Here is a 144179-nt window from a genome sequence, read left to right as displayed (position 1 = left end):
CAATATAACGCAAACCGTTTATAAAACCCCCGATTACCTTTAGCGCTGAAGCCATCGTGCGATTCTTGCCCCTTGATGGAGGCGCAAACACCGAAAAACAGAAAACACAGCAATAGGATTTGTGTAGACATCATGCCAAAAACACGGGTCTATACTGACTGTCTAACTCACCGTGACGGCAGCTTGTTTACTGCGCTGCTATTGTGACATCACTGTCGTCATGCTGCAAGCTATCCTTGTAGCTGGTAGTTTATGATGTCATGCAGATGCAGATGTTAAAGTGATATTACCAGCAGTAATAGTTCTAGGTTCATCACTTATTAAACTTTAAATGTCTCTGAGCTTTGACTCCATCTTCTGTTGGACCAACACAGCTTTATCCTTTTCCCAAAGCAGTCCGTGACATTGTAACGGCTCCCTGACTAATATCACAGAAACATAGAATTTGATGGCAGATGGCCCATTATTCCTGGTGTAAAAACTCTGACCTCAATCAGTCCTTGGACTTAGAGTCAGGAGCCGTATGCCTATCCCATGCATATTTAAATCCCCTTAGTATATTGGCCTCTACCACTCTACCACCACTGATGGGTGGCAGTTCCACTTTTCTAATCTCGGCAGGGATATAATTAAGTGAGGAAAGATGGATGTGGAGATTTGGGTCCCAAGAAGGACACTCATGCATGAACAAGAACAATTGTGCAGTGGTTATTAGAATACAGGGGTGTAGTAAGTATAATAGGCATACTAACTTTATAACAGAGAGGTACAGTAAGTATAATAGACATACAGACAGAACAGAGGAAATTCAGACGTTGGCACAGGGGACCCAGCATTAGCTGTAACATTTTTTTCATTTTCCTTTAATGTAACAATCCTGGTTTTATTCTGTACTGCATTCAGACTGGCTTGATAGATCGTTTGCAATTGCGAGTATTGGTGATTTACTTCAAACGCTAGTGCCAGAAAAGGCGTCTTTTAACACATAATTAATCCATTTGTTCTAGCTCAGTCTATAAATTAACAGGGAAGTTTTAATTATTTTGTAAAAAAAAAATAATCCTCAAATTGCCCGGATGTGAATTGAGTGCCATTGTCAGAATGGAGTTTATTAGGATATTCCTCACAGCGAGAGACACTTTGGAGTAATTGCTTTACAGCTTGTGCAATGGTTCTACCAGTAAGGTCTACCTACCGCTATTTTCTCTTGTAATCTACAAGTAGAATAAATAGTGACAGTTCAGCCTACGCTTTCCTTTAATATAAAACGCGACATGATGCAGCATTATGTTTTGTAAATTGCTGCCGAACCCTAAGATATTTGTGATAATACCTTTATAGAGGAACTGTACGGTTTTTTTGAGCTCACCGCAATCGCCACTGATGGGTCATGGTGAATAAAAATATATAGGAATTTTGCATAGTACCCTGGCTTTCCATTTGGTAGATGTTGTAGGTGGAAAAGCAAAATAACTCAATATCTGTTAATAATAACTCAAATAATACATTAGGTATAAATAACTACTAATCACATTATCAATGTTTAACTTGGTTACTAAATTTTATGATTTAAATCATTTCTGATAACAGATGTTGGTCCATCTGTGATAGCCCATCAACGCCAACTACTATTTATTACATGCCAGATGTGGTCAATGATACAGCGCAGGGTTCAAAATAAATCTGAATAAAGGGTACATGTGAAAAGTAATCAACATTGTATTAGGTTACATTATGTTACATGCACCTGCTTTACTGTTCTAGCACAAGTCTTTCAATATTTTAAATATAGATATTTTAAAAACTCTAAAAGCCGTTTGGACTTACAAACGACCCAAATAAAACTTGAAATAATATGGTAAAGAGTCTTAAATAAAACGGGTGGCATGTAATGCAGTCACCATGGTAATGTCAACATTTTTATAGCAAGATGGAACCCATAATTTAATGATATTTGGTAGGCTTTTAGCCATTTTGTGCCATTCTCTATGAGGGAAAAGAAGGGACAAGTCTTCCCATCTCAAAAATGAAGATGCACGGTCGAGGGTGAAACATTGACTATTTAGCAAACAGAATAAGGATGTAGCACTCACTAAACAATAAAATGTGTTGAGTGTGGTCCATCATTCATCTTTGAACGGCTCCTGAATAATTCTGTCCAAATCAACATACCACTAGTGGAGGCTGATGAAGAGCTATGATCCCAGATGCTGACAAATGAGCCAGATGGCTGACTACATTCAGATATAGTGCAGTATCTGGTTTGTTATAAATATGTGTTGTATTATATTGCAAGTACCCACTTTATTACATGTGGGAAGAAACTGTATGTCCAACTGGGTCAGAAATGATTCAGACAATTTTTTCTGTTTGTTTTTGACCCATTCCTTTTCAGACAAAGAATTTAATTTCCTGCACGTTCATTTCAGACAAAAACCTAGGTCAACCACTTCTGCTTCCGTGTCTCGCAGCTCTGCTTCAGCTCTGCTATAGCTCTGCTTTGCATCTTCTCGCTCTGCATCTTCTTGTTCTTCTAACTTCTCTTTTCTGTCTTATTTCTTCTCTCTTCTTTCTTCATTCACATCTCCGCGGACATAACCTCCCGTCGAACATTCACCACAATGGCACAGCTTTCTGTGGCACCATACCCCATTCCTCCAATTAGGGGAGATTTTAACTCAGGGTTATTTTAGGGCAAAATGGTGCAGCTTCCAGTGATGTTCTCTCCCTGATCATCCAATCAGGGGGACAGGAAGTCACGGGAAGCCTCCGGTGACGTCCTCTATGTGACCTCCCAATCGGGGAGAAATAATCACCAGAAGCTCCACCAAACAAGGTTATTGTATAACCTGTGTTATGACTTAGATAGCATGCACCGGTAATTTAATTCTCAGGACTGCTAGCTCCTGAAAGTTGACAATATTTTCCTTAGGAGAGATTAATCGGGGTATTCTTATTCTTCTCCAAATAATGTACATTACTAATATCGATCATAAAGTATATCTTATATATTATCATTTATATTTATAAATATATTATAGACTGTGTTTTGGTGTGGGGAAAACAGTGTCATATTAAGTAAATGGCCAAAACATATTTGTGATGAAAACGGTCATTTTAGTCCGTATTTCTATTTTATCCAACAGATAAGAGAGAATAATAATTGTATATGGTATATGATATCATACGGTGGTCCGTTCACAGATTATTTGTTGATAATCAACCCCCAGTATCTGTTCTGATATTGTGGCGTATACGGTATATTGCAAAACTCATAAATTATATCCATGGATTTGGTATTATTTTTTTGTTGATTGTCTATTATATTCTTTCAAATAAACCAATTTTTTATATTTAAACATTAATTCTTATTATACCAAGTTCAATCCCATACTTTACCAAAAAAGAATGAAGAATTGTTATTGTCATAGTGGTAATGATTACAATCATTGGTATAGATCTTATAACATAGATATCCCAATAATTATTCTTTGTGGCGTGTTAGTGAATATTACACATAATTATCCTAAAATTAATCAATTTCTTTTATTTTTATTTTTGGGGATTTTCATTTTTACAATACATATATCACATGATTTAATAGTACTATTGTACATAAAAAAATATTTGCCTTTTTTTTTTACAATAAATGCAAAACCAAATAATAAGGGAAATGTATCACACATACCGTATTGGCTCGAATATAGGCCGCACTTTTTCCCCCACTTTAAGTCTTTAAAGTGGGGGTGCGGCCTATATTCGGGGTCTAGCGCCCGACGCCCAGGACATGGGCCCCCGGGCAGGGTTAGGATACAGATCCCCCGCAGCGGTGCAGGACCTGCATCCTACTCCCCGATACGCTCAGACAGCCTCCCCTGCCAGCACTTTCCACGGGGGGGGTGCCGGCACGGGAGGTTGTCTAAGCTTTACTTCTGCCCCCAAGACTTACCAGAGGAGACTCCCGGGTGTCTTGCGGGGCCGGCGGGGGACATCTACGCAATACGCGTACACAACTTCCGGTGCCGGCACATCAGCTGAGTGCCGGCTCCGGAAGTTGTGTACGCGTATTGCGTAGATGTCCCCCGCCAGCCCCGCAAGACACCCGGGAGTCTCCTCTGGTAAGTCGGGGGGGGCAGAGTGGCAGCATATCTCGGGGGGGGGACAGTGGCAGCATATCTCGAGGGGGGAGGAGGACAGTGGCAGCATATCTGGGGGGGGAGACAGAGTGGCAGCATATCTTGAGGGGGGGGAGACAGAGTGGCAGCATGTTTTTTTAAAAAAAGCACCAAACTTTTAGGGTGCAGCCTATATACGGAGGCGGCCTATATCCGAGCCAATACGGTATGTAGTTGTAGTTTTGACATGTGGTCCATCTAGGTGATGGTACACAACATATGGCAGGATAGACACACATAAGATGCCATAAACATACCATAGAAATAGAATCTAGGAGAAAAATACAGGTTTCCATAAGCATGTCCCTTTTTGCAAGTCTGGCTAAAGGGTGCTTTTTGTGATCCACAAATGCAGGGCCGGCCCAAGGAAAAATGCCCCCCCCCCCTTATCTACCTTTCCTCTCTCCCTCCGTCCCTTGTACTTACCTTTCAGCAGTCCTGCGGCGAGTCTCCCTGTTCGGTCTCGGCGCCCCTTTCTCTGTCTTTCGCTTAAAAAAAAAAAAGTGCCGCCCCTTCAAAAGTGCCGCCTGGAGCGGTTGCCCCACTCGGCTCCATTGTCGGGCCGGCCCTGCACAAATGCCCAAATTTTGCATTTGAAAAAATATATATTTCTGTAAATATATGTCTGTGTTTTATTATTATTTGTCTTTATTTGACAGATTGGGGGCTAGATGATATTTTCTGCATGATTATGCTGATGTAGGTTAACCTGTTTTTTTGTGAGATCCTCTATAAATAATCTTACTTATTACACTTTTATAATATAGAGGCCTCCGGATCTTGTGTGTTTCCTTTATTTTGTTTCTTGTGTATTTATTTATTGGTGTCTTTCCCACTGCACAAATCCTGCCATTTTTGCTTGCATTTAAACATATAGTGATATAGTAATTAAATTGTGAACATTTTTTTCGGTAGCAGATATAGCAAATTGCTTCAGCGCAGTTGTTCATTAAAAGTAAATCCACAAAGTTAAGGAAAATGTTGTCGTAAGAAACTTATTTGATGTAATTTTCTGGAATAATATGATGGTACGATAATAGAAATTGTTACTATTTTTTTTATACCATAATTGCTAATATTCTATATTTTCTTTATTAGAATTTCCCATTTCCCAGTACAATTAACTCTAAACAAATTGTATCAATCTTGCAACATATAACTGTCACACCCCTGTAGTGATGGCATATTTCTGGGAAAACTGTTAATTTACGTGGAATGCTTTTTCTTATTAAAAATGGATTGTATTGTATTTCAAGCTTGTAATTAAACATTTATACCACTTAATAGTTTTAAAATGTTATTACAGAAGTACGTAGTCAGTATTTATCTTGGCTGTTTATTTAACATAGGCAGTTGCCTTCTGTCAAACTTTGGATTCTTTTTACTAGAGGTCTTTTTGGGCTAAATCAGTAACAGGCTCCAGAAAAAGAAATTGCATGGGGATACCTACAACCGAGTCATTATAATAGATTCGTACCTTTGCAATACATGCATGAAAACATGTAACCATATCAAGGAACTAGGGTAGGCTGTCCCGGAGTTCTTTGTCTTCTGGGCGAGTGGCTTCATATGGGGGTGGGGCTGGAGTCAGGAAAACCTTTAATGGGCGGGAACAGTGAAAGTGGTCGATGAGTAGGCATGGCCACACACCCCTCCCCTGACCGGGCCAAGAAGAAACCCAACCAGAGACCCGAGGAAGCAGGGCTTCACCAAGAGACTCCAGCACAAACCCAGACAGTTCCCGGCTATGCATGTAAGAATGACAGTAATATAGGGGTGCACAACTTTAGTCCTCGAGGGGTGCAAAAAGGCCAGGAATGCTGTGTATTTATTATTATTTTACAGAAAATAATTGTTTGTTAGTTATGATATCTCTGCTCATGCTGGGATGTTCAGAAATTGTGGACTGTTTGCAGCCCTCAAATTGTGCATGCATGCTGTAATATATTATGGTATAAGTGTATTAAGTTATTTTATTTCTTATACATTTTACATTATGTCCCTAGAGGAACTGTCACTGGAACCCCCCTTTGCATGCGTTGGAGAAATGGTAACGGTGGTATCCCCACCAGCTCCAGCGATGGATGTCTTAGTTGACTATCCGTGGTACACTGATAATCCATTAAGACATGGAATAATTTCTGTTAATAGTCTGCAGTAGTATGTTTAATCCCTGGTCCAAAACATGGATCTAGAACATATAGGTAAATTCCCATTGTCTTCGTAAAAAAGAAAAAATAAGAATGTGTTTGCAGTCCTGGCAATGTTGAAGGGGATCTGTCATCTTTTAGATTTGACTGATAACGTTTCCCATGTTGTTAGTACAATATTTTCCTGCAAGCCTCTGCATTGTGCCTTTATGAGCCTTTGGTTGTAATAATCATTTATTTACATGACCTAAGTCTGGTTCTCTTTGTACTCACCATGTGAGTACTATAAAAATATTAATTATTAAAAAAAAAAACATTGTATCATATGCACCCAAATGGTGTGCTAATGTCTGAAAAACTTTTGTGCTGGTTCTAAAATCATTAAAATGTTTAGTGTTCCAAAATAAAGAATTATATCTAATATTTCACCTAAGAAACTTAGTATAAAAAGATGTACAATATACACAAAAAAAAGAGAGGTTTTTTTTTTTAAATGTTGAAAACTTGTCATCTATTTGTAAAAGACTGAAACGTTTTTATTTAGAGCATAAAAGTTACCTAGTGATTCTGACAAATGCTCCAGAAAAACGCACTTGATTTAACATCAAAGTACTCATACAAACAATTGTATTTATGGATTATTTCTGTGAAAAATGCAACAAAGGTTCCAAAAACAGCTAACCTTAACAGCACGTAGTCATGTTCCTTCTAGTGTGAATTGCACGACAGGAAAACAATTTTATAATAGCACAAAATAATGTTAGACATCCTGCCCAAATTGTGTTATCTGCATTACTAAATGTAAACCAACATAGCTGATGTAACTTTTGAACATTATGTTCTAAATATTACATTTGTTTCAAATGAGAACTGTGGCACAGTACAGTAGCATCAGACCCGGACTGTCCATCTGGCACACCAGGCAAATGCCTAGTGGGTCGCTGGCAGACAAAGCCCCACACACGCCCGATCTCGTCGACTAGATCGGGTGCTGTAGTGTTTGGCCGGCCGCTGGATATGCTCGGACTGATGCTACATGAGGATTAAAGCGTAGCATTACGCATATTTAGCTGGCGGCCGCGCTTACATCATCAGCCAGCCACTAGCCTTAAAGCTCCAGGGCAAGCTCGACATAATCAGTCCGGCCCTTAAGCTTAAAGCGTAGTCTAGAATAAGTGGTAGGTAAGTATAGCCCGAACTAAAGTTAAAGGTCAAAACGTGTTCAAGCAATTCCTGAAGAGGGCACTCTTTAAATAGAGGTTCCATCTTTTAACCTGGTGCTTTCTAAAGGTGGTACTTAGTCATGTAGTCTGAGAATCATCAGTGGCATAATCTGGCCTTGGCCAATTAGGCCTATGATGGCTGGTCCAGATGAGTGGAAGCCTCTCTGATACATAACAAGGAGCCAGTCACCCTACTTGCTAATGAGGCTTATTAGTTTGCTCTCGACAGGCACAGGATATCATGCTCCATGCTGTATTGAGCTGATAAGTAGCTCCTGGTCATGCGATCAGGATAGGTTATCTAGAACTCTCTCTTCTGACTTTGTGGAGGGGTGGTCCTAGCCATGTGAAGAGGAAGAGCTAGCTAGTGATTTACCCCAAGACTCCAGATCATACCTAAATAATTCCATGGAATTGAACCTTACTGGCACCTGTCCAGCCCAATGGCAGGCTAGATTACTAACAGCGCATCGCATTGAAGGGGTGGAAGATAGGCTCCTTACTGAGTGTGCCACTTTCTGCGAGTAAGAAGGAAGCTTCGGGGAAACTGTTAAGCATAAGGAGCAGTCATAAAAAAATCACATTACTCTCCCTTTAAGTGGAAAGAAAACAAATGAAATATTGCATATAGACAGGAGATTTAGAAGAAATGGTGATGACAGAAGGGTGTCAGTTGTCCTTTAAAAGAGAATTTCTATCATCAAGACAGATGTTTCGGTACAGAGGCTACATTCCATGATATCTAATTAATCACATTAAATTCCTATGGTAAGCAAGCAATCTCTTAAAATGTGTAATATAAATATTTAACATGTTATTTCTATTATACAATTATAGAAACTCAGGATCTTAAATATTTTGAGGCAGAGTTAAACCCCTTTGCAACCAATGACGTACCAAGTATTTCATGAAAAGATGTCCCTACAGGACCAATTATGTACCTAGTACCATGTTGCCACTCATTGAAAGCAACATGGTGGCAATGATTGTTTACCTGCAGTTTTGTGAGTTTGTGACTAGGTGCAGGGTGTTGTTGTGGATGGCGTCCACATTGTCCCTCGATTTTGCAGGGTTTTGTATGATATATAGCCCCAGGGGGGGGTATGTGTTGCACCAGATTATAATATACGGAGAGTAGGGGGGGCTGGTGCTCCACCCCGCAGTTTACATGCACCTGGAACGACACAGGATCCAGGCCAGGAGTTTAAGCTGACTCCAATGCGCTGGTCAGCTGCAAGTAATTAGCTGCACTGACTGCAATAAAACCTGACCTGTTGGACAGAGGAGAGAGAGAGAGTTTTGTTTGGAAGCAGCAGGGCTTGCTATGTACAAAAGAGACCATCAAAAAGGTTGGTGAGATTAAGTTTTGTTTAGACCCTGAGTAGTGAGGGACTTCTATGTTAGTAAGAAGACGAGCTAGACTTTTGTTTATAGGGAATTTGTGTTCTGTATAATCCTGTTAAAATCTGAATACGTGGATTACAAATAAATTGTGGTTGATTACCTTACCGAGACTGTGGCTTGAATACCCTAGAGGACCGTGCTGTTTGGTGCCATGCGTGGGTGCAGGATCACAATATATATACTTGTTTATATATGTGTGTATATATAATGTTTGAAGAATCAGTGACAGGTTGTTGTTTTTGTTTGTTTGTTTGTTTTTTTAGATATATTTTAATTAGATAATAAGAGGTCTTCCAAAAAAACGAAGGGGAGGAGCAGAAAAATTCAGAGAGAAATTTAAAAAGTCTTTGGAACTCGAAGCTCAGAAATGTGCTAAAATGACAGATATGTTCAGTCTTCATGCACAGAGTTCCAGTGATTCCATAGCAAGAACAAGTACAGAGACCGCAAACACTGAAGAAATAACAGTAGAAGATGATTTAGTGGAATGTGTTGATGAAACAGCAGAATTATCCACTGAAGAACATAGAGAACTTGGGCACACTGAATTACCAGCAGAACAAGTGATTGTAGGCATTTCAGAGTGCCAAACTGAAGACATAGATCCATCATGAAATTATTTTGCTCGTCCAAAAAAAAAATCAACTTGCTGTCTTTCAAATATCATCCACAGCAAGAAATTCCAGTTCCAGTATTAAAAAAAAGGCTATAAAGCGTAAAGATGGAACAAGTCACAAGTGGCTCACCTACTGTAATGAAAAGAAAGCTCTGTTTTGTTCTGTTTGTCTGGCCTTTTCAAAGTCACATGAAACAAATTCTTTTACTGAAGGAATGACAGATAAGTGTCATGTTCATCAAAGAATTGAAGAGCATGAGAAGAGTGCAATGCACAATGTGTGTGCTGAAGCTTTTTTCTGAAATCCAGCAGTGCTGGTGTTGATGAGCTACTTTTGTATAAACAAATGTCTGTAAGGCATGAACAAGTCAGAAACAGACGGCAAGTACTGCATAGGGTAGCAGACATTGTAAAAGTCATAGGAAAAAAAGGGCTGAGTTACAGATGAAGCTGCATACAATAGACCATGGAAACTTCTTAAAGCTCATTCTTCTTCTGAGCAAGTATGACATTTGTCTGAAAGATCATGTAAACAAACGTATTGAGAGTAGCAAAAAATTGCACTCCTCCGGAGGTAAAGGAAGAGTATCTTTTATAACAAAGTATTAGAAAGTATTTTTTGCTTATCCAGGAAACCATTTTCCAATGAAGTAAGGGAGGAATGTTTTCAGTTGATACTACTCAAGATATCGCCTCAATAGATCAGTGCTCGATAATTGTTTGGTATGTCACCGATTGCATCAAGGAGAAGCTTCCAGCAGTTGTTGAATGTGAATCTTCAACAGGACAAAATCTATTTAAGTCTTTAATGGAAGTCTTAAAATCATGCAGTCTTGATATTACAAAATGCATTGGCAGTTCAACAGATGGGGCAGCAAATATGCAAGGCCAATATAATGGTTTCTCATCATGGCTATCAGCTGAATCACCACAGCAAATTCATATCTGGTGCTATGCACACATACTGAATTTGGTACTTGCAGATACCACAAAAGTAGAGGTTGCAAGTGCATCACTATTCAGTTTGTTGAATGACATTGCAGTGTTTATTCGTGATTCTTACCAGCATATGAATACCTGGGAAAAAGTTAGCCAAGACCCTCACCATCGAAGAATTTCTGTAATTGGTGAAACTCGCTGGTGGTCAAAAGATGCTGCCTTAAGAAAAGTGTTTGGGGAATATTCTAATCCTGAATCTGGTTTGTGAAGAAAGTGTATCATCAAAACCTGAGGTGCGTGCCAGAGCAAAAGCTTATGCGGAATCCCTGCTGAAATATGAAACTGTTCTCACAGCCCAAATTGACCACACCATTGTCTAAATATCTGCAGACAAGTCAGATGGACATTTCAAAATCTCTTCGGATGGTACAGGGCACTTATGAAAAACTTAAAACCGTTGTAAAAGATTTTGATTCAATACAGATGTCTACTGATAATTTTGTTAAGTGGGCAAAATAATAAGTTTTAAGAACACGAAATACTCCACCTTGAAGTCCAGACCACTCTACCTCAAAAAAAGAGCAAGAAAAAGAAAACAAATGGCAGATGAGTCTGTTGAAGATGCAGTAATTTGTGATGTTATTTCAGCCTACAAGATTGATGTTCACAATGTAATTTTGGATATGGTCACAGAGAGCTTTCTCTCCCGTGGAACCCTCTTTGCTGACTTGGCATGCTTGGAGCCAAGTTGCTTTTCAGAAATAAAAAATCTGGACTTAAAACACCAGCAATGGAAGAACTCACGCACATTTTAAGACTGTACTGAAAGGAGAGAATAGAAGCTACTGGCTTGTACCGGAATGGAACTCGCCATTATTATTTCTCGTACAATAGCCTGAAAATTTGTATTGTCATCAACAAAAAAGCTATTAATGGACAGCTGTATCATTAAAAACGTAAAGGGTCTCTACCACCTGGCTTGACCCAGCTTGTGAAAAAGAGGACGAGTGCTAGTCGGAGAGACGTTACCATATCTCCCGGCATAGGCAATCAGGCTTGCGAGACGTATTTAATACTATCCATCCGCAACACATTCAGAGGTGGACAGCGCAGAGTAAGAAGTTTACTCTATACTAAGGAGGACTAACTGCAAGCATGTGCTCCAAAAAGCCATACTGGGATTGAACCTGCGACCTTGGCAATATTATTTCCAGTACAATTGCTTGAAAATTTGGATTGTCATCAAAAGAGAATCAACTAAAGGACTTACTGCGTCACTACGTTTTGTACCAACTTCCTTCCGCTGTAAAGCGCAGAGTAAGGACTTTACTCTTACAATCGGTATTGGGGTTTCATTTGTAAAGGTGGAAATCCAGCAGAGCAATCAAAATCACTAAAGGAAGGCCTCCCTGTTGGGGAATTGAACCCTGGTCTCCCACGTGGCAGGCAGGGATACTCAGAAGCCTACGGTTAGTTAAATTTAATGAGGGAACAACATTGGAAAATTTGCATTCCCAACTGGGACATTTTGCATTGCAGTGGGACAGGCTGAAGACCTCACCACTAGAAGAATATATGACTATAGAAGATACACATCTAGAAAACCAGGAATGCAAATTATCAGACACAGAACTAGTAAGCTGTCACGGTCAGGACTACTTGCCAAGCCGTGACTGTGTGGAGGGCGTGGGCATGAAGGGGTTAATAGCACCAGGCTTCTGGATTTACTAACTTGACCCCTTAACAAGGCATAAGCTACACCAAATTAACCCCCAAATCCTGCCTGTATCCCCCCAGGTAGTCTGCCACCACTCACGATTGTGATACCGGATTCGGGAGAAATCCGAATTAGAATATTTATCTCTATATATATATCAACCCACCCCGGGCAAACAACATATATATATATATATATATATATATATATATATATATATATATATATATATATATATATATATATATGTATATGTAGAACTTAATAACAATATGGTAACGTGAAAAATAAAACAGCAAACAGTTCTTAAAAACAATAGGACTTAAACACAGGACTCTCACTCACGAGTTTCTCTAATAAGTAGGCCTGTGGGAACTCCTTAAATCCAGATGGTTTCTTATGATGTTCCGATCAGAGTATATCATGGAGTTCTGCTTTGAGGTCGCTGCATTGTCCCTAAATCAGACTTTTGCAAGCAAACGCCCCTCTGACCACATGACTGATTATATGACACCATCCCCAAGAATCGGGTCCCATCTTTGATGTGCCAATAAGTTATGGTGGGGTAAAGGTGATGGAAACCCCTCCACTTAAGATAGGAATGGAATTCCTATAACTCAGGGTCCTTATCTGTTAGGCCATTAATCACCACAGGGGTCCTTTGGGAAGATGACACCTCTAGCCAGAACAGATACAGAGGGCATGCACAAAAACACATTTACATCAACCTCAGATTAACTCATTGAATGCTTAAACAAAGAAACTAACCACCTCTGCTGGGTTACCCTTCCATGCATCCACTACGTTATATGAGTTAATCATGACATAAGCAAGTCATGCAAGGCATGTTAGAGCTGTGCTAGTTGCTGCTACCAGATTCTACAGTGCTATAATTTATTAACTGATGCCTACAATGTCATTGGTGTAGGCTACAGATTTTTGCTTACACTGTCTTTAACTCAAGTGGCCTGTGAAAGAAACTTCTCCACGTTGAAGTTTATGAAGACCCGTCTGAGAAGTTCTGTATCTCAGGAGCATTTGAGCTCTTTGATGCTGATGGCAACAGAAAAAGATCTATAAATGAACCTTGATTCTGACGATATAATTGACAGAGTTGTTGAAACCAGTGGACTTCTACCAAACCTACTGAATCCATAGTGCACTTTTTGTGGTTAAAGGGACACTATAGTCACTTAAACAACTATAGCTTAATGCAACAGTTTGTCTCACTTCTCAATTCTCTGCCATTTCGGAGTAAAACCACTTTGTTTATGCAGCCCTAGTCACACCTCCCTGCCTGCAGCGGCATAGCCTTTTCTAATCACTTCCTGTAAAGGTGCTCTAAACTTTATGCTACCTTTATTGCAAATTTTGTCTAATTTAGAATTTCTTATCTCCTGCCCTGTTAATGGCGTGTTAGACCCAGCAGGATCACCCTGTGTATGATTAAAGTTCAATTTGCAAAGCTGGAGATAAACTCTTCTATGCACTGCAAGGTCTGAGTGAAAGTGAAACCATTTTTTCCCTTACGTCCTAACTGGCAGCACAAGAGGGGTATTACTGCCCCGGTGAACAATTAGGAGAGGTGGAAAATTAATGATTTACACTATTAAATAAGCAATTAACCCCCTTTACTCCACCCCTAACCACAGTGTGCTTTTTTTCTGTCCTTTGGACATATTGGGACAGGTGGTGGTCTCTGTGTGAGACCTTGTGTTAGCTTTCTAACCTTTTTTTTTACTTTTTTTCAGGTGACCATCCCTGAGCAGGTGGATAAAGGAAGCCATCAGAAAATCCTTCTCAGCTCAAGGCTTGCCTCCTCCCGCCTTTGTCCGCGCTCACTCTACAAGAGCGGTAGCTACCTCGGCTGCTGAGAGGGGCCTCATCCCTCTTCAACATATTTGTGCTGTAGCCTCCTGGAGTTCTAACTCCACTTTTATAAGCCATTATAGGCTAAATTTAAGACGTTCGGAAGACACTGCTTTTGGGCGGTCTGTTCTGAACGTCGTTCAGCCGGAAGACCCTCCCTCATAGGTAATCTTCTAGCTACTTCCCCTCTTGTGCTGCCAGTTAGGACGTAAGGGAATCGTTAATTTCTAACGATAATTTGTTTTCCCTTAGTCCTAACGGCAGCACACTAATATCCCTCCCTCTTATACCGTATTTGCTCGATTATAAGACGAGGTCTTATAATCGGGGTCGTCTTATAATCAGACCTCAAAGTCTGACTATGAGACTAAGATCCAGATCCCCCGCAGCTGCAGGGGATCTGGATCCTCCTGTCTCAACCCCCCCGCCCCACTTACCGGTACTTCAGAGTCCCCGGTGTGCAGCTGGGGCAGCGTGTAGATGTCTACGCGATTCTCGTAGACAACTTCTGCTGTAGCCGGAAGGAGGTGTGGCTAGCAGCGGGGGTTGTCTGCGTGCATCGCGCAGACCTTCCCGGCTGTCAAAGACCAGAGTTCCCCGCACCGGTGCGGCACCGGCGCCGGTGCGGGGAACTCTGATCTCTGACAGCCGGGGAATGTCTGCGCGATGCACGCAGACAACCCCCGCTGCTAGCCACGCCTCCTTCCGGCTGCAGCGTGAGTCTACACGCTGCCCAAGCTACATGACAGGAGACTCAGAAGTACCAGTAAGTGGGACGGGGGGGAGAGTGTTAAATGGGGGGCATAAGGCATTTCTGGAGGCAGGGTGCTCTGTGAAATGCCTTTTAACCTCCTTAATGCCACTCTGCCTCCAGAAATGCCTTTTTAACCCTCTATACACCACTCTGCCTCCTGAAATGCCTTAAACCTCCCTATATGCCACTCTTCCCCATAATATGCCTTTTAACCCTCTAAGTGCCAGAGTGGCATATAGGGTTAAAAGGCATATCATGGGGCACAGTGGCATATAGGGTTAAAAGGCATATCATGGGGCACAGTGGCATTTAGTGGGTTAAAAGGCATATCATGGGGCACAGTGGCATATAGGGGGTATAAGGCATTTCTGGGGCAGATGTGCATAACTGGGGGGCAGGTTGGAAAATAGAAGGAAATAAAACCAAAATATTTTTCTCAATCATAGCTTTTATTAAAAAAAATAGTTTAAATGAATTAACATTTACTGGTAAAACTTTTTTCCTATAGGGTCATCTTATATTCAGGCTTTTTCTTTTTTTCCTAAATTAATATTAAGATTTGGGGGGTCATCTTATAATCAGGGTCGTCTTATAATCGAGCAAATACGGTATTTTTTATTATTCTTGTTATAGCACACTGTGGTTAGTGGTGGAGTTCCCTTTATAGAGGGGGTAAAGGGGGTTAATTGCTTATTTAATTGTGTAAATCATTAATTTTCCACCTGTCCTAATTGTTCACAGGGGCAGTAATACCCCTCTTGTGCTGCCGTTAGGACTAAGGGAAAACAAATTATCGTTACAAATTAACCATTAACCAAGGGCTGCATGGATGGAAACAAAGTGATTTAACTCTAAAATAGCAGAGATTTGAGCAGTGAGACTGCAGGGGCATGATCTGTACACCAATACTGTTTCAGTCCCCTATGGACGTACCGGTACGTCCAAAAAAAATCCCAAAAATCCCCTATGGACATACCGGTACGTCCTGCACCTCTTGCAGCGGCAGGGACACTTTGTCGCTTGACAGCCTGGACCCCGCCCCTGACAGCAGAAGCCAGCATCATCAAAGGTCGTTAAGGGGTTAAAAGAGACTAATTTTTGTTGTATAGATCATGCCCATACAGTCTTGCTGGTCAACTGTCTACCATTTAGGAGTCAAATCACTTTGTTTATGCAGCCATAGCAACACCACCTCTGCCTCTGACTTACACAGCATTCCTACACACTTTATGTATAGAGAAATTTAACCCCTTCGCTGCTAAGCCATTTCCCAGCCTGGTGCTAAACTGGATTTGAACATTTTGCTGCAGCGTTTAGAAGTAAATTTCCTGGGAATAAACTATACATAAACAAACAAAAGTGATTTGGCTCCGAAATGGCAGAGAATTGAGCAGTGAGACTGCCGGGACATGATCTATACACCAAAAGGGCCCCATTAAGTTAAAGTTGTTTTGGTGCTTAGAATACCCTTTTAATTAAACAAGGCTTAGTTTCTAAGTGAAAGTTTGTTTTTCACAAAGTTTCTACCTCTTTCTAAGTACCAACTAAATGGTCAAAGATTAGTTACTGTTTTGAATCTTCCATTAAAGATATAGCGCTTTATAAATTGCATGACGTTATGATTCATTTATTATATATTTATGTAATGCTAATTGATTACAGTGACAAAAGCATGCTGAAATATAACTAATAGACAACAAGAAATGTATCTTAAATTTGTCAGAATTTGGTTTAATAAATGGGTTCCTCAGTCTTAAATGTCCGGGCCTATTTTTTGTCCCAGTCTGGGCCTGCTTCTAAGGACTGTCCTTATCTCTGTTCTCAGCCTCCCTCCTTCTTTCTGTGATTGTGAGACATGGAACAGTAAGGACCGAGGTTTAAAATATATATATAAATATATAATTTTTTTTCTAACATAACCCTAAGGGGTTATTTTTTTATATATACTTTTGAGTACATAAATTATTATTATTTATTGTTTTATATAGCGCCATCAAATTCCGTAGCGCTGTACAATGTAGACAGGACATAACAAGTAGTATGTAACATAACAATTGACTAACAGGTGAGGAGGGCCCTGCTCAAACAAGCTTACAGTCTAGAGATGTCCCAATTTGTCCTCAAAATGACTAAATGAGAATGGAGGAAATAGCCGGTGATGAGAAATAGCAAAAACATGAAAATTGCTCTTGTTTTGTAGCGTAAAATAGCCATGGTCTTCATAAATAAGGGATTTTCTGTACTGGGTCCTTTGTTATGGTGCCGTTATAATAAATATTTTCCTTCCGTTTATTAAAATAATAAAATGTCTGTTTATGTGCACTTTTTGATACCGAGGAACAAAAAAACCTATTAAATTGAGTGCATTCAGTGGACTGCAGTTATGGAATGGAAATAACTCTTCTTCCTATGCGAGGTTATGTGGGCACCTATTGAGCTTGTTATTGGGTTCTAATATAGCTAATCCCTCAATCTCATTGTTAGTGATCAGCTATCCGCAGTCTGTCATAGTGCCGTCTGCTTTGTAAAAGTACAGACATATCTCATAGAAGAGAACTACATTACAGATTTGAACTGGAAAGCATCGGATAAACACACACATCTTGCATTTCCAGACTTCGAGCGATTGAAGCTGTTTTTTTGGGGGGGGGGGTTCACACTACATTACAGATGCAATGTGATAACCCAGTTGGTAGATAACATTTAGTAACCAAATCTCCACACTTGCCTTTACTGCGAACAGTGAGTCACTTTAAAGGGAGCGAAAAGCAGACACATTTATAATGTGATTTAAAAAGAAAAGTGCAAAATTATGAGAATAGAGTTTGCATTTATGTTAATTGTTAACGCTGCAGTAACTTTTTGTTATATATATATAGTGAAAGCATGTATGTATGGTCATTGAAGGTATATTGGACCTTCTTTGGTCAACTGTAGCCTACTTTTTGGCAATTAAAATAATGTCCCAGGGGTAGAGCATTTGCAGAGTATGGTGGGCCAGTGCTCCAACAGCACTTATTGCTGATAAATCCAGTCCAGAGCTTGTATGCTAGACAGGAGCTCCACAGGTGTGGACTAGTTGGGTCTCACCTGCGGCTGATGAATTAAAAGGGGATCAGCTGGATGCAGCAGAGAGAAGCCATTGTTATTCCGGCGAGGAGAGCTGATGGATTGATCAGTGGGTTCTCTGTTTTGTTTTTTGTTTGTTTTTTTTGCTGTTGAACTTTTATTTATTGAAAGGTGTAGATATATATTCTGACTTATATTCACTACTGTTTATTCTTGCCAAATAATAATTAAAACCAAGCTGGATGTGTCCTGGGCTTCATTTACTAGAAGACTGTTACTTACATGATCCTTGGCAAAAATCCTGATGTAAAAGGGTTTTGTCACTATGTGTTTGTGTGTGTGCGTGTGTGTGTATGTATGTATATATATATATATATATATATATATATATATATATATATATACCGTATTGGCTCGAATATAGGCCGCACTTCCCCCCCCCCACTTTAAGTCTTTAAAGTGGGGGTGCGGCCTATATTCGGGGTCTAGCGCCCGACGCCCGGGACATGCAGTTCCGGGCGCCGGGCAGGCAGCAGGGTTAGGATACAGATCCCCCGCAGCGGTGCAGGGGACCCTTATCCTACTCTCTGATATGCTGAGACAGCCTCCCCTGCCGGCACTTTCCACGGGGGAGTGCCGGCACGGGAGATTGTCTAAGCGCATCGCGCAGACGTTCACCGGCTGCAGCGATGCGCGCGTAAACAACCTCCGCTGCCGGCATGTGCTTTAACAATATCCCTTGCCGGGAATTCCCACAAGGGGAGTCCCAGCAAGGGAGAGTGTTAAAGCATATCGTGCAGACGTGCCGGCAACGGAGGTCGTTTACGTGCATCAACGCAGCCGGTGAACGTCTGCACGATGCGTTTTACCTCTGCCCCCAAGACTTACCAGAGCAGACTCCCGGGTGTCTTGCGGGGCCGGCGGGGGACATCTACGCAATAGATGTCCCCCGCAAGACACCCGGGAGTCTGCTGTGGTAAGTCGGGGGGGGGGCAGTGGCAGCATATCTCGGGGGGGAGGACAGTGGCAGCATATCTCGTGGGGGAGGACAGTGGCAGCATATCTCGTGGGGGGGGGCAGAGTGGCAGCATATCGTGGGGGGGGGCAGAGTGGCAGCATATCGTGGGGGGGGAGGACAGAGTGGCAGCATATCTCGTGGGGGGGGGCAGAGTGGCAGCATATCGCGGGGGGGGGACAGAGTGGCAGCCTATCTGGGGGGGGCAGAGTGGCAGCATATCTATTAAAGAAACTTTTTCTTTAAAAAAGCACCAAACTTTTAGGGTGCGGCCTATATTCGAGCCAATACGGTATATATAACCAAAAAAATTGTCTCTTGGAATTGATTGGTCATTCTGTTGAGAATTTGGCATAACTGTGGCGGACCGGTGTATCAGCTTGAACTCTAGTCTCAAGTACCTCTGTGAAGTCATTTGCCGGCCTGCCTTAGCACAAAATATTTTGCCTGGTTCTGGAGATTTTGGGTGGTATTCCATTATTCTCTCAAACCCTGTTAAATCCAACAATTATATCAATAGGAATCGTATTATCAAATAAAATTTAATTGGAATTAGTTTGAAAATTGTTTCATAGCAGTTGTGTAAATTTACTTTGTTTTAGTTTGGATGTTACATGCCTGTCTGGTTATGTACGGTTAACCTAGTCGTATGATCTGTGTGGCAAGGTAATGCAGTCTGTATATATCAGTAGCAGGTCGGAACACTCATTATTCCCAGCATGAGGGGGTTAATTGCTGGAAGTCAGCAGGTGGAACCAATTAACCTGCACTGAGGTGTTTAACCCCTTAAGGACCAGGCTGTTTTACCTATTGTACCATTGGGACCGAGGCTGTTTTAATACTTTTGCGGTGTTCGTGTTTAGATGTAATTTTCTCTTCACTCATTTAGTGAACCCACACAAATTATATGTTGTTTTTTTCAGGACAAGAAGGGCTTTCTTCAGATACCATTGTTTTAATCATATTATCTAATTTCCCATAAAAAAAATAATAAAATATGATGAAAAATGTAAAAAAAACCCACATTTTCTGACTTTTACCCCAAAAATCTTTTACTCATCCAAAAAAGCTAATGAAAAAACCTACTAAATATATTCTACTATTTGTCCTGAGTTTAGAAATACCCAATGTTTTTATGTTTTTTTGCTTTTTTCTGCACGTTATGGAGCATTAAGTACAGGTAGCGTTTTGCTATTTCAAAACCATTTTTTCAAAATCTGGTAATTCTTCCCCCCATGTGCCATTTCGGGTATCTTTGAAGCCGGCCAATGCAATTTACCCCATCAAATCATATATTTTTGAAAACTAGACATCCCAAGGTATTTCAAATGCTAGTATTTTAACCCTTTCCATGCATGAGATTCTACCACCAGCCTTTGCCACACTTTGTGTTAGTATTTTTTCGGTATTTTTTTTTACACAAATTGTACTTTGGGTATACATTTATAGCTCCAGGTATACGTCACTATCAAACAACACCCTAATATGTGTTCAATAACATCTCTCGAGTACAGTGATACCACCCATGCATGGGTTTGACTGCTGTTTGGGGTTAAAAGGCCACATTTGGGAAGTGCGCTTTTTTCCCCCTATTTTGGTCAGTCTGTGCCTATGCCCTATCTTTGAGCCTGGCCACTACAATTTACCTCATAAAACCATATATTTTTGAAAACTAGACACCCCAAGGTACTTAAAATGGTAGTATTTAACCCTTTCCATGCATCAGATTCTACCACCAGCCTTTGCCACACTTTGTGGTAGTATTTTTTTTTTTATTTTTTTTTCACACAAATTGTACTTTGGGTATAAATTTATAGCTCCAGGTATACGTCACTATGAAACAACACCCTAATATGTGTTCAGGAACATCTCCCGAGTTCATTCATACCCCACATGTATGGGTTTGTCTGGTGTTTGAGGTTAAAATGCCACATTTTGGAAGTGCGCTTTTTTTCCCCCCCATTTCGGTCAGTCTGTGCCTATGCCCTATCTTTGAGCCCGGCCACTCCAATTTACCCCATCAAACCATTCATTTTTTTAAATTAGACACCCCTTGGGTATTTGAAATGCTTTTATTTAAATTTTTCCACATCAGGATTTTTGGGAAGATACAGCGCTAATTTTAGCACTTGCTCATAATAATAAACTTTATTTTTTTTTCTTTTTTTTTTTACTCTTTTTGGACTTTTTTTTTACATTTTGTTGGAACTGGATAGTTCCTCTAAAGCATAATAATTTTTAAATGTTACCATGTTTTTTTTAAGCTTTTTCTTTTTTTCTTTTTTAATTTTTTTAATTTTTTTTTTTAAATATTTTACTAATCACATAGTGATTAGAAAGCTGGCCTCCATTGAATTGTATGGTTGAATGCAGTACCTGTATTCAACCAGCAAGTGGAGCCAGAGTTCTCTAGAAGGTCAGGAGACCGTCTAGCGAACTTTTTCAACTTTATTATTTTTTTTCCCGGGCCGCCGCCATCTTGCGGATGGTGAAGACTGCGTGCAGCTGCGGCTGTGACCGCTCTCCGGAGCGGTCACAGTCCATCAAGAGGTAAGTGTTTGGTGTCGCTGGATGCCTCCTGATCGAGGCATTCCAGCGACACCATTGAAGTTTAGGAGGTGATCGTTGATCGCCTCCTAAACGCTTTTAAAACGGGCGTCCGCCGCCATACAATGTATGGCGGCTGTTGACGGCCCGGGGAGGGGCCAGACATGGCCCATCATGCCGATCTCGGTGTTGCTGAATGCCTCGACATCGAGGCATTACAGCAACACCGTTTAAGCTTAGAAAGTGATCATTGATCACTTTCTAAGCTTGTTTAAGTCTGATGACGTGTCAGGCACGTCATAGGTCGTTAAGTGACCGTTTTGCATGACGTGCCTGACCCGGCAATGGACGTTAAGGGGTTAAAGGGCGGTCGTTAGAGGCATTAGTTGTCTGGAAACAGGGAGAGAGGCAGACTCTCTCAGACTCTATGAAAAAGGTATGGTCCAAAAATACTGTGTTGTGCTGCTATTACTTTTATGACTGGGACTGGATTAGCTGGCCGGTTAGTTAGTGAGGTAAGAACCTTGTATAGTTAGTCTCCAAGATGGAGTGGGATTTGTTTTTTGTTTTGGTTTATTTATACTGTAAAGTGCAACACTGTGGACCATACAAAGCTGCAATAAACCACATTTTGCTTTTATTCTGCTGGTGTTTGGAGTTTCTTGTTTTGACTGGGCCATCCTGCCACATCTGTTATAATGATACATATGAGTTAATTACATTGGGTGTTATATATATATATATATATATATATATATATATATATTTCATTAAAACAATTCTAGTTCACTTTATCAGAGGAATATATTTGCTGAACTTTAGAGGGTCAATCCATATACCATACATTGACAGGGTCCACTTTTTTGCTGCCTGAACCATGGCTTTTTTTTTATACATGTGGTATATCATTAGTGGCTGCCCTCTGGAGCCCTTGGAACTCAATTACCAGGATCAGGTGTACCTTATTACCTGAGTTGAGCCCTAATCATTCCATCCAGCTGTGCCTTGTTTCTGGGATTGAATCCTGGCTACTTCATCCAGCTCTGGCGTTCAGTCAGGGCCTTTGTATTGAAGTCTGTGGACCTTTCTGCTGTGGCTCTGCACCTGTACTGTTCCTGGTTACCTGCTTTGTGCCCTTCCAAGTGGACTCCCTGCCTTTTGTGCCCTTCCAAGCGGGCTCCCTGCCTTTTGTGCCCTTCCAAGCGGGCTCCCTGCCTTTTGTGCCCTTCCAAGCGGGCTCCCTGCCTTTTGTGCCCTTCCAAGCGGGCTCCCTGCCTTTTGTGCCCTTCCAAGCGGGCTCCCTGCCTTTTGTGCCCTTCCAAGCGGGCTCCCTGCCTTTTGTGCCCTTCCAAGCGGGCTCCCTGCCTTTTGTGCCCTTCCAAGCGGGCTCCCTGCCTTTCGTTCCCTTCCAAGTGGGCTCCCTGCCAAAAGACTTATTACCGGTATTTATTTATCCTGCCATATGTCTGGTTTCTTACTTACAGACTGTATTACCCTTATTTGCTTGTCCTGTTATATACATACAGTACATTGCATTGCCTGGATTTCTGCTTGTGGTGTCTTTGTTTGAATAATCATGCATTGTGGGTTACAGTCCGAACCCCAAGTATCCCCTGCACATGGGCTCCTACCTGACCTGGTCACCTGAGTCCTGACATATATAAAATATTTCTAATAATTAATTTACACTAATGGGATGCATAGTCTGACATTATAATAAACTGTTGGGAGGTATGCTGATATAATCTAGCATTAAACCACGTTATCCCACTGTTTAAATTATCAGTGGCTTATGGTACATAATCAGAAAATGTGATGTATGAAAATAAATTATCTCCCTGAACAGGTGGAATAGTTGCCAATGGTACTTTAGTAAATACCTAAGTTAATGTAATGTATCTACAAATATGCACCTTTTGTGTAGGGAATAGTTTATTATAGTGTCCCTTTTGAGTCTGTCTACTTCTGATACCCATGTTTTGACACATTTCATACTAATAAATAATAATAAATTCTAATAAATCACAAGCTGCTAGACCACAAGAGAAAATACTAACCTGCACCAACATAACTAAGTACGTTATTGTAAATGCCCTGTGCAGGGGCTACAAGAACTTCCGGACAAAGAACATTCTTGTTTGGCTCTACTGGGACATTTATCTGTACGGCATGTCCAGCTGTTTGTACGCTCGCTCATGGACGTTGGCTAAATCAATGGGGACTTTTCCCACAATTAAGAACATCCAAAATTAAGGATATCACTTTTGATCCATGTATTTACTTAATTTTTTTGCACAATTTGTTTGTGTAGTTGTCTACTTTCTCCTTTTTTTTTTTTTTTTTTTTTTTTTTTTTTTTTTTTTTTTTAAATCTAAGGAACCAGATAGTGACCTTCACTGCAAATTAAAATATGGTTCACTACATGAGCAGGTTACTAAATATATGACCTCTGTGTAACTGTTTGTTTTTGTGTGAGCCATTGTGAATTAGACGGTTTCTTTGCCCTGTTAGCTGATAGGAAAACATGCAGAGTTGTTACTTCAGATGTATTAAGTTATTCAGTTGAATAACGGATACTCGCTTAACATCTCTTCTGGTACACGTTGGGTAAAAACACAAACCTACACAGTAGAACGTATTTGGTGAAGCCAAACAAATATATAAATGTTTTATGTAAAAAAATTCATTGCTAATTTGGTCACAGTGATTGAGTAAATAAAGAAGAAATAGCATGTGCTGTTTACAATGGTGTCATCTATGACACTTTTTTCCTACTTTTCTTTAGAGTCCGTCTGTAAAATTCAGTGTGGGCACACTTTGGAATCTTTTGAAACTTTCAATTAACATATTAATTTGTTTCGCTGCCAGGGGCAAGAGCAATTTGTTTCAGATCCACTTGGAACTTTGTAAATTTATTTATTTATTTCCTAGTTAATAGATACAGTCAATGGTCAAAGTGCATTAAAATTTACTGATATACCATTTTTTTTATTTTTTTTTATTTTTTAGAATTAATCATGATAGATCCTTCAAACATAGGAAAGGTCATTCCGATCTGATATTAGAATGCTTCTGTATGTTTCCTAATTAACTTTTAACAGTGTTTCCTAGCTCATATTATCTAGTGTTATCTACAAAGCTTGATAAGAATTAATATTAAGAGATAAAAAATATGGGATGGTGAGTCATAACAATTTCATTGGTCAATATTTAAAGTTTAATACATCACAAAATAGTTTTTTATACACCCCACCTGCTTTTAACTTTTAAAACTCACGATGCTGTCATGAATTGGGTATTTCCTCATTTCTGACCCATTAAAAAAAAAAACAAAAAAAACAATAGTTACAGAAATGTAAAACCCAGTTAAATCAACAGCAAACTAAGAATGCAGTCTACATCTTTTTGGTCGTAGAGACGGATTGCTTCTTCAGGGTTCCGTGTTGGTATCTTCCTGTTCTGCCTCCCAAAAGGGAAGTTCCCAGGTATCTTTATAACTTTTGTTTTACGGTAGTTTTTAAAAAATTATTATGCATTTTGTGAAAAATATTACAATGACTCCAGCCGAAGCATGAAGAGTTTCCAGGTGTGATGGTAGATAAGAGGGCACAGCTTCAAAGTGGTGAAGGCTAATAGCTCAAGAGAATTTAACTATGCATGGGATAGGCATTTGGCTCCTGAATCTAAAACAATACCAAGGACTTGCTAAGGTTTGAGTCTTTACAGTAGGAAACAATGGACAGACTAGATGGGCTGAATGGAATTTAAAGTGTTTAAAAAAATAAATAAATAAAAACTCCTGTGTTGCTCATAGACTTGTGGCTGCAATGGTCATCTAAAAAGGCAAGTTGTGTGTCGCCTAAAGACCTCCGGCACGCTAAGGGTTAATCTTAACAAATCTGTAGCGAGTGAGAAAAAGCATGTACAGGTTTTGATGCAAATGATTAATTTGCTAAATTTTAAAAAAATATTTAATTTTATGACCGTATTACTTGATCATTTACATAATTTACCAAATAACTGTAATGCTCCGGACAAAAAAAGTAAATTTTAGCCAAGTTAATGCAGCTACCATTTTAGCTTTATTCATTTCTTCTTCATCTTTTTTTTTTTTCTTCCCAAGAAGGTGCTTCTTATTACTTTAAAGAAAATAAACTATTGTACGAGTCCCAGAATTTTTATAGTATTCCCGCAGAACAAATTTTTTCTTTCACTGCAACCGAAGAATAAAAAATAGGGTTTCTCCGGCTGGGAGATTTTGCAGTTCATCGTAAAGAAAATAATTTCAGGTTCTTTCAGCACTGAAGAATTTAATCACATTATTCCTGTGAGTGCAGATGCATCTCAGACATTTGGCTAAATATGATCATTGCACAGAGCAGATCAGCAAAAGGCATGCATAATTGTGCTCTTCCATAAGTCACGGGACATAAATAAAGGAAAAGGATTTCAAAGAACAGGTAAAACGCGTAGGAAATATCTCTTTAGTGTAATGGATCTGGCATCTGTTGCATAAAGGTCATAAGTCACACAAAGAGCTCTCAGAGAAGCTATCATCACAGGAGGAACGTTCTGCACACAAACCAAAGCTCAGCTAGACGTGGTGAATCTACATTATGCAGTTATTGCAAGTTCTCAGACGCTGCTTTCAGAATTTTTTATTTTTTTTTCTGTTAAAAAAAAAAAAAAAAAAAAAAGTGCTAAAATAACACGCCGTTCTCGAGCAATCTATAAACACCAGACAATAAAAGTTTTGCAATTTGGAAAGTATTAAACCTTAAGCCAGAACTTCATCAAACTGCTTTAAATGCATAAGAAGAGCATAACATTATATATATATATATATATATATATATATATATATATATATACACACACACACAAATTTAGCTAAATTTCTTTCTATTTCTGACAATCGCAAGATATTTATTTTTTGTTCTTAGATAATTAGATGTAATAATCACGTCCACTGACCTCTTCTCTTTTGATTGTTTTCTTAATGCTAGATAACAAAGTTTCCGAATGGTACATAAGGTACAAAACTACAATTATATGATATGTACAGTGGTCTTCAGGCATTATGATCGGGTTACAATAAGTATGGACACATTCGGAATTGAGGTCCCTGCCCCATAGAGCTTATGGTCTAAATGAAATGTATTCCTAAAACATTGCACAAAGATAGAGTCACAAAACTTGCTTTGTTTGCGAAAACTTGGAGACCGTCAATGTGTCCACGATTTGTTTCATCTTGCATGACAATATCCTTTCTGTGCTCTTGTTTTGGACGGCATTGGATTTCCCCCCCCCTCCCCAGGCTGAAAGTTGCCCCGCTTATCCCCCATGAAACTACCGTATTTGCTCGATTATAAGACGACCCCCCAAAATCTGAATATTAACTTAGGAAAAAAAAAAGAAAAAGCCTGAATATAAGACGACCCTAAAGGAAAAAAGTTTTACCAGTAAATGTTAATTCATCTAAACTATTTTTTTAAATAAAAGCTATGATTGAGTTACGCACATCTGCCCCCAGGCTTGCAACACCAATATGGCACTGTGGCCCATGATATGCCTTTTAACCCTCTATATGCCACTGTGCCCCATGGCATGCCTTTTGACCCCCTATGTGCCACTCTGCCTCCAGAAATGCCTTATACCCCTATATCCCATTCTGGCATTTAGGGGGTTAAAATGCATATTATGGGGCAGAGTGGCATATAGGGAGGTATAAGGCATTCCAGGAGGCAGAGTGGCATTAAGGGAGTTAAAAGGCATTGTATAGAGCACTCTGCCTCCAGAAATGCCTTATACCCCTATATCCCATTCTGGCATTTAGGGGGTTAAAAGGCATATTATGGGGCAGAGTGGCATATAGGGAGGTATAAGGCATTTCAGGAGGCAGAGTGCTCTATTAAATGCCCCCTTAACGCCACTCTGCCTCCTGAAATGCCTTTTAACCCCCTAAGTGCCAGAGTGGCATATAGGGGTATAAGGCATTCCAGAAATGCCCTATGCCCCCATGGCACGCACGCATGCAAGTTCCTGCTGTATTGCCGGGGCAGCGGGTTGACGTCTCCTTCCGCTGCAGCCGGAAGGAGGTGGAGTTGGCAGCGGGTGCGGCACCGGTGCGGGGAACTCTGATCTCTGACAGTCGGGGAAGGTATCCGCGACGGACGCAGACAACCCCCGCTGCTAGCCGCACCTCCTTCCAGAGTATTTGCTCTGAAAAAAACCTAGTCTTATAATCGAGCAAATACGGTATTAGTTCGAGTAAGCTGACATGATTTATTTAATGATCAAGGCCAGTGGAAATTCAACTCTAGAACTAGTCAGATATTACTCCCTGAATTATTGGCAACATCTCTGGAAACACCAAATTGAGTTTGCATTCACTAGGATAAAAGTTTCCCCCACCCCCCAAAAAATGTATTTTTAACTAAACCCATCCAGAGAGAGCGGATTCCGTTTCTTAGTTTGAAATAGGAAAAAAAATGCTAACTTAAAATTGCAACAACAAATGCTGAGCGCAAAGTAAGACATATGGGGATGTTATTTTAGAAACTACTTCCTTGACATACTATTACATGGGACTGGCTGTTGTAATGAAAATCGCAAGTAGCTTGCAGGTAACAATAGCGTATTTTTCAACAAAATGAGTTGAGCAGCTGAATCTCCTTCCCCCGCAAGACTTCTTAGGGAAGGCTACCAAGAGCTCTCTTCTGGGAGGGTTGGTTCATGAAAGAGGGGCTAGCTGTGCAATGGGGTAGGGTGACCAAAAGACTTCCTCTGCCTGATGAAAGAAGAAACTGACCAGGAGGTCCAGGGAAGCAGGGCTAAACCCAGAGAGTGCCCAGGAATTCTCATTATCTTCCTCAAAGTGGCCATAAAAACCATTTGACAATGATGCCAGGTTTACATGTTTGTTACCATAATATCTAGTTATTCATTTTTGCATATGGCTTTAGAAATGGAGGGTCAAAGAGAATGAAAGTAGAGGAGGAAAAGGAAAGGGAAGAAAAGAGCAAAAAAGAAACAAGAGGACAGAAAGTAGATGAGAGTGATTTACCACATTTCAACTCGCCCGAGGTTAAGTATTTCCTTACTTTAAAGTCAAGTTGTCTATAAAGCTATTACACTGAATGAGACATAATTGGACAATCTACACCTTGTATTAAAAATCTAAATTTTTATGGTCGTATAGCACCACCGGCCGGGCATACACAATGCAGCACCTGCCTCTGGAGCGGTAGATTGGGCGCTGCCGGCCAGATGGCCAGTCCGGGCCTGATTATAGTGGTAAACCAAGTAAATGCTATGTCTGGTTAGAACATTAATCTTCTTATCTACAACTTTTGGCACATTTTCTTTATTTTAGGTTTACAGGCATATTTTTTTACTCTTGCTGCAAAGTATCGTTACTTAGAAGAAGGATGGATGACCTGAGGTTGCGTGTGTCACTAGGGGGGCATCCTAGTACCATAACACGCATTTCCTATTAGAGGAATTCAATCTGGATATATGTGAGCATTGATTCACGGTCTCCAGCCAGCAAGCTCTACCTTATTTATTTATTTATTTGTTTGTTTGTTTTTTACCTTGGATACAAGTTTGTTTTTTTTCTGTTAAAGCTTCATTGATATGCTTTTAGCAACTCAAGCTGACAGTGATAAATACATAAGCAAGTCTATTCAGCTCACAAATTCCCATCAAAGTGATGCTTGCACGCCACAAAATTTTAAATAATCAGGTTGCTTCGTCTTATCTGCAGAATGGAATCAGGATCTGTCATTCACTGGGATCAAATTTACCATTGCGACTGTATCTTGGGTAATGTTCTGTTGCATAGAAAGGTAGAAGCTCAAAATATCTGTGAAATCAGTTTTGTTAATCTAGTTCAGACTTTACAATCTTCACCCAATTTTGAAGTTTACTACATGGTAGATACAGAATTATACACTCCCAACTTCTCAAAAGTGAGATATTAAAAACATGAGGTTTTTTTTATTTCTTTTATGGATTTCAAGTGCCATCTACTGGAGGTAATAACAACATGGATTATTTTTTTTTGAGAAACGCAAAGGTATATTTGTCATGAAATACTTTTAGCTGACAGCAAAGATTATTTTTAAAAATTCCAACTGAAAATGCAAAATAAAAAAAGCAATCAAATGCAGCACTATAGGCATCATTGCCACTACTAGTTAAGGCACAAAACCAAGAAATAATTATTTCACCGTTAAGTTTTTTTATCATTTTTATATATATATATATATATGTTTTATGATTGTAGCAGGAACCATGTATTGTCATCTCTTATACAAAACTAGGCACTGGTAGGTTGTTGCCATGGCAACTCAAAAAATATTCTTAAGTGTTGTTTTTATAAACATGCAGTGGAAATAATTAAATGACTTTTAAGAGACAAGTAGAGTTTTAATCATAGACGACAAAGGAAGGGATTCTTTACAGTGAGGACAATAAAGGTATGGAATTTACTTCCAAGGGAGGTGGTGTTATCCAATACATTAGATACCTTCAAAAGGTGCCTCGATATTTTCTTAGAAAGGCATGACATACAGGGATATAAATAGAATAACATTAATATTTAAGAGCTTCTTGATCCAAGGAGAAATCCGATTGCATCTTGGAGTGAAGAAGGAATTTTTCCCCCTGATAGCAGAATTCGAAGTAGCTTAATTAGGGTTTTTATTGCCTTCTTTTGGATCAAGAATAGGAAGGTTAGGTAGAAGGGTTGAACTTGATGGACTTAGGTCTTTTTTCAACCTTACAAACTATGAAACTGTGTATGTAAGAGTTCCTATTGTAAAATATATTCATTCATATACATAGGGCAGGAGAGGTGATGTAGATCAGGTGAATGTTTACCCTGGTACTATTTAAGTCCAGCTGCTGGCTGGATACGCAGAGCCATCAGCTGCGTTCTTACACTCACACTACACACCACCGCATGTATCCAGCCACCAGCCACACACCTAGGTACTGGATCTGCCGCTCGAGCTGTATTAAAGGTAAATGTATATGGTTTGTCAGAAGGCCTGTCCTGGACACGTATACACTACCGTTTAACAGTTTGGGGTCATGGAAAACAGGGATGTTTTCTAGCTGCAACATAACTGCAAAAGGGTTTTTTTTTTAACGATTAATTAGCCTTTTAAACTTAATATTGGATTAGCAAACCCAACATGCCATCAGAACACAGGCGCGATGAAGGGCCTCTGTATGCCTATTAAGATGTGTGTGTGTGACTGCCTGAGTCTGTGTGTGTGACTGCCTGAGTCTGTGTGTGTCTATGTGACTGCCTGAGTCTGTGTGTGTGTGTGTCTATGTGACTGCCTGAGTCTGTGTGTGTGTGTGTGTGTGACTGCCTGAGTCTGTGTGAACAGGGGCAGGGGGTTATACCTTTTAGATGTTGTGTTAGAGAAATGGGATGTAAGGGTTTTTTCTTTTTTTATAATTTATTTTTATTTTTTGCATCTTTGTTTTTTTATCAGTGCAGTATGGTTAGAGGCCCTCTTAGGGACCTCTTGAACATGTTGTTATTGCCAGTGATGTCACAATGACATCACTAAGCTCACTTTATTGTTTCTTTTTTTATTATTTATTGCATTCTTTTAGTGATTTTTTTTTTTTTTTTATCAGTAACACTTTTTTATTTGTGTTTCAGCTTGTGAGCAGAGTGAGAAACAAGGGAATGCCTGATCACGCGATCAGGCATTTAAAACTGTAACAGTTTTCTGGCGCTCGCGCCGGCAGCTGTTGCAGAAATTCAAAATACAGCCTGATCTCCCGTGCCGCTGCAGGATGTACTGATACGTCCATAAGGGTTTCTTGAAATGCATTTTATGTACATACCGCTACATCCATAGGGGACTGAAGGGGTTAATACTTTCCATACACTAATTCTATCACCATCCTTTGTCTGGGTTTTTTCAAAGGCTGGTTGTAGAATTAGTGTGTAACGATTATGGTGAGGTAGGACCCCAGATGGCAGAGTTAGCCAGGCCAAACAGGAACCAGAAAGTCAGAGAACCAACCGGGTCAGACAGGTAATCAGGATAAGCCAAATCAGAATCCAGAGACGAGGTCAACAAGCCGAATCAAATACCAGACGAACAGGAATCAGGAGCCAAATCAGGAGACAGGAACGAAGTCAGCAAGCCGGGTCAAACGAAGAAATAGTCACAGCAACTCGTACAGAAAAACCACAGAATACACCAACCAAGGGTGAACCAGAAGAGGAAGTCCAGGTTTAAATAGGGACAGGTGGAGGTGTGTCCTGCATTAAGGAGGTCACCCGAGGCTATAAGAACACGTTACGTATGTAACGTGTAATATTACTTTTTGGCCACACGGTGGCGCTGTGCTACCTGTTTGCCGCGTGGTCGGCCACGCGGTGAAGACGCCGACCGGGTAGCGGTGGTACTAGCTGCCCGGGAAGCCGGCTGAGGAGGCAGCGTCGCGGGACCAGCCACGGCGCGGGACCGGAGAGGCAGGTAAGTCCTTACAGTACCCCCCCCTCGAGAACCGCCCGAAGGGCGACCAGGACCCCTGCCAGGCCTCCCGGGGTATTTGGAATGGAAGAGGCGAACCAGCCGAGGCGCGCGGACTTCGGAGGCGGGCACCCAAGATCTTTCTTCAGGTCCATAACCCTTCCAGTGAACCAGATATTGCAGAGCACCCCGGAAGATGCGGGAATCGAGGATGGAACGGATCTCGTAGTTCTCCGAGGAAGTGACAGAAACGGGACCAGGGCTGGCCAGAGAACGAGTAAAACGGGAGAACAACACTGGCTTCAGGAGGGAGACATGAAACGTGCGAGGAATACGAAGGTTACGTGGCAGGTTCAGTTCATATGTGACAGGGTTGATACGGCGGAGGATGGAGTATGGTCCAATAAAGCACGGTGCTAGTTTTTGCGAAGGACAGCGAAGGCGTATGTGACGGGTAGAGAGCCACACCTTGTCTCCAGGCATATAGGAAGGGGCAGGTAACCTTTTACGGTCATAATACCTCTTTTGTGTCTGAGAAGCAGCTATGGACGCAGAGCGGACAGAGGACCAAACAGAAGACAGGTGTTTTAGGTGTGCGTCCAAAGCAGGTACCCCTACCTCTGGGGTGTCTGTAGGCAAAACAACCGGGTGGAAACCGTAGACACAATAAAAGGGAGTGTGTTGGGTGGAGCCTTGCACGGAGTTATTGAGGGCGAACTCCGCAAGCGGGAGGAGGTCAGCCCAGTCGTTCTGGTTGTCGTTAACAAAAGCTCGTAGATATTGTTCAAGGCGCTGATTAGAACGTTCCGCTGCCCCGTTGGTTTGGGGGTGATAAGCCGTGGAAAAGGACAGGGTGATATCTATGGCTTTACAGAAGGACCTCCAGAACCGGGAGATGAACTGGACTCCACGGTCAGATACGATGTCCTGGGGAATTCCGTGGAGTCTAACAACTTCTCTCATGAAGATGTCCGCGAGTTCTCTGGCTGAGGGTAGTTTAACTAGCGGAACAAAATGAACCATCCTGGAAAAGCGGTCCACGATGGTGAGTATGGTGGTGTAGCGGCGAGATAGAGGAAGTTCCACTATGAAGTCCATGGCAATATGGGTCCAGGGACGACAAGGCACCGGAAGGGGCCGTAGGTGACCAGCTGGAGGAGTCCTGGGGGTCTTGGTAGTGGCACATATGCGGCAGGATCTGAGGTAATCAGCCACGTCTTGTCTCCAGGAGGGCCACCAAAAACGGAGGCCTAGGGCCTGGCAGGTGCGTCGAAGACCAAGGTGGCCAGAAAACTTTGTGGAATGGTGTAACTGAAGTATCCTTTCACGGTACACAGGAGGCACAAACAGTTTGCCAGGTGGGGTATGGGCTGGAGCAGATGGTTGGCTGGCTTGAATGCGTTGCAGGAGGGGAGAAGCAACGGCTAGAGATACAGCGGAGATAATACGGTTAGCTGGGACGATGGGTTCCGGGTCTGGTTTCTCCTCTGTGGCTGTGCAGAACATACGGGATAAAGCGTCGGCCTTGGTATTTTTAGACCCCGGGCGATAGGAAATAACATAATTAAAACGGGATAAGAAGAGAGTCCATCGTGCTTGCCTGGGGGTTAAACGTTTGGCATCAGCAATATACTGGAGGTTCTTGTGGTCTGTGAGAATAGTAACAGGTATGCGGGAACCCTCTAGGAGATGACGCCACTCAGTAAGGGCGAGGATGACTGCCAGTAGTTCCCGGTTGCCGATGTCATAGTTCCTCTCCGCATGAGAAAAGCGTTTGGAAAAGAACCCACAAGGATGTAGCGGCCCTTCATATGTTTTCCGCTGAGATAAGACCGCTCCAGCGCCGATTTCTGAAGCGTCTACTTCTATAACGAAGGGTTGAGAGACATCAGGGTGAACGAGGACCGGAGCAGACACAAACAGATTCTTCAATTTCTGGAAGGCCTGAACAGCGGAGGCAGGCCAATTATGACAGTCAGACCCCTTTTTAGTGAGCGCAGTCATGGGAGCCACAACCTTAGAAAAGTCTCGGATAAATCGTCTATAATAGTTAGCAAAGCCGAGGAACCTCTGGAGGGCTTTCAGTCCTTGTGGTTGAGGCCATTGCAGAATGGCATGCAGCTTGTCAGGATCCATTTCGAACCCTGTATCGCTAATGACATAACCAAGGAAGGGTACGCGGAAAACTTCAAATACGCATTTCTCCAATTTAGCGTATAAACGGTTTTCACGAAGGCGTGCCAGGACCTTTTTAACGTGTATCCGATGTGAAATAGGGTCCGGCGAGTGGATAAGTATGTCATCAAGGTAGATGACAACGAATTGGTGAAGATAGTCCCGGAAACAGTCATTAACGAATTCCTGAAATACTGCTGGGGCGTTACAGAGCCCAAATGGCATTACTGTATACTCGTAATGGCCAGAGCGGGTATTAAAAGCTGTCTTCCACTCATCGTTCTGACGGATACGAATAAGGTTGTAAGCACCACGTAAGTCCAATTTAGTGAACACCTTTGATCCCTTCAGGCGGTCGAACAACTCGGTAATGAGTGGCAAGGGGTATGTGTTTTTAATGGTGATTCGATTGAGGCCCCGATAGTCTATGCACGGGCGTAGACCGCCATCTTTTTTAGACACAAAAAAGAAGCCTGCACCGGCGGGAGAAGCGGAGCGGCGGATAAAGCCCTTTTGGAGGTTTTCTTGGACGTAGGCCTCCATGGCCTCAGTCTCGGCCGGGGATAACGGATACACTCTGCCCCTTGGGGGTACGGTGCCAGGAAGCAGGTCAATAGGGCAATCATAGGGACGGTGAGGAGGCAAGGAGTCAGCCTCTTTCTTATCAAACACGTCAGCATATCCCTGGTATTGCGGAGGCAGGGTGGTGGTATCCAAAGAGGCGACTTTCACTAAGCATGGTTGAGGGAACATGCAGGAGGAGCACCGCCAGGAAGTGATCTCACGGGTAGACCAATCGATGTCAGGGTTATGCAGCTGCAGCCAAGGGTAGCCCAAGACAATGGGGGCAGCTGGAGTAGTTATCACATGGAGCGTTATAGTCTCTGTATGGAGAACCCCAACTCTGAGACGAAGCGGGATAGTTTCGTGGGTCACCGCTGCAGGTTGAAGAGGTCGACCGTCAATGGCCTCCACGAAGATCGGGGAGGTTTTCTCCTGCAAGGGTATATTGTGGAGCCTGCAGAAGTCATGGTCAATAAAGTTTCCTGCAGCTCCAGAGTCTATAAGGGCTGGAGCCAGAATGGTGCTTTCCTGAATAGTGAGAGATGTAGGCACAAACATACGAGGCGCCCGGTCATGGGGAAAGGCAGCAGAAAGGCCTAGAGGAGGTACCCCAACCCTCCTTAGGCCTTGTAGTTTCCCTGCTTCACAGGGCAGGAACGCACATAATGTCCTTGTTTGCCACAGTACATACAGAGGTTCTGTTGGCGCCGCAGGGATCTCTCCTCCTCAGAGAGACGTGTGGAGCCGATCTGCATGGGCTCCTCAGGCGGAAGAGAAGCAGAGTCAAAAGAAGCCGGACGTGGAACAAAACGTACTGGAGCTCTCCTTTGGCGATCTCGCTGTACCTGGCGTTCCCGGAGGCGTAGATCAATGTGGCCAATGTAGGCGATGAGTTCTTCCAAATCCGTGGGCAGGTCCCGGGCAGCCACCTCATCTTTTAGGCGGTCAGATAGGCCATTAGTGAAGGCAGCAACCAAGGCATCGTTGTTCCATGCCACTTCTGCAGCCAGGGTACGGAACTCAATGGCATAGTCAGATAAACTGCGTGTACCCTGACGCAGTGAAAAGAGACTTGACGAGGCAATATGGCCGCGACCCGGCCTATCAAACACTTGACGGAAAGTGGTTACAAAGTCAGTATAATCGTTGACCACTGGAGAATTGCGTTCCCAAAGAGGAGTTGCCCAGGCCAGAGCCCTGTCAGTGAGTAGGGAGATGACATACCCCACACGAGCTCTGTCAGAAGGAAACAAGTAGGGAGACATCTCAAAGTTAATGGAGCACTGATTGAGGAATCCACGACAGGTAGCAGGATCTCCTCCATATCTGGGAGGAGGTGGTAAACGGAGGGTATGAAGACCTGGATCAGCAGGCGGTGGAACAGCAACAGGTGCAGCAGCAGGCACAGGAGGAGGACCACGTGCTGGATCGGTCCTCGCCAGGAGTGTTTGCAAAGCCTGCGTAAACTGGTCCATGCGATGATCCAGACTTTCAATACGGGCTTCACAGGTAGACATCTTCTGGCCAATCTCCGCGGGGTCCATGGTGACCCTTGGTACTGTAACGATTATGGTGAGGTAGGACCCCAGATGGCAGAGTTAGCCAGGCCAAACAGGAACCAGAAAGTCAGAGAACCAACCGGGTCAGACAGGTAATCAGGATAAGCCAAATCAGAATCCAGAGACGAGGTCAACAAGCCGAATCAAATACCAGACGAACAGGAATCAGGAGCCAAATCAGGAGACAGGAACGAAGTCAGCAAGCCGGGTCAAACGAAGAAATAGTCACAGCAACTCGTACAGAAAAACCACAGAATACACCAACCAAGGGTGAACCAGAAGAGGAAGTCCAGGTTTAAATAGGGACAAGTGGAGGTGTGTCCTGCATTAAGGAGGTCACCCGAGGCTATAAGAACACGTTACGTATGTAACGTGTAATATTACTTTTTGGCCACACGGTGGCGCTGTGCTACCTGTTTGCCGCGTGGTCGGCCACGCGGTGAAGACGCCGACCGGGTAGCGGTGGTACTAGCTGCCCGGGAAGCCGGCTGAGGAGGCAGCGTCGCGGGACCAGCCACGGCGCGGGACCGGAGAGGCAGGTAAGTCCTTACATAGTGCATGGAAAGATGTTAAAATACTAGCATCACAGATACTCTGGGTTGTCTAGTTTTCAAAAATATATGGTTTGAGGGGAAAATTGAACTTCAAATTGAATTTCCCAAATAGGACATGGGGACAGAATGACTAATGTCAAAACCATGCACGGGTAGCATCACTATACTCAGGAGATGTTGCTGAACTCATTTTGGGGTGTTGTTTGTCAGTGACATGTACCAAGAGCTGTACATTCAACATTTGAATGTCTCAATATGAAGGCATTTCAGCATCACCACTTAAACCACACGCTGGTTTAACTCAATGATGTGCCAGAAATCTCTCGTTACCAGTAACATAACTGGGGTCTTTATCGTTATTTATGTTGAACGTTTTTTTTATTATTTTTATCGCTTTCCTTTTTTTTTTTTTTTTTAAGAATCATGTACCATGTGATCTTATCCTATCGTAGTAGTTAGACGGTACAACAAACTGTAGCAAAAGTAGCATTTTATGTAATAAAGCTTATAGGCAACACCAGTTGTGCCCTTTATAACTTTCATATAAATGTCAGCTTAAAACTAAATTATGATGTATTTGGATATTTTGTGATAAATACTATAACGCAAAATTAGCAAATTAGTTTTTAATGTTGGTTGATGGTTTTAATTAAAACTTTTGTCACTTTAAACCTACAAATATGTAATTCCTAATATATTCTTTTAATTGCCAGGTAATAATATGAAGTTGATCATCAGTTTAAATTACTTACAGTGAAAAAGCATTTGATTAATGATGGTTTTTGAAGAATTAGCTTTATATTACTTTCCTCTGTCTGGAGAAATATGCTTATTTACCTAGAATCATTTTTTCATCTTTGCATTTCAGTACCGATTTTGCCTGGTTGAGGGCCCGGGAAGATCCTTTTGGGGCTCAGTTTGTAAGAGTGAAAGTCACAAGACTTTTTCTATGACCCCAGACAGGCTCCAGATAAATAAGTGAGATTGCGTGTGTATGTGTATATATGGGGGGGTCAGGGGACCAGGTGGATTTAATTTGGCCTCTGGGCTAAAGGGTGCCTACCCTGGTTTGGACTAACAATTGAAAACAAAGTAAAACAGGTTACGAAGGTAATGAACTTTGACAACGGGGAATTTATACAGTAGGGCTCAAAAAAGAGTGATAGGTAACAGGTTCAGCGACATGAGCAGTGACATGTGATGCGAGAGCCTTACATGGCCTTAGTACTCTCATGAACAACATCTGGACCTTTTGAAGACAAAGTAAGTCAGAACATTTTGCTCTGAAGCTGGAATGCTTGTGAAATACACCAGCAGACTGGAAATCATTTCAGAAATGGGCCAAGACCCAGAAACCGTAAAGGCAAATAAATTAATACAGTTTCAATTCTGGTTGTGGGCCTACGTCCTTAATCATAATATTGTTCAGTTACTCATCAAAACAAGAACTGTGAAAGACCAATCATCATACCTGGGAACCCTGCAGGTTTGGCCCCACTCCCCACCTATTTCCCCTTTAAATTAGGGTGTTTCCCGCAATGTCAGCAGGAACTCCCACTGATGGTGGTGGGAATGTGACAGGAAGGACCTGTACCCAGACTGGGTACACCTGCCAGACGATCCTTCCTTCCCCCCACGGCCACCGGGAACATGAAACTTCAACCGTCACCCTTACGAAAAATTACTGCAGTTTTTTCTGAAGTAATACTGCAGTTTTTTGGACATGAAAAAACTGCAATACTGCACTTTTACTGCACTTTTTTTTTTATATATTGCAAACCTACAGTTGTACTTCAAGGTACTGTAGCTTTATTGCATTTGTACTTCCGTACAAAAATAACTGCAGTACAACTGCAGTACAGTGAAGTACAAATGCAGTAAATGTGTAGTAATACTGCAGTAAAAGTGCAGTATTGCAGTTTTTTCATGTCCAAAAAACTGCAGTATTTTTTTTGTAAGGGGAGGCATGACTAGCATCGAATACAAAAGGAAACATAGCTCTCTGGGAACCTCAGCAGCACTGTAGCATACAGAAGGATAGCAATACAGTGCTTTACCACCCTGACAAGGGCAGCACCGAGGCTTACCCCAATAATAGGGCAGGACTCATATTGAGGTAAAACAGGAACTCACTTTATTTAGGAAACAATCACCACCAAGAGGCTGGCGGTGAGTTACGACCAGCATGCATCACACCATATGTAAAATATGCAGATCATATGCAAATTAGTTAACAGAAAAGAAGGCCAGTACGGATCTGCTCCTGATGTTTTGTTCCCTTAAGCGGGATGTAGGGCCATCAACCTTACAGTGTAGGGCTTTACAGAGTGTTTCACATAGAAATACTCTGCAAAAGCACGGGGATGCTGGGGTAAACTTCAGTTCTGGACTAGTACTTAGTCACTTCGCCATGGCATTGTACAACAAGATTATAAATGGAATGCACAATAAAAAATGAAGATTTATTTTCCTTTCAAATATTCCTCATCCCCCTGACACCAAAGGGTTAAACCAAAGCATTTTTTTTTTAGTTTGGGTTCATCAAATATTATTATCTTTACCTATTGGAAGCTACTGATGTGACCTTGTGTCATGACCCTGGTAAGCAGGTCGGGTAGGAGTCCAGTCGCAGGGGATACAAGGGGTTCTGTCTGTACCCCACGATGCATGACGGCTAGTAGGATGGTACAGACAGGCACAATGAAACACAGCACAGGCAGAATACTTTGAAAGGTACTGTATTAACGAAGGTAACAGGAACAGCAAGTACAGTCAGTAAGTCTCTAGGCAGGATGCCCACTGCCAGGGCAGACGGCAGGATCAACACAGGGTCAGGTACAGGGCCAAAGCAGAGCGGTCCAAACACTTTACTGCAAAGGCCCTGACTGAAGGGCAGGGCAGGTCTTTTAAAGGCAGGGCTTCAATCAGGTAATGGGTGCAGCTGTACCTGATAATCTGATTCTGAGCACTCCAGAGGGAGGAGGGTGGCCACTAGTGGTAGCAGATGGACATGACAGCAAAATAATTACGCATGGTCCGGGCTAGCAGGGTGGAATCCTGACACCTTGCTGGACATTTAGTAATTTGTTAACACATTGCTGGATAAATGCATATTGTGACTTATTGTGACTTAGTGCAGAGCACTAACACACTTAAAGCTCCAAGAAGAAGGGCGTCAGTGAAGGAACACAGGGATCTATTTCCCAAAACGGGACTGCCCTCCTAAACAGAGACACTTGGCAGTAATTTACTGGAACAAAGCCATTTATTAATTAACACATTTTATGCTGGTTATATTCATATTGTGACTTTTAAGATATGTAGAACCCTAATACTCTGAAAAGAGGGACGTCAGAGGAGGAAAAACAAACACAGGGATTTGAATCTCAAAATGGGACTGTCCCTCCTAAACAGGGACAGTAGGGAGTACTTTATTGGGACAAAGCACATTTTATGCTGGTTTTATTCCTATTGTAATTTTTGGAGATGTCGAGCCATAATACTCTACATTTTGAGCTCTTGGAAAATAGGGACACCAGGAGAAAAAAATCAAACACAGGGATTAAGATCCCAAAATGGGACTGTATTTTCTGAACAGGGATACTTGGGAGGTATTATATTAACAAAAATGCCCTGGAAAATGTGTAAATTCCTTTTAATGTATCACTAAAGGGTCTTTCTTGCAGAGATACACTGCGTGTGTTATGACGTCACCGGCTGCCTTCCCACTTCCTGGTTGTACTCAGCAGCTGACAGCCCATCCCCCAGGAGGTGTGGACCCGTCTCCCATTCGCTGGCTGGAAAGGGAGGTAAATAGCCTTTGCTTTCATTTTTGTTTTGGATGGAAGGCATCTTGGGGAGTGTCTGCAGGACCCTGGTGAGTGCTGTAACCAGTTAGCTGCCAGTGCATCATCTATTCCTTGTTTACTGGAGATAGTGACAGCTGCAGCAGCTGTGTACTCCAATTCTCATCATGCACAGCCTTCTGCGTAATATCCATGCTGCAGTTGGAGCAATCATAGCTGTCACTGTGTGATATTTAGATTAGGAGCTGTCATGATTCATCTCAACATGTAATGTGCAAAACGATAAGGGGGGATAAATTTTAGAGGAGAGGCAAACCATTCTTTTCTGGAAGGAACCATACACTTTGGTTTTGTCATTGTTTGGTACAAGCATTTTTTAGCACGCCTGCTACTGTGGACTAACCTTCTTATCATCCCCAGACAACCATGAATAACTGTCTAATTATCCCCAGGAGCTGCACCCCCTAAGTATTCTTGTCCCAGAATACCAAAGATTTTGGATGTCTCGGTAAGTTAATGTTTCCTCCAAGAAAATAAAAGGCTTCTACTAATAATGTGTTACCCACCTGAGGCTAGGTTTCCACTTTTTTTTTTGCAAAAACGCCCATAATAACGCCAATTCAGCCACACGGCGTTTTATTAGTGAAAAAACGCTGCGGCCAGATGTTAGCTGTTCTTCAATAGGAAATCGCACAATGCCATATCCACTTGGTGTTTTTCTGTTTGGCGTTTTTTCAGTCCTCTTTGGCGTTTTTCAGCTTTTTTGGGATCTGTGACAGTTCTTAAAAATCGCAGCATGTTTAAAATCTTGGCGTTTTTCTCCAATAGAAGTCTATGGGAGAGAAAAAACGCCATGAAAAAGCCATGTGGGTTTTGCCTTGGCATTTTTTTTCCACAGTTACAATGCAGAGGATGGACCCAGTATCTGTGTGTCCTACGAGAAGTAGGCTGGAAACGAACACTTTCACACAAAACAAAGTTCATATTGAATTTTACACCATTTGGAACAAACATGCCATTACAAACAAACATACCCGACGCATCAACTGGATCCTGCGTGCCAAAGGCAACAGCAAACAATTTGCACCATCATTTGGGGCCAATCTTCCTAGAGGAGCAGACATTCGGAATAAAGCATGCCTTACAAACCACAGAAAAGAGACAAAAGTGTCCGCCGGGGCGTGTTTAAGTAGAACTCTACTAAGGAAATGACATCAGGAGGGGGCAGATACTTGCCATTTATCCTAATCCCTTTTAGCTGGGTGAAACTTCTAACTTGTAAAGGCTGGAAAAACTGCTTAAGGTCAAAAAAGCAATTTCCACAGAAAGGGAAAAACGCCAAAATGCAGGTAAATGCAGTGGCAGTTTTCTTGGCGTTTTTCATCAAGAAAATAACGCAGGACAAAAACCCAAGTGGAAACCTAGCCTTATACTCATGTATTTGGGTGGAGATAGACCCCAGCATGGTCATATTAGATAAACGTGAGACGGTGTCTTCCTTTTAAGTAGATTATAGAGATGGAAATCAAATATTATGAAAGATAAGTTCTTTTCGTAATTAGCAGCTTTTTTATTTTATTAATTTAGCCAGTTGGCCACATATAATTAGCCTAAGCAAAGTTGACCCTTAGGGAAACCAAAAAAAATGTACAGAAAAACTCCCAAAGTCTTAAAATTGGTGTGGTATCTTCCCAAAAATCGTGACATGGAAAGTGTTACCACCACATGAAACTTTTGTACCAGTAATTATGAACCAGTTAAAACTCTTTTGGTGATTATCAAACCTAAAACTTAATTACCAAAAATCAGAGACCACGGCCTTGCACTGATCTTTGTTGACAGTGGTGTGGGCCAGGGCTCTATGTTACAACTCTGGTGGAACTCTGGGGCACTTAGACCCGTTTGGGAAAATAGTAGAGATACTATAGTATCAGATCTACCTCATGTCTGCCCAGAGTGTTACCTCCTGCGCCACACCAGGAGATCAATCTCTCGCCATAAGAAATCGATCATCAAATACCTACTTAACACCGCCAAACTCCTAATTCTGGAGATCGAAAACACCCCTCAACCTATAAAGACTGGGTCTCCCAGAGCACAGCGGACCAAATGGAGAGGTATAGGGCTACATGGTTCCACTGGCTGGAACTAATGCAGAGCGATAGGTTTAGTCGACGGCCCACCGATGGTATCTGAGTATAGGTTGTGCATGAGGTCCCCCCTTCCTCTGTCTGTCTTCCTCTGTCACAGAACTTCCTGACTGGTCAAGGCTTTTTCCCATGTCAGGGTCCAATAGCCAGGAATCAGGAGCTGGAAGGGTAGTCACACGAAGCCAGGTCATACACAGGAAAATCAGGAATACGGGAACGCACTTGGTAGCCAGATCAATAAGCAAGGGCAATGAATTCATGCAGGGTGCAGGCTTATATAGACCAGAGCAAGGTGGAGTTTCAAAGAACCGCCCACAGCACACAGTTAAAAGGAAAAGAGCTCTCAACACTAGAGAAATCTCAAGTGTGGCTGTGAAACCATGACACATGGGTGGTATTACTGTACTCGGGAGGCGTTGCTTAACACATAATGGGGTGTTAGGCAGTGACATATACCAGGAGCTGTAAATTCATATCTGAAGCACACAGTGTGTGTGTGGGGGGGGGGGGGGGACACGATAAAAAAAATAACTGCCACAAAGTTTGACAAAGGATGGTTGTAGAATTAGTGCATGGAAAGTGTTAAAATATCAGCTTTTAAAATACCATGTGGTCTAGTTTTCAAAAATATATGGTTTGATGGAGTAAATTGAATTAACCAACTTCAAAGATGTCCCAAATGTGACATGGGGGCTGGACGACTAGATGTCAAAATTCCACGTTAAAAAAGCTGAATTTCTCAAGTTTGGCCTTTTAGCCCCAAACAACCTGACACACCTATGCATTTGTGGTATCACTGTACTCAGGAGATGTTCCTGAAAAAATATTGGGGGTGTTATTTGACAATGACATAAACCAGGAGCTATAAACGTATACCTGGTTTGATGTAGTAAATTGAATTGGCCGGCTTCAAAGATGTCCCAGATATGACATGGCCACAGGATGACCAGATTTGGAAAAAGTCATTTTGAAATAGCAGTTGTGAGCAGTGCGCTACTTATTCTTGTAAAACATAAAAGCAGGAAAAATATTTGAATCTATTTAGCATATTTTTGATAAGCTTTTGTAGATGAGTAAAGGGCTTTTCTGCATATTTTATTATTGTTTATGGTAAATTAGATGATACGATCAAAATAATGGTATCTACAGAAAGCCCTTCTAAAAATATAATTTGTGTGGGTACACTAATTGAGAAGAAAAATTACAGCTAAACACAAACACCACAGAAATGTTTAAACAGCCACGGTTACGAATTGTACAAAAATAAAAAAACAGCTGAGTTCTTAAGGGGTTAATATGGCTGCTTCTGCTATACACATAATCGAGGTGCCGGCAGCATCGGAGGTTGTCTACACAGACCTTCACCGGCTGCCAGAGAGGAGAATTCCCCTCAGCGCTGCAACTTGGTAACGGGCACCACCATCTTACAAGAGGCGATGTGGCTCCGGAATGGTCACAGTGTGCCCTGGTGTAAGTTTTCGGTGTCGCTGAATGCCTTGCTATCGAGGCATTTCAGCAACACCGTTTAAGCTTAGGAGGTGATGGTTGATTTCTTCATAAGCTCTTTTAAATAGTGTCCACCACCATATTGTATATGGCAGGCGTTGACGCCCTGGCAGGAGAGGCCACACAGGGTCCCTGGAGTAGATTTCGGTGTTGCTAAATTACAGTAACACCATTTAAGGGAAGAAAGAGAATAAGCTTTCTAAGCTTATTTAATGCCGTTACGTGTCAGGCACGTCATCGGTCATTAACTGACCTTTTTTCATGATGTGCCTGGAATGTCTTTGGTCATTAAGGGGTTAAATAAAATAAATATCATAAACATTGGATATTAGATTAGAAAACTTTATTCAGATTTAGGGATTTTGAAAGCAATCTATTTATAAACCAATCTTTAAATGTGTGACTCAAAAAAATACAAATGAATCCAGATGCAGGTGTTTTTTTTCCTTTTTCAAAGCCGTTGATTAGCACAAAAATTAGCTGTACTTTACCCATTTATCACGCTTGTGCTTTAATCATTTATCAAACTTGCATTACTTGCAGCATGTTTTTGTGCGACGTAGGGTTTTTTTTAGAACATGCAGTGCTTTCATACTTTTACTGTCTAAATGATTGCTGTTTTTTTATAACTACTTTTCTATGCTTTTAATTTTGATGAAAATATGATGTTCGATCTGACCTTTACAATATGACTGTGCAATTATATTTTTCATTAATTTAAATGGGCATGATTAGTAGTCTGTCTTGTGATTAAAAATGTACTAGCTCTGTAAAGAAGACACCTAACTTTGATTAACAGAAGTGCTAAAAGAAGTCAGTTCACGTAGCTGTGTATAAAGTTTGGTAGAGATTGGCTGATTTAATATAGAACACATTTATATTGTCACTTATGATCTATTAGCCTAACTGCAATACCCAGGAACAGGGTTTGCCCCAGAGTGAATGGACAGAAGTTCACAGTCTGGAGTTGGCCCCTCCACCCTTTTGCTCAAATCTAATAAGTGAGTGCTTTTACTACATATATGTCATGGTCTACATCCATGGACATCCATGCCCACACACTATTACACTATACACACACACATTCATGCTCACATACACTTATACACAGACATCCATGCTCACACACTATTACACTATTATAAATAGACATCCATGCCCACACACACTTATACATGTACATTAAAGCTCACGTACATACAGAAATACATACCTCCCGCCGTTTGTCTGAGCAGCTTCGATTTCACCGCGGGGTCACGTGACCCTGGTGTGGTCCAGGTTGGAAGGGCCCTTTCTAAACAATTTTGAACTGGCACGAGGAGACAGGTACAAGTGGTCAACCCCTGTAGTTATGCCACTGAGGGTCATCCATTTTCACTATTGCACAGTTGACGTCTTGTGTGTTTTTGTGCCTTGTTTTTCTGGGTACTTGCCCTTATTTTGTGATTATTACTTCAGTTTCAGGCATTGTGTCTCATCATTACTACAGTACAGTAACCTCTGGCAATAAAGCATTACTACAGCAAAGCTAAATATTCTGGGACATATATAAACTTACATTACTTACTTACTTTGGATTATTCCATGTTACGGATCAATTTGTCACACATCAAATAAAAGTATTTAATCTGTTTAGTAAATGTTATATTTAATGCATGTTTTATACTTTATAGGTAACATGGCAGATATCTCCAAAATCTATGAAACAAAGCGGAAGACAGAAAGGGACAGCCCACCAGTAAGGTCTAAGGTTGCCTGGAGACGTACAAAGAAAGATATTATTTCTCTAATTAGTGACTCTGATGAGTGTAGCACGACTCCCGAGGAAGATGGTTATGAAAATGAGGATGTTGAGGAATGTGTCATCTCTTCAGAGGAAAAAGAAAATGAACAACATCTAAAAAACAATAAAGATGAGGAATCCATTGTCCTTCCTAAACGGAAGAGAAAAACTTCTGTAATGTACAGTGACAGCGACTCTGACAGTGATGTCCCCATTGGAAAAGTTCTTGCTAAACGCCGCCATATTATAAGTGAAGATGACGAGCCATGTAAAGATGGAGAAAAGCTACAAGGAGAAACCTCAAAGGATGAAGCAGCTGAAAGAAAGATGAAGAAACAAAGAAACTTTGAGAACCTCAAACAACTTGCTCAGAGGAGACGAACCCGCAGCCAGTCCAAAAGCTGGGAAGAGTCGGAGGTAATGCTAATATATCTCATTTTGTTCTTTGCTGCCGACACCATTTTCTCTTTTGCATCTTTAACTACACCTATAAAAAACCTTTGGTCAAAATCTCACCCCAGTACTACAATTCGCTGCTGCCACCAACACTTTATATCTGGGCATCTTAGGTTACTCCAAACAAAAACAATTACAGTTAAAAAGTAATCACCTTAATAAAGAGACATTATAATTCACCTTTTTGTAACATGTTCTAACAGGGCTTTCTTCAGAGTAGTCAGTTCATATTAGAGAGCAAAGAGCTGATTAATTGAACATTTAATCCAAATATAGGAATAAATTACATATAGGAAATAAAGGTTACAAATCGGCAAAACAGTCTATAAAACGGGAGAAACACTAGAAATTCATTGTGGGAACTTTAGGTAAAGTTCTCCTTAAAGTTGGTAAAAAAGAAGTTCCTCTTGGTATTCTCCAAGACTCGTGTGTATTACCTGGGATAGTCAGAGGTTTGGCCAACTCAATGAGACCTGTCAGGGACACTAGTGAAGATTTGACATGAAACTGCTTTCAAAGCAGCCATTCATTCATGACAGGAACACATTTCTCCTAGGCATGTTTGCTATCCACCAAAATGTCAAAACCTGTGTGTTCCAAATATATATACATATTGAAACTTCTGGCAACAAAAGAAATGTTTTTATTTTTGTTTGGTTTAGGACAGTGAATGTGACACGTCATCTTTTGTCTCACAAGACAAAATGAGTGAAAATGAGTATGACAGTATGGAAGACTTCATAGACAATGATGAAGATGAAAATACACCTTCTGAGTTAGAAAAAAATAAACAATTGTTTCCTAAACATCTTCCTATGTGTAAGTTTAGCTGCCATATTTTATGTGGTTGATGGTTATATAACCATTATTTAATATCTAGTGTATGAAAATGACATGCACTTTGTTATCTACCTTTCTTTCTTTCTTTCTTTCTATCTGTCTTTTTTTCTTCTCTCAATTGTTTTTATTCTCCCTCTACTTGCACCTAATGTATTGCTTTGTCATAGTCTGTCAGTTCTGGTTTTGTCATGTATATGTATGAACCTATGTATTGTAAGAAGCAGTGCGTAAATTGTTTGCACTACATACAACATGATCCAATAACCCCTCCCTTCCTACATATAACATGATCCAGCAACCCCTTCCCACTACATGCAACATGATCCAGAAACCTCTGCCCCACTACACACAACATGATCCATGAACTCTTCCCTCTCCCCTGCACACAACGTGATCCAGCAACTCCTCCACTGCACAGAACCATCAACCCCTTCCTCCTTTCACATAACATGATCCAGCAACATTGCACAAAGGCCCCACTTTACATGACCAACAATGCACTTATTTGTAAAGCCAATTTGGAGGAATAGGAACTAAAACATTATAAGTAAATGACATATAGAAAACTAATTCACCCAGAAAACATTTACAGTTTATTTGTCAGTAGGATTGATAGTAAAATTAAAATGCAATCTGCAATGATGAACCAAAGGAGTGAAGGTTGATTTACATAAATGGCTGCGGCATTGATGGAAGCAGGTGTGATGCTGGAGCTGGCAAAATGTCAATAAGAATTACCTGTCAAATACAAATAATAACCACAAACGTGACAGGTGATTATCAGCACTGGTTTTCTCTCAGTACTTCTTTAAGGATTGTCTCTGTGTTCAAATAGGCCTTTATACTTCATCCTGCAAGCTTATTATTCATTCTGTGCCTAATACAAATAAAGTAAGTAATTATATATTTAGACAAAAAAATCTGAAGCATATTTAACATGTTTTGGTTTATAGTGTATTTCAGTGACCTTCAAAGTCATTTCCAGAGGATCATAAAGGCACTTCTCATCAGTGTTATCGATAAAGGATTCCTGTCTACATTATATAGTAAGTCATGTAGCAAATTCTTTTTCAGCTTTGTTATAAGCATCAGTCCAGATACGTAAAACCATGGACAATGGAGCTGACTAAATCAAGTCATAAATTCAGAACAACCATTCTACACACAGTATAAGTGTAACAATTCAATGTCCCAGACTGAAAGCTATTGAACGAACGTCCTCAGCGAAATACACATAACCAGTAAGCGGTCGTATCACTTAATCACACCACGTGTGCCATGAGAGCAGTCAAACCACTTAACAGCCAGTTAGATCAAAGGAAGAATACAAAACGACATTGACGTACGCTGACCACCTCCGGAAATGCTGATTACAGCTAGCTGTGATGGGAAACTTGTTACAACCTTTCCAAATAAACTCCTGCAATACCGTTAGACAATGGTGAGGTTTGAGCACCCTAAGTACTGTGTAAAAATGTTACACTTAACACATTCTATGGAGTCTGAATTTCTTCCAATTTATTTTTATTTACATTTCCAACCTTTATATACAATGTTTCTAATGTATGCATATACTTCTGGTTTAGGCTTCGGTTTGCGATCACAGACTAGTGCCCATAGGTCTCATAATAACCTACAATAGGAAACGTATGGTCCACAGACCACTTATATTAAGCTATGCTCCAGGAAAATGTGATACAGTAGAAGCTTAAATGATATGAGATGAGTCTGAAATCTACATAGAAAAATATGCAATAAATGGAGTTGAGTCGCCGACCTAACCTCTAATACCCAGTTTTCCTATGAAAATAACCATACATTAATGGGCAGTCCAGCCATCATACGCACATCAATGCATATAACAGCTGAGAATTCCCTTTAAATTCTCTTGGTGTCCTACCGTATTTGCTTGATTATAAGACGAGGTTTTTTCAAGAGCAAATGCTTTGAAAAATACCCCTCGTCGTATAATCGGGATCGTCTTATAATCAGACCTCAAATAGGTCTGATTATGAGACTAAGATCCAGATCCCCCGCAGCGATGCAGGGGACCTGGATCCTCCTGTGTTATGCCCCCCCCCCAACTTACCGGTGCTTCTGAGTCCCCGGTGCTTAGTCCGGGCAGCGTGTAGAGCTCTACGCGATTCGCGTGGAGCTCTACATGCTGCCCGGACTAAGCACCGGGGGCTCAGATGCAGGGGACCTGGATCCTCCTGTGTTATGCGCCCCCCCAACTCAGAAGCACCGGTACGTTTGGAGGAGGGAGGGAGTGTTAAATGGGGGGTGTAAGGCATTTCTGGAAGCAGAGTGCTCTGTGAAATGCCTTTTAACCCCTTTAATGCCACTCTGCCTCCTGAAATGCCTTTCACCTCCCTATATGCCACTCTGCCCCATAATATGCCTTTTAACCCCCTAAATGCCAGAGTGGCATATAGGGGTATAAGGCATTTCTGGAGGCAGAGTGGCACATAGGGGATCAAAAGGCATATCATGGGGCACAGTGGAATATAGAGGGTTAAAAGGCGTATCATGGGGCACAGTGGCATTTAGAGGATTAAAAGGCATATCATGGGGCACAGTGGCATATATGGGGTATAAGGCATTTCTGGGGCAGATGTGCATAACTGGGGGGGGCAGGTTGAAAAAAAGAAATAAAAACAAAATATTTTTCTCAATCATAGCTTTTATTAACAAACCATTGTTCACATAGTTTACATGAATTAACATTTACTGGTAAAACTTTTTTCCTATAGGGTCGTCTTATATTCAGGCTTTTTCTTTTTTTCATAAATTAATATTCAGATTTTGGGGGGTCGTTTTATAATCCGGGTCGTCTTATAATCGAGCAAATGCGGTACATTCTTTGTAATGTCTTAACAAGTTATGTATTCTTATGGCCACCTTATATTCAACAACTTTTACTTTATTTTTATTCCAATTTTAACTATTCAGAAGGAATGAGGAAAAAAAGGTATGCCAGAGATATGTTGGATTCCCTCGATTACATAGATAAACGTGTAATATCACCCCGTCTGGTAAACCTCCATACAAGAAGCCGCTGGAGCAATCGTTATAAGGTATGCTATATTATATAGGCATTTATATATAGATATCCTGCCACAATATGCACATCTATATTTAATTTATAGAACATTTTGTTATCTTGTCACAAACGCTATATGTAGAAGTAAGTAGTAGGTAAAGTTGTTGTTAGCACATTTATATACCGTATTTGCTCGATTATAAGACGACCCCCCAAATCTGAATATTAATTTAGGAAAAAAAAGAAAAGGCCTGAATATAAGACGACCCTATAGGAAAAAAGTTTTACCAGTAAATGTTAATTCATGTAAACTATTTTTTTAAATAAAAGCTATGATTGAGAAAAATATTTTGGTTTTATTTCCTTCTATTTTCCAACCTGCCCCCCCAGTTATACACATCTGCCCCAGAAATGCCTTATACCCCCTATATGCCACTGTGCCCCGTGATATACCTTTTAACCCTATATGCCACTGTGCCCCATGATATGCCTTTTGACCCCCTATGTGCCACTCTGCCTCCAGAAATGCCTTATACCCCTATATGTCACTCTGGCATTAAGGGGGTTAAAAGGCATATTATGGGGCAGAGTGGCATATAGGGAGGTTTAAGGCATTTCAGGAGGCAGAGTGGCGTATAGAGAGTTAAAAAGGCATTTCTGGAGGCAGAGTGGCATTAAGGGGGTTAAAAGGCATTTCATAGAGCACTCTGCCTCCAGAAATGCCTTATGCCCCCATTTAACACTCCCCTGCCCCCCTCCCCCAAAACTTACCGGTGCTTCTGACTCCCCTGTCATGCAGCCGGGGCAGTGTAGAGCTCTACGCGATTCGCGAATCGCAAAGACATCTACACGCTGCCCCGGCTGCACACCGGGGACTCAGAAGCACTGGTAAGTGGGGCGGGGGGGGATCCAGGTCCCCTGCAGCTGCGGGGGATCTGGATCTTAGTCGTCTCATAGTCAGACCTATTTGAGGTCTGATTATAAGACGGCCCCGATTATAAGAGGAGGGGTATTTTTCAGAGCATTTGTTCTGAAAAAAAACCTCATCTTATAATCGAGCAAATACGGTATAAGGTATGCATATGTAAAATTAAGATTCTATGCATGCATGTGCCCTTCATGTTCTTTTTAATGTCACAGAACACTATGCATTCTGTCATGCAGGTACAGTAGTTGATGAGGGCATTTTGTGACACAGCGGAGAGACCATTGTGGGCAATGCTAATACCCCCTAGGTAGTCCAAATGCCAAAAGAATACACAAAAGCTAAACCCACCTCACATGCTTTAATTAGACATGCTAATGATTTCTATAGTTATCGTTTAATGAACAGAAGAAAAAGTGATTTTGTAGGCATATAGTTGGGTGTATGATTAAACAGGAGCTAATGATCATCAATTCAATATGTAGGTAGAAACACAATCGCTAACTGAAACAGAAACAGCTAGGATGAATAAAACTGGGTGAGGAACAGCCAAACTCACTAACAAGGTAAGGTTGCTGAAGACAGTTTAATGTCAAGTCATACACCATGGCAAGACTGAGCACAGCAACAAGTCACAAGGTGGGATACTGCATCAGCAACATCTCTCCCAGGCTTACGTCCCTTTGCAATCGGAAGATGTCCAGCATTGGCAGAAAACAGTGGGACCCTGATACACCCATGATTTATATATTCTTCAGTTCACTCACTTTGCGTTTTGTTAAATGATAAAAATAAAACATGTATATTTTTTAAAGCATTCTTACTTTGCAGCACCTGCCTATATATACATATATATATATACATATATATATATAGCATTTTTTTACTGTGAAAAGTGCCATAATGTCATGTTTTATATGCACTTCCCATTATACCAGGGGCGTCCAACAGGGCAACTGATCTTACACGGGCCGTACCTCAAGCCCTGATACAATAAGAGCCCTGCTACTTACCAGTGGGAGGGTCTTTTGTACTGCAAAGAGGAAGCGGAACCCAGCAGAGTTCACGTGACATCACATGACTCTGCTCCAGTACTGCTTCCTCTGTGCAGTACCAGAGAACGCAGAGGGAGGCCGTGCCCTCTGCTGAAGTCTGTGAGCGGCATCGAGGAGCTGCAGTGCCAGTAAGGGGGAGGGGAGGGTGTTTGGATGTGTAAGTGCTGGAACCTAGGCATGATGGGACTGTGATTGCTGTTAGCAATCATACTCCTATCATGCCAAGTCAGCCAGTACATGCTGAAACCTAGCTAGCTGCCCCCTTGTGTATTGATGCTGCCAGCAGTATGGGGTCTGCACATCACTTACAGCCACCCTGTACCAGCATGTACTGGCTGACTTGGCATGATAGGAGTGTGATTGCTAACAGCAATCACAGTCCCATCATGCCTAGGTTCCAGCATTTACTGGTTGGATGTGTAAGTGCTGGAACCGAGGCATGATGGGACTGTCATTTACTTTATTTTAATCTGCATATTTTATTAAAGGCCATATTTTGTCACAGTGAAAAATGAGTGCGTCCCTTGCACGTATACAATTCTGATGAAGTGGCCCACTGCAGAAAAAACTTGGACACCCCTGCATTATACTGATAATAAAGTGTGTAGGTGAATTTTAAACGTAAAAGTTTATCACAGTTAAGATTTCACTTTTAATATTAAAGTTTGGACTAATACAATATTTATTATTTATAGAACAAGGGCACATAATTCAGTTTCCTTTTTATCTGTTATATTTTTCCTACAGTACTATTTTTTATTATTTACTAATGTTCTACTTTTACAGGAAAGAGTGGAAACCTATCCTTATCTCAGTGTACATGGGGTAGATGCACGGGACCAGTCCTGTCAAGCATGTGAACTGCATCGACATTGTAGATTTCTTGTGATACTATCAGGACCATCCTATAAAAATGATACATTGGAAAAAGATGAGTTTATGTCAGATGATAAACAGGTAAAACTGTGTGTGTCTGTAATATTTTGCATGAATTAAAAACTTGATTAAAACCTTCTATATAGAATACTGTTCAGCAGAATACAAAAAAATTATTATTAAATTAACTAAACAATATTAAATATTAATCTGTTATGTATAAGTTTACACATTTAAGAATAACACAAAGAAAACAATTTGTATGTGGTTTAATATATTTTATATATATATTTTATTTATGAATAGTAATTTTTTTTCTAATTTATTGTCAAAAATATTTTTTTATTTTTTTTTTAATGTTTTGTGTGTCCATGTATTGTCACTGTTAATAGAATTTAACGGCAGATAAGAACCATTCCGTCCATCTATCCTTCAGTTTTTTATGTTCAATAATCAGTGGCGACTCTAGAAACAATATATAGGGGGGGCACACAAGATGGGGGGGCATTCATAATTTCCAAAAGTAATGTGCTATGGAATTATACTTTTGTTATTGGGCTAAAATAATACTTGATCATTCAACATGGGAAGCCTGAAGCCACAATTGAGTGTGACTAATCCTTGAAATAAATATTATAACACAATAAATAACTTTTCCACTAAATGATTTCAGGGCCTTGAACGTTTTGTCCCCTGAAGTCACTACAACTTCAGGAGGGCATTTTATCTCTGGATAAATATAAATTAAATAATTCCCACTGTAAGTTAAGTGCCAGGAAACAGATGACCAAACACACACACCAACACAGGCTCTGTCACACCGACACCCAGACACACACACACCAGGACAGGCTCTGACACACTGACACCCAAACACACACCCTAGGACAGGCTCTGCCACACCAACACCCAAACACAGACCAGGACAGGCTCTGCCACACCAACACCTATACACACACACCCGAGGACAGGCTCTGCTACACTGATAACCAAAAACACACAAACAGCAGGACACAATCTACGTCACAGACGTCTACATCAGGATGAATTTTTCACACTGCATTGTCGTTTATACCCCCCTTAGTGTTTTTGCCCCTTGTGTATTGATGCCCCTGCTTCCCATATATAGTATTAGCCCCAGTTGCCGATAGCAGGTATAGATCAACACATTAACACACAAACGTAGCACTGCAGGTATAGATCAAATAAATACATGGAAACAGCATTGCAGGTATTAATCAACTGAATAAGACATACAAACGCTGTATTTGCAGGTATACATGTATGGAAATATATAGATATGGATCTACTGAATAACGCAAAAACCCAGCTTTGCAGGTATAGATCAATTGGAATTCACATAAAAACACGTCATTAAAAGGTATATTTAAAACCCCCTAAATTACAGGCATAGATCACAGGTTGCACACCCCAAAGCCAGCCCTGGCGTCCACACTGCCCACACAGCAATCACACTCCTATCATACCCAGGCAACCAGTAAATGCTGGTACCTAGGCATGATGGGACTGTGCTTGCTGTGATTGCTGTTAGCAATCACACTCCTATCATGCCAAGTCAGCCAGTACATGCTGGTACAGGGTGGCTGTAAGTGATGTGTAGACCCCATACTGCTGGCAGCATCAATACACAAGGGGGGCAGCTAGCTAGGTTTTAGCATGTACTGGCTGACTTGGCATGATAGGAGTGTGATTGCTAACAGCAATCACAGTCCCATCATGCCTAGGTTCCAGCATTTACTGGTTGGATGTGTAAGTGCTGGAACCTAGGCATGATGGGACTGTGATTGCTGTTAGCAATCACACTCCTATCATGCCAAGTCAGCCAGTACATGCTCGAGGTGCGGCCCGCGTAAGATCGGTTGCCCCGCATGTTGGACGCCCCTGCCTTATTACTTTCTACCCCCTCTCCCTCCCTTATCACTTTCTAACCCCCCTCCCTACTCACTATCTACCCTCCCCTTTGTAGTTCTCTCACCTTTAGGTCCAGCGACAGTATAATGCAGGCTTCAGTCTTCCTTCTCTGCTGCGGTGGCCGCTGCTTCACTGCTGAGCAACGAAATATGACGTCATATTTCGGCGCTCAGCATGAAATGCCGGCACCGCGACGGAGGTAGAGGCTTCGATGAGGAGAATGGGGGGCGCCGAGCGGTTGCTAGGCACCCCTCTCTCTCCTCCGCATTAAAAAATAAAATAAAAATAAAAAAAGACGGGATTTAAAGTCGCATTGCGACTTTATTCCAAATTCGCCAGGGGGGCAACAGGGGGGGCAAAGATTAACCTAGGGGGGGCAATTGCCCCCCTGTAGCGACGCCACTGTCAATAATGTAGTTTTCTTCCTAAAATATCGATGCTGGAGATAACTCAATAACAAGAGAGTGACCATCAAGCTTCCCTTAAGCTAAAGAGTTAAAAAAAAGATATATAGAGAGAACTTTCTAAATAAGCTGACCCTGAGACTTTTGAAATATTAACCCTTTAGTAGCCCATAATAAATGTAGTGCGTCGCTAAATAAGTTCTGAAAGCCATGACATTTGGAACAATGCATGGTATGCACTTACAACCAAACTTTTTGTACCCCAAATGGCTAATCGCAGTATAAGGGCAATAAAATTGGACCAAAGATGTAAGGCCAAAATGCCTCTAAGGCAATACTCTGGTTATCAACCAATTATATTAAACAGTGTATTTTACTTGGAAGGTAGGTGGGCATTTTAGCTTTACAAAGTCATTACTGAGCTCCTCCGTTTGAACAGAATGCAATGACATGCTGACTTATTATATTGATTATACATACAATTTATGGGCAGGGGAACAAGTGTTATCAAACTAATACATCTTGCATAATTTTTATAACAGTATAATTAATATGGAGATTACAATTAACGATTTCTGTTACTGTAAGGAAAGTTGTGCATTAATTTACCTCTACATACAAGCAAGGATTATATTATGATTTAGGACAGCTTCTATTGCAGGAACTGTGCACACTATACATTCTCCTTCCCCTCATGTTTTTTGTCTGCATCTGTACACCCCTCCCTTCGCTTTCTCCTTTTCCCATCTCACCTGCCAGTATTGTCTCTGCTGCTTCACAGAGAGATCAGAGGAGACCAGACAACATTAGAATTCAGCACATACCCAGCAAATGCAAATCTAAAGCATAAGTATTGGGGAATCCATCATACTAAACACCCAATATTGCTTAGCCATCACTGCATCAAAGAACCCCAAGTTTGGAGAGTCCAGTCATGGCCTTTTCATCGCTATATTGCTTATCATGGAGCTGAATAACTATTCGGATAATCAAATTCTATGTTTGAGGAAATGAATTTCTAATTATTTACCAAATAGTGTTATACATTATCAAATAGTGTTATATATATTACACTTCACAAAAAAATCTCTACTGTTTATCTCCCAAATTGTCTAATAATCTGTAGAATAAACAGGCTTTCAAATATGAATATTGTTTATTCTGGCCCTAGGAGTTGAAAATCGGCAATGTGTGCACCAGGCGGACAGAGGCCTATCACCAGCTGAAGCATTTTAAATACCACCTTTACGAGAGTTGCATGCCAGAAATGGACGAAATCAAGTCAAGACTTGAGGACAAGCCTGCCAAAGAAATAGTGGAATGCTGCCTGTTTAAAATGGAAAGTGAAGGGTTTATTGAAGAGGTACTTAAAAAAACTAGTTAAACACAATAAAGCAGCTGCTGAATTAGTTTCCCATCAATTTTGGTAAAGAAAAGTTTGCATTAAAATATACGCATACTATCAGGTAATAGGTAAAGGCAATATTAAGCTATTTGGGGTAAAATATTGCGCATTTCATTATTAAACTAAAGGAGCAGTAATAACAAAAAAAATAACTGATCATTTAATCAAACAGAGACTCTGTGGGGAATTAGGAGGCTGGATATTACATATATTTCAGTGAAACGAACAGATATGCCATAATGACTCATTCATTAAAATAAGTTTTGTTATAAGATAACATCATGCTTAAAGAAAAGTCATTACATAAATATACAATGAAACGTGAAAAAAACCTAAAATCACGTGTGATGTGTTAAGGTGAATAAGTGACAAAAGTGAAAATATATATTATTCCCCAAATAGGACCGCAGCTACCCACAAAGAGAACACTCTTCCTCAAAGTGTAAAAATACAACCAAACAAAAGAAGTATGGGGCGCAGATGCTATAAGGGAGAAAACAATTGAAGTGAAATATAATAATATTTTAATAATAAAATATATGTAAAACAAACTAAAAAAGTGCAATATGCAGGTAAAGAGTCAATAGACCAGCAAAATGCAACTTACATTTAGTCCATGCACCCAAAGTGCATAATGCGTATATATAGAAAAAACCACCAATGGTGGAATGTGGACAAAGTTCAGATAAGTCCTTCCAGATCCTTCCAAACGCGTTTCGCCGACTTGGCTTCTTCAGTAGAAGTATGCTCTGTCCGGTAAGTGGTTGCCTTCTGTTTTTGTGTTGTTTTTGTAGTTATTTCGGTGTATACGTCATCCCGCGTTGTCCATCACTCGTCCTGTAATTTCGTCGCGTGCCGTACGCGTCATCGCGTTTTTGCGTGTTGTATGCGTCATCGCGTACTGTCCGTTTCAAGCTGCCGCGTTTCGTGTATCTCTAAGTCTCCGTGTACGATTTAATAAAGATGTGTTGGAAAAAAACCTAGACGATTCAGCTTGTATTTGGGGAGATCGTGACGCGATCCTCCCAATGTATGGGGATGAAAGAACACATGCGGTTAGGAGCGATCTAACAGGTAAGTGGAAATAAAGTTGGCCTCCATACTTCAAGACAAAGGATAGACGGGAAGAAAACTAAAGATACAGAAGAAAAACGAATCCACCAAAGTGTATTACCACCATTACCGAAATGAAATGTTTATTAAATCATTATAGTTGTGTAAAACGTAATATATATCTATAATATTGATAACGATAATTTCAAAAATGTTAAAATTAATTTTATGAAATTATAAAGAATGTGATGCATTAATTTATTTTTGAAGATATAATAAATGTCACTTCTGGCTATTCATTAATGTGTGTAATGAAGTGGAATGAAATAAATAGGTGTCTAAGATCTTTCTGTGTTATACTTCATTTTTTAATATAAAGGCTGAAATAAAAAATAATGAATATATTGTATAAAGGCTGAAATAAAAAATAATGAATATATTAATTACATAAATATAAAGATATCACATTTAGATGTCTGATGTGTAAGAATGAAAAGATTATTATTTTGATAGGGGATGATCTAATATCTGTTATCACTGCTCAAAGTTTGCAACCTAATAATTTGTTGTGTTACAGAATGTCAAGAAGCTTGAACAATACCTGGATATAGCCGACAACTTTCAGCAAGAAATCGTGAACTACTAATTACATGGCAGAAGAGTGGATGTATGACATGGACACTTTTATCATCAGCTTTATCAGTAATATAATTTTATCGGTTTTAATTAAAGTAAATTTGTATCACTGTTTAGAGAAGGGATAGGCATGGACATTGTTTATGGCGAACATTTTTTAAATTACTGGACTTAAGGATACTATGTTTTTTTTTTTTTTATGTAAATGATACTAAAGAGGTCCCCTATGTTAAAATGTGTTAAAATTAATCATTATATTCTCTTACAAAGGCACAAAACAGAAATAGTACTACATATACACTAGCCTGTACGCTCTCCTGACCAAACACATACATGCCTGTCCACATACATGCATTACAGTTTACCCTTACACACTTCCTAACATACACTTGCCCTTACAGACACACTTACTTGCCCTAACATGGAAACTTTCCCTTACAAACTTTCAAAACATACACAATCAGCCTTTTCTCTCTCTCTCTCTCTCTCTCTCTCTCTCTCTCTCTCTCTCTCTCAAGCTTACCTTTCTTTCTTGTGTTCTTTCTCTCTCTCTCTCTCTCAAGCTTACCTTTCTTTCTTGTGTTCTTTCTCTCTCTCCCTTTTCTCTAACAAGCTTACCTTTCTTTCTTGTGTTCTTTCTCTCTCTCCCTTTTCTCTAACAAGCTTACATTTCTTTCTTGTGTTCTTTCTCTCTGTTCCTTTTCTCTAACAAGCTTACCTTTCTTTCTTGTGTTCTTTCTCTCTGTTCCTTTTCTCTAACAAGCTTACCTTTCTTTCTTGTGTTCTTCCTTTTTCTCTCTCCTCATCACTCTTACTGGCATCTTTTTTTGTTCCTTCTCTCCTGTGTGCCCTTTTTCATCCCGTTCCTTTCTTCTCAGCCTCCTTCCCCTCTCCCTTTGTCTCTACTTGCTTTAAATGTTGGTGGTCCTGTGGAGGGAGTGCAAAGTCTGCGTCTAGAGGGCACAGGCAGGGTGATGGATACCTCCAATTGTCCTGACTGACACCATGTGAATGTACGACCTCTGGTTTAGAAGGACTGAAAGCAATAGACAGAAAAATATGTAGTATAGTTGTAAGGTTACAAGTGCAGGGTCCCTTCTAGTGCACCAGTACGTCGGGTGCTTGTCAATGTTGTTTTAAGTTTTGTTATTATTACAGCTTTTTGATCCACTGAGATATCAGATGCCATTTTGAAATCAAGAAGGATTTTTTTCCCCATTTTGAGGCACAACTGGAAATTTTTGTTTTTTTTCAGTGAGGGTATTTTTTGCCTTTTTCTGGATCAACAGCAAGGTTGAACTTGATGGACTTAGTAATGTTATTTCACCCTAAATTCAGTTTCATTGTTGGCTGACTTTCTGTGAATTTTGCATCACAGGACGAAATAATAACAGAAAAAGTGCATATTTGGTACATACGTGTTTAAAATGAGATTTGTTCAAATAAATATTTTTTAAAACTAACATTCCCAGAGTATATTTTAATTGAATATGGGATATACCCTTCACCAGAGGGGTTGTGCTCACATACTCTCCCACAACCAAAATGTTATCTACCTCAATAATCACAGTAGGACAAATAGTCATCCTAGCAAAATCAGAGAATGAAGAATTAACCTGCAAATTCCTTATACCATTCCACTCAACAAAGATTGTGATGGGAAATATAAAATTGCTTACTGCCGAATGATAGGGAAACAAAGCCTTCTTCTGTTTTACTTTGTGTAAAATGCTGTCTCGTTCATTATTAACCATAATGAACCTTAAATTGTCAAGTAACACAAAAACAGCCACCGATAGGCTGTTACCATATAAAGCTTCTTAAAACATTCTGTTTGTTCTTACATTATTAAACCTTCAGGGGAAAGAATAAAATGGAGATCTGCTACACGGTAAAGTGAAATGAATGTTTTGTCTAAGTAGAACAGCACCTTAAAATCTGGTAATTAACATTTTACAGTTTCACGAGTAATGACTCGGAGAACTAAGGAAAGCGGGCCAATTTTACTGAAGAGCGATCATTATTAAATCCTACTCTTCATTAACTTCTTAAATGCTCATATTAGTCACTTTTTTAATTAAACCCTGCCCAGTAAATAGATATAATGCTATTAATAATCATTTCAGTATGCTTTAAAGTATTTTAACTAAAAAAAACATCTAGCATATCGTGTTAGAGCAGGACTGGGTAACTTGGTTCTTTAATCTAATGTTGGGCTCCAACATTTTACATAGACACATAAAATTTGTTGGCCCATCTATTCTGCCTTTTTTCCCCCCCTACTGTGAAGACTCAACGAGCCCTTAGTCTCATCATAGATCCAGGATGGCTCTATCTCTACCACCCTGTCTGTAAAGTAAAACATCTTACAAGGTTTCAAGTCCATTTTAGCTTTGAGTCTGTAAGAAGGATTTTGAGTGAATAAATTACCATGTATTTGTAACAAAACAGATTGTAAAGGAACCCTCCGGGATTTAGAATAAGATATTTACAGTATTACCACAAGAGTTGAATGATTTTACGTAATCCGAGTGCTGTTTACCTTCCCGGTGGAAAAATGAATCACGACCCCCAGCCCTGAAAGGGTTAAGTTAAAATATCTGCAATAACATTATATTTCCAAAAATGTTACATTGTTTCTAAACTCAAAACAAATCTTCAAATTTGACAGATCCATTTCAACAAGTAAAATCCAGCATATAGCAGGGTGCCTTTGCAACTTGTACAAAATATTACGTTAGAGGTTATTTGGCTCCAGCCAGTATGTAAATATCTTTAAATCATTTTTATGTAACAGCTTTTTCTTTGGGCCTCACATCCCAGAGGGTCTGTATACCCTGGCCACTGCACAGTTGAGAGATAGTAGTTTGGCAGAGCCTCCACCTAGAAATACCCCAGGGTATTAGAGTAGTGGGGCACATGTATCAGATGCTATAATGTAAAGCTTCCTGAAAAAAGTGTGTGACCTGTATTCGTTTAGAACATCGAGAACATTTCAATAATATCAGAGGTATACAACAAACCAACAACTATGTTGCTAAACCCCCTATCCGCATCACCTCCCTCCCCAAGTGATTAGGAACCCACCTAATTTATTTTCCGTTTCCTGGGGTAACATTGGTGCACATAGATGTTGGGACCCTTGATGGAGGTCGTGCTACCCCTGAAGTGGATAATGGTGGAATTGGTGCTTTTAGTTGGGCTACCTGTGCTGTACCTGTCCTTTTACACAGGGTCTGGCATGTAAATAATTCCGAGTAGCTTTCTTTGACTGGTGGATCTGGCCTGGTTTGGTAGGTTTAGATCTCACAGGCTGGCTTTATTGCTCCTCAGAAAAGGATTCAAACAGCATCCAACTGGAACCACTTAAGCTCACTGCAGCACGTAAACCTCCAGCCACATGGCAGCCCGGTGCAGGAATCAGGAGCAGCTTTTGGTAGCAGACGCTTGTGGAACCCTCAGCAGCAGCAGCAGAGAAGATACAGAAATCTCTTGCTGTGTCTTCTGGCAGAGACAACTCACACGTTCTTTCTACCACCACCAGCAGCTACACTATTCTCCGGCTCCTCATCTTCCTACCAACTCCCACAAAACAGCATCGGAAAAAGACCCATTCACTTCCTATTGGCTGAAAGTCATGTCCAGTCCTCCAGGGTACACTCTATGACCTGGAAGCCTGTTTCTATGGTAACTGGGGTCTCAGGGTTACATTAGAAAAGAAACAACTCTGTACTGCACAATGCTCTGAAAAGTTGGCATCGGATTCATGATATCACTTACTATACTGACAAGAATTTCTACCAGGGAGTAAGAGGCTACAATAAGATGTATTTAAACGTGATGATAGTTCACAATGTTCTCCTGCTTGTGAACTTGAAAAATATAGAAAAGGGAAGCAGAGCGGCATTCTCCAAGGGCCAATTTAATTAGAATGTAATCCAACATCATAATGATAAAGAAACTGTAGTTCAAGCCTGTCTCTGCCAATGTAATTAAGCATGATAACATCCATGCACAATAAAAGAAAACAGGGTCATGCTTATTTGCAAAGATACCTTTACAATCGTTAAACTGGGCCACACCTGAGACCCTAGTCTTCCAGTGGAAATACCAATTTCCGCGTGATTTGGTCATTACAGAAACCCAAGGCCACTTGAGGACTGAGGGGAAAAAAACTCCGATGGGGGTTACTTTAGAAACATTTAGAAATATTTTCATCTGCTTCTAAGATAGACTACCATATAAGCTCTTACAAGTGTCAAAGAGGAGAAAACCACCGTATTTCCACCCACTGGGGTAACAGACACATGACGTATAAGAATGTTTGTGACAAAAGTATTTTCTGCAGCCGTTTGTTTTTTTTTTTGGTTTTTTTTTTTAACAAGCACTAATCATTAGGGTGTGTGGCTAGAGGTATGTGGGGCCAGAGCGAGAGGTAGGGCACAACAAGAGACATGGTCAGGGAAGTGCACTCTACCTACAATGCCTTACCCCCATGATCTAGTGAAGCAGAACGACAGGGTGTGATGTCATATTCCCATACATGGCTTCACTATATCATGAAGTGGAAACATGAGAGCTCCAGTGAAGACCTGTACTCCAACAGCACAGACCTCAATCGATTTTACAGCTCCCTGGGCTGGTCAGGGGATATCAGAGGATCTTCCAGACCGACCCATGATCCCTTCTGCCTGTAAATGTGCACTAGTGGGGCTGTTTTGTAGGACAGTGCACAAGAATCAGGACTGTCCCAGGCAAAGCGAAAGAATGCGAGGTACTTAGGAGGATATCCTCAAGATATCCAAAGAAACCAGATCTGCTCGCAAAGAGAATTCCGAGCATTCATTTTTTTCATTAGAAATAAGTAATTAAGACTAATTATAATAAATATTGTAAGTTGTGTATTCACTCGGCTTTAGCTATACAAGCAAATTAAAGAATATCCTGGCCAGTGGGAACAACAACCCTACCAGCATCTTCCCATGCTCAATTTCTTTCCCCAGATCCTCTTTGTCACTCGAGAGTGTGACAGCTGCAGTTTAATGTTGATAAATGTAAAATAATGGACTTGGGAAATAAAAATCCCAGGCAGCATATAGCATTAGGGACACAGTTCTGTCAGTGACAATGGAAGAGGACTTATGAGTAGTTATTTCTGGGATCTTTGGTCAGGCCTTAGCTTGAGTACTCACATAGATGAGGGTTAACAAAATGGTGAATGATTTCCAAGATAAAAATGATCAGGAAAGACTATTTTTTTAAATCAGTATGTATAGATAAAAGAAGAGAGAGAGAGAGGGGCGATGTGATAGAAACATTTCTATATTGTAAGCTCATTTGAGTTAAGGCCCTCCTTACCTTGCGTTTCTGTAAGTTGAATTGTTATGTTATTTACTACTTGTTATGTCATGTTTACTCATTCTACAGCGCTGTGGAATATGGTGATGCTTAATAAAACAATAAATAATAATACAAATACTTAAAGGGATATGGTGAGGGAATTTAAATATGCATGGGATAGGCATAAGGCTATCCCGAATCTAACAAACTGGTAAACTAGGTGGTCTAAATGGTTCTTATTTGCCGTCAAATTCTATGTTCTGTGTTTCTCTCTGAGGCAGCCTCACCTTTTGTTTCTGTCCAAATTGTTATGTGATGCACAGCACAGAGAAATTTTTACTATATAAGTAATATTAACAATAACAACTGAAGTAAATAGAGGCTTCGCATTATACTTTTTATAATATATTTTGTATAATTTTGTGTTTTCTAGTAAATTGTGGTTTTACTAACACAGTAACTTAGGGACTGAAAATAAATGTAATTTCAATGCTATTTTTTCACAATGTATCATGTCTATAAAAATGCAGATTAGTCCTTTTACTATTTCCATCACATGCAATATTTAGTGAATAAATCCCTATAGCGGGTAAGTGGTTTTTTTATATGTTACACCAGTTATGACATTTTCATTTTGCTCGAAAGCTTTTAATGTATAGGATGCATTCTCCAAACTGTCCAGCAGGGGGCTCTTCTGCCTCACTCCTAATGTGCTGCAATTCATCATTAGTAAGTGTAGTTGCCCAACTCATCCAGCAGAGCCCCTGAAGAATGTGTATTCACCCAGACACACACACACAATGCCTGCTTGTGTGCAGGGTACAGCTAGTATCAGCACAGCTTACAACAGTCAACACAAAGTCAGCAAAACAGCAACTAATTCTGTGCTTCATGTCTGGAACCTTTACATTCTGTGCCTCAGTAATGCAGGGCTGGCAACAACTTAACATGCTGTGGATGTGAAATGCTCATGTATCACAGAGGACACATCTAAAAGCTACTGGAAAGTTTCTTTGCTACTTTTTTTCTGCTGGAGAAGAGGTTTTTTCCCCCCATTTGGTGATACAGTCAGAAGAACTGCCATAAGGTAAGGGGAGGGGAGGGTTGCTTGGGAATTCTGAGTTATCTGAGTCTTTTAGAAATCTGCCTAATAATAATTATACTTCTTCAAGATGTTGATTTGCTGTTGTTATAATCATCATCATCATCATCATCATAGTCTATTGTTTGTATTACAAATTAACAAAAAGATCATGGATAACCCATTATATTAATAATAATAATAATTCTAGTAATAACAATACTCATGTAATTATTATTGTATTACTTCTACTAATAATAATTTTTAGATGCAAGTTGACAAGATGTTCTTGGAGGGCTAACCCAATGAATAATCACAATGCTAATAGAGCTAATAATACTAAAAGTAATGCCATATGAATTGTATTACTTCTACTAATAATCATTTTATTAGCAATATGTTTTTGCATGGTTAACCCAATGAATGAAATAATTTGTTACAAGTTAATTTATGGAGAGAAAAAAAAACATTATACTGGTACAAGTAGGACAAAAACAAAGTTTACCTTGTTTACAAAGTTGCAGTATGTTTGTTTAGTGTGAGGGAAGTAAACACATCATGTGTGTAGAGAAAGGGTTAATCCACAGACGGAGAATAGTAAATGTCTGTCTGTTTAGCCGTTTTAAGAGTTGTTGGAAGTTGTTGGAACGCTTTTTTGTTGTTTGATTTTTGTTTGAAGGAAAATTGTCTTTTTTTGTTATTTTGTTTTCTTTTTTTTTCCTTTTCTTTAGCAATCTTCTCATATTGCCTTCCTCTATGTGGCAGTGAAACTGATAATAACCAGAGCCAGCATCTATTGGAAAAGGTGCCGCCGTACAGCAAGGGAAACATGGGGGAGACAGCTCCCCTTCAACCTACGCCTGGGAGCCTTGGCATAGGCATGGGAGCAGGTGGGCTCCTCGGAGGAGGGGCAGTAGCACCACGTGTTCACAGCGCCATTGTCGAACGCTTACGAGCCCGGATAGCCGCATGTCGCGATCATCACCGAAATTGCCAGGGGCGGTACGAGCGGAGTAGAGCGGAGAGTTCGGATAAAGAGAGAGAAAGCACATTACAGCTTCTGACCCTTGTGCAACATGGCCAGGGCAGCAGGAAAAGTAACAAACACAGCAAGAGCACTCCTCTGCCCGACTACCATGCCCAGCAACAACACCAACACATTTTAACTAACGCCAGCAAGGAGCCCGGTGGGGAACAGCAAACAACTAACGGACTCGACCAGAGGAACTCAGCTCTCATTGCTGTAAGTACAACACATTTATTAATCAATACATGCGTATAATAATTATTTTTATATTTGGTTCAGATGAAGACAATATCCTGAAATATAAGGAAATGTTTTACTGATTTAACGAAAGCTAGATGACCCCTCGCTGTCAAAGTGTCTTCAATTTTATATGCAGCATTTATATTCCACTAAAAAATTAAAATGGGAAAATTGTGGTTAAATACCCTACCATTTTCAGTGGCTCTGAGTATTTATGGATGGCTGTGTTCTTATGTTCATGTGGCATGCGGCCGAGCATTTAAAGCTGCTGGTCACTGGAGCGGCAGATCGGGTGAACGTGTGACTTTTTGGCCCAGCACCCATTGCCCGGTGTGCCAGATGGCCAGTCCAGGCCTGTACAGAAGGAGGCGAGGGCCTAGCTGCTCTTGCAAGCTTTACAATTTTTCGTTAATGTCTGTTATCAATGTGTTTTTCGCTCCTTTTTTTGTGTATATTTGTACAGCGTTGCGGAATATGATGGCGCTATATAAAACAATAAATAATAATAATGATTCTATATATACTTTGTTTATTAAGTATTGCGCAGACCAGTATAGGGGAAAGTTTAATATACAAATTGTAGGGACCCGGATGGAGAAACAGAAAGTGTCTATCACCAAGTTACAGTGTGAATAGGATAATATACGTCCTATAATAACATGCAGTCTCAATACACGTTCATAATACAGCGTTAAGGTGGAGAAGGAAATATTGAAGTATATGGCATGAAAGCCATGAAGGTTGTTGGACGTTTTGATGAAAAATGGTTATTAAGGTACTGTTTATATTATTAAAAAAAAGGTGTTTTAGAGGGTATAAGATATCATTATATTTATACATACGGGTACAATGCCACCCGCTCTTTGATGACGTGTTCGTTAGTAGGACTGTACAAAGAACAAGGGTTCATCTAGTCATCATTTTTAATTAAAGCAGCAAAAAAGGGTTAATTACAATAAATGGACATAAAGATGTGAGATTCATTAACCACAGACGTTGTGCTATCAGGTTTAACAGATGCCTTTAAATATGGGATGGATGACTTTTCAGCAAAGAAGGCTATACAGGGATATAATTGTTTCGAAGGACTCGATGGGTTATAGTTTGTTGTTGATCAAATGCCGTTTTGGAGCCAAGAATTATTTTTTCCCTTTTTTTGAGGCACAGTTGGAAATTGCTTCAATGGAGGGGGGGGTTCTTCTTCTGGATCAACAGGGAGATTTAACTTGATGGACTTTTTTCAACCTAAATGACTATGTTAATGTGTTACTATGCACTGAAGCCCCCTTCCATGGTCTGGTTTTCGAACCACTTTTGTATGCAGTTGGTATCATTAGTCCCCTGGGGCTCCCATGTAAGCCAATGCTGTAGCCGGCTGGATGGAGTATACTATGTATGCTTAGTGGCCAAATACATCTTCTGCAAGCCAAGGAGCTGGAGGCAGGGAACTAGGCAAATGCACTGGGGAGAAATGATAATGTAAGGTGGACACTCAGCTATCGTACCCATGAAAGTGCATATAATGGCCAGACCTATAAGTCAGTTAACTTATAGGGTATCTATCTAATACATTTCCAATACTGTGTAATGACCTAACCCTTACATTTTAATAAATTAAAGGAAAAGTTTGGTTTTATTAACAATTTTTGCTGGGAAAACTTAATTGTCATGTGACACAAAACAGGTCAGATAGGTTGTTACCATAGAAACTGAAAAGACAGCTTCAAATCCGTTGTGCTGTTTTTATGTGATAAACATTCAGAGAAAAGAATGAAACGACAGCTCTGCTGAACTTTATATTCTTGAATAAGTGGAACAGAACCTTTAACCGCTATAGAAAGACGTCTTAACAGGTCTCTGTTCTATTATATGCTTTAATGGAATAAAATGTGTCTCTTAATCTTATAATCATTGGTTTTGTCTGATCCACCTTGAGTCATCGTTCCGAGCTTATGATTCGTACAGGGTTGTCTCTGATGTAAGACGTCTGAATCGTGCCGCGTGATGTAGTGATGACTGATTTTAGGCATGGACCTTCCGGTGAGCTCACAAAGTAATAGACTGTCAGGAAAATGGAACACTTTATGCACTTTCCTTCGAACCCATGAATAGTGTAAATGAGATCGGTCCATTGCGTTACCGTCACTGTTGCAAAAAGAAGTGGTTTCCATTACAAGAAAACAAAGTGTCAACATGCTTAGCATCTTAGAAGTTACTATTTGGCTACAAATGTAGAGGACATGTGATATTTTATATTATTAATAATGGCCTTGTAGCTTTATAGGGAGTTGGGCTGTGGAGGAGAAGGTTTAGTCGCAGGGGTGTCCAAGTTTTTTCTGCAGTGGGCCACTTCATCAGAATTGTATACGTGCAAGGGCCGCACTCATTTTTCACTGTGAGAAAATATAGCCTTTAATAAAATATGCAGATTAAAATAAAGTAAACGACACAAAACCTGGGTGGCTGGGCATGATAGGCGTGTGATTGCTGTCAACAATCATATATAAATTAATGGTTATTGTATTTTTTTTGTCCAATATTAGTGTGTTAACCACACTTTTGTTAAAAGTAACACCACAATTGGACAAAAGAAAAATCAACAATATGACTTGGCATGATAGGAGTGTGATTGCTAACAGCAAACACACTCTTTTTTCTACCAGGCAACCAGTAAATGCTGGAACCTAGGCATGATGGGACTGTGACTGCTGTTAGCAGATTGCTGTTAGCAGTTAGCAATCACACTCCTATCATCCCAAGTCAGCCAGTACATGCTGGTACAGGGTGGCTGTAAGTGATGTGCAGACCCCATACTGCTGGCAGCATCAATACACAAGGGGGCAGCTAGCCAGGTTTCAGCATGTACTGGCTGACTTGGCATGATAGGAGTGTGATTGCTAACAGCAATCACAGTCCCATCATGCCTAGATTCCAGCACTTACACATCCATGCTCTCACACACACACACACACAAATTCATTCATTCACAGATTCGTTCCCTCAATCAGGCATACTCATTCAAACACTCTCCCCCACCCCCTTACCTGCACTCGATGCCGCTCACAGACTTCAGCAGGGGGCGCGGCCTCCCGCTTCCTCTGTGCAGGACAATAAGACCTCCCACAAGTAAGCAGCAGGGCTCTTGTGATCTTGGCTGCCGATCTCACGCGGGCCACACCTCAAGGTCCCGCGGGCCGCATGTTGGACGCCCCTGGTTGCATGTGCATCCTTCACAAACCTCTTCTAACATGTTATTAGCCTTCTAGTAATAGTATCCAAAAACTCTACATAATATAAAAACATATAAATAATAATAATAATAATAGTTATATATATATATACATTATATGTATATATTAAATATTATATTCAATATTATATATTACTATATATATATTACTATATTATATATAATATATATATATATATATATATATTCATAATATATTATTATTTATTGTTTATTATTTATATACTGCCATTATATATGCATATATGTTTATATAAGCTTTTTCTGCACTGTTGGTGCCGACTTTCCATTATTTACTAGATGGATATGAGCCGTCTTTCTTCAATAATGCCATATTTTGTTATGGAGGAGGCAGAAATAATTAGATATTTGGGAAATCCCTGGTCTGTAAAAACAAAATTTCAGCATTTAACAATATGGCGCTTATGTTTCGAGTTCAGTGGCTGCAAACTGCGAGAGAGAGGAATATAAATCCCGGAGTGAGCACAAAAGTGAATAGTTTATTGACATCATGTAAATTTGCTCTTAATTGCTTTGCTGGATCGAGAAGCCTGGAAAACATTTGATTTCAAGCCCTTCCAAAACGGGTGCTTATAAAACCTCAAACATTTTATTGTATAGCCGGATTTGTCTGCCTCTCAGTTGTGCCAGTGTTGAAGGCAAAAGCTGTATTTCACGCTTGCTTTTTTTTTGGGGGGGGGGGGAGTATTATATTGAAAAAATACTATAGACCAGCTCTAATATAGATGTTTCATTGTACAACATGTTTAGTAATTAAGTGCCAGAGAGACTGTATCCTTCAGATAGATACCGGGGACCTTTTAGCGTATGGTACATGGTTACTCCAGTGTTCAGAGTCCATGTCCTCTGTCATGCTTATAGAAAGTGCACATTGTTGGGTTGTTTTAAAATCACTGATGCCCTACGTTGTGCATTTTTTAAACTGTGAAAGACGACATCTGGTAATAATGTGTTAAAGTGACCACATTTTCTGGCACCATCCCACTTCGCTGCCCCATTCTCTTGCTTTTGTGAAAAGAAGGGGGATCAAGAGCTGATTAGGTCAATCCTCTGATCACCCCTACAGCAGAGATCCCCATTGCAGCTCCCACATGGACACATCACGATGATCTGGAGATGACCTCCCCTTACCCCAAGCTCTTCAGGTGAGGTGCGTTGGTCACCACACTCATCCCGCACTCATTTATCTTCCTACCCATTTCTAGGTCCAACTACATACCTCCTTTTCACTATCCAAACCTCTTAACACAAGTCTTTTAATTGATTCAAGGGCAAAATGCTGCAAAGTGTGCCTTTCTCGAGCTTTCACGGTCAAGGCCTGCCATACAGGTCTTAACGTTCTTCATCCATTAGACTATCAAAGAGTTCTGTACTACTGTATATAACAGGGTACAGCCAGAACCTCAGCCCCCTCTTCTCTCTACACTATACACGATGTGAGCATCTCGGAAACAGCTCCACAATCTCAAAGTGTGTGGGAGTCTGTGGGAACTAATACTGGAGACTGGAAATGTTCTGGAGAGATGTCACCGCTCCATAAAATGTTTAAAATTATTGCTGCTTTTTTTTTCTAAAAGAGGCATAACTTCGCTGTTATTATTCGACAAGGAAGATAAACACTATGGCCTTGTTCTCATATTCATGTTTTTACAACTGTTTCGTACCAGTAATTGGCATGGACCTCTGATTCAGACTTCATTCTCTGAAGGCAAACACTGTATCCACTTTTTGGTGTTTCTTATACATATATACAAAAATGTCTCTCATTTTCAGGAATATTCTCTAAAGTGGCAGTGTACTTTAGAGAATATTCTTTAGACTCACATCATCACACAGTTTTAAACAGGCACTCAAATCTGAGTGGTCCCTTTACATTTTTGTGATGTCCTTTTTTGCAAAGGCATGGGGGGGGTTCTACAGAATGCTCCTATATCCATGTTCCCCTTTCCCCTGCCCCCTCAGCTATTGTCAGTGCAGGAGATATACACACCACCAGTCTATACAGACCCCCATGCACATGCGCTGCAAGCCCTGCCATTGATTTCAATGGAATAACTTTCCTGCCACTGATTGGCAGCGAATTTTGGACCACGGAGGATGATGGCAGCTTCTGCAGCAGGGGTGCAACCTTTGGTATAAGTGCTTTTTTTCATTTTGGAAGCATTTATAAGAATATAAGAACTTTGGTCATAGATAGTTAATTACACAGTTACCTAGGGGATTTAGAACATGAATAATTTATTTAATATAAATATATATATATATGTGAATAAATATACCAAAACTAAAGAAGAGAAAAAGAGTTTTGAAAAGAGTTTCTCAAACTCATTTCTTTTATTTTGGTATCGAGTTTAACGGGTGATCCCAGCATTTATTGATTTATTTGTTATTCAGCACTTCTTCTTTTGGATATACATAAATATAATTGTGACTTTTAGAGCTGTAGAACACTGTGACAACATTCTACGCTTCTTAAAAAAAGGTCCACCCAAGGAAAAAAGAGGGATGGGAGGATTTATGTCCCAACCAACACCCCCCCTGCATCATACATCATATTTTACACACATGTGTATTACATCTCATAGTATATATTGTACCAGACTCTGCTGACAGCCAAAGCCAGGTGATACCGACGTTGCCGCGTTATATAAAGTAGAGAAACAATGTATAATGCCAATTTCCTGATGGTAGGTAAAAGCGGTGCACTATAGAGAAAAGCTGTTCTATTACAAAATCTGGGAGGAACGCGGCGCCTAATGAAGAACAATGTAACCCATTCTTTTATTTGACTCTGAGGTTTATGTATTTTTATATTAGTTCCCAAAAATATAAATCATATATTGCGTGTCTGCCTCTAATCAGATAGCGCACAATTACCTATAACAATGTAGCATAACCAAAGTTCAGATTTCAAGGCTTCACACCCTTTTCCCTTTAGGCTTGACACAAAGCTCCGAGGGAAGTTTTCCTAAATTGCACGGAGGGTAAACCCCAAAGTGGGGTGAGAGAAGAAAAAAAACGTTGACCAGGCATTTTTGAGAATGATTTTGAATCAATCGGCAGCGGTCACGTTGAGAAGCAAACACAAAAGCATTTCAAAAGCTACTTTACTTTTAAAAAGTGCTTTGGCTTCTTTCAAAGAAACTAGTTGTTTTTAGACATTACAGGCTGCTTTCTCGGAACTACTGTTGCTGTTTCGCTGCAGACAGCTATCCGTCACCGACAGTCATTCAGTGATCGCCCGTTTAGCTGGCCCATTGAGTAGTTATTTTTAGCCTTTAAAATGTAATAATACTGAGTAATCTATATAAAACTACTTTGAGTGCTTTTGTAATAAAGCGCATGAAAAGATAATCCACTCTCTGCAGACCAGGAGGCTGTCAGTCGTAATATTTTGGATGCTCAATCACTACACTGAGCTCATTTTTAATGGCTTAAAAAATTCTTTCAAAATGTCCAGTTTGGCTTGGACTAGGTAAGTACAACTTCAGATGAAACACACATTTTGTTGATGATCTGAGGTTGTATTGACCTAAGTTTTTGACCTACTAAGGAACAGATGACTGTTATTACACCCTGATATTTAAAACCCACTACTGTATGTTAGTAAGAGTGAGCATGTTAGCATGAGTTTGTATGTGCGAGTATAAATATGTGTGCTCTTGTGTATGTTACCTGGGGGGGCTGATGGGGCCACTTGGTTTTACCTGCCAAGGCCAGAGGGTACTAGTTCTCCCCTAGTGTAGTCCATCCTTCCATTTTATTAGCCAGAGTGTCAATCTAGATGAGAAGGCCACAAGTAGAATAAGCAGCCAGGGTGTTTGTCTACTAGAATGATAAGATAACTAAAGCTAGAAATGACTAATGTGCAGCTGTCCGAAAACATCATATTAAGCAAGAAAACGGCACAATATTTTAGATGTTTTATGTATTTGTTTATGTGTTGTGTTAATTGTGATTTTGTAGAGGTTTGGAGTCTCTGTAATGGGCAGATTTGTATGAATTAGGAAGTTGCTGTAGAAACTTCACCCTTTTACAACTGAGCCCAGGACGTGATCAAACATGATTTAAATCGGACAGATTGTGGCTACGTTACCCTTCATCACTTGCTTAGAAACTGGAATTTGCATTCATTAATGTTGCATGCAAATAAGCAAAATCCACACTTGGAAACTTTCCTAGCTCATTGTTGACTCAGTTACTTGGGTGGCATAAGTCATTCCCAAAATACCGTATTTGCTCGATTATAAGACAAGGTTTTTTTCAGAGCAAATGCTCTGAAAAATACCCCTCGTCTTATAATTGAGGTCGTCTTCTAATCAGACCTCAAAAAATGTCCGCTGGGGCCTGCTTACTGGTGCTTTGGTCGGGAGCAGCAGGAGAACAGGAAGCTAGCAGAGTGTCACAGCCGGGCCCCTGCAGAGGTCTTCGAGTGAGAGATCTGCAGTTCAGGTAAGGGGGTGGGGGAGGGTTTTTGAGCAAGTATGTGTGATTAATGGAATGAATGAGTATTTAAATGTTTGTGAATGAGTGTGTGTGTGATAGCATGGATGTGTAAGGGGGGGGTGGTGGTAGCATGGCATAGGGAGGCTGTTCTCACACTCCTATCATCCCCAGGTTCCAGCATGTACTTGCTGCCTTGGCTTGATAGGAGTGTGATTGCTGTTAGCAGTTTTATATATATATACCTCCAGAAATGCCTTTTAACCCCCTATATGCCACTCTGCCCCATGATATGCCTTTTAACCCCCTGTATGCCACTCTGGCATATAGGGGGTTAAAAGGCATATCATGGGGCAGAGTGGCATATAGGAGGGTATAAGACATTTCTGGAGGCAGAGTGGCAAAAAGAGGGTTAAAAGGCACATCATGGGGCAGAGTGGCAAATAGGGGGTATAAGGCATTTCTGGGGGAAGAGTGGCAACCCTGGGGCAGATGTGCATAACTGGGGGGGCAGGTTGGCAAATAAAAGGAAATAAAAAATATATATATTTTTCTCAATCATAGCTTTTATTAAATATGAAAATTTTTTTACATGAATTAATATTTACTAGTAAAACTTTTTTTCTTATAGGGTAGTCTTATATTCAGGCTTTTCGTTTTTTTTCCTAAACTAATATTTAGATTTTGGGGCGTCGTCTTATAATCAGGGTCGTCTTATAATCGAGCAAATACGCTAATACCTGAATATACTTAAATGTACATCTTTTTAATTTCTAAACAAATTTTAATCATATCCGCCAATCAATTACAGTTTCCAGATTTTATAAAATGTTCACATTATACATGGCTTTAGGCTTTAGACTGTTTAGCTAAAACACATAAAGATAAAGTCTCCTCCAAACTGAATTTAAATATATATTTGAAAAAAACTTGTGTTGCATAGTACATATTTTTGGCTCAGGGGTTGTCAAGGTATACGGACACCAGTGGCCCGCCACCACAATTTGTGGTGTCCGCCAACCTGCTGACTTTCTCCAGAGGCGGACTGCACTGCCCAGTCCTGAAGGAGCAGGGCCAGCTGGGGACATCATGGATGGCCCAAAAATAAAGGGAGCTCAACACTTAAGGAGCAATCACCACGAGGGAGCAGTAAACAGAGGTCTGTAGGATAAAAGAAAGAGATAATGAGAATGGGGAGAGATAGAGAGAAAAAAGAGAAGTAGGGAGGAAAAGGGAAACCTACGGAGAAACAGAGAAGCGGAAAAGAGAAAGGGGATAGGTGAAAAGAAAGAAGAGGGCAGGTAGGGAGAAAATAATGAGGTAAAGAGAAAGGGGAAGAAAGGTAAAGAGAAGGAAGAGATAATGAGAAAGGGAGGCCAAAGAAAAGAGATAAAAAATAAATTATATGAAAGTGCTGGGGTGGGAGTGAAGAGATAATTAGAAAGGGGAGAGAGGGAGTGTGTTTGTGTTTTGAAAGGTAGGGCAAATATGTCAGTGGGTGCAAGGGAAAGTGTAAGCCAGGTTGTTTAAGTGTAAAGGTAAGCGTGAACGTGTGTGGGCAGGCATTTGTGAGGACAGTGTATATGTGTATATTTTAACATCCATCATTATATTTGTTTTGGGCCTAAAGGGTGTAGAATGTTTACTCTCTCTCTCTATGATATATATATATATATATATTCCGCCATGAACCTTGTCCACAGCCTGCATAGGGGGGTGGCTGGTACACTGCCCTTCACTCAGCCTGAATACACCAGCCCTGTCCCTTGTGTGATGTAATGCAGGCAAATTATTCCATAATGCATTGTTAGGCCCCTCAGCTCAGCCTGACCTCTCCCCTTTCCAGATCGCTTAGGAAGCAGCAGCAGCAGGAGTGCCCTAAGTGAGCCAGCCTGCAAAGATCCTTGCTATAGATATAGGTCAGGCTGTTGGAATTGTCACCGCAAAATCAGGACTGTTGGCAGCTACACAATGATTGTAAAACCCAAAAATTAGAAGAGTGCAGGATACAAGAGTAAATCCGCTCCTTTACCCTGGTATTGGAGAACAAAACCTTATGACCCTGGTTCAGACAAAAGTCGGTCACTTGTTAAAGCTTCCATAACAATAGAACCCACCACAAGTTTATCGTGTTCAGTATAAGCACTGTAGAGTTCATTAAAATCAGACGGTTGTTTTTTGGAACATCCGACACAAAAGGCGCAAGGATAGAAGTTGTTTTGTATGTCGTAATTATAAACAGATCATAAAAGGGAAGGTTACAAGCGGCAAACCGAAAACAGGAAAGTACCGTATTTGCTCGATTATAAGACGAGGTTTTTTCCAGAGCAAATGCTCTGAAAAATACCCCTCGTCTTATAATCAGGGTCGTCTTATAATCAGACCTCAAATAGGTCTGATTATGAGACTAAGATCCAGATCCCCCGCAGCGATGCAGAGGACCTGGATCCTCCTGTGTTAACCCCCCCCCCCCCCCCAACTTACCGGTGCTTCTGAGTCCCCGGTGCTTAGTCCGGGCTGCGTGTAGAGCTCTACACGATACAATCGCGTAGAGCTCTACACGCTTCCCGGACTAAGCACTGGGGACCCAGATGCAGGGGACCTGGATCCTCCTGTGTTAACCCCCGACCCAACTTACCGGTGCATCTGAGTCCCCGGTGCTTAGTCCGGGCTGCATGTAGAGCTCCACGCGATATAATCGCGTAGAGCTCTACACGATACAATCGCGTAGAGCTCTACACGCTGCCCGGACTAAGCACCGGGGACTCAGAAGCACCGGTAAGTTGGAGGGGGGGGGGCATAACACAGGAGGATGCAGGGGACCTGCATCCTCCTGTGTTATGCCCCCTCCAACTTACCGGTGCTTCTGAGTCCCCGGTGCTTAGTCCGGGCAGCGTGTAGAGCTCTACGCGATTATATCGCGTGGAGCTCTACATGCAGCCCGGACTAAGCACCGGGGACTCAGATGCAGGGGACCTGGATCCTCCTGTGTTATGCGCCCCCCCAACTCAGAAGCACCGGTAAGTTTGGAAGAGGGAGGGGGAGTGTTAAATGGGGGGTGTAAGGCATTTCTGGAGGCAGAGTGCTCTGTGAAATGCTTTTTAACCCCTTTAATGCCACTCTGCCTCCTGAAATGCCTTAAACCTCCCTATATGCCATAATATGCCTTTTAATCCTCTAAGTGCCAGAGTGGCATATAGGGTTAAAAGGCATATCATGGGGCACAGTGGCATATAGGGTTAAAAGGCATATTATGGGGCACTGTGGCATTTAGAGGGTTAAAAGGCATATCATGGGGCACAGTGGCATATAGGGGGTATAAGGCACTTCTGGGGCAGATGTGCATAACTAGGAGGCAGGTTGGAAAATAGAAGGAAATAAAACCAAAATATTTTTCTCAAGCATAGCTTTTATTAAAAAAAGTGTTTAAATGAATTAAAATTTACTGGTAAAACTTTTTTCCTATAGGGTCGTCTTATATTCAGGCTTTTTCTTTTTTTCCTAAATTAATATTAAGATTTGGGGGGTCGTCTTATAATCAGGGTCGTCTTATAATCGAGCAAATACGGTAATAGAAACCTAATCCTCATACGAATTATTTTGCTCCTTCTTTCTCACTCTTTTTTCACTACCTTGTGGTTATTGTTGCGATATAATTGTGTGGGGAAAAAGTATTTCCCAAATGGCATACTTAAGATTCTTTAAAACATGTTGCTACATCTGTATTCCATTTCATTGGCTGCTAGTTAACCCATTAAGTACCCTTAAGTAGCCTTGTTCTCTGATCTCTTCCCAACAGGAAGGATCTTTAGACATTTAATTCAGCTATTTATTATTAAGATTGGCTATGGCATAACAGGAAATCATTTAATTAGTCCTGTCACCATAACACAATATAGTTTAATTGCCCAGAACTTACAGAACTATTACTTAACGTATTTAAGTCATGTGATTTTTCACCGGAAGGCGAGGTTGTTAAGGATAAACTATCGGTTGTGCCATGGTGTTGTTAGACACGCCATTTGTGTCTCTCCATTTGGAGAATGAGTAAAGAAGAAGGCTAGCAACGTTCTGCCTGGAAATGGCAACCCCAGTACACAGCCAATAGGGGGTGATTTATAAAGATGTCACAAGCACAAAAAAACAAAGATACAAGTAGAAAAGGTATTTTAAAACGTAATGTCTCTTTAAAGAAAAAAACAACAATCATTTGAAAAAAATAATGTTAAAGGTACATTACAGCACTAATTTTATGTTAATTATTGGCATCCATGTTTGGCGGCCATTTTGCGCTGTAAGCTCCTCAGGGTAGGCTACCCAGACCTCTTTTGTAAAGGGTTGAGGCTAGCTGCACATACGGGTGGGGAAAGCCCCAAACACCGATCCCCTGACCCAAAGAAGTAGGGGTTTTACCAGGAGACTCTGGGTCAAACCCAGATAGTTCCCAGGCATGCAAATAGTGGAAGTCAATCATGTAACTTGGATATTACATTGGTGAAAGAATTTTATAGAAACCAGTAATTCTGTTTATACAAATCATTATACCACACCTGCACTTTGTATTATTTTCATTATTATTATTATTATTATTATTATTACTATTATTATCATATTATATATATTATTATTATTTATTTATTTTTTTGGATAAACTTTTGGATAATGTTCAGTTTTATAGCGTTTTAACTGTAGTGGTATTTTTTTACCGATTTAATCAAAGCACTTGCAATGCGGCATTGTTTCCTCTCTCTCTTTCTCAGAAGATATAAAACTGGCTGCAATAATATCTATAGCTATCCAGACAAGCCAAACTCAGAGGGACAATTCTTAGCTGTACTGATGAATACTGGGTTGTCATGGAAAAGGAAGAGTTTGCATGGGAGTTTGTGTTTAAATGGGCATCGGTCCAAGCAACAGAGCTGAGCAACAAAGCAAGATACACAGGACTGTGTGTACTTAAACTCGGCATTAGAAATACATCCTTACTAGCGAACTAGGAACACAGAGACGATAAGAATCTTTCTTATATATAAAAGTTTGGGTTAAATTATCCTTTGTATGCCGAGCAGTATAAAGGCTTTATAGGGCGTTATATCATGTCTAGCTCCAATATTTCCCTGTAAAAATTAAGAAAAAAAAAAACATTCTTAAGCTCTCCTCCAGCTAGCTCAGGGGTGGAGAACAACAGGCCACGAGGGCCACAAGCTTTTTACTTAATCAGTTTTAGATATTTTGATTGGGATACCAGGGCTATTGCTGGGATATCCAGAAAATGTGGCCTGGTTATGGCCCTCGAGTCTTGAGGTAACTTATCTTTCTCGGCATGGGACAGGTGCCTTTTTCATGGAGAATGAATCATGTTGTCTCCACCAACAAAGATGGCCATGGCTGGATCCTGACAGATATAAGAATCACCACAAACACCCCCCACCACCACCACCACCACCATACGGGCATAATGGAGACGCCTGAGATATTTTTTGTTTTGATGTGCCCTCACATTTGAGTAAAGAAGAAACGTTACTCTTTCCAAGAAAGCTGAGCTGCCGACTTGGTATTTACACATGTGCCAAAAAATTACAATGAACAGAAGAATAGGTACAATAATAGCGATAGACTATAACGTTTGGTCACCAACAGTAAATTAACCGTTGACTTGTATTTAATCGGTTCACAATTATATTGTTAACATTTGACCCCTGATGCTAATTTTATGTTCTTTTGTGATTTTTTTTTTACCATTATCATATCCATTCAATCCAGAGCGTTGCGTCAGTGCTATAGTTTCCTCTGAATACAATAGAATTTCAAGTTTCCATGTGAAAATGGTTATTTATATTAATTATGTCATATATGATGTATGTTACTTTTTTAACCTTCCTGTTTGGTTTTCTGATGAACACTTTGCACCTGAGAGCTTGCAAAACACATTCATCCTATATGGAGGCCATCTGCGAGTTAAAATTTGAAGCGAAAAGAACAATATGAAAAATAAAACTATTAAAAACCCATACAGAAAGAGAAATGACGTCTCTTCATGAAACAGTAACATATCAATGAGGGACATTGACTGTACAACTGGGTTTAGTTCATGAGAAAGAGTGATTTTTGAATGGACATTAGGCACAGATATCTTGGACGTCTTCCATAAATGACATATGTCTTTTCCTGTGATTTTATGGAAATTGAACGTTTTTCACTTAAGTTGCTTGTCTGGTATCTTAATCTATACAATTCCTTATGGGTCAATGGGTCATTTCCTTTTCAGCTGAATGACAAGGATATTCTTCTCCATCTGGGATCTACCTAACGTGGACTCGTTTCTCTTAACTTCTAAAGTTAAATATTAGGTAGCGATAGGATTGGAATTGTCATGATACGGAAAAATGTATTATTTTTTTTAAAGAGATACTATCACGAGAAACAAAATAGACGTGCATTTAATTCCTATGTATCTTACAAGGATATCGGTAAAATGTATTTTTTTGTTAATCTTGTCATTATTATACTAGTGTATTTCTAGTTCAAAGCAAGAGAAGTCTTAAAAAAAGGTCATAATCTCAAACTAGAGGCTCAGAGGTAAGGGCGTTTTACTAAGAGGTTGGTAGCAAAGTGGAATAGCTTCTCACCAGAAATGGTAGAGTTTAGGGATAGGTGTATGGCTAAGGTGAGACCAAAGACTGATTAAGATTTAAGTCTCTAAAGCAAAAAGGACCGGGCAGACTAGACGGGCCGAATGGTTCCTATCTGCTGTCAAATTCTATGTTTCTGTTCTTTCTAATGAATGCTTACAAAAAAACAGCCAGATCGTACTGTGTGGGTTTGTGTCTGTATTGGTTTTGGATCCTTTTATATAAACCATGGTAAACTCTGTAAAGGAAATGAGTACGAGTATCCAGGCATTGTATTAGCGGAATAAAATCACTGTTTTCACATACATATGGACTGCTATAATGCACTGATTTTTTTTTTAATATTGCGTGGCGTTTAACCCAATTTTTCTGTTGATCCATGCATTTTCTTGTTTGTAGACACGATGTATAGATCACAGTTGGTGTTGGATGTATCTGTTCAACATTCTTTATGCAATAGATTTACCTTTACTTTGTTTGAGGGACTTCCCTGCTTCCTCATATACTATATTAATTAATACAAATAAAAAAACACCCATAACCAACTATCTACTTCTTTATGTTATACTTCTACATGGCATGTCATGTTTTCTGGAAACCCTTAAACATGGCCATTATTACGAATTTTGGCAGTCACTCCAAAGACCAATTTTACTTTGGAAAGGAGGTCCGGTGGAATTTGCATTGAGTAGAACATTGATGTCATTCCTAGTTTGAAGCATGGTCTTCTGTGATTTTTGGCCAACTAAACTATGAATCTGTCATACAGCTCCTGATCACATCCAGTCTGCTATATGTAACCTCTCGGTCACAGGAGACTTGATCACATCCATTGTGTTAAATGTATTTCTATCCATCACATATTGTGAAACGCTTGGCATAAGTATTATGAGCAATTGGAACTGGTGCGAGCGCTTAAGAAGAAAGTAATAACAAGATAAATAATCACAAGTATACTATTTATTCATAAAAAAAAGTCAGTCGATTTTTTTTATAAGCACATAAGAAAACACCTAATTTTATTATTTCTAATGTGCTTATTGTAAAAAACAAAGTCTATTGTGCTAATATGTTTCAAGATCTCATTGTTATTTAATAAATTGCATACCCGTCATTATTTACCCTACTATGACTTTCTTCTTAAGCGCTTGCACCAGTTCCAATTATCCATAGTTTTTTGGGGCTTTTCTTCGAGTGTATGGGAACACACTCTCCGGTGTTTGCTTAGTTGCGCCTCTTTCTTGCAATCACCTTCTTTCTTTCCTCCCCTTATTCCGGGCGCAAGGTACCCGACTAATACCACTTCCCCCCCAAAGATACGTTGCCTATACCATAAGCTACTAGCATATCTAGGAAGCCATCCATTCAGAGCTCTCATTCTGGCTTTGTGAGGAGGAAGGGCAGGGCATACTATGTGTAGAGGTCTTAAATTAGAGGGAGTAGGATGGGGAAATGGGAGGAAAAGAAGGTAGGAAGAGAGCGTGGCCACACATTGCTCCCTTACCCCGAGAAAGAGGAAGATGACCTGGAGACCCAGGGAGCACTGCTTCACCCAGAGACTCCAGCTCAAACCCTGAGTGTTACTAGGTATGGCTACTAGCTCGTTAGAGGTTTGGTTGGTTGAGAGCAACCTGGGCCTTTTTCAGCACAGGTCTGTATCACGTTTGCCTTCTACCTCATGGATACGGGTGAAGCATCAACATGTGATGCATCCTGTCTCTCTGCATTGTACATACTACATACTGGAAGAGATCGCGCCTTTAGTACAGGTATAAATCGGTATAAATAACAATACACACACAGCTCTTAGTCTGAATCGTCTTATATACAGGGTAAACATTAACTATAGGAATGTTGTGCACCTTTAAGAAAAAAAGACATCTGAAATCAGTAAACGTGATTATATCAAGACTATAAAACTCAACAGTTCACATAATAAAAAATCACCCTATGACATATGCTTAGCGTTAACAACCTCTCTAAGGACAAAAGAGGCCCAAAGGTGACCTGAGAACAGATGTATATTTCTGCAGCACAGCTTAAGGTTCTGCCTTCCCAAAGTTAATTCATAATTCTTGTAGTTTGTAGGAAAAAGAAGAAGAAATAAAAGCTTTTCAGTATTTCAAAATATATTTATTTTTGTTAACAAGTGCGGACATTGAGAGTATCAGCTGTAGAATGCCCCAAACAAATTGCAAAAGGTATAGAACATTCCCACTGTAATAAATATCAATATACAATTTAAAGGGGAAGTGCAGTGTAAACTATGTTTTTCTCCTTGAGCATAATATACAGTGCTGTAAAGAGTCGCGAAGGTTAGCATTGACAAAAAGAACCCCTGGTTTTACTTATTTTGTTCCAATCTTTATCTGGTCTCCGACCTGGAGACTGCCATTTTGTCCAATATATGATATTTTGGCTCACATTCCCGGCCCAAACACCGCACTGAGCAAATCCTTGATGGCAATGCTAATGAAGTCTGCTCCATAGACATTTATTAGTCAGAGAGTCACTGTGTCTGTCTGGTAGATTGGGCTCAATCTTTTTTAAATCTTTTTTAATCAAATACTATTATTAGTAATAAAATACAATGTAGCCCTTCCCTTTTAACGTTGGTTAAAGGAATGGGGATCTTTATGCTGGTATTGACTATTTTCAAAATATATTGTGGCTTTTACAGAGAGTTTCCCGTAAAAATTCGGACAATTGGTCGCCCTGTGCTTCTGGAAAAATTGTGGACAGTACAAAACAACACCGTTTAATGGTTCATTCATTTACACTTACCATGTTGAGTAAGCCTCTAGTAATCATGAGCCTGTCATGGATATTGAAACTTCAGTATTATATGTAAACTTGCAAATCAGCCCTATTTCTAAAATTTCCAAATGTTTTTTGATTGAACACAGAATCCAAAGGGTGAAAAGAACTAAGTTCCAGAGATTGTGGGAGGTAAAGTGACTTGCTGACTTTTAGCTCTCTAAACATTATTTGTATTTAGATGTTTTTTTGCTGAATGTGTTCACTTGAATAGTTATAACCTCAAAACTACTTTTTTTTTATTTTAAATGCTACGGTACCAACAGGATTAGCGCCTACATTGCTGGGATGTGTAATAAAAGTATCATGTTGACATTAAGCAGTTGCTGCAAATGTATAAGTGGCTGTTAATGGGCTTGGGAGAGAACAGACATGAGAACAGGAAATCTGGAGGCTTACTCAGGACATGATACTCCTACATAGTGATTTTATACAATATATAACTTTTATGTTGTTTTTTTGTAAAAAAAAACAAAACATTTATTTCATATTTGCTTTTTTGGGTGGTCGCAGAACACAAATTCTGCCAAACATCTTTTACTCTCTTTAGATTGGAGGAAAGGGGGGAGAATGTGCCACCCTTACCAAAGTTCACCGGGAGGCCAGAATAGCGAAGAAAGGGGAGCATTTCTGCAGCTTTCTTTCTCCACGAAGCTATCTGCATTATTCTGGCCTCTCTGTGGACTTCCACAAAAGTGCGGAGCCACAGGGACAGCCACTTCCCCATTCTGCCCATCTGGGAAGGGTGTGCCCATAAGCGCTGCCATTTTGCAGAAGATCACCGGGACGCCATGTGCAGTTGTCCACGGAGAAGTAGACACAAAGAAGACAGGAGGACAAGAAGATGCAAGAGAAGAAGCAGAGCTGCATGGCAAGAAGACACGGAAGCAGCCGACTGAGAAGCTAGGAAGACATTCAGAGAGTCAATTAGAGTGTGAGAAAACAGCTCCTTGCATCTTTTTTTTTTTCGTTTGCTTCATTGGGATCCCTCCTTGTTTTCGGATATTTGTACAAATTGAAATTATCTTAAAATTTTAATTTGTACAAAACCGAATGCATGAGTTTGATATCTACTTCTTTCCTGAGCTCAATAGAGGAAGAAAGAGGGAAAGAAGCCTTTGGGCTTCTAAGAGGGACTGTTGCCCTCAAATGGCAGGTATGCACTAATGTGTTGAGAAAATAAAGGGAATAGATGAGAGCCAATGTTGGAACAATTTAAAACCAAATAATATCATTATTTCCCTGTATCCATACACTACAATATAGTTGCCTTCTTTGTGTCCAAGTTGCTGTCTGTTTTCTGACTTTTTTTATTCTTAAAAAATACTGTTTTTGTGTTTTTACCTATGAATACTGCCACGTGCTTCCTGAACACAGCGTTATATTATTCTGCTGTAAACTACTAGTTTAGATATGGAGGGGGGGCACATTCCATTCACACTCCGAATTTATTCTTCTTCCTTCCTATGGCTTATTTTAGAATCCAGTGTTTTTCTCACATTGAGCAACAGGCGATGTTATCTGCAGCAAGCAGGAATTTCTAGCAGTTCCTAATTATTAAGCATGTTTCCAAATACCAGTAAGGGTTTATCCTGGACAATGTTTACAATTGTGCTCCTTTTGGAAAGAATTTAATATTGTAGTTTCTAGATTCCTCCAATTACAAATACCAAAATTTTAATTCTAACCCCTTGAATAGTGAAGGGTTAAAATATACAAGTCCCAATGTTATTGACCTGCTACAACAATGAAACTAATATTTTTTTAATTATATGTATATGTAGAGAGGGATAGGTCAGTGATGTTTGGTGGAAGAGGCTGACTAGGTCTCCCTGAGGGCATCAAACTGATTGGGGAGATCATAGATCTTACCTGAAATTGGCCCAGTCTTACTGCGGAGGTCTATGCTGACCTTCACAGTAACTTTTCTGTTCAACTGAATGTAGAACACTGGGATATGATGTTGAATCTCAGGGTTCTACACAAAGAAAACTGGTGATCCCCGTGCTATGGAAGGTCCGGAGGGTGCCGTGGGTAGCAACTCCCATAAATACATCCTATATGTCCAGCTCCATCAGGGAAGGGGAGGGTGATTTCAGATTTGCTTAAAAAATGTAATTCTGATTGGCATTGTGATCAACCTGGGGAGTCCTGCCTTCTTTCGAACTGCTGTGTATATTCGACCAATGAAGTTATCTAAACTACACAGTCCATGTTTTTATGGTACCTTTACCTTTACTCTTCTTTACTGACCATCCTCTTGCTATTCCCTACCATACCTTATAACAATGTATACAGTAAAGAAAGAGATTTTCTATTGTGCTTGAATTCCATACGTTTAACACACACTGGCTATATTTTTTTTCTCTCCGAGCACAGATTTCCTTTATACCCAGTTTTGCCTTGTGTAGCATAATTATTCAATTGATTCATGGCTTGTCTTGCCCCAAGTCATACTTCCTGAAAATATTACATATGTTGCTTCCTTTAGTATATTATTCAGAAATCTATGTCTATACAGCTAATCTCTTCCTCCTCAGAGATCAGTACCTGTAGTATTCATACCTCCAAACGCTTAAAAGGGATCTAGTTAGAACTCTGTCTGGAGCTATCTATAATAAAAAATACAGTGTTTCTTTGCATAATTTAACTTATAGACACATTTTCTGCTCTTTCTATACACATTATTGTGACTTTTAGGGCTGGAGAACCCCATGATAAACTCATACCCAGCAAACATTCTGAGCTCCTAGAAAATAAGGAAGAATTTGGAGCCCAAGAGACTATATCTCTCCTAATTAGGGACATAAAAAATATATAAAGACTGATACATTTCCTTTCTTGGCTTAAAAACTTGACTACAAGAAAAAAAACTGGCTGACTTTTTTCTGACCTTTTGGGTTGGGAGATATTTCATTCTCCCTTTTCCATTATTCCTTTTTTTCTGGCCCAGGTCACCACCTGGTAGACTCTGCCTTATCCCATTTTGGTAATTTGACCCCCGGTAATTAGATATATATCAAAAACTTCACCCTTTATCTTTGTCTCCATACAGATGTTTTTTCAGAAAGACACTGGTATATTATTATCCAAATCCAAGCATTTAGTTTACTACAAGGTTGGTTGATAAGCGGTAGAGGGTAATACAGGGAATATATGTATGGGATAGCCATATAGTCATCCTGAATCTAAGAGGAGGCCAACGAATGATTAAGGTCTGAGTCTTTACATCGGAAAAAACGGGCAAGCTAGATGGGATCGAAGGGTTCCTATGTGCCATCAAATTACCTGCATGTGTTCTATGTAATATATAATTTAAATAAGAGTGTAATTGTTAAAACTCAAAATTAAATTATATTTCTTATTATTATTATATTTCTTATTTATTAAGCATGCATTTGAAAATCATGTTAATAGTAAATTTGTTATATTTCTTAATAATGTTTGATCTCTTGAAGGAAAAATTAAAATTTTTTAAAGCAAAATGTTACTACGTTACCTACATTTATATCAAAAGCAGATTCTGTAGCCCTGTTACAATAGGGGGACAGTGAAAATTAACAATAACTTTAAGATTAATAACATATAATTTGATTATAGGATTAATACACGTTAAAACATACTGGGACAGGGCTCTGTTCTTGTGAGCTTACAATCTATTAGGAGGTCGAGGGGGAATACAAGAGTGACTAACAGTCTTGTCGCACAAAATTAATTTGTGTCAAGCTCCAGCGAGTCCTACACATTAAAGTGTGTAGTTAAAAATAGCCCTGGTAAGGTACAACCAAAACATTTAATTTGCATGAAAACATTAAAGTAAATACAAGTTATTTATTCTGTATAACCACGGGACACGTAGACCGAAGGATATTCATAGTGAATTCCTTGTTTTACCCCAATTAATAAATGTGCAGAGAAAGTGTGGCTTTCATTTAGTACCAGAGACTTCCAAAACGTCGCCTTTTCAAGTTTATTTTAGTAGAATCAGTAGTTTTTGCTTTAATGGAGAAATCCATTTTTTGTAAGGTAAATGCGTAGGAAATAGGGAAATATTCCATGCTATACTTGTGTTTTAATATAAGTTAATATATAGCTCTTCAAAGCAGATCGTCTACAGTTAGAAGCTGCACATTGATCTTTTTTTTTTCTTTATAATATTTTAAAGTTAAAGTTCCATGTTTGTATTTTGTGTGATGTTTATTCTCTTACTTACGTCTGGGTTTGTGCCCTTTCATAGATATATAAAAAATAATGTCGGCTCTTAAATATATCAGACTGACACCAATTCTACATAGACCTTTAACTCCTTGAGTACAGGGGGGGGGGCAGGGCACATTTTTATCTGCCAAGGTTACATTTAGGTGTAAACCCTTTACATATCTTGCACTGTAACAAGGGAAACCAATATATTGTTTTTTTCCAGGACAAGTTAAGCTATTCATAGATACTTAGTAAAGATGCAAGAAAAATGTTCCCATTGTTTCCAAACAAAATAGTAAAAGTAAAACAGAATACTTTTGTTTAAAACCCTATCCCCTAGTAAAGCCGACAGATTTGGTTGTTAATACATGCAGACTGCACACACATGACGGCCGCAGTACACAAAATAGCACAGGGTAGGCACACAGTGTATAGGATCGAGTAAAATTCCATAAGCGTGTAAAATACACAAATTATAGAAAATACATATGCCGGCAAGTATGCCAACCTTTTCCACCTTTGTGCACCCACTTTTGAGGACTACAACTCCCTTCATCAGTATTCCTAAAAGAGTGCTTAGAGTTGGCCAACTAATAGACATCAGTTTTTGCTTTTATTTCAATTATTATTTTTTATATTTATCGTTTTATTTGAGAGAATGGGTTTTAGAGGTGGGAGGGTACCTGTGACCTCATGATCCCTGAGGTCATCAAAAGGTCATGTTAATCATGTGGGTTTCCAATCGATGGCTCATCGGTAGGGAGCAGGGACGTCTTCTTATAAATTATTTAAAAAATATATATTTGAAAACCTTGAATAAGCAGAGTTAGTATAAAAGCCCACTCACAAACGTAAAGGTTGGCTTTGAGGCATTCTGTCTGAGGGCTATCTATGTCTGCCCTGTCTGAGGGCTATCTATGTCTGCCCTGTCTGAGGGCTATCCGGCCGAGGGCCCTGTCTGAGGGCTATCCGGCCGAGGGCCCTGTCTGAGGGCTATCCGGCCGAGGGCCCTGTCCGAGAGTTATCCGGCCTGTGCCTAGCACCTTTTTTATGTGGACTTTCCAGCTTCTGCCTGGTCCGTAAGCCCCCAGTCTGTTCTACCTGCCTGGCCTAGTTGCGGTCCTGCTGTGGTGCAACAGCTCATTCTCTGTACTAACCAGTCTTGTTTTGCACCTACCAGTCATGCTGGTACTCTCTGACCTATATATTTATCCCTGTTTGTTTCATGTAGCCTGTCTGTACCTAACAGTAATTTGTCATGCATTGTGGGGTACAGGCAAAGTCCATCATACCCCCTGCATCTAGGCTTTCCCCTTCTTGCCAGGGTTGTGACAAATCTAAAGGGGCTTCATATGTGGACTTAGGCATGACTTAATGGCAAGTCGGTAGGACCAAACCGTTCTCCCCCACCAGGAAATTAAATATACTAATTTAGTGGCCAGGTGATCAGCCTCCATGTAAAATCCCAGCTGTGGGTATATCTGGACTCAAAGTTTGTGTTAGTTATCCACTCATGTTTATCACATGAATGTAACTAAGCACTTTTAAGTTTGATTAAATATAATAATTACATTTTAATGAGATTTTTATATAGCTATTCATTGGGCATACTTGGGAACTTCCAAGAGTAGGCCAACCGGAGCATTCCCTCATCTGGAAAAATGGCTTCATTCAGGGGCAGGGCTGTCCACACATAGGGATACATCTAGCCCCATATAGCCCTTAGTGAGAGGAAACTGGATGGAGAGCAGGGAAAAATAGGCAGAGGGTGGGTAGCATGTGGACGGGGAGCGGGCATGGCTACACATCATCCCCCCATTTAGAGAAAGAAGAAACTGAGCCAAAGACCCAGGGAAGCAGGGCTTCACCTAGAGACTCCTGGTCAAACCGAAAGAGTTTCCAGATATGCTTATGGGCTGTGTGCTGTGATCTGAAACATCAGCAGATATACATAATTTCTTCCCCTGTCTTGTATTCCCGTTTTTAGGGCAAAAAAGTAAAAAGTGTTGTGATCAGTCGTAGCATATGTTTGGGAGACCAGCAGGAAGCGAGTGTAAAGTAAACAAAGGATTCTTGGTTAAATGCGCAAGCTTAGCTTCCTGCCAGTAACCCACCAGTAGCTCATCCAACTCTGGATATTATAAAAAAATAATAATGTTATGATTTACTCACCTCTCACTTTATCTGAAGGTCAGGCTTGTTTTGTTTTACACTGTACCTTTCATGGGATGAAAGAAATATAGATCACGGGTCAGCGATCATATTATACTGATTGCTAGACAATTATCATAAACTATTTCCAAAATATTTACAACATCCAAGAACAAATAGTTTTTTTTTAAATGTAAAAATATTTTTATTATAGAAGTTAATCATTGGAAAAGAAAAAAATATTACATCTAATTGAGTAATTAGTAGTAGATAACCAAAATGAAACAATTACATATTTAAAAAAATTAAACAATAATAAGGATTAATTAAATGTTTCTGGGGAAAAAAACATTTCTAAAAAAACAAAACAGGTTTAAAAAAAAATATATAATAATAATAGTATATAAAAAAAGCGTTTAGGGTGCAAAAAAGGTATTAGATGTATAAGGTAATTATAATAAAAACTAGCTTAAATTCCCATCACTAAAATTCTGTATTAAAAAGTATTTTAGTTTTTTCAGCTTTCCCCTCCTTCCCGCTGCTTTTTAAAGATGCGCGACATGGAAGCTGTGACTTGGCATGGTCCTCCATACTGTTAATGGGCCATCTGGGGCGATCAGTGATCTCCTTTTTAACCGGCCCGTTTAGCTAATCACTTAAAGGGCAGCCATGCAGCAGAGCAGCAACATTAGACTTAAACTACAGCAAGCATGACCAAGAACTCCCATAGTAACAAGCCTTTTATGTACAGAGACATTATAAAAATATCTGCCTAATAGCAAAATTAAAAAATCCTTGGTCAAAAAGGCCCAGAATAATTTTGCCTCAAAGCAACAATCATCAAAATAACGTGATTATGGAAATCTTCAGGTTGCCCGAAAAGTAAGATAAGTTCCCTACTAAGTCTTAATGTGATCATTACTATTATTTTAAATTAACATTGTAACATTATTATTATTAGTATATTTTATTTGTGTAGTGCGTACAATTTATGCAGCACTTCATACAGTACATATATTCTATAAAGTATGGAAAGCACGTTATTTACCGCATGAGCCGTTCTGTCTTGTGCATTGGTTGTCCCGGACTTTGGTACCCAGATGATGTTACAAAGTTTTGGTACATTGGTAAAGGGCTACTCAAGGTTAATGCTCTTTATAAGATCAAAATACATCTTGCAGCACATATTACTATTATGATACTGATAACTGTTATACCAGAAGTGCACATATTAACCTTTATAGGTTGTAAATCATGACCTGTCTTGTATGGATGATGCCACTAATGGTAGGTGTATTCCTCTGCTGGAAGGGTGGAAGATGCATGGACCGACTTTCCTCCCTAAAGTGGTTGTGCAATCATCACTAAGCTTCATAGATAGATGGAGAATAACCTGACAGGTTTTGCCATTCAGTTCTTATTACTAACATTTCCATGTTCCTTATTAGAAAAAAGGTAAGGGCCCGGTGCTTAAGTATGCCTAGGGTCCCTGCTGCTTTCTTCTTGTGTTCCATATCCAGGTCTTGTGGATGGGAGCCAAGGTACACTCTCTTGCTCCCTCATTTGATTCTGAAGTAACAGACTTTGGCTGCTGTAATACGAAGTCATAACCCCATATTAAAGAAGAACCAAACCACCATGCCATCTTGGAATACAATAAAGGTGGGCAACCAGCCATACAAAAGCAACAAGCCAAATTGGGACTGAGCCTGATCCCATGCTATGATACTCAAGCTTCCATAAGGAGGACCATACTACTAAAATATAGGAGCCTTTTTAGCCAACTTGCACCTCTTCTTGTGCTCTCCTGTTGAGCAAAGCCCATGATGACTTGACCAGCTATACATCACAAGTATACTGCACTGTAGAATATGTTGGTGCTATAAAGTATTAAATAATATTAGGTTCCATGTCAGTGCTTTTATGGCATGTTTACATTATACTTCACCTACCCGATAGCTGGCTGGATTTTTCCATTATAGCCCTAAAATTTATTTTAATGAATCTGGCTTCTAAGTGCTTGGAGAGATTCCTTTTATCATCGTTTAGGAAAAACCTTGCTGGGTAAAAATCTCCAAGGCTAATAAAAAAAAAATTCTGTTCTTTTTAGAGTTTATTATGCGGTTGGATGTTTTGAAAATGGTAAAAAAAAACACAAAAAAAAACTGCTGACTAGGCAAACATTAGTTAAAACATTCCCACATTCCTACTTCATTTGGGCAGCTTTCAGTAGAAAAATAGATTAATCTTCCAAGTGCTGTGCCATTTACTCGCAAAGGTAATGAGAAACATCAGCTCTATGAGGTTCAGATGTGTGCATGCGCATGCGGTGGCAAATCACTAGTTAGTTAACAAATGAAAAGATCAAGATTTATTGCTTTTGGGTTTTCATTATGACAGTTACATAAAGTATTATTTCATTTACATTTTTTATTGGGTTGTTTCGTGTTTATCCTAATAGTCCTTGTATCAGTTTTAAAAAGTAGCATTTTTCAAGTTTTCAAAAACTGAAACACAGCCTTGCCCCTGATAACCAAATAATAGAATTTCTGCTTCTTTACCAGGACCAAATTAAAGATGCTGTTCTGCCTACTCTGCTGAATTTAGCACTTTTTATATATCTAAACGCAGCAGCATCATTAGCTGAATTCTTAAACCCCCCCCAGCAATAGTGATTTAACTAGTCCTCTGCATCATTTACATTTTTGGCCAGGAAAAGTTAATTGTCATGTGACGCAACAGCAGGCACTGATAGGTTGTTGCCATCAAAGGTTTCTGTGTTGTTTATACGTGATTAACCATATAAAGGAAAGAATCAAATGACAGGTCTACTGAGAATTATTCGCTTAATATACTTGAAGTGTTCTGGCTAAGTAGAACTGCATCTTTAATGTGAACATACATACATACCTTTTGTATCCATTGATTTTGACTGTGTTGTATAAATTCATTCATTAAAACTCACAATATAAACCATGCAATCATTTTCTGCTGTAGAAAACAGGAAGGTCGTTTCCTTTTGCCTTATTCACTTTTTCCTACTGAGGAAACCACTTTTTTTTTCTATGGCTTTAAAACCCTGAAAGAACTGTTTATTGAAGGTCATAAAAAGTGTTAATAAAGGGAGATCCATAATATATATTTATGCTATATATAGTACAGTGGTTAAAGGGTGTGGAAATGCTCATTTACAAAAAAACACACATTCCAGAAAATAATTCTATTTTTAAAAAACCTTTAGAATTGTGTTTTGGTTTTTTTATTCTACATTAATGATATATAAGTAATTCATGTAAGCTTGTTTAAGCAGGGTTCTCCTTACTTAATATATAAGGGGACAGTACAGAGATCACTCCCAGGACCTATTTATACCCAGGACTGTATCTATAACAAGGGGACATCCTCTACGGCTGGAGGAAAGAAGGTTTCTACACCAGCACAGACGGGGGTTCTTTACAGTAAGAGCGGTGAGATTATGGAACTCTCTGCCAGAGGAAGTGGTGATGGTAAACTCAATAAAAGAGTTCAAAAGGCGCCTGGACGTGTTTCTTGAAAGCAATAATATTACAAGTTATGGATATTAGATTAATAGGGACAGAACATTGATCCAGGGATTTATTCTGATTGCCATATTTGGAGTCGGGAAGGAATTTTCCCCCTGGTATGGGGCAATTGACATCTGCTTCATAAGGGTTTTTTGCCTTCCTCTGGATCAACACAGTAGGGACACAATATGTATATAGGTTGAACTTGATGGACTTTGGTCTTTTTTCAACCTTATGAACTATGTTACTATGTTACTATGTTACTCCTCACCATGTCTGGAGATGAAGAAACTGACCCAAGACCTGGGGATGAACTGCTTTATCCAGAGCCTCTGGATTAAACCCAAAATGTTACTAGATAGTCATAATGCTTTAACACATTAAGCAACATTTTGGGTTTTATTCACTAGATGCTGGATTAGAGGTAGGGTGGAGTTGGATGATTCCGTTTCATCGTATCAAGATTGCATTATGGAGGGCTATCTCCAGTGACATTCTACATTCTCCTACACAAGGATGGACTGCAGGATCCATTAAGTTCAGCCGACCACACATCTACATATGACTAGGTAACAAAGACAGCATAAACCTGAGCATCATGTCTCTAGAACCATTTATTCTATATAATGTGGAAGACGTGCCGCCCGTTATTTACCGCATGAGCCATTCTGTCTTGTGCATTGGTTGTCCTAGACTCTGGTACCCAGATGTAGTTACAAAGTTTTTGATAAATTTGTAAAAGGGCTACTTAATGTTTTACTTGAGTAGCTCTTTATAAGATCAAAATATATCTTGCAGCACATATTACTATTATGATACTGATAGAAGTTTACATATAAGAAGAAGAAGTTTACATCTTTGTAGGCTCTAAATCATGACCTGTCAGAAGATGCCACTTATGGTGGGTGTATTCCTTTCCAGGAAGGGTAGAAGATGCATTTTAGGTGTCCTATGGTTACAATGCTGTATGGTAAACAAGGTTGAAAAAACATGGTCCATCAAGTTCAGCCGATCACACATCCATATGATCACATTTGATCCAAATACTGATATCTGCTGCAAGATCATTAATAAACAAAGGACGAGAAGCTGACCCAGAATATGAGCTGGAGAAACTCTGCTTACCTTTTTTGTCTAGTAGAAGACATTGGCCATAACCCCCTGCACATCCATCAACATTACTACACATAGATAGCTCAAAGCCATCAGACTCTAATATTCGATTGTGTAGCAACATATAAAATGCTCTAGCATATTCTAACTAGACGTTATCTTCTCAAACTCCTAGGTCTATATTTTACTCACTTCTTAGCACGAGTCAGTTATATGGCATGACAAGTCCTGCATAATCCCATGTTTAAAGGGACCATCTGGTCACTCCACCTTTCCTAAAGCATATTGCTTTAGTGAAGTTGAATTTTCAATATGGCAACATGTTTTTTTTACTCCTGGAATGATTGACAATTTACTGGCTGAGGACCATGGGATTCACAGTCTACAACAGCTGGAGTGCCAGAGGTTACCTATCCCTGGATACAAGTTAAAACAAACAGATCCACAAGCCTGCTTTCCACATCTGTGTGTGTATGTGCCTCGGCCGCCTGGCAGTAAATCATTAGTACGGAGACCTGGTAAAGTTATAATGTATACAAAGAGCAAGATTCCCACAGTTTTTTTTGTCTCTTCTTTTTATTTTATTAAAAGCAGCTGAGTAAATTCATAGGAAGTTGTAAGATTACAAGCAGAAGATGTACACACCCCACACATTTCCTGGGAATGCAACCAGACGCGGGTCGTAATATTACAGAATATGCTAACTAAAAGTAAAGGTTTAACGTACAACTGCTAGTTTGATTTAATTTCTAACAGGTGAATAAAATTATGATAGTAATCATGAAAACCAAGCTGCATATGTGTGCTGTGCGGACATATACCAAGGTCATATTCATACCTGGAAGCCCCCTTGGATTTGCTCCAGTTCATTATGGGAGAACCGGGGCAATTTTTACTCCTAGGAGCACGGGAAGTGACTTCTTGCTTCACCCATTCTCAGACTTGGCCCCGCAACCCCCACCCAGTCCCCAAAAGGCCCTTGACTATCCCTGTTCCTTCTGGCCTCATTAAATTTGGTGGAAGAAACCTGAAGATCCATGTTATATACACAGGTGATGCCCACCATTTGTGTTTATGGTGGACATGTCGTCCACATACTGGATGTATGTAAAAAAGTGCTCAGAATACAAAATATAATATGTGCATGGTATGAACCCCGGAGCCAGGCTGGGATCAAGTATAGACTCAATCATTGACTACAGACCAGACCACAGCTAAAAACCCAATCAGCCCACCCAATGTCTGAGACTCCTAATAACTACATCTTGTCATTTGGCTATTCGTTCTGGCACCAGAAGGCCACTGTATATAGGCAAACAGCTTGGTTTATGGTGGAAGGGGAGGAGGAATACGGTAACAAGTTGACTTGAAAGAGTCACAGTCAATTCCCCAACTCATCGATCAATATTAAGAAGAACTAGCACTTTTAGTGGTTTTTGTGATCACAAGAGTTGTATACCAGTATTGCCATTGTCTCCTCATTTGGGTATGTTCTCAAAACCATTGTAGAAATATAGCCTTAGACATAAAGCTAAGCTTTAAAGGCAGGGTTGGGCTTAACCAGCCACATCAGAATCAGAGACTTACGAGCCAGCCAACTCAGCTTCCCTTCTTCTGTGTTTGTAAAGACTTTACGTGTCCATCGAGCAAGGGTGTCTTGGCTGGGGTCATTCCTCTCCACTGTCCAGTTCACCTTCATATAGAATCAGTTTATACTAAACCTTCTTATGGTTAGTGAACCCTACTAACAATTCTCAATTACCCCATCGCACTGGGGTTTTAAGAGTATGTAGTTTGGGAAACTTTCAAAAGCCAATGTATATATATATATATAATAACAACAACAGAGATAAAGCGTTAGCCTTTTGAAGACCCTCAATAAATTGTGATTACGCCTCAACGGACTGGAGGAGTTATATTGGTGTCTAACCAGTCCTGCTTTGTTTGTCATTAGGGTGGAAATCAGCACCAAGTGTTTGCCATGGGCTTATGAGGAGGAATGTGAACTGCTTTAAACCCTTTTTTTAAGAGGAACAGATCACTACTGATAACAAGTAAATGCTAGATTGCATGTATAGATTTACCTAATGAGAATTTTTTTTGTAAAGAAGGCTCTGTTGAGGCTCATTCAGTCTAAACCACAGAATGCAAAGTTATTGTTGACGGAAGGGATTAACAGATCGTGAGAATCGAATCGTGTGCAGTGTACAGTCCAGAGTATTTAGTGTAATGTAACAAAAAACACTAGTGCTGTGCATAGGAAAATGCAGACTAACCACAAATATGCCGTGTCTTGCTTTAGGCTAGGATACTATGTTTACATTTTCTTAAAGTGACTTTCACAAGAGCTCAGAAGAGGCATTTACAAGGCTTTGTATTTCTTATCATGTGTTGTAAAAGCTGAGCCATTTATAAAGTATATTTCGTAAACCGAAGACCACTCACTGCTCCCACAATCTATTTTTTTTTATTGTCATGTCCATCATCCCGGGTAGGCTAGCAAAGTAAATCCCAGAGGGTAAATCTAACAAAGTGCCTTAGAAGTAAAATGTTCAAAACCCTATTTGTCAGATGACGCCCTATTGTGAGCCCTGCCTTAAACACATTTACTGAATGGGGCCATGGGCGTAGGAACCGGGGGGGACAGATCCCCCCCAGTAACTCATGCGGGGGGGACCGATAATTAAGAAATCCCCCCAGGGCCGTAGGAACCCCCCCCTATAAGAATGCCACAAATGCGGCCTGCGAGACCTCGAAGTGCGGCCCGCGTAAGATCGGCAGCCAGGGCAACCGATCTTACGAGGTCCGCACCTCGAGCCCTGCTACTTACCTCACATCCTGCTTCCTCCAGAGAACGCAGAGGGAGGCCGCGCCCCCTTCTGAAGCCTGTGAGCGGCATCGAGGAGCTGCAGTGCAGGTAAGGGGGTGGGGAGGGTGTTTGAATGAGTATGCGTGATTGAGGGAATGAATCTGTGAATGAATGAGTATATGAATGAATGAGTGTGTGTGTGTGTGATAGCATGGATGTGTAAGTGCTGGAACCTAGGCATGATGGGACTGTGATTGATGTTAGCAATCACACTCCTATCATGCCAAGTCAGCCAGTACATGCTGAAACATAGCTAGCTGCCCCTCTTGTGTATTGATGCTGCCAGCAGTATGGGGTCTGCACATTACTTACAGCCACCGTGTACCAGCATGTACTGGCTGACTTGGCATGATAGGAGTGTGATTGCTAACAACAATCACAGTCCCATCATGCCTAGGTTACAGCATTTACTGGTTGGATGTGTAAGTGCTGTAACCTAGGCATGATGGGACTGTGATTGCTGTTAGCAATCATACTCCTATCATGCCAAGTCAGCCAGTACATGCTGAAACATAGCTAGCTGCCCCCCTTGTGTATTGATGCTGCCAGCAGTATGGGGTCTGCACAGCACTTACAGCCACCCTGTACCAGCATGTACTGGCTGCCTGGGTATGATAGGAGTGTGATTGCTGTTAGCAATCTTACTCCTATCATGCCAAGTCATATTGCTAATTTTTTTTGTCCAATTGTGGTGTGTTACTTACTTTTATTAAAAATGTGAGTTTTTATTATTATTTTTAAAGGTGGGGGGTCATTTTCGGTCTTGGCTAAGTGAACCGTGAATGTTTTGGTCCAGAATTTTCATTTTGGTGCATCCCTAGAATAAATAGAACTATTTCATTTTTAATTATCCTGAGTCCTGAATTTGTAGTCGCAAAACTTTCTAGGCCCAGAAATCAGTGAGAGGAAAAGTAAAGCTTTTGTGTCATTTACTTTATTTTAATCTGCATATTTTATTAAAGGCCATATTTTCTCACAGTGAAAAATGAGTGTGGCCCGCGCACGTATACAATTCTGATGAAGTGGCCCACTGCAGAAAAAACTTGGACACCCCTGGGGTAGACAGTGAGAAGGGGGGGTAGGGAGAGGGTAGCTAGTGAGAAGGGGGGTAGGGAGAGGGTAGCTAGTGAGAAGGGGGGGTAGGGAGAGGGTAGATAGTGTGAGAAGGGAGGGTAGGGAGGGAGGTAGATAGTAAGAAAGTGGGAGAGGGGGTAGATAGTGTGAGAAAGTGGGGATCTGATGGGGGAAAATGCTGTCCCCCCCAGATTTTTAGGGGTTCCTACGCCCATGAATGGGGCTGCAATTAAATCCCATAAAAGGAGCACACAATGGATCCAGTCATCATATAAATGATTTTTTAAATGTAACACAAAGTAACCAAGTGTGTGACCAATTAATAATAGTCCTTATTGTCAGGGATGTTGCTGCCCCTTACATGCTCCTCCATTATATCTTGTCAAGCAGGAGCAGAATCACAGAAGAATATATATATATATATATATATATATATATATACATTTCTCTAAATGTTCTACTTGTATAGGTGATATAGATGATACTTGGGAGGATTATTATATGGATTATATTATATGGTATAACGCCTTAATGAGCCATAAAGTGAGAATGTTAAAGATAAAGATTTTATCCACTCACTCTTACTAACCTACCTACTTTTGAAAAGATATACGGTCTCATCATCTGCCGCCTGCACTCCTCCTATAAAGCCTTTCATGGCTTTTTTTTTTTGGAACATGTGGGGGGTTACACCAGGTTTTGTTATGCCTAAGGTCATCTGGAATGTAAATATGATCCTAGAGACACAGAGGAAATGCGAGACCCTCTGTATTTTGCAAAAGACTTATGCCTCCAAGCTGAATGAGAAATCGGTCACATTTTGGTTCTCTCTCTCTTGACCTTTTTTAAGACTAAAGGAGTTTAAATATACTTTGCAAAAACTTGTTAACTGTTTACATCTGGCTTGGGACCATATACAATGACCATATTGATCATTATTATTAACTTTTGTTTATATAGCTCCAACAATTTACGCAGCGCTCCTTATAGTCCATACATTGAAAGAGTCTGACAAAACTAGAATTTACAGACTAAGACAAACTTATACATTAGGTAAAGAGAGCCCAGCTTGCAAGCTTATAGTCCAATCCCTTTTTATTTACTCTATTTCAGCAGCAGTTGAAAGTTACTCTTTATTTTTTAATAAAGTTAAAGTTCCTTGGTAGCTCTGATTCTTTTAATTTTTTCAGAAAACACTTAGGGATCTTAATATATACAGAGAGGAGAGAGAGGGGATGTGATAGAAACATTTAAATACTTAAAGGGATAGATAAGTGAAACAGCCTTTCAGCATAAGTGATAGAAGCTAAAACCATGAGTGAATTTAAGTTTGTATGGGATAGGCATATGGCTCCTAAATCGAACGCAAGACCAAGAACGAATTAAGATCTGAGTCTTTACAGCAGAAATAATGTAAATATTTTACTGCAGGATATTTAAGTATTGTATAATATTTAGGTATTTAAGTCACCAATAGTGGTGTCATCAGTACCATAGGCTATGCCATATGGATTTAATTCTTGATCCATCAACAAGGCTGAGGTGCGAGAGGAGCAAGCAGTGTTTCTGTGAAATGCTACTCAGAAGAGACTTGGACCAGAGTAGCAGTCTAGGTTGTCTCTGATCTAGTTCAAAATGGGTTTGACTAAACCTTTAACTAAATAGAAATTGGGTAGCATGTGGCGATCATTAGTAGATATTTGGCTCCAACCTCAGTAATGTTCAAGCAGATCCAGCGTAGAGGTGGTGATGATGATGATGATGGAAGGAGTTATGGAAATACCTTGAAATAGAGCACAATGGCAGCATGAATCCTGTTCTCTCTGAGACATCCAGATGGCAATCTCCTATTGTCAGGAAGGATGTATGTTATCAAGAGCTCCTGGTAATGTATCAGGTTTCCAGTGCCAGATGTACCCTTTGCATAGGCTTCCAAATAACTGTGAAAGCCTCTTTCAACAATTCATTGGTCTTTTACTTAGTACTAGCATTTAAGATGTTTATGGGAAATGCTTTCTATAATAAACCCTCTTTAATATAGTCCTTAAATCATGAATATTATGATATATGATTACAATTTAACTGCGGATAACAACCATTCTGCTAATTTTTTATCCGTGTTTTCATCTTAAATTCAGCATAGTATTATCCCACACGTGTATAAATTCCCTCACTGTATCTACCCATACAGAAGTCCCACTTTTCCGCTACTTTCTTAAAAGTTACGTAAGTAACCTGGGTTTTTCCCTAAAAATAGGTTAAATATTTGGTTACCTGTTTCGTATAGTCCACCTGAAAAAATGAATCCTTTGACATAGATTGTATAAAAATAAAGAATTTTACAGCAGATGAGAAACTTGTGGTTTCCATTTTTCCAGCTGTAAAAATCACAAACCATCTTCACTCCTCTGTCTTGTCTTATGTTCAGGATAGCCTTGTATGTATCCCATACATATTTGATTTCCTTTATTGTATTAGGATTGGGAGATGCCCTAAACAATTTGTTTTCTGTGGATTCTCTTGAGCCTTTGCAGATTCAAATGTATTCAATACCACAAGGGTGAATCTTCACCCCATTGTTGTTCAAAGGGTTGTCATGTTGGACTTTGTGAATCTCCAATTGAGATTTATTGCTATTGAGTTGCTGTCAGGTTGCACATTGTAGATGTTAAGGACTTCTGTTGACTTGGGTGTTAGTCTGTCAAGTTTGTAGTCAAGTCTGCTATGTATGTCTGTTATCAATCAGCATTAAAGATGGAGGCCAAGTTGGTCAGTGTTGAGTTTTGTTGAGCTTTAGGTAGGTATCTGTCTACTTTGTTAGGAGGCAAGTTGAAATTTGCTAGTCTATTCACCTCTGCAACTCAAGTTAAAAACTCACATTGTGGAAAAAGAAAATGTGTCTGAATTCTAGAGTTTCTGTGTTTTCTGTTACATTTTAACACAATGTGTGGGTTTGTTGCGTTGAGGTTAATCGATTGAGTTGAATGTTATCGCTAATTTGCCATTTCGAATATGGACATTTCAGTCCAAAAGACAATTGAATATGCTTTTAGTACTACTTTATTATTTATGTGTATTTCTTTGATTCCGGCATAAATACACTCACAGTGTAAAGTTTTTAACCTTTTTAGCAATGAAAGTTTTAAAATTCTTTCCAAGGTCATAACAAGTTACCCTTTTACATTTTATGTGGGTGCATGGGAAGGCTCCATTGTAATTAATCACAGCCTGTTCCTTACTGGACGGCATATGGTTTTGCTCCAGTGAGCTTTTGGCTGTATGTGTACATGTTAAAACATCTTCCTTGAATAGAGATTAACACCAACCCAGATCTGGCTGAGCTAAATTATTCATAGAGAAGAGAACATTTACAGACTGAAGCTTACTGCTGTTATTCTATTGTATGGAGCAAGCCCTTCCGTAACTTCTCCAAAAACCACTTCCTTAATCACTTATTGATGCAAATACAACAGATTTGGCATATTCACGATGTGCGGCCTTCTCTCTCTCCAGACTACAAGTTGTCAAGAGTTCTGGAAAGGCACGCTGGTAAAGTCACAGCACACGGCTGGGTTATTTAGGCACAGAGACAAAAATATGATACATTTCAGTAGAATAGAAAGGTTTTACTCACCTTGTTGGGAGCAAGATGGACCACCAGCCTAGAAAATGTTCCACATTTTGTTGCATTTGGCTAGAAGAATACATTTTAGTGGATTAAGAAAAAAAACTCTTCCACTGTAAAAGTTTGTACAAATGTGTGATGGAGCCACTCCAGGGTGAGAAACCCGTACCTTCCTTATGTCATTCTAATTTATTTTCTGCTGATGTAGAATAAAGACCCGTCCTTACTAGCTAGCAATCAAGTAACTTTCCGACCCTATACCCCTCTGGCATTTGTCATTCAGCCCCTCGGCCTAAGCTTTGATGTATCCCTGCGGCTTTCTATATTCCTTCTCAGGACAGTCTTACGAGGTTTCAACAATTTAAAAACATCATTTTGATTAGACCTTCAATTCTGTATCCTTGACCCTGCACAGGGACATTCCTAAAACGCAGTATATAGTAATAGCAGCAGCAGGGAAAAATCAGCTAAAGTGTAATATATTTTGTGTGAATTAACAATAAATTACATTAAACCCTTTAGCACATTGTTTATACAAAATACTAATTTGGCAAATGTAGTTTCATGCATGTGGTCAGGACATAAGGGACAGTATAGATAGTGTATAAAATGAGATTAATCTACGTGCCTGTAACGTCGCCGGCCCTTGCCCACAGAAAGCCGCGGCCCGCTCACTGACAAGTGGACAAGCCCATTGACGCCAACAGACCTGTCCGCTCGCATCCTGTAAAGGGACGGGTAGCTGGAGCCTGGATGTTCCCAGGTGTGGCCGTTGTCTAAAACTAGCGGGTCTGAGGCTGAGATGTAAACAGTCATCCAGGAGACAGTTTAATAAAGTGAGGGAATTTAGGGCAATTTATAAGCATAAGGCTATCCTGCATACTAGACACGACCAGGGGCCAAAGAAGAGTTGAGTTTTTTACAGCAGAAAAAAAACGGGGAGACAAGAAGGGCCAAATGGTTCCTATCTGTTGTCAGATTCTGTGTTTCTATGGAGTGGTTCCAAGGGTTGCGTTCTCTGGTGACTCTCTGATGAGGTCATCTTTCTGTATTATAATAGCCCAGAAGGTCTACAAAACCAACTACAATAATCAAATTCCAAAATGTATGGATCCATATGATCATAAACAGAAAAGCTAGTCTGGGCAATTTAGGTTCATAAAATGGGGCCAAATTAGGTAAAAAAAAAACCATTATTACTACTGGGGTTACAATGAGCAACTCTGAATAGCAAGCATTGTGTTTACCTACAAACTATCACACATAAGCAGCTCTGTGGCGTGTGTGTATTCAAAGCTGGGCTGTTGACCAGACAATTCCTCTGTGTTTGCCAACAACTCTTTATTTGGGAAAGATTAAAAATGCTGACAAATACGCTTATTTTGTCTTGCACTGTGGCACAACTCAATATTCCTAATTACAAAAACACATGGGATCACTTTAGAAAATGATCTCAATATAATTTTAAGGATATCCATATTAGAAAGCAAGAAAGTGCTCATAAGCTGTTTACTGCACGCTACTAAGGAAAATGCTTTTCCGTGCCGTGACTAATTTGGAGCAGGAAAGCATTGAGACAAGAACTTCATTTGCCACGGTTATGGATGTTAAGAAGACAGCTGGGCAGACGCACTAATACACACTGTATACATAGTTGCTTAGATGGCTTCTTGGTTACTTCGGCTTCTAATCAATAAAGTTATCAGTTCAACCCACTCAAACAGCAACCCATTCATAAAAGTCAACTTATTGTCATGTTGGACATTGGGAGTCTTCTATTGAGATTAGTGCTATTGAGTTGCTGTCAGGTTACACATTGTAGATCTTAAAGAGTTCTACACAAGTGTTGTTGACTTGGTTATTGAGTCTATCAGTCAAGTCTGTGGTCGAGTCTGCCATGTGTGTCCGTTATCAGAGTCAGCATTACGGATGATGGCCAAGTTGGTCAGTTTTGTTGAGTTTTAGGTAGGTGTCTCTCTGCTTCTCTTTGTGAGGAGGCAAGCTGAAATTTGCTAGTCTATTCACCTCTGCAAACTTAACGTTAACTTAGTTGTGAAAAACTAAAATGCGTCTGAATTCTAGAGTTGTTGTGTTTTCTGTTTCGTAACACAACGGATGGCTTAATTGAGTTTAATTGAGCGACTTGAATGTTATTGCTGATTTGCTATTAGAGCTGGCATCCTTGAATATGGATATGTTGGTCCATTTTTGAGACATTTGAATATGCTTTTAGTAGTACTTTATTACATTTATGTGTATTTCCTAAATTACGGCATAAATATAGCCATGGTGTTAAATCTTTAACCCTTTTGGCATTGGAGTACATCTCTTTGGCAATGAAAGGTTTCAAATTCTTTCCAAGATCATGACAGCATTTTTCAAGCCTTTTCCATATCCCACAGCTGATATTATGTTACAGCTTCAGGCTACATGGAAATACATGTTGAAAGGTTTCTGTGTGTTTCATCTTTAAATATTAATGGAGTTCTTTGGGTTGGAATACATTTTCCTGTGTGAAAATAACTTCACTAGATTCATTGAAGCGAGGTGCATTCTCTCCTGGTAACATGCAAGTGCATTGCAAATAATATTTATATATAGGGATTAAGAAAATATAAAAATACTAATTATTTGTCTACACTTTTTTTAAAGGGTCAGTAAAAGCAATCCTTGTTTGCCTCACAGATACCTGAAAACAAATCAGGACACATTTTACTTTTTATTTTCCCTTGGGAAATTATACAGCCTGGGGAGGCAATGTGTGGGAGAAGAGAGAAGAGAGGGAGACATCAGGGGGAGAAAGAGGGATTGGAGTAGGGTTCCTAAAAATGAAGACTTGTGAAATATACTTATGAGAAATATACCAGGTATGCTGTCCCAGAGGCCACCAGCTTCTTTACATATTGCAGATGGTAGGCAGAGCTGGACTGGGAATTAAAACCAGCCCTGGAATTAATCGAGTATCACCCTCATATTTCATGGTGCCATTTTTGGACACAATGCATATGTTCTGGCCACAATATTTTTTGTATAGAATAGGAAAAAACCCTGCATTCTAAAGTATATTTGAAACCCAAAGAGCTTGAATGTGCCATTTTGTGCCCTCAAATAACTTGGCGGTGCCCCCAAACAGATTGTCTGTTCCACCTTTGCTAAACAGCTTGTCAGTCCCCCCCCAATCAGCCTGCCTGTGCCATCTTTGCCCCCCAAACACTTACACATCCATCCTAACAAACACTTTTTGTGTCATTACCTTAAAAATACAGTTCATGCCCAAAAATCTTCCATTGTGGCTGAATCAAAACAATTCTACCATTAACAGTGCCAAAATTCCTCCACAGTGATGTAAAAGACACATTGCCAGTTATTTGCAAATGTTTGATTGGAGTTGTCGCAACAAAAGGTGGCACAACCAGTTATTAGGTTTAGGGGGTTAATTTTTTTTTTTAAATGGGTGACATAGATTTTGATTGACTCATTACCTTCAATAAATGAAATGATCGTTTAAAATTGCATTTTGTGTTTACTCGGGTTATCTTCGTCTCATATTAAAATTAGTTTGATGATCTGAAACAGTTAATTGTGACAAATATGCAAAATAGAAGCAATCTGGAAAGGGGCAAATACTTTTTCACAGCACTGTAAAAAAGGAGAATAGGCAAGAGATGAGTGCGACAAGTCGGGAATGGACAGAAATACCGTTCTCCACATCTGGAGATCGAAAAGATCTGTGTGACCCTGAGAATCTACCCATTTACCTGTTAGGGTGATACCGTGAGAGTACTTTTGTACGATACTATCAAAGAAGGAAGTATGAGTTACTGCATGATACACCTAGAGATGAACAATATTCATCTGTAAAGCCTGTTTAGCATCTCTACTGATATTTTTATCATGTAAACCACGCACCATTTTAATAGATAGTTCTGTGCTCTCTACATAATCTATATACCGTATTGGCTCGGATATAGGCCGTAACCTAAAAGTTAGGTGCTTTTTTAAAGAAAAAAGTTTCTGCCCCCCCCCGAGATATACTGCCACTGTCCCAAAGATGTACCCCCCCGAGATATGCTGCCACTCTACCCCCCCGAGATATGCTGCCACTCTGTCCCCCCCTCGAGATATGCTGCCACTCTGTCCCCAAGATGCCCCCCCCCGACTTACCGGTGCAGACTCCACGGGGTCTTGCGGGGGACATCTACGCATAACGCGTATTCAACTTCCGGTGCCGGCACTTCCGCCGTGGGAAGTACTGGCAAGGAAGATTGTTCGCGCAGACGTTCACCGGCAGCGGCGATGCCAGCATAAACGACCTCAGCTGCCGGCACGTCTGCAAGATGTGCTTTAAAAATCTCCCTTGCCGGGACTCCCCCCGTGGGAATTCCCGACAGGGGAGATTGTTAAAGCACATCGTGCAGACGTGCCGGCAGCGGAGGCTGTTTACCCGCATCACCGCTGCCGGTGAACGTCTGCGCGATGCGCTTAGACAATCTCCCGTGCCAGCACTCCCCCCGTGGAAAGTGCCGGCAGGGGAGGCTGTCTGAGCACATCAGAGAGTAGGATGCAGGTCCCCTGCACCGCTGCGGGGGATCTGTATCCTAGCCCTGCTGTCTGCCCGGAACCCGGAACTGCATGTCCTGGGCGTTGGGCGCTAGACCCAGAATATAGGCCGCACCCCCACTTTAAAGACTTAAAGTGGGGGGGGGGAGTGCGGCCTATATTCGAGCCAATACGGTATCTTTCAGGAGGTGGGGGTCTCCAGAATTATATGTAACAGTCTACTTGAGTTAGGTACCAATGCATGACCACTATCCTCTGCTAGACAACCTAGTTTCCCCCCGGAGGTCTGATGCTTTGATACATTGCTTGATTAACTTTAAGTTGGCAGAAATATTGTTCTCCCAATCCCCTTTCTCTGAGCCTCCACATCTCCAGGACTGTGATCAAGCAGCCAATACCTAAAACCTGACTTCTTCAACATTTTTTAAGGACTGGAGATGATTACCTGGGTAGGGTGATTACATGTATTCCAAGGAATTTTCCAGTTTTGGGGTTTCTTTTAAGCGTCGCTTGCTAATAAAAACAATTAATTAAAGCCAGATGACTACAAAAGTAGGACAGAGGAACTTTATAAAGTGTATGATTAATGACTGCAGAAGCATTTTCTTATCCCTTTTCAAATCAGCAAAGTATCTAAATAATTTATTGCAAATTCAAAGCAGACTCATGTTGGATCCTGTGTATGGTATCTTATCTTTACAGGTCATAAGTATACATACAGTGTATACACATTTCATTTTCTCCTTAGAATAGTTCAAAAGCTTTTACAAGCCAATAATTCAACTTTGTGGCAGAGTGGTAATGATAGAATCATAACATGATCCTGGATGTTTGCCATAAGATACATTTACCAAGATATTTAAGCAGGATTGGTTTGCATTGGTTTGTATCTTGTCAATTTCAATATTACGCATCATTCATACCTCGGAATTCCCCGATTTTAGTTGATTACCAAACTATCACAATAGCGTTGTTTTACTGGGTGGTGACTGTAGTGGATCATGTTCGATTCAAGGCAGACAGGTGGCAAAGTCAGAATGATCCCACCCCTGCATGCAGTCTAGAACCATTTCTTTCTCACCATTATCATCATCATCCTCTCAATGAATATATAGAAATCCATGGTCACTATTATATAGTATATATCTAGGTGTTAATGACTTGATTCGGTTATGTTTCTACAGAATTAATAACATTTAAGTACTTATTAATAAATGTCTGTGTTCTTTTTTCAGCTTCAAGGTTCTTTAAAGAGGAGATTGGTGGTTCCCCATGTCCAGAATAAAAGATCAAATGGCATTACAGACAATTCTTACCTTGATATGAAGAAAATAAGACCAAACGGACACCTTACAGGATCTCAGAATGTCTATCACCCTGCCAATGGACCACATCAGGCAGGTAACGGAACCATCCGATTTGAGCAAACAGTGCACCAAAAAATGCACACGGCAAGCAGTGCCAACTGTGATACTAATGACCTTTTTAATATAGCGTTGAAAGATATCAAGAAGGAGCCAGGAGAAAACTTGTCATGTAGCAAACACTTTGATGGCCATATGTCTCAGGACAATATGTATAGATATGGGGATGACTGTGGGGAGCAACCGATGGACCCAGACCTCCAAGAACTGTTTAACGAACTTACTTATATATCAGTCCCACCAATGACGGATATTGAGTTGCAGAATATGATAAATATTACAATAAAGCAAGATGAGCCTTTTAACATCGACCTTGGGCAGCCGAACCACAGAAACACACTGAGCTCCACACCTTTGGACAAGGTTGTCATAAAAAGTGAATATCCACAAGGCATGGATCCTACAAGGGTTGGGTCACCACAATTAAGGCCTTCTTCTACAGGTCCAACCTTTTCAATGGCATCTTCTCCTAGTAGAAGTGGACCTCAAAACCAGAATCATGGACAGGTTTCTTCAAGTACAAACCGTGTAGGAAATTGGCAGGAATTGTCTCATGCGCAACAGCTGAAACAAATCGCAGCCAATAGACAGCACAACTTAGTTCAGCAACATCAGCCAAACCAGTCTCCTAACTGGTCAAATCTTCCTCCAGCAGGAGCATCAACAAGGCCCTATGGGCAGGACAAAGTTTCAAGTCCTTTTCGACAACAGCAATTAAGTCCTCAAGGAACATCTATAAGTGCTGTCCAGGTAAATGGAAATCAAACAAAACCGATAAGTACCTACCTCCATAAACCTGGATCTAGTGCCCAGAATAACCAGCATGACATAATGAACCAACAAAAGACCCAGGATTCTATCAAGAGCTCAGTTAATTCCAATAACCCAGCTTTAGAACAACACCATGGCAATACAAAACATTTGTTTCATTTCAGCCCCAATCAAGCGAACCAGCAAGGTTCCCCAGCCTTGAGCCAGCAAAACAAGACTGTTTTGCAATATACACAACAACAGCAACAGGCATCTGTTGCAGCTCAACAACATGAACAATTGCAACAGACCAATCCATTACCAACCCAGAACCAACCGAGGCTACCAGCATTCCAACAAAAGATGCTAGTACCAAAAATCCAGCCGAACCAGTCTATCCCTGGATTGCATTACTCTGTTCATCAACAGGTAATATTAACTGATTTTTTTTATACTATCTTCAATAAACATGTGCGGTCTTAGCATGGCATACATTTATTGTGGTTTGCAATGTTTACACACCCCAGGACCCAAAAGGGTTAAATAATATAGTCAGTATATAGATCAAGAATGTATTGAAAAAGAGAAAGGAGGTGATTTAAAAGGGACTTAATAGGGATAATGCCAAAAACCACACATGTAGCTTAATGATATATATAAATAATGATACATTGCCATCCTTTTTGGATGTAATATAATCATTGTGTCAATTTATTCTGCCAGATTTTTTGGGATGATCAAGCACCTTTTCATTTCCATTCTCTTTTTTGGTGCATCCATCGCATTATAGAAAGTTTTCCTGCAAAATTGTATATAAGTTGCCACCATTTATTGTTATTGGTTGTATGCATTTTATATCAATTTTTGTACCTGGATTTTCTAAATAATGTCCTTGTGTGCAGCACATAGTTTTTTTCCTATGTTACAGTACTTTCCAAATATATAGCAAGACAAATACACAATTCATAGCCTATAAGTCAAACCTTCTATTGAGTAATTTGGTATTTTGTAATAGAGTTCTGATGCAAAAATATGCAAATCATGGGAAACTTGAAATTAAATTTACTCCAATGTTTTAGAAATAAAAAAAAGAAATTTATTGCATTTTGCAGTTGACTTCACCAGAGCTATCTTTGCTTTGTTTGCCAAGGTCACCCACACTCTGATTAAAATAAACACAAAGATATTCATTTGTTCCTAATTTTGTGTTTTTTCCACATCATAATATCGGTCGTCCTGGAGGAGCTGATTCGATCATCTGGGGATGAAGTATAAGAGATTTACATTGGCACGGACATGTGGGAAAACATGCACAGTGTCCTTTTTTGCTGTATTTTTTTATTTTCCAGAGACAAATATTTAACAGATCCATTGAAAAGACTGGTAGGGAATCAAAAGGAGAACACGCTTTTGTAGACACCACAGTAATATCCCCCCATGTGCATTCTTTTGGTTCCCTACTGGTATTTTACTACTTACTACTACCATTCCCATCAAGCCAATTACTAGCTTGACGTTAAACTTTATTTTTAACCCTTAAGATAACAATTAAGGAAACTTTAAGGTTTGCACAATCATTATTTTTAAGTATTTGAGTAAAAAAGCCATATTACTTACCTTACTGCCCCCCCCCCTCTGACAGTACGGGCACCGACAGCGTCCATAACATGCTGCCGGATCATTGTTTCCAATAGTTACAATCCAACAGCACGTTATGGACACTGCCAGCAAGCATACTGTCAGAGAGAGGGAGCAGGCAGCAGGTAAGTAATATTATTTTTTTTACTCAAACCTTACTTTTTATGTTAGTAAAGTTTGGATTCTCAATTTCAAAAGGGTTAAAACAAAAGTTGAATCAAACTTTCATTAAAATCAAAATTTTATGTAAATAGTACATGCCTATAAACTTACTTGGGAACTGAGTCTCAGGGTTTTTGGCCCAATCTCAGGGTAAAAGGGCACTTTCTTCTTTTTATTTTACACCATTGTGATCATATATAAGACTCCCAATTGGTGCTTTTGCTACCAGTATGTTATGGTTAATATCCCTGCTTGAATGCAGATGGCTCAATTAAGTGTATCTTTAAACAATGACAAGTCGGGGTTTCCACGAGGTCCTGTATTAGAGCCATTTGGTTAACACATTTGGTGACTCATTACAGAGAATATTCATAATAGGCTATTAATGGGTTAATATTTACAGCGACTCGCGGTCAGGTCATCTACAACGATGACGACTATGAAAATCTCCATCCAGAAAACTTTAAAGCTTCAGCAGTAAATGTGGAATTCAGTTTCCAAAAGTCGAGTCACCCAGTTTGCGGGACGTTGTCGGGACTGCCTTTCTATTTATAATGGAGGCCCCGCACATTCACCTTATGCATTTAGGAGACAATGCCTGCCTGTGTCCTCACGGACCACTGATTCATCTCATGCAGACATTATTACTAACATTCAGTAAATGTTGATTTTACAGAGAGACGTAAATGTATAAATATATGTACACAATATATTCATGGGTGTCTATATGACATCAATCAGGCATTTCTGTGACCATCCCAGGCAGGATATATGTTATCACTGGCAATACAAATTCAGGAATTAGTAATTCACAATACTAATTATATCGCCCTCACTGACTGAGTATATCGCCCTCACTGACTGAATATATCGCCCTCACTGACTGAATATATCGCCCTCACTGACTGAGTATATCGCCCTCACTGACTGAATATATCGCCCTCACTGACTGAGTATATCGCCCTCACTGACTGAGTATATCGCCCTAACTGACTGAATATATCGCCCTCACTGACTGAGTATATCGCCCTAACTGACTGAGCATATTGCCCTCACTGACTGAGCATATTGCTCTCACTGACTGAGTATATTGCCCTCACTGACTGAGTATATTGCCCTCACTGACTGAGTATACTGCCCTCGCTGAGTATGTTGCCTCACAAAGGACAAAGGGGTATCCCACAAAACAGACAATCTCTCTAATGCCTGTAAGACAGACACCCTGCTGGAGGAAGCACTTGCTGCCAACAATCTAGACAACCTTCGAGTCCCTTACTTCCTTTAGATATAGTCAGGATGACACAACTTGGCACAAAAAAAAAAACTAAATGGAATATATCAAATCCAATTGTGTGTACAGGGGGGGGGTGTTGGGGTTAACTAGGAAGACAACCGAGCTGGCCACCTTGCTATAAGATTAGATGATTAGATAACCTCTGGTGGGAAAGAGGTAGGGTGACCACATCTGCTATTTTTTTCCTAGACAATTTAGATGAGTATGTGAGAAGAACCGCCCTGCAATATGTATGAATCAGTTACTTAGCTATATATTTTACATACTGGTCGGCCGACCACATCTCCTGCTCACCAATAAATACGTGAATTATACTCACGCCAGTCAACTCCAGCACTTCAGTGGGAGAGTACCAAGGGGTTGCTTAGGACTAAGTACCATATTGGTTTGAATATAGGCCGCACCTTTATAGTTTGGTGCTATTTAAAAGAAAAAAAAAATGTATATATTTTTTTTACATTTAATGTTATGTCCCTTTAAAATATGAGAATAAATGCATTATTGATGCTCCATCTACCACAAACAACACACATATACTCTGTCTAAAACGGACATTGTTAATCTTCTGGATATAGTTCCGATGTGAATATATTTAACATTAAACAGGAAGTTGTAAAGGTGTTTAAACTATTTCCTGTGGGGAAAAACTTTCCAAATCGTGGCTTATGTACCCATTTTTGCATATTGCAGAGAAGGAAAAAATAACTATGAGGTCATGTAGGTAAACCCGAGCCCCTTTTTTGTTTCAAATGTTTCTCATAAAACAATGTGTTTAACACATGTTGCCATGTACCGATCCCAGCACAGAGCAGATATTGTTTCCAAAGCTTGACTTGAACTGGTTCAGGCACTGGCCTCGGCCTTGTCATATGGTTTTGTTTAAGCACTTGCTAACCGTCACAGGAAACAATTATTTGGAAACGCCAGATACAGTTTACAAACCGCTACAATCGCTCTATATACAAATAGAGTGAAACTCCGACTTGGATACCCAGCAAGGTGCAGCCATATTGATGTGACACGAAAGGACATGGAAGGCTCGCTGAGCCAGCGCTGGAGCCACGGAAATATATCACGTGTCAGGACGTGTGTTCGGCCGAACATTTCTCCTGCGTGGCATTTAGTTGAGGGGTGGGAAAAGGGGCAAATGCATATGGAGGGATTCTGCCGAACCCCCCCCCTCACGCACTTCCAAGGACAGGGAAGACCACATAACCTTCAAAGGGTCACTGAGCTATTATATGCATTAAAGTGTATATGGTTATAAAAACTTATCTGCGGGCTTACAAAAAGTTTGTTGAGATAAAATGGTGGTTAAAGTTTTGGCACGATATTTGTAGTTGTTACCAAATTTTTACCAAATTAGATGTTCTTTTACTTTCTATGGCTGTAACATAATAGGTAATTTCTATGACAAATGACACAAAATTATTATTACCTTTTATTTTTTTATGCAAGTTACCCCAAAAGAAATGACTAATGGTGCAAACTTTTACACGATTAAAGAATTATTTCTTGGAAGGCATTCAACAACTGTGAGAATGATGTTTGCTGTACTGCATGTAGTTACGAAGGTGTTTAATTCAGCAGAGTAGGTGGAACAGCACCTTTAACTGTAGAACTACCCACTCAATGCTGTATTTTGAATTAACTTTGCATATCCCATATTCTTCCTTGTGCTTACCTTATATTATGCATATACCCCCCCCATTTTTTGTAGAGGGGCTCCAGAGCACCAGTTAATTTACACTCGTAAAGGCTAGTTGCTTCACAGTAATGCAATCTAACATTGTTCTAGTATATATATATATATAAATATATATATATATATAACGGATCATATTATGTACATTCTGACCCAAGTCTACTGTTTCTGTCGATATTTATATACATCCGTTAAAATGTAAATAAACATGATGTGACCTCATACAGCACAGAGAATGACAGCATTAAATGAGGCGGGGCCATTGTGTTGTATTTCTGCTACTGCCTTGCTATAATTCATGGGGATACAAAACATGTAACATTGTTAATTAAAGAAAAAAACTATATTTTTTATGGATCTGGTACATTGGGAATAACCAAAAGAGTAACTGTCACGCTCACAGCTTTTAGCATAATTAAATTTCTGCTCCCGTGGTGTACACATATGGTGTGTTTTAACATATTCATACGGATTGCTTATTTAAATCAGTAAATACTAATTTTTATAAGGGCACAGAATCGTAAAATGTAGAAAGTGAAGAAGAATTAACAATTACCTTTCAAAAGCAACTTTTATTGGTACTCGTAATCTATCCTTAAACCTAAATGGCAAAAGAGGGGAGCGGAGTTTTGATACCTATTTGCTTATTTCAGCAACCCATTTCCTGCTTTTATACCGCTGTGATACAGTCCTACCCAGCAAGCATTCTGAGCTTATATAAAAGAGGGACAGCGGGATTTAGCTCAGAGCCCAGAGGTTTATGTAAGTGTTAGATTTGCATAATATGCTTTATATATATATATATACACACACACACTAATGTTCCCTTGTTGAAAGAAAAGCACATTTTGTCCATTAAAGTAACATGAAATGGATCAGAAATCCAGCGCAGACAGGGTTAATCGTAGCTGGAAGCAGCTGATTTTTAACGGAGTATATTCATGGGCGTACAGAGGCCCTTTATCACTCCCATCACTCCTGTGTTCCAATGGCACGTTATATTGATTGAGGAACGCGGAGAGGCCGTCCCTGTGGCTCCACCATTTTGCAGAAGTAGTCTGAGAGGCCAGAATAATGCAGCAGATTAGCAGAGAAAGAGAGGTGCAGTGAATCTGTCTTTATTATTCTTCCCTCAAGGAGTACTTCCGCAAAAGGGTGGAACCAGGGCACTTGGGTGACCACATTTTATTTCTGCCATTCAGGCGTATGTTATATATCACATACACGCTGATTCATATATACTATTATATATATTATTAGGAAGCCTTGGGAACCATGTTGTTTTCAGATTTAAAAATATATCTATATTATAATAAACATACAGTCATAACAGACATGGGCAGTTTCAGATAATCAACCCCTCTATTAGCAGACATGAGCAGATGCAGAGAATTAACCCCTCTATTACCAGACATTACACACAGTCACACAAACAGACACACACAGCCACACGCACATACCTGGTGCTGACTGCAAGTTACACTGAACTTCGTGTGAAGGAGGGACTCAGGAGAGGCTTCTGGTCTCTTAGCCAATCAGGATAGTAGGAGAAGTCTCTCCTGATTGGCTGAGACCTTCTTCACTCATTCCGGGACTTAACGTTCCATTGCGGGACTGTCCCGGGCAATCTGGGACATGCGGTCCCCTATGCACCACAGGGGCAGCTTCTCACTTGTTCTTCCAGTTGGGGGAGATGGTGTGCCCAGACTTTCAGCCCTTTTGCAAAAGTGCTCCTGGTTCACAAAGAAGAAGATAAAGAAGACAGAGAATAAGCAGACGAAGAAAGAAGACAGAAGAACATTTTTTCACACAGTTCATTTTAATACTTCTCTTAGACAGCTGAGCTCACATCAGGCTCATCCCCATGTCTGCCCTATTTGTTACCCATGAGCAAAAGTAAAGGCTTTCCTAACTCTTCTGGAATTTATTGGTTATCAGGACAATTATCAAATCAGACATGTAGAAGTTTTTTTCTTGGAACTTGTCACGGAGCTGGCTAGTCCGACCGACTGCCTCCGCTGTCTTATGCTCCCTTAGCCTGGGACAACACACTTTCCCCGGTTCCCCAGTCACTAGCCGAGACTCAGTGTCGGGTAAAACCAAACGAAGACTGATTTATTTTAGACACACAGAGCTGGATATATCCAGCAAAACACACATTAACATAAAACAAGATATTGGGACACAAACCGCCCCCTTAATCTGCCTCCCAGAGACAACAGGGGCAGTAACGGGATTAACAATACAATAGGGGGGGAGACTGATTTATACAACATTAAACATCAAAGAATGGTGGTCACTCCCTGGTGGCAGATCCTGGCTGTCTGCTGGAGATAATCCCCTCAGCCAGTGATGAGAGGATACTGCTGGGGGTAGCCACAGAAGTCTTTACAAACCCAGGGCCCATAGTCAATAGGGAGGAGGCTGGCAGTCAGGCTTCTCCAGTGGCCCCAGTGATGGAGGCTTCCGTCACAGAACTAATGTCATAAAGTGTGATATATTACACGCTTGTTTTAAAACTCCTCCAAAGCTCACCACTAATGACCAAATATCTTAAGAATGCGTGCATTTTATTGAACGGATAGTTGATGTGTACAGAGATTTTCATGGAAACAAATTTAAAAGCCTCTTAGTTAACTTGGATATTATAGTTGTGATAATGCGTTACGTACACCATTGTGAGGGTTAAACTTTAGAAGTGTTTATTAATGGGGCAATTAAAGATCAAAAAGATCAAAAAACTATTATTAGTTATAATAATAGTAACTATCCAAGATATGGTGGGAGCATATACTGACTGTAGTTACAAGCACTTTAGACTCGTTAGTCTTTATACCTTTTATTGCACCAACATACCAGAGAAAATGGTAGTCACTTCATAGATTCCGTCTTGACTTATTGTTAGCCAAATAAAAGACATAACCTTATAACCACTTTTCTGGGAGTAATATATAAATATCAAAACAGAGAAACAGGGGATCAGAACCATAACGAGGGTGGAAATGACTTGGGTCCAAATCAGGACAGTCCTGCCATACCCTGGACACATAGGTTATTGTTTAGTTTTTTGCGGGTTTTTTTGCCCCACAATTTATCATTAACCCTCCTTTGAAGATTTTGGTGCCATAACTCATTATCAGGATTGCAGAATCTTTAGTCTTATTTGCTGCCAATTTCATAATAATTCTATGAGGGGTAGGAATTTTGTCTGTGGATCAAACAGGTGGAATTTCCCCAGGAAGTGGGTAGGCAAGGGGCTGTTGTGCAATCCATTCCACACTCTGATAAGCAGAATCCCTTAAAGTTCCCACGTACACCCACCACAAAAATATGGGACAGACAAGTATTAAAATGTTAACTTAAGCGAAATATATACAAATTGGGACAGATGAATGCCCTATAGTCTTTTCCATAGCTCTTTCTCTGAGCTGGGGAGATAGATTTGGCCTCATCCACTCCCCATCCAATTCCCGTCCGAACCCAGTTAAGGATAGCTGGTGCTGGTATAACCCTTGTCTATAAGTAGCTCTACCCATTGTATGACGAGCCCTGACCCCTCGAAATGCCACTTATCCAGAATGGGGAAATCTCTATGTAGCCCACCCTGGGAATTACCCACTGCCTAGGCAATTACCCACTGTCTAGTAGAGATTCCGGGAAATAAGCCCCCAATAGACCAACACATGGTCGATGACATCATAACCTAGCTCTCTGAGCTGCTTCATGAACATGGAATAGCTGGGAGCAAGATAAAAGCGTCCTCAACAAACCTCTGTCTAAATCATAACGTATTGTGGCTTCAAGAGAGTTACTACACACGGGTAAATCTGAAATGAGAAGAAAGGCTCCAGCTGATGGGCCCCATTTCGCAAATATTCCGAGGGCCTCCCTTGACTTTTAATTATTTAAATATCACTTTTTTAGGGCTGACACAGCTGGTTTATTGTACTTTATTTCTTCGTGCCTGGCACGGACACGCACAGCTGTAAACCGCCGTATACGTTTTATATTTTTTCGCTCAGAAGTGGGTGAAAGGTTTGAGTGAACGAGAACAGACGACCTTGCATACACAAGTTACTTTTCATACCGACTCTTGTCATTCTGACAACAAGAACAAGATAAACTGGAAACTTTACGCGCAACCTACAAACCCAGCGTTTGCCTATACGAGAAGATAAAAGCTTTAAAGAAAGTCCGTACTTTTTTTTTATGTGCATGCATTAGTTCTGCAAGGAAACGAAAGGCTGGAGGGATGAGAATGATACCATGTTGTTTAAAACGGTATTGGGAAGTTAGAATTTACTTTCATGGGAATGAAAGCCATTGCCAAAAGAGAATGCCATAGTTTTCCCTGGAGGCCACTTCTCAGCTGGAAAGGAAAGGGGGGGAGGATGAGTTTGAGAAGCCCATGGTGGGGCGAGAGTCTGTGTCGGTATGTGTCGGCAGCAGGAGGAAGTGTATAGAGATCTGAATTTATTTCTGCCACGGAGCATGTGGTATTCATTTCTACAAAGATTGGTTATTTAAGGTTAAACATTGAAAGCGCTCTTTTACAGTAAAATAAGGAAAAGTATCAATGGAGAAGATTTACTTTAGCTTTAACTTTAATGCAAGGGGGCTCATGGGAAAGGCATTCTGTACCATTCTACATGCAACCCCCTGAACAGCGTCTCTGATATAACCCCGCATTGAAATAGCTAACAAGTAAAATACTCCTTGCTGTTTTATGTCTGAGAACATTAACCGCGTTTTCACCCTTCAATGGAGTGCAGCCCAGGAACACGAATGAAGACTGCGAGAAAAACCGAAAAACCGTGGAAAAAAAATGTGGAATTTAGAATTGACTTAACCCCTTCAGGACCGGGATTTTGATACTAAGGTGTCGCTAAAGGACTGGAGCCGTTTTTGTGTTTTTGCCATGTCTTTCTTCAACTGTAATTTCTCTCTTATCAATTGGTGCACCCACACAAATCATATATTGTTTTTTTCAGCACAAGTAGGGCTTTCATTTGAAACCATAGTAAGCTGGGTAGTACATTGTTTTGTTTGAAAAAAACTGGAAAAAGTGGGGAAAAAATGAAAAAACGCATTTTTTTTACAGTTTTGTATACATACAAATTGTACACAGGGATTTTATCGCCAATTGCTGCCAAATTTTGAGGTATTTTTATATTTTTGGGGGTTTTTTTGCATATGTTGCAATGTTGCTTTAGATTTTATATTATATTTTGTATAGAATATGTGCAACTGCAAAACAAAACACCAAATTGTGTTCACCAACATCCCCCGGTTCCAACAAGGCCTCACATGCATGGTTCATGCATTTTTTGAGGAAGCTATGAGGGCAAAACTGGAACATGCGCATTTTCGTTTTTTTTTATATTTTTTTTCATCAGATTACTTGTAAGTGACAGGTTTAGGCCGCTGACATCAATCAGGGAGACCGATCAATAATCAGCGACTTAAAATGTCACCGACAAGTGATCAGGTAATAATTATGATTTTTTCATTTTATTAATAATTTGTGTTTTTTCATAATTACCCTAGATGACCCCTCTCTCTTTGTAGAGCAGGGTCATCCGTGGGCTGCCATAATGATCCGATCACTCCTATTGGCCAGGGGCGATCTGATCAGCCCAGCATTTGACCTGGAAGCACCCTGGACTTTCAGGTCAGTGCTGTTATTTTTTTTTTTATTATTATTTTATTAATTTTTTTTTAATTTCTTTTTTTTATTATTTATTTTTTTAATTATTATTATTTTTTACATTATTTTTTTTAACTCTTTCAATGCTGATGCTCCATTGAAGCACAGCATTGATTGATATTTAGTCCCCACAAGCTTGTGGGGACTAATACCGTATTTGCTCGATTATAAGACGAGGTTTTTTTCAGAGCAAATGCTCTGAAAAATACCCCTCGTCTTCTAATCGGGGTCGTCTTCTAATCAGACCTCAAATAGAGTCTGATTAGGAGACTAAGATCCAGATCCCCCGCACCGCTGCAGGGGACCTGGATCCTCCTGTCTCACCCCCCCCCCCCCATCATACACACTTACCGGTGCTTCCTGCTGTATTGCCGGGGCAGCGGGTTGACGTCTACGCGATCCGCGTAGACAACGTCCGCTGCAGCCGGAAGGAGGTGTGGCTAGCAGCGGGGGTTGTCTGCGTCCGTCGCGTAGACCTTCCCCGACTGTCAGAGATCTCTGATCTCTGACAGCCGGGGAAAGTATACGCGACGGACGCATACAAACCCCCGCTGCCAACTCCACCTCCTTCCGGCTGCAGCAGAAGGCGACGTCAACCCGCTGCCCCGGCTGGAAGCACCGGTAAGAGAGGGCTGAGAGGGGAGAGAGGAGAGGGGAGGGGAGGGGGGGGAGAGAGTGTGTGTGTGTTAGTTAAATGGGGGCATAGGGCATTTCTGGAGTGGCGTTAAGGGGGCATTTAATAGAGCACTCTGCCTCCTGAAATGCCTTATACCTCCCTATATGCCACTCTGCCCCATAATATGCCTTTTAACCCCCTAAATGCCAGAGTGGCATATAGGGGTATAAGGCATTTCTGGAGGCAGAGTGCTCTATACAATGCCTTTTAACTCCCTTAATGCCACTCTGCCTCCTGAAATGCCTTATACCTCCCTATATGCCACTCTGCCCCATAATATGCATTTTAACCCCCTAAATGCCAGAATGGGATATAGGGGTATAAGGCATTTCTGGAGGCAGAGTGGCATATAGGGGGTCAAAAGGCATACCATGGGGCACAGTGGCATATAGAGGGTTAAAAGGCATATCATGGGCCACAGTGCCATATTGGTGTGGCAAGCCTGGGGGCAGATGTGCGTAACTGGGGGACAGGCTGGAAAATACAAGAAATAAAAACAAAAAAAATATTTTTCTCAATCATAGCTTTTATTAAAAAAAATAGTTTACATGAATTAACATTTACTGGTAAAACTTTTTTCCTTTAGGGTCGTCTTATATTCAGGCTTTTTCTTTTTTCCTAAGTTAATATTCAGATTTTGGGGGGTCGTCTTATAATCAGGGTCGTCTTATAATCGAGCAAATACGGTATTAACCCCTGCAATGCTGCGATGGGGGTCATACACAATTGCAGCATTGAAGAGGTTAATTGAGGAAGAGGGGGGGTAGGGGTTAACTGAGGAAGGGTGGGGGTGGGGGGGTCTGGTCTCCACACTCATGTGGAGACCAAAGAACCCTGTCTCCCTGTCCCTGAAGCTGCCTCTGGCAGCTGGGACACAATCTCCAATAGACTGGAGATTGTAGGGGAGGAGTCTTCCAGGCAGACCACCAGCAGCAGAACCCCCTAAAAAACGGGAATTAACCCCTTCAATGCCGCGATCGCGGCATTGAAGGGGTTAACGCTGCACTGACGCTCTCATGGAGCGATCAGGCAGCAGGGGGTTGTTGGATCAGGTCCCCACACTTGTGTGGGGACCCATTCAATACCCCCTCCTTCCCTGAAGCTGCCTGTGGCAGCTGAAACAGCGATTGCAGATTTTTCTGCAATCGCTGTTTCTGCCTACAAAATCACTCCGTGGGAGTGATCGTGGGCTTGGGGGCGGGCTTAGACAGGCTGTGCTGTCTGCCCAGGAGTCCTGGGCAGACAGCAGCAGCAGCGCCCCCACGATCACCGCGATTGTGGTGATGTGGGGGCGTTTTTTGGAGGAGACGTACCTGGTACATCCCGGTCTACCGGTGACTGTTAACCAGGAAGTACCAGGTACGTCCCGGTACTGAAGGGGTTAAACCATTCATCAAGATAGCATTAAATACCGATAAGTGTTTTATTGGTCATTGTAACACATCAAAAGGCCCTTCGCAAAATATGTGTTAAAAGTATTCCAATTTTTATTTTTATTTTTTGGCATATTTTGCAGCGGAGGGGTGATCCCATGTCTGGGAACTTAAAGGGACGCTCCGGCCATCATATGCGCTTTAATGTATATGATGGTTGGGAGGTCCCTTTACATTTTCGTGGTGTTCCCTTTTGCAAGTGTATGAGGGGACTCTGCAGAATGCCTTATATACATTTGCCCCTATGTGATCCATAGGAGGGCTGTCAGATGTGATGTCATGTCCTGGTGCTCAGTAATCAGGCTTAGGGCCAAAGATAAAAAGATATATATTTCTGTATACCAGGGGCGTCCAACCTGCGGCCCTCCGGCTGCTGCAGGACTACATCTCCCAGCTAAGGGGCTGGCTGAGGAAGATGGGAGATGTAGTCCTGCAGCAGCCGGAGGGCCGCAGGTTGGACACCCCTGCTGTATACCATACTGTTTGAACCTCTCTGTGCAAGTGATGGGTGAATTGTTTGATTTTATATGATGCACAGAATTTGTTTAGTAGGATCACAATATGGATTATTGAAAAGAGCCCAAAATGAGCGATGGACGTCAGATTTCAGGGTACTTACTGATGCTCTTCAAGCCCAAAGTCTTTGGAGAAAAGGGTTACGAGTGTCATTGTTCCAACCAAACTTAAAAGCAAAATGTTTCACACCACAAGAATAGTTACAGTCACTTTACATTGTTCATACTTGTTTGTTAGTACATACTTTTTTACCATTGTCACAAAGTACTAAATTCTAAAAATCTAAAAAGAGCACCGAGAACTCTTTTTAGCATTCTTTTCACGTCCACTCCTGGGAAACAGAAATAAAAACTATTACACTAATTAGGTTTTTCACAAAGCAAGAGAACGGATAAGTGTATTTGGTGAAAAGATAGGGTTGGGATAACAAATGCACCCGTGATTTAAGAGCAGAAACAGAATGAATAACCACAATGAAACCGCCCATTGTACAGCGCTATGGAATAGGATGATGCTATCTAAAACAATTAATAATAATAATTATATTGTTAAAAAGTAAAATATCTATCACTCAATGACAATATGTCTCCTAAAATCATAGCAAAAAAAAACGTGTTTTAATTTAGTAGGTAGGATAGTCTTATCGGCCACACTTTGCAACCCTATATTTAAGTAGAATAGCCTAACATTCAAAATAAACAAACAAAAAAATCAGTGCTTGCATTTGTGTCACATGACAGGTAGGTATTTTTTTTTTAAATGTGTAGGTTTTAACCTATTTGTTTTTACTTTCAAGTGAAGCAAAATTGTAAATATTAAGTAGAAGAAAGGTGAAAAAAAAACCTGAACCTATAACGTGACCAGACTGAAAGCAAAACAGCCCCTTTCTCCATTTTTGCTTTGTTCTTACATATTATTTTTAACCTGAAACAATATGCTTAAAAAATAATCAGAGTTGCCTTGTGTTCTATTGATGTTATTATGCAGCGGGGGGCACTTTAAAGAAAAATCCAGTTTAAATATATATGTAGTGTCTACAGGGCTGGCGATAACAGGGAGGCCCTGGGACATTAAGGTCAGCGGCCACCTGATGACGTAAGTGCGGCAAACAGCTGTATATGTGCGCGGCCGCACTCCACGTAGCTACTGGCCCCACAATCCCATCACCGAATTTGCCACCAGAACAGCAGTATGGCGTTGTGTGGCACTGTCACCCAGCGGCCTGCTCGGCATTTGCCTATTGTCCTGGGTGGCCACTCAAGACCTGAGTACAGTATTTATTGAATGTAAGATCATTTACAGTATGCTTCAGTCTGGGGACATTTAGTTTGTGGCTTCTCATTATCATAATGCATATTTCTTGCTGCGCTTAGTGAAGCAAGCTTCTCCTTAGATGACCTTATGTTCTGCTACCAAGTATTAACATGTCCTACATTACACTTAATAGTAACCCCCTTAGCCCCGGGCCAATGATTGTATGCGTCTCTTGTCTGCTTTAAGAATGATAGCGATACTGTGCAATGTTCACTGCAATCATTTTTATCTTCCTTCAGAAACTTATCTTTAAATTTAATTGTAGCCATCAAATGTTAATCTGGTCCAAGACTGAGATGTGTGTTGCAACGTTACCTGTCCTCGTTCCATAGAGATAGATATCAGCTTGGGTCCCATTTAGGTGTTGGCGAGCCTTGGTCTAATGGTCAAATTGCTCACTACAGAGTGTCCTCATCTAAAAGTTAGTATTTCAAAATAAAACTTTGACGTTTTATGTCTGGATGAAATTTACCTAAGTCCCACCCCTCAAGAATACAACAAGAATACTTTTAGTTTGATCGCACTGGGCCACATTCCATTTGTTGTGTAAATGGTTGCGTAAACAGTAACTTCCTTCATTTTAAAAAGAACACATCTAAAGATAGAAAAAAAAATCTGAAGATGAAAAGAAAACTCACAGGACAGCCCATTAGTCAGAAAAAACTTTAATCTGCGTCATAAACATTTGTATTGAAAAGTAGCCTAAAAAGATTTAGCTAAATCTTCAGAGTATCTTTACTTACAATATATATAGTTTTGGAAGGACAGTTCAAAGGGCCCGGTGGAATTTGTGGAGGATGGAGAAATTCCTCTTGGGCAACTGAGAATAAATCACTCATAAAATGGCTTTCTTTCAAAATATGTACCTTTTTCGTAATCTAAAAAGAGTTTTACCTTGATACCCTTTGAAAGATATTTACAAAAATATGTCAACCCATCTCGTGAAAAAAAAATCATCTCCAGTTGATATTAGGCTTATCCTTTAACCCATAACTGAGATGTTTTTCATTCCCTGATTGTGACATAAATGTATTGTAACATTAAAATCTTCAATAAATTACACATGTTTTACATTTTCTGTGTAGCCTCAAATTATCAGTATAAAGTTGTCTTTCATCTGGGAGAATACTGATTTGGTTTCATCTATCACTGTTGCTCACAAATAAAAGGAGATGTATTGATTCTTCCTTTCACCGTTCTAAGAACCCTTTGGAGATCCTCTGCTTCAGAAGGTGTTCTCGTGTTATGTTGTTACAGTTGGTGTAAAGTTCGGAAAAGGCTCTACAGGAGGGTTTTGAGTACAGCTTGTATATATATTTATATCTATAGGGTAGTAGAAGCATTATTAAACACTCATCTACAGATACCAGACAAGCCAGAAGGCTTGTTTTTCCCTCAGAAATTTCACGGTGCTGTCACAACCACAAGGGATTCTGGGTAGGCACATGCAAATAAGGGTAACAATTTGCCTCTATATCCACTTTATACATGGATCCCTTCTGGCTTGTCTGGTGTCTGTAGATGAGTGTGTAATAATACTTCTTCTACCCCTTAAATTTAAATGATTTAAATGGAAGGGTTTCCATCACCTTTACCCACCATAACTTATGTAACTTATGTAATGGTATATATATTCTCCAGAGGAAGAATCTAGTTCAAAAAAAGGATTCAGTCACCTGGAATGTAGAACCAGATGAAGTCAATGCTAGATGGTCATGAGGATCTTACGATGAAACACTATAAGCCATTAATACTTAATACATTCTATACTTATTCTGACTTGATGGACATTTAACATTAAGAGCAAAGGTACCTCTGGTTTTAGTAGGCCCCAACCACAGCGATTTACTTGACCTATTTCAGGCATTGGGTTTACTCACGTGTAAATCAAGTGGGCAAATTGCGTTAAGAGAACATTAACAATGTAACATTCGGAGCACCGCTTATAGCTGATACCATAAAATTAGCAATCAATTGTTCCTTAGTGTCCAGAAGAGTTTTAGATATTTATGCCGTTGATGGTGGAAAACACAATGGCTTATATGAAAACTCTCTGTAAGAGATGACCTAGACATCCATCAAAAAATAATTGCATAAGAGCCTGTCACGATCATTGTATACAGCAACGCATCATTGTGGTAATCCAATGGACTTTAATAAAGCCCTAAAACGCTCAGGCTTAAATATCTCATTGATTGCATTTAAAAAGGGTAATGAATCATGGAATTATTAGCTGGTAATAAAGGTGTCAAGTGATGATTGCCCCAAAACCATGTGTAGCTAATTACCTGGATATTACCCAGAATCCTTGAGATTCTAGTGGAAACACTGAGAGTTCCAAAGGCAGGATGGTTAGCACCTGGGTATTAGGAGGAGATAAAACAAATCAGGGGCAGGTACGTTTGTCTTCTTGGTTGCAATGCAAGCACTAAAACAACTGAGCAACTAGGGAGAGGTGAAATACCGGCCATATGGCACACGGGGCAAATCCCGTAGATCGCTCCATACACACCCGAGCTGCCTCTCCAGAGCGTGCAACCACCGCCTGGATATGCACGACCGAAACGTAATGTGTGGCCTGTTGATGGAGTTTATGTCATTGGGTGGCCATCAGCCGTAAAGTGCCCGGGCAGCCAGCTTCTAAATCTGTGCTGATTGGGGTTAGAGTCCTTGGTGAACATGAAGAAAACTATACAAATCTCCCTTTACTACCTGACTCTACTTGCCCCGTGGTCCAAAAGGTGCCAGCCCTCCCTGGACTATAATTTTAAGATTGGTAGAGTTCTGGATAATGAAAGAACTGTGCACATTTAATCCTTTTTATGGCAAAGACTTTTGTTTTTGAATGTATTTGGCACTTTGAATATCCCCAACTAATAAAGTGTAGTTTCCATAAATAAACAAAAATTACGGTGAAAGCAAATTATTTCCATTCTGATCGTTTCGTAAAAAATACAAGGTTTGTAGCAATTCAAAAATACTGTTCTAGTTGAGCACGCTCAGTGAGAGAAATGATTACTCCCCAGAGTAACTTGTTCCACTTTGACATACAAATAAATAAGGTTTGATTTGCATGATTAAATTGTAGATTTCTAAGTCCCAAGGGGAGTTTAGCTGTTGTTCACCCGTTTTTGCTATTTTTCTGGCAAACATTTGTTTCTGATTTTTTTTTTGAGTAACAAATATCAGTGAAACAGCTTGAGATTTTTAGCCAAAGGAAGCTGCATGGAGCACTTTTTTCCTTCCTGTAGCAACAGTGCCAGGACAGTTGCAGAAATAAACGGGTTTTTTTGTTTTTGTTTTTTCAAAAGGGACGGTTTTGGCTAATAACAATGGCGGAATAGGGGATTTGTTTTAATGCAAAAATATTCCTCAATCTAATCAACATGTTGACATACATGGAAACATAAAACTAAAGGTAATAAGCACCTTTTTGTGAGATTTTACTGTATAAAGGGTTATGGGTCAACAGATTTTAGCTCATGTAGCCGTTTATATAGAGAGCTCAATGTACATCAAATATAGGTGGTGATACATTTTACAATATTCCTATATATGGGTTTATTTGAGAGATAGTGGAAGAGAAACTGAATTTAAAGTAAACAGTTTTGTTTTGCCAAGCGGTCCTTCTTCTCCTCCCTCATCTCCTTATTGTCTCGCAACCCTAACACCTCTTCTGTATCTTAAATTCACAACCATGCCCAGTTATGAGCACCCCTTCTACTAACCTTAGAGTTTGTGTCTGTGCGACGACATGCTTAAAGATAAGAATGACATCATTAGAGTGGAAAATTTCTGGGGAAACGCTCTCCGGTGCTCAGCCTTCTCTCCATTCTGTCTTCTCATGTATTCCTGACCCACCTTAGCCATTTCTCTCCAGTCACCAAAGAGGAGATTTTTGCTCTTTTTCCTTTCCCTCACTCAGTCCCCTGTCCCCTTGATTACCGTATTTGCTCGATTATAAGACGACCCTGATTATAAGACGACCCCCCAAAATCTGAATATTAACTTAGGAAAAAAAGAAAAAGCCTGAATATAAGACGACCCTAAAGGAAAAAAGTTTTACCAGTAAATGTTAATTCATGTAAACTATTTTTTTTAATAAAAGCTATGATTGAGAAAAATATTTTTTTTGTTTTTATTTCTTGTATTTTCCAACCTGTCCCCCAGTTACGCACATCTGCCCCCAGGCTTGCCACTCCAATATGGCACTGTGGCCCATGATATGCCTTTTAACCCTCTATATGCCACTGTGCCCCATGGTATGCCTTTTGACCCCCTATGTGCCACTCTGCCTCCAGAAATGCCTTATACCCCTATATGCCACTCTGCCTCCAGAAATGCCTTATATCCCATTCTGGCATTTAGGGGGTTAAAATGCATATTATGGGGCAGAGTGGCATATAGGGAGGTATAAGGCATTTCAGGAGGCAGAGTGGCATTAAGGGAGTTAAAAGGCATTGTATAGAGCACTCTGCCTCCAGAAATGCCTTATACCCCTATATGCCACTCTGGCATTTAGGGGGTTAAAATGCATATTATGGGGCAGAGTGGCATATAGGTGTATAAGGCATTTCAGGAGGCAGAGTGCTCTATTAAATGCCCCCTTAACGCCACTCCAGAAATGCCCTATGCCCCCATTTAACACACACACACACACACACACCCCCTATACCCCCATTTAACTAACACACACACACACACACACTCTCCCCTCCCCTCCCCTCTCAGCCCTCTCTTACCGGTGCTTCCAGCCGGGGCAGCGGGTTGACGTCGCCTTCTGCTGCAGCCGGAAGGAGGTGGAGTTGGCAGCGGGGGTTGTCTGCGTCCGTCGCGTATACTTTCCCCGGCTGTCAGAGATCAGAGTTCCCCGCACCGGTGCGGGGAACTCTGATCTCTGACAGTCGGGGAAGGTTTGCGCGACGGACGCAGACAACCCCCGCTGCTAGCCACACCTCCTTCCGGCTGCAGCGGACGTTGTCTACGCGGATCGCGTAGACGTCAACCCGCTGCCCCGGCAATACAGCAGGAAGCACCGGTAAGTGTGTGTATGATGGGGGGGGGGGGGTGAGACAGGAGGATCCAGGTCCCCTGCAGCGGTGCGGGGGATCTGGATCTTAGTCTCCTAATCAGACTCTATTTGAGGTCTGATTAGAAGACGACCCCGATTAGAAGACGAGGGGTATTTTTCAGAGCATTTGCTCTGAAAAAAACCTCGTCTTATAATCGAGCAAATACGGTATATCCCTTCAAATTTCACGCAGTCCCAACCCTTTCCAACATCTTCAATCGTTCCTTCTCCACTGGATCCTTCACATACTCCTTCAAACGTGCCACCATAACTCCCATCTTGAAAAAGTTTCCTCTGGACCCTGCCGGTCTGTCAAACTACAGTCTCATCGCTCTTATTTCTCTTTCATCCAAGCTTCTTGAACAGAAACTGGCTTCAGCATGCAAAAGTTGATGTACTTCCCGGGGTTACCCAATGATGCTACATCTGTGGGAGTTTCATGAGGTTGTTATTTCCTCTTGATGTGAAAAAAAGTTACTATGGAGGGTCAGCTGGAGGAGGTGGTACAGAATTTCTTCATTCATGATCAGCTTGTGAATATGTTGTCCCAAAGAAATAATACGCCAAGCCATGGCGTATGTAGATGAGTGTGCAGATGGAGGGCCTATTGTATATGGTCCAATTTACAAAGATTCTTTTGGAGAAAAAGAAAAAGGGGTTTTTGCTCCCTGAGCGTATTACCATATGCCCCAACATTTCAAGTGTCCAAATGTGTTGGAGGTATAGCTAGAGGCAGGGAGGGGCAGATCAGAGGCAGATTTTTATTGATTTTATAGCTCCCAGGTCCGTTGAGGGAAAGTCATAGGATCCCCGCAGCTGGCCCATGATCCTCACTGCCTGCAAAAGCAATGGTACAGTTACACGGGACAACAGGACTGTTATGCATAAAAAATGTCACTTGGAAGGTATGCATTACACAGCTATGGTACTGAGAGTGTACCTAAAAATACGCAGTGCTCATTAGACACAAGGCAACACATAAGCCGTATGCAGAAATGCTCATTTTGAGTCTTAGACATAGGCACAAAGTACCGTTGTGTGCATAACGGCAATAAGATGATGGTCTCTTTTTTCCCAACAGATTCCATTTAACATAATTAGCATGACTAGTGCGTCTTATTAATTTATTTTGTGGGCGCTGAAATCTCCTGGCACCTTAGACAGAGTAAATAATGATGACAGATTTTCTGCACAACACACATTTTCCCTGAAGTAAAACAGATCCAGATTGTTAGCTCTTTAATGATTAAACTTTTTACACTAATGAAAAAAAAAGAAAAACACAGGGAGACAAAAAACATAAAATCCAACGAGTTAGTACAAGCATTGGATTTATGACACTGTTCCTTTAAATATTAAAGTAGCCCGACACTACCTATTTAAAGAGACGGTCTACTGTCCTATGCAGCCTCGCCAACTTTTTAAGTAGTTTAATATGCATTCTTCAACCTGCTAAATAAATAAAGTCACTTATCTCTAGGAGAAGCTGCAGCTTTGGAGCTGGAGCGCAACACCTACACTGTGGCCCTAGTTTTTTGCTTTAAGCAGCCAATCAGTGGTAATAAGGCACCCCTATTTAAATCAGTTTGAGAGATTTCTATGCCTTGGCACATGGGGTCTCGTTAGACTCCTTGGAACTCTCATTGTGCCAGTGCAGGAATACCTCCGGGCATTTGCAGGGGGCATCACTTGAAAATGCAAAGGGATAGCTCGGCTATAATATGCACTAAAGGGCCATGATGGCTGGCATGTCCCTTTAACCCCTTCATGACAAAGCCCGTACATGTACGGGCTCACAATTCATTGTTTTTAATGGGTTTAAGGTGTGGTTAAGGCTAGAAGAGCCAGTTGGGCGCCATGCTGCTATCACGTAGCACCTAATTTTATGATACTCAACAAAACAAAAGCAGATGGGTACAACATCTTAAGGGTTACCCGTTAACTACCCCTTTTTCCAGGAGTCAAAATTCCAGGAGTCAAATGGCTGTGTGGACATTCTTTATGAACGCCTGGGATTGGGAAACTTTTTGAAACATCTTATTTTTGTGCAATGTTTATGTTTCATTCAAGAGTAATTTGAAATGTTGTATGAAACTCATTAATGTAAGAGTCGTAAGTCGTAACTTATATGTCTGTGTACTTAAAACAGCATTTTAAGTGTGTTTTAACAGTGTTTTAAATCCATGGAGACGCATTGCTGTCTTCCTTTTATATGAAGTTTTCATCAGTGTCACCGTTAGCTTCTAAATTGACGAGGAAATCATTCTCCCTTGAGGCATGTGAAATATTCTTCAAACTGTCACCAACAAGAAAGGGGAAAAAAAATACTGCAATCTTTACACAAGGATTTCATCGCTAAAGAGAGATTTTTTTTTTGGAAACAAAGTCACTTGGCGAAAAACGAACTGACCATTAGTAGATAGTGGTTGTTTACAGTGCAATAGTCTAATCTCCTTCTTGGCTTTCAGGCAAATTCTACAGAAGTTTCTTTGCTTGGCTTCCCTTTATATATATATATATATCTGATATCATGAAGCGGCCGTGGCACTTTAAGGCGTGCTATGTTTTTACGCTAGTGTTTTACCGATGTGCTCACCAAAAAGCCTCACTAAAGAAGAATCCATATTAAAGTACTTTGAAGTACTCCCCAGAACACCCTGCAGCTCTCTGTGGTAGGTATTTCACGTCAGGAGCTGAACACTGTAAGAACTTGGCTTCATGGTCACGGGGGCCTCTGGCAACGTCCTCGCTTTCAGGTGGCCGGTGGGTGACGGTGGGGACACTGACCAGCAGAGCTGGTGGCCTCCTGCACTGAACTCTACTACAAGGGTCTTCCGAGGTTGCAGGTATGCTCCACGCTGACCCGTTACTGCCACCCGATTTTACAATAAGCGGTGTCAAGGTCTATTCTGCAGTCACGTGGTTGATGTCACCATCCCTAAGATGATCTCTTGTAGCTTTGGAGGACCACTTTTGCCTTTGATTACTCCATTTAAAGTGGGGCCTTCAGTCTCAACTTGCTCCTTATTGGTGTAATTTTTTGTGCCGTTTCAGTGACTTTTGCTTATTCATGTTCTCACCCGGCTTGTCTTGATCCAGTTTTTTGTTACTTGATTCAGCTTGACGACTGTGAATTCTGGTTTGACACAGCTTGTCTTGTGACCTAGCTTTTGCCAACCTATTTGGTTCCCGTGATGTGCCAATTCAGCTGGTCCAAGTACCAAATAGCTCCCTGCACTTGGTTAGCCCAATTTCCGAACCAGGGCTCCTATCTTCCCTATGCGTTACAAACATATTTCTTTCATGGAAAATATCTAAGAGGCGAACAAAGGGGCAAATTTGCAAAGGGCGACATCATTTAAATTTAAAGATATCTCTTAACTATCATATGCATTAAAGGGCATTTGATTGCTTGAGTATCCCTTTAAATGAGCATTTGTTTTCTGAATAAATTAAATCCCTACATCTGCCATGACCTTCAGTTTTATGTTTCTTGGCAGACGTAGGAAAAAAGCTTACTTATAATAATTTCCAAACATCTCTGCCATAACCACAGCTTGACAGCATTACACATAAAATTTATCTAATCCCATGAATGTATGTGCCATGCTCTGCCCTGCCAAGGCCAGCGCTGCCTCGATGTACGGCTAAACCCCGTCGTTTCTAAAGCTCACTATTGGAATGCCAGACTCCCCAGCTGCAGTATTTTCCTCGCTGAGCCTGACAACCCAATTACTAATCACTCATTTTTCTGAGATAATTCATTTGTTTATCGTAATACAGTATGCTATACCCGCAAACGCTGGTAACAAGACGTAGAAACCATTGTAAAAAACCAAAAGAGCATTTAATGGGACTGTGTTTGTGGAAAATGTTTTGCTATCAATGCGCAAAGAATGCCGAACAAATACAGCCAGTCACGTAATCTGACTGTAGATACTACAGTGAAAACAAATAGTAGCCGATACATATCGTGGAGGAAGGAGCCATCTGCTGGATATGCTTACGTTTATGAATTTGTTGGCTTTATTAAAAAAAAAAATAACAACTAAGGAATGTTTTCACTAATTTAGAGGTTTGTGGGAACGTAACAGGCGGCTGAACTTTCCAAGTCAGTGGAGGATTCCTGTTGATGTTACTGCGAAGGGAAAATTGAGTCTTCTTATATATGAAACTGAAACTTTCTACAGATAACAAATTATCGTCGGTATATGTATCACTTCTAGAGTATCCATCCAGAAAGGTACCCTCCCTATTCTACAGGCAATATACTAAAGACATGATTGTCCAGCAACCTTACAGACAATATTTTTATAGTCAAAACCACAACCTATTCAGGAATTCACCATCTGATTGGGAACTGTTAGCGAGGAGAGCTGGTAAGGAGAGCTGTCCTATGTCCTATGGACAGATTTTGTGCCCTTGAAGGTTCTTTTTATGGTTCTACTTGCAATTCCACAAACTTCCACCAGAGGCTCTGCAGTAACAAGGACTTTAGGCAGCATTCATATGATCTTTTTCCTTATTATTATTATTATTATTATTATTTATGAATTTAAATAGCACCATCATACTTCACAAAGCTGTACAGGACTGGGTGGCATTGAGTGTGTTGCCTGCTAAATGTGTTTTGGGCTGTTTTATTACTGGGTCACTTGGCTGGACTGATATTTCGCAGGATTCCGTAGTTTTTCCGTAGTAAAACATAGTGAACTCGCCGGTCAGGTCATTAGAAGGTTGGGTTTAATCCTAATCCAACCTGCTCTTTACACCTCTTAATGGCATAAACTCCAGATGTTTCGTGCAGATTGTTAAATTGGTTTCTGCATTAATAAAAGTATCAGAAAGATTTACTTATTTTATATCTAAAGCTTCTAATGTTGTCACATCATGCAACATGACATAGTTTGCTAGATGTTAATCATGTGACAGACCTGTCTTAAAACAAGGGCCGTACAAAAATAATTATTTCCTGCATTATGTCTGCAGGAACCGTTTAAAACAATTGATTTACTGTATTACATTTCAAAAAGAGTTCTATATATAACATTATTGTGTATGGGTAAGCAACCTTGGTACTTGTGGATCATACAACGGTATACATGTTCCTTTAGTTACATTTCTTTCTGCCCCTAAATTGATCTTTGTGTATGGGCCACAGAGGAATAGTAGAATAAAGTAAGAGATCTCAGCGGGGCATCAAATAAAAGTTCATACTCCTCGATGTGGAAAATGTTTGTTTAAACTACAACTTTAAAATAAATATGCATTTTCCACATTAAGGAGTTTGATCTCCTATTTCCTGCTTCTTTGCACATTATTTGGTTTCAGTGAGATTCCGTGGAGGTTTCCGTGGAGTGGTGGAAGCCTGAGTGTTACGGCCCTTGTTATTACAGAAGACGAGGGCATTAGCTTATGGCTTAATAACCTGCTACCTTCAAGCGTGCAGATCGGGTCATGTCAGAGGGTAGTTGTGAAAGCCTTCTAATATCCATTTTTATAAATGTCTTTAATTTGTGTCCCTTCTACATGTATCATCAGGTGAAAGTACATAAAGGCTTTTAATACAGCTGATGGACATCTCTTCTCCACATAGCTTCTGCTAGAGATCTTATACATCTCCCATGACCATGTAGAAATGATGTTTGGGAGGTCCCCAATGTTTTCAACACTTTAAAGAAGTCCTCATGAAGCCCCCAAACCATTGATTAACTAAATAAACATTTTTTCAGTGAGTTCATAGACCTTTTCTTCAGCCAAATAGTATCTAGTATCTAGCAGCCAAACACTCTCAACTTACTCCAACCTAGAGAAAAAAATATTTTATTTCTCCAGCAGTCTCCAAAGTTGATTATTGGAACAGCACCATATTTCCTTACAACCATTATGAATTGTTGGTAGTTGCATATAAAGAAATTTGATGGCTAGAGAATAAATGTGTATTAGTAATAAGTATGCTTGAAGGAAAAGTGTAGACTTCACATGTATTGTTTTACCATCCAATGAAATTAGCCAGGTATGAAGAACCCATAGCATCTTCTCTTTCTTTATTGTCTTTTTTCAAACATTGTTAGTATACTGTATCTATACAATGGATAGGTCAATTTATGAAATGGGCAATGTTCACTAAATTCCAGCGGTGGAAGATATTCATAATCTCACAGTGGAAAAATCATAGCCTCGTCTTTTCCTCTGAAGTCACTTAGAGTCGTAAGGCTACATGAAGCACCCTCAGTCATGAATCAGTCAACACTCCCCTGAAGTTCCCTTAATGATCCCTTAAGGTCAGCATTCATGTTAGATGTTTGCTATGAATCAGTGACATTCTAATTAGAGTTGAGACATTCGTGACGTGTCGAAGAGTGATTTAGAGACCTGACTTTTCTTGCTGGAAAAGTTAAAGACAATAAAGTTTTAGGGACATCACACAGAAAACTTTTACATTTCAGATTGGGGATCTTTCCAAATTCAAACTGCTGTAGAGGACAACATTAATTGACAAATGGGTCTACACTGGATGAGTGTGATCAGAGTTGTAATTAATAGTTTATATAGATATTCATTATATTTATCTCTGACTTGTTAGATCTCTATCTATATGTATATCTATACGGTATATATATCTTGCAATTAAGTACACAATTTGCATAAGCGCAAGTGCAACACCATCCTTCATTAGATCAGAGGATTAATAATTCCAGAGTGTCCCACAAGGCAGACTATGTACTATAGATATTTAAAGCCCCCTTCATTGTTTATCACTTACTTTACTTAAAAAGTAAAAGCTAAATACTTAAAACTGAAAACTTTTTTATTCCAGATACCAAAGGTTTAGATTACGAGAAGCATCTTGTTTTATGTTTTTCACAAGAAATGCACCACCCTAAGTGTTGCTGATTTAGAGCTTTCCATCAAATGGTACAATATATTACATGTTTATATAAAACATTAAACCAGAAACACTTTTAGTAATAAATTAAGGGTTGGTCTCCTGGTGGTCTAGCAGCGTAGGGTTAAGCAAGGTGTCATGTACTTTTGCTGCCATCCAAAACAAACACAGCTGTAGGGGGTACATTACCTGGGACCCCCTGTATCTGTAGCTACAACCGTGTTTATGTGATGACTTTATGTTTGTTACAGACATAAAGTGTTGAAGTTCTAACTCTTCCTCTATTCCAGGATCAGCACTCTGCAGTAACTCAGGGAACCGGAAGCAGCTCAAGTGTCGGCTCCAGCACCAGCCCAAGCGCTGCAAGTAACTATAACTCCCGACAGCCTCTGCTGAACCAGCAGCTCCTGGAGAAGACAAACAGCTTACAGAGGCAAATGATAGAGCAGAAGCAACAGCTCATTGCACAACAACAGATGCTGTCAGGAACGGTAATATCCCCATCTGATTTCAATTTTCATAAGTTACATTATGCATTATCTCAAGATTGTAAGCGTGCGAGCCGGGCTCTCTCCACCTAACGTATCGGTTTGTCTTAGTCTGTCGATTCTCGTCTTGTCAGACCCCTTGAATATATGTATTGTATTAAGCACTGCGTAAATTGTTGGCGCTATATAAATAATAATAATATGATAGGAACTTGATTGTTCTATGTAACTACCGTATTTTTCGCTCTATAAGACGCACCTGCTGATAAGACGCACCTAGATTTTAGAGGAGAAAAAAAAGGAAAAAATATTTTGAGCTAAAAAATGGGCTAAAATATTTATTACAATAACTGAATAAGCTATGAACACAGTAAGACACACACAGTAAGACACACACAGACACAGTAAGACACACACAGACACAGTGAGACACACACACACACACACACAGTAAGACACACACACACAGTAAGACACACACACACACAGTAAGACACACACACAGTAAGACACACACACACAAACACAGTAAGACACACACAGTAAGACCTCCCTCCCTAACCCCCCTTCTCAGTATCTCCCCTCTAACTCCCTAACCCCCCCTTCTCAGGATCTCCCCTCTAACCCCCCCTTCTCAGGATCTCCCCCCCCCCCGCCCCGGTCACTTACCTTAAACTCCTGTGTTGGAAGCGTGAGGCGTTTGTCTCGGGTGCCGGCGCTTCACTGCTGAGCGCCGGCGTCTGACGTCATATGCCGGCGCCCAGCGTAAAGCGCCGGCACCCGAGACAAACGCTTCCAACACAGGAGTTGAAGCGCTGAGGCAGGCGGCGGTGGCGGCGGCTGCCGCCAGCAAAGGATTCCTGTATATCTGTCAGGCAGAGGGGCCCGAGAGTTGCCGAGCGGTTGTCTTCAGCAACCGCTCGGCACCCCTTGGGCCCCCCTGACTGGCAGAAATCCAGGACTCCTCTGCTGGCGGCCGCCGCCGCCTGCCTCAGTTGCGACCCCGGATTTATCGGCGTATAACACGCAGGTAGGGTTTAAGCTCCGGATTTTAGTTAAAAAAGTGCGTGTTATACGCCGATAAATACGGTATATCGTTGCCCCCCCCTCCCTCCCTCCCTCCCTGCCTGCCTGCATGCATCTTCGCTCCATAAGACGCGGCTGATTTTTCATCCTACTTTGGGAGGAAAAAAACTGCGTCTTATGGAGCGAAAAATACGGTATTCCTCGTTACCTGTTGCTTCTGTATGTCATCTTGTTATGTTATATGCTAATTATTATTTCCTGTCTACCCATTGTACAGCGCTGCAGAATCTGAGGGCGCTATATAAAACAATAAATAATAATAAAAATAATAATAGTTCAAAAGACCGTAACCCCTTGAGACCAGTAAAGCCCAGGTTGTTTGGGATATGGCGCGGCTCTATTTTCAGAGAGGATAAGAAAACCTGTACGTCTAATTATGTTCTCATACAGTGCTTCAACTGATTAAAGTTACAGTAAATTACAATTATGTTTCATTTTATTTTAATATTTCAAAATGAAACCTGTTCCACAGCCTAGACTTGTTTTGGGCAACACTCATATGAATCTACAGGAGCGTCAGGCTAAAGCATGTTGAAAAGAACAAGCAACACAGGGGAAAGGGTTGAGGGGTTATAACTGCATCCTATGCCCCCCCCCCCCAGGTTAATTGGTGGTCCAGATTTATAATTTTGTATTTATTTAAATAGAGGCATGTGAGTTTCATGTGAGGACATGCAAGTTGTCATTCAACTTGCACTCCATAACCGGAAAATCACAAAATTTAACGTCAAATGCATTTGCATGTGCTCTCAAACACGTCATATATGACTGGATATGGAACTTGTTTTGCAGTGTAAGCACGTGAGGACAGGTGGGCCTCTAAAGCTTCCCTTGGTAAAAAAAATAGGTTATTTGCTGCCAACACTACGTCTTTAGGTTCATGACTGTTAAATTGGTATTGGCGTAAGTGCCTTCATTTTTGGGGGTGCTGTTGGTGCAGACCGCATTGGTTTACACCATCAGCGGGGGTGACACTCGAAGCTGACGTCCTCCCCCCACACACGCAGAGTATGCTTTCCTCCTTGAGTCTGAGGTTCAAGCTCTTGCAGGGATGAGATTTAGACAGTGGTGGGACCAATCAGAGCCTTCATAGGGATGACACCATGAGTTACACCCACCCTATTAATGCCACTGGTTGGCATGACAGATAGATGATGTTCACAAGACTGCCTTTTCTACAAAAAATATTTTAAATCACCCAACAAATATCTGTAATCTGCTGGCCTTTTTATGTTTTTGAAGGAGAAAAGTAACACTCAGGACCAACTAAACAGACATATGACCAGACCGCCTCCAGATTACAAGGATCAAAGAAGAAACACCATTGGCATGCAACAAGGACATCAGTATGGCGGTGAGTATTCTTATGAAGGACCCTTGGGTGCAATGCATGATCTCCATCATGTCTGAAAACCCTAAAGGAACTTAAAAGTGCTGTTCCACAAAACAATAATTACACTCTGTAGTAGATAACGCAAATAAACCTTTGACGGTTTAACAACTCAAACGTTAAGAAGCTTTTTCATTTTCTATGCCAACAACCCAACAGCACCAGTTATTGTGTCATATGACAAGTGTTGCGAGCAAAAAATATGAATGATTAACAAATTATTTCTGAAAGGGTTAGGACTTTCAACAGTACTTGGTACAATGGTTTCGCTGTTTAATTTTATTATTCGTTCATTTAGAATGTGGAGTGTCCACTTTAGTTTAATATTTCTGCCTTCTGGCTTATGTTTCCTAATGGGATGCTGCCTACACATTAAAATAATTAATCCCTGTCTAATGCACTGGCAATTTAGAGGCTCAAGTTTTTCCGGTCCACTGTCCTTACAGGCTATTAGTTTACCAAAGTTTTAAGTTGCAAAGGCCGGTTTTACATAAGCTTCTCAATGACATTTTTATTGGCCAACCACTGGTAACTTTAATTTATTGCTGTCTCAGACACCTCTGAAAAGTTGCTAAATACGTTCTTGTCTTAGTTGCCAAAACAGAAGACAGGAATCCTTGTCTAAACATGTTAGTAAATAAAAAAAAACTGAACATGCTGAATTTAGTTTGTTATTCATCCAAGTCTCATGAGAGATCTGCTTTGATTTGAAAAAAAATGGCAGATACAGCAGCCAATAATATACATCATGTAGTATGTCAAATAAATTAGACACCAAGATAAAATATATATTTAAAAATTATATTAGTGTTCGGACTTAACAGCATATATAAAGAGCTAGTTAACCTTTTAATTTATATATTTGTTTAATTTTCCAGGTGGCTCGCCGAGTGTACGTGTCAGCTCTACTCCACCCATAGATAATTCTGTTCCAACACATATTACATCACAGAATTCAACAAACCATGGTGCTAGGATGTCTTCTCTACAGGGACCTCAGAACATATATGGAAATGTTTCATGTCCTCAACAATCTATGTACCATGTGAACTCGGGTGTCAACCAAATTCAGCAACAGACAAGTTCTGATGCTGTAGGATCCAGTCAGAATGGCCATGCATTACCACGTCCATCATCAGCTACCCAAGGAAATAGGTTACCACATTTTGGCACAGGAGCTAAAGTCAACCCTCCGCAATTTCGAAATGGTTCAGCTCATGCTACAGGTATGATGGGGCACAGGCCACCTAATGCAATGGTCAATGCTTCAACACCACAGAACTGGGTTCAACCGGAAGGCAAAATCCAAGATTCACTTTGCTTTTCCAATAACAATCCATTTCCCAATCAGTCTCTTCAGAACGTTATGGGCAATCAGGTTTTCTCTCAACGTTCCCTACCACTGACCAACCAGCCAGCTTCAGGGGCACAAATGAGACCTTTACATCAAATGAGCCAAGCAAATAATGGACAACCAATGGACACAAGAGGTTTAAACATTGGCCAGACTCAGATGAGACCTCAAAACTTGTCAAGCCTCGGCCAAGCAGGAGGCAGCCCAGTAATGACAACCAACACTTTTACAACAACTCAGCATTCCAGAGCTTTCCAAGGTAACGACAATGGGAATGACCTTGGGTCTTTTGATTTCCTTTCGCAAAACGGCAACTTAGGGTCATCACTCAACAGTGACTCTGATTTTATTGATGCATTACTGAAAACAGGCCACCTCAATGATGATTGGATGAAAGACATTAATTTGGATGAAATCTTTAAGAACCATTCTTAAACTCTTCAAATGGAGAGAAGAAAAGAAAGAATAAGGCTTACAGAGGAGCCAGTCACCCAACTATTTGTTGGTCTTCATGTTTTACCAAACATGTCTTATTCTTAGCTATTAGAGAAAAATATTTCCTTTGTAGATCTAGAGGTAGTTGTATAATGTAGTGAGATACAATACTATTGCCGCTCAATAATCTGCCAGTAATTAAAAATTCTGTTTAGTCAGGCTACCTGTTCATTGTGCGGTACATATTTTACATTTTTTTTCTTGTGTTTAATAACTCTTAAACTTGCCTTGCCTTATGTTGAGACACCAGAAGTGCCCAATGTGAAGCTACTACATTTAATTATAGTTTTGGCTGCAGTGCATTCTAGGACTTATTATTGATATAAATCATACAAGCAGCTGTAGCACTAGTCAGATATAAAGCTCAGTCCCTTTTAACAAAGAGTTCCAAGCCATATTAATTAACCAATTACCTAGACCTAGGCTCATTACCTGGGCAGATCTCCTTACTGATGTCAGAAATCTGAAAAAGCTACTCAAGCACTATTTGTGTCTCCTGCAGAGGCAGAATTGACTACAAAAACATAGAATTAGAGGGAAGATGAGTTGTTCAAACAGTATTGTCCTTCAACTTCAACCCTGACCACAAGGTTGACCACTGACACATTACTTCACACACTAGAATTCCTTGCATGAAACAGATTTTCCTGTCATCTCAAATCCTGAGACTAGACTTGTGCACATAGAACAACGACTTAGACAATTTTTTTGGTTTCCGTTCACTTTCGGACAAAACTAATTTAGTTTCCTGCCCACAATTCGGAGGGCTTTTCTCACCCTCACTTACTCTCTATCCCGCTGTAGCACACTCTACCTCACACTCTCTCTTTCGATGTCTCCCTACGTGCTCTGTATCTCCACAGCTCCTTCTTGTTCTATACTTACCCTGGGCCTCCTGGAGCACTTCTGCATCAGGGAAGAGCCTTGGCATGCACCACAGGGACAACCTCCATGTTGCACACCATTTTTGTTTATTTTGTTGGGGGGCCCCCCCTTACCTATTTTTGGACTTTCATACAAGTTAACAACATTCATGCCTTTTGGTTAAAATTAAATGCACAAATCTACCCGAGACTTCCCAGTTATGCTGTTGTTGCATCTGGCTCTAAATTTAAAATTGCTCTCAGAAAATTAGGATTTTAATAAATTATATCTTCAGAAGTATGACTTATTTAACACTATACTCTAGCTTTATTTCTTCCTTCAGAAAACAACAGCCAATTAATGCTCTTTATTGAAGGTATTAATCACACAACCTTTATTATGACATTTAACAATTAAATTATTATTATTTTTTTTTTAATGAAACTACATAGATTCTATGACATTACCCAATCCATTGCAGGTACGACGGCCAAAAACCATTCTTCTATTCAATAAAATTACTTGCCCCCTTTGCATGCTCAACTATTAAGTATATGCGATCCTTACATTTTTGTGCAGGTAGGTCATAAATTTCTAAATTAGCTTAAATTGTATTTAAATGTTTGTATCGCTTTTTCTCATATTGACAAATACTTAAAATTTCAAATTTTTGGCAGTTTTTGTATAATACTTTGTTAAGACTATTGAAAGTACTGTTGTTACAATTATATTTATAAATGCACAACAGAAGTAATATTTTATATGAAAGAAAATACATCAGCCTTATTATACTAACTGGGATTGTCAGTCTGTAGTAACAAGGCTTCAAAGGTCATTTCTCAATTCAAGATCGCGAGAAGTTCTATTATGCCTCCTTTGTAAACGGATTAGATAAATGGGGCCCATTGTGGGGTCTGTTTTTTTAACATGGCTGGGAAGTGCCAAGTTTCATCTATTTTATACTTTTATGCAGTATTACACCCATTATAAGAAAAAAAATATTCTTTTTTTTTTTTTTTTTTACTTTTTTCTATATGTGTAAATAATGTGTTCACATTTATTTGACTTATTTTATATTAACACATTTTCATTTTTAAGACATATACAATAAAAAAGTTTGAACCCTACAGAATTCTACTATTTATTTATTGGTTACAAAAAAAAAAAAAAAAAAAAGCAACATCTGAAAGCAGTGGTTTTATTATTTCGGTATTATTTGTAAGGAAGTGGAACATTTTAGGTAGTTTTAAAAAAAATTTGACCAATGGACATCATTTTTATATACCGGCAGAGCCATCACTTGACTCTGGAGGACATAAAATACATGTCCTGGTATCTCTAAATTCTCCAAACTCCCAACAAGTAAAATAATATATGTAATATATACAATACTATGCAAAAGTTTTAGGCAGGAGTACTGGACTGCAGCAACATGCAACCATCATTGGGGAGGGGTAGTTTTATGTGTATGTATTACAATATTGTTCTTGTTTTTTAGTTTTTATTTTCAAGATATCTTCACAAGATTTGCCAAACCTGGGATACATTGTTATATTCAGGTTCTGTGTTATTTTTGTGTGTTTTTTTTTTATTAGATTGCACTTGGCGCACTTAATCTCTGTTTTAAAAACTCTAAATTAATATTTGGCATTACCACCCTTTACCTTCAAAATAGCATCAATTCTTATAGGCACACATCTTTTAAGGAGGTAGGTTGTTCCAATCCTCTTGGAAAATTAACCACAGTTGTTCTGTGATTTTAGGAAGACTCTGTGATATTGAGATCAGGGCTCCGTGGGGGCCCTACCATAACTTCCAGGACTCCTTGTTCTTCTTCATGCATATAGTTCTTAATGGGTGTGTTTGGGGCCGTTGTCATCCTGCAGAATAAATTCCATTTATACTTGCACAAAGTCCCCCCTTTTAGGTGTATTATTAAACAATCAACAACATGTGCTAATGATCATCACATTAATATGTAGGTTAAAAACACAATCATTAACTTAAACTGAAACAGTTACGTAGAAGGAATAAAACTGGGTGAGGAACAGCCAAACTCATTAACAAGGCTGAATACAGTTTAATGTCAAAGTCATACACCATGGCAAGACTCAACAAGTGCGTCCTGGGGTGGGTGTTCGGCATTTGCCACCTAAACTCTTTTAAATCAGGCATCCACCGCCATACAGTATATGGTGTATTTATACACCCCGGCGAGGGGCCACACGGAGCCCCTGATGCCGATCTCGGTGTTGCTTAATGCCTCGACATCGTAGATCCCATTCTATGCTAGTTTAATGCCATGACGTGCCAGGCACATCATTGGTCGTTAACTGACCGTTTTTGCGTGACGTTATTGGTCGTTAAATCCACGGAAGAACTGTGGTTAGTTCCCTAAAATGCTTGGAATGAAGTACCTGCCAAGTTCCTTAAAAACCTGTGGACCCAGAAGAATTGATGCTGTATTTGTTTATATTCCCATTGCTATCCTTGATTTTTGTGTCTGCAATTTAGATTACTGTGTGTTCCATGTGACTATTACACAAGTTTTTCCATACAGGAAACTGTCTAAACGTTATCATCTGCACACGTAACTAATCACCGACATGAAACAGAATATCTATGCGTCTGTTTAAAGGATATTGCATGTTATGCTTCAGAAAAATCAAGTAACAAAGAAAGAACATCCCTCAACACCAGGAAAGGAGGTACGTTGGTTTCTTGGAGGCTTATGATAACTCTGGCTCATTGATTTAGGTATATATCTCAGTTTCTTCTGATGGTGCAGTGCACTAAAGGTGGCCAGTTTACCTATTAGGGTGTGCTGAGAAAACGACAGGGATTACCTTTGCCAAAAAGCCCTGTAAACCGCTTTTTTAAATCTGTTATTTTTTATCAGTGTCCAAATCCACGTAAAGACAAACCTATGACCCGAAGCTATAGATTGCACCTATGGCATTCAAGTAATTTAAGGCGGACGTGCATCGAAAGATGGAAGGGCTTTTTTTATTAAACAATAATAAACATATAAAATGTTTTCTACAAACGACAGGTGCAATAATCCTTTTTAGTCACCAGTGGCGGAACTACCGAGGTCGCAGGGGGTGGCGACTGCGACCGGGCCCTGGAGTTCTGCCAGTCAGGGGGGCCCAAGGAGTGCCGAGCGGTTGCTGAAAACGACTGCTTGGCACCTCTTGGGCCCCCCTGACTGACAGAACTTCAGG

The 144179-nt window shown here is 40.3% G+C and overlaps 2 protein-coding genes across 2 annotated transcripts; both read left to right on the top strand.

Moving 5' to 3' along the window:
* Positions 1 to 46263: 46263 nt before the first annotated feature.
* LOC149288808 (coiled-coil domain-containing protein 82-like) lies at positions 46264 to 58721 on the top strand. Its single transcript, XM_089491158.1, has 7 exons — positions 46264 to 46503; positions 47205 to 47361; positions 48336 to 48428; positions 50335 to 50459; positions 53192 to 53362; positions 56789 to 56980; positions 58653 to 58721. Exons 1-7 carry the CDS (start codon positions 46264 to 46266, stop codon positions 58719 to 58721), a joined length of 1047 nt encoding a protein of 348 aa, XP_089347284.1.
* A 7240-nt stretch (positions 58722 to 65961) lies between these two features.
* LOC149288807 (mastermind-like protein 2) lies at positions 65962 to 140031 on the top strand. Its single transcript, XM_089491157.1, has 5 exons — positions 65962 to 66375; positions 107935 to 109302; positions 135569 to 135769; positions 138095 to 138206; positions 139121 to 140031. Exons 1-5 carry the CDS (start codon positions 65962 to 65964, stop codon positions 140029 to 140031), a joined length of 3006 nt encoding a protein of 1001 aa, XP_089347283.1.
* The last annotated feature ends 4148 nt before the right edge of the window (positions 140032 to 144179 follow it).

The sequence above is a fragment of the Sceloporus occidentalis genome, unplaced genomic scaffold, assembly GCF_023333645.1.
Source record: "Sceloporus occidentalis isolate IW3139 unplaced genomic scaffold, rSceOcc1.0.p SCAF_49, whole genome shotgun sequence".
In the NCBI taxonomy this organism is placed as follows: Eukaryota; Metazoa; Chordata; class Lepidosauria; order Squamata; family Phrynosomatidae; genus Sceloporus; species Sceloporus occidentalis.
This window is presented reverse-complemented; position numbering and strand designations above follow the sequence as displayed.

Excerpts from the sequence above, each read along its gene's own strand:
- LOC149288808 (XM_089491158.1), top strand. The coding sequence starts at position 46,264 with ATGTACAGTGACAGCGACTCTGACAGTGATGTCCCCATTGGAAAAGTT. Across the intron at positions 50,460-53,191 it reads GCTGGAGCAATCGTTATAAG|GAAAGAGTGGAAACCTATCC; the intron begins GTATGCTATATT and ends CTACTTTTACAG. Across the intron at positions 56,981-58,652 it reads GTGAAGGGTTTATTGAAGAG|AATGTCAAGAAGCTTGAACA; the intron begins GTACTTAAAAAA and ends GTTGTGTTACAG.
- LOC149288807 (XM_089491157.1), top strand. The coding sequence starts at position 65,962 with ATGGGGGAGACAGCTCCCCTTCAACCTACGCCTGGGAGCCTTGGCATA. Across the intron at positions 109,303-135,568 it reads ATTACTCTGTTCATCAACAG|GATCAGCACTCTGCAGTAAC; the intron begins GTAATATTAACT and ends CCTCTATTCCAG. Across the intron at positions 138,207-139,120 it reads ACAAGGACATCAGTATGGCG|GTGGCTCGCCGAGTGTACGT; the intron begins GTGAGTATTCTT and ends TTAATTTTCCAG.